This window comes from Leuciscus leuciscus (assembly GCF_965113295.1).
Source record: "Leuciscus leuciscus genome assembly, chromosome: 21".
Lineage (NCBI taxonomy): Eukaryota > Metazoa > Chordata > Actinopteri > Cypriniformes > Leuciscidae > Leuciscus > Leuciscus leuciscus.
Genome location: NC_138745.1, coordinates 33552061 through 33696239, shown reverse-complemented (window position 1 = coordinate 33696239; position 144179 = coordinate 33552061). Strand labels below are relative to the sequence as shown.

The 144179-nt window shown below is 39.3% G+C and overlaps 4 protein-coding genes across 14 annotated transcripts; all 4 read left to right on the top strand.

Moving 5' to 3' along the window:
* Positions 1-3833: 3833 nt before the first annotated feature.
* LOC309485196 (uncharacterized protein) lies at positions 3834-21324 on the top strand. The gene is made up of 14 exons (XM_082151954.1): positions 3834-3893; positions 4818-4916; positions 7664-7702; positions 8418-8483; positions 15614-15735; positions 15830-16126; positions 16225-16320; positions 16395-16533; positions 19628-19758; positions 19867-20145; positions 20331-20426; positions 20540-20690; positions 20884-20966; positions 21065-21324. Exons 2-14 carry the CDS (start codon positions 4859-4861, stop codon positions 21143-21145), a joined length of 1638 nt encoding a protein of 545 aa, XP_082008080.1. The 5' UTR covers positions 3834-3893; positions 4818-4858; the 3' UTR covers positions 21146-21324.
* Positions 21325-47599: 26275 nt separating this feature from the next.
* On the top strand, positions 47600-140038 carry LOC309485186 (uncharacterized protein). 5 transcript variants are annotated; one of them, XM_082151896.1, is made up of 17 exons: positions 47600-47725; positions 48181-48282; positions 48381-48578; positions 48935-48970; positions 133877-133908; positions 133960-134848; positions 135623-135661; positions 137090-137125; positions 137221-137253; positions 137379-137411; positions 137518-137544; positions 137666-137799; positions 137901-138197; positions 138278-138373; positions 138459-138600; positions 138788-138870; positions 139089-140038. In XM_082151896.1, exons 2-17 carry the CDS (start codon positions 48225-48227, stop codon positions 139167-139169), a joined length of 2214 nt encoding a protein of 737 aa, XP_082008022.1. In that variant the 5' UTR covers positions 47600-47725; positions 48181-48224; the 3' UTR covers positions 139170-140038. The 5 variants fall into 5 exon arrangements, with proteins under 5 accessions (XP_082008022.1, XP_082008025.1, XP_082008023.1 ...); XM_082151899.1 differs by having other exon boundaries at positions 133877-133924; positions 134030-134848; XM_082151897.1 differs by having other exon boundaries at positions 133877-133924; positions 133979-134848.
* LOC309485644 (sushi, nidogen and EGF-like domain-containing protein 1) lies at positions 99331-100974 on the top strand (the record flags this gene model as incomplete). The annotated part of the gene is made up of 4 exons (XM_082152576.1): positions 99331-99342; positions 100128-100406; positions 100604-100699; positions 100813-100974. The coding sequence occupies 4 exons, from the start codon at positions 99331-99333 to the stop codon at positions 100972-100974; spliced, it is 549 nt and encodes a 182-aa protein (XP_082008702.1).
* On the top strand, positions 115758-117534 carry LOC309484794 (uncharacterized protein). Of its 7 annotated transcripts, none has more exons than XR_014200974.1 (5): positions 115758-116093; positions 116490-116543; positions 116737-116801; positions 116902-117142; positions 117379-117534. XR_014200974.1 is itself a non-coding variant. In XM_082151176.1 (5 exons), exons 1-5 carry the CDS (start codon positions 116218-116220, stop codon positions 117151-117153), a joined length of 312 nt encoding a protein of 103 aa, XP_082007302.1. In that variant the 5' UTR covers positions 116216-116217; the 3' UTR covers positions 117154-117237. The 7 variants fall into 7 exon arrangements, 1 of the variants encoding a protein (XP_082007302.1); XM_082151176.1 differs by lacking the exons at positions 115758-116093; positions 117379-117534 and adding an exon at positions 116216-116241 and having other exon boundaries at positions 116902-116961; positions 117045-117237; XR_014200972.1 differs by lacking the exon at positions 116490-116543.
* Positions 140039-144179: the final 4141 nt, after the last annotated feature.

Below are 144179 nucleotides of genomic sequence, written 5' to 3'. Positions count from 1 at the left end.
GTGGAAACTACACCAGATGGAGATGATACAGAAATGGGCAACCTTGTGGAACATGAAACTGTGACGAAACCGAATGAACCTCCTGAGGATTCGGTTGAGGAACAAGGACATCAATCGGACGACTCACCTGATAAAATGGACAGTAAGGAACCCATTACAACTCAACCAATTAGACGATCAGAAAGAGTCAGACAACCCTCAAAAAGACTAGAATATCCTAATTTAGGAAACCCTCTTGTGACTGTTGTGAAGTCACTGTTCCAGGGGTTGAGTACAGCCTTTTCAGAGTCTCTTATTAGTAAAGACGAACAATACTTGATGCACATGCAACGAGACGTGCATGATATGTAGCGGGGGAGGGTGTAACCCAGTAGAGAAAATGGGTCATTTTCTCTCCTTTTTGCTGTATTTATATATATGCATTTTTATTTTGAAAAAACTTTTATTTTGAAAAGAGGAAATGTGATTCCCTCGCTCAAACTTTATTTTCCTGTTTTTCGGTCAAGTTGGGTTATAATGACCTTTTGATTTGTTGGAAATGGAATTAGTCCCGCCTTCCAAGCTGCAGACCGGATCACTCACTAGTTTCCGGCCTTTTGCACGCGGGAAATGAGCGAGACAGGCTGTAGACGGTCCGAGCTAAAACTTTTGGGTCGTTTGTGAAGGAGCACGAGCTGGAGAGGCTGTGTTGTTGTTGGCTGTGTTGTTGTTGCCTTGCTGGTTCCTCACGATACCTCATCTTGGTAAGTTCGTGCCATGTGAGAATTAGGAAAACATGCTAGAGCATGCTAAAATAAGCACGATGCTAACGCTAATTGCGAGTGCCGTTTTTTTGTTTTGAAAGCAATGTAAAAGCTATTTTTGGTTAAGACATGGATCATACCAAATGCTATTTTAGTTCATAACAATATTGAGAAGCACTTTTAGTTATTTTTGTACTATTTTTGGTCCAATGTAATTATTATTTTGAGGTTGATTGTACATTTTGATGGTTTATCATATTAAAGTGTACAGTAATTCTACTGTAATGCTAAACCCAGTAGCACAGATAAGGTTTTACTGATAGAAATGTTGATTTTTGAAGGAGATTATCTGAATTCATTAGTGTAATTCATTTCATGATGTACAGAAAGTTAAAATTTGTTTAAAAATGAATATGCTAATTGGTTAAAAATATTTAATCATAATGTTATGGTTGAATAATATAAAAAAGATATTTGAGTTAAAAACATGCATGTAAAACATTACTGTATATTTGTAGTATGGTAATACGAGAAAAGATAAACAAAGCTATAGCAATTGAGAAGAGATAGGATAACAGACTTTTATTTAGCTGTAAACAATAATAACATTATTGTTGTGCAGGCTAGTATTACATGGTTAAGAAAACCCTGGATGGATTTCCTGGATTCTCTCCGGATGGAGATGGCGAGCCTGTGCCCAGAACTGGATTTAACTTCGAAGTCGAAGAACCACTTTTTCCCACCGTGCCGAGTGGTAACGCCTTAAAACACCACTTTTAAGGAAAAAAGGAACTGAACTATAAAGACAATTGACTTGACTTATAACATAAGAAAGACAAACTGAGCTCAATGGGACTGGGGATATTTTTTTGTGTTGCATATGCCGGCTATGCTTATTGTTAAATATTGTTTATTTTGAACTGCTTTTATTTCTATTTGTTTACTAAATAATACTTTTTCTTACTTACTCTTTGCCTCCAGCCATTTCATTGCACATTCACCGTAGTTCCTATGGTAATCCTGCTGAACCTAGCAACTGGTCTATACTTTTAATTTCGCCTTACCTATTTAACGTGAGTCAAGGGTTACACTATCTATATGTTTTGTCTTGTGTGACTGTGAAGTGAACAGGGTTTTGTTTATTAATGCCTCTCTTCATATAAGCACACACTGACTGACATGAATTGTTTGCTAGACATTTAAAGGAACGCACCAACTTTTTGGGACTTTAGCTTATTCACCGTATCCCCCAGAGTTAGATAAGTCCATACTTAGCCTTTTCATCTCCGTGCGTGCCATAACTCTGTCTGACACACTCGCCTTCTGAGAATTTAGTTCCCAGTATGTATTTCTGTGTATGCTTGTTCTTTCAGCTACGGTTTCATGTTCATGAAAACAGCTGAGTCATTCTGTTTACCATTCAATATCTTAAGCTTAAATGTCTCCACATAAATTCTAACAAGCAGGGCCAGAAGAGAGTCAATGAGATTGTGACTATAGTTGTTCAAAGTATTTTATATGATTGTTTTGCAGTACATCATTCTTTTACGTGTATGTTTTACATAGTTCTGTTAAGTCAAAATTTTCAAGGAATCAGCAGATGTTGTTCACACAACTTACATTCTTTTAACATTGCTGTCAGTGTCAGGTTAAGAAATGTAACTGCTGACATACAAACTGAACATTCTTTTCATTGGATGAGAAGTCACTCAACAGGAAGGTGAACTCATTTATGTCTCATACAGGTTCACACACATATTTAGTTTGGGGCACAAAAAATGTGTTTTCACTTTATTTTGATGGTCCCTTTAACAGTCTAGTAACATTGCACCTACATGTCTACTAACTCTCATTAGAGTGTTAATAGAGTATTAGTAGACTGGTAGGGTTAGGGTTAGGGTTAGAATAAGTTGACATGTAGTTGCAAAGTTACTTATAGTCAGTCGAGTGTCTGTTGGAGGAGCATCACAAATAAAGAGTTAGCAGATATTAAGCAAACAGTCCACTAATAATGCAAATTAGTTGACATGTAGTTGCAAAGTTGCTTATAGTTAACAGAATATTCAAAAGGGACCATCAAATTAATGTGTTACCAAAAATGTCCCCACAAGTTAAAAATGTCAGGTTTAACTATCCTTATGGAGACCAACACGTAGGGTTTACAGGCTGTTCTGATTTACTGATTTTGTAACCATATTTGTATATTTCTTCTAGTTACCATTTCTGTAGGTGTAGAAAAATGTTTCTGATATTTGCCATAGTCAGATATAACTGTTGTATTAAAATTCAACGACCATAAAACAGTTAGTTAGTAAAATGTGTTTCAGTCACATTTCTCTATAGGTATAAAATAATTTCCGAAATGGAGTAAATCCATATGCATTAAATATTAACCTTACAATAAGATGTCATTTGTTAACAACTACTGAGAATGAACAATACTTCTACAGCTCTTACTCAGTTAATGTTAATCATTATCTAAAACACTTTTAAGATCAAATGGTGTATCTATGGGGGTGGTAGTGGCGCAGTGGATAAGACACATGCCTTTGGTGTGAGAGACCCGGGTTCGAATCCACTGTGAGACACCAATGTGTCCCTGAGCAAGACACTTAACCCCTAGTTGCTCCAGAGGCGTGCGACCTCTGACATATATAGCAATTGTAAGTCGCTTTGTATAAAAGCGTCAGCTAAATGAATAAATGTAAATGTAAATGTATCTGTGAACATTAGTTAATTCACTGTGATCTAACATGAAGGACATTTTTTAACTAACAAATTAACAAAGATTAATAGATGCTGTAAAAATATACTCCTCATAATTGGTTTATGTTAGTGAATGCATTAACTAATGTAAACAAATGAGACCCTGTTGTAAAGTGTTACCGATATTAAGTAATCGGTTAAAGTACTACGTTCTCAGATATTGTGACATGATATGTAAACTAATATGTTACAAAAAATTCTAAATGTAAAAAGAAACATTTTAAAGATTTTCTGTTGAAGAATGACTGGCAGTGTTCCAAATGAAAACACGTTTTCTTCCATTCCACAAGATGTTTTACCCTCGAGCGAAACGCAGGGACACATTGAAAAAGCATCCTGTAACCCACAGTTGGTGTCAGAGCCTCTTAGAAGCAGCTGACTGATGTAAGTAAAATATGTCTTTATTTTCTTTAGATTATGTACTGTTGGGCTTCATAAACTATAGGCATATTCTCTAAGAAAATTGTAATGGATTGAATTAAAACACTCTATAAAAATGGGTAGGCTTATATTTCATTTTAAATGTAAAATGTCTGATTCATAAATGAATCTTAGTTTTGAGACGATTATTTTCTCTGAACCTGTCAAATGGATTCACAGATATAATTGAACAATTCATTTTCGAGTTTGCAGCTGTTTTTGAGCACGGGCGGCGCTACTGAGGGGCTAGCAGGTGTTTTAGCACCCCTAAGAAAGACCAAAGCACCGCGATAGCACCCCCTAAAAATTACATTAATAAAAAGCATTAGGAAAATGCGTAACATGTAATAAACATGTTGTGTTCATATTCTGGGCTCATCTGATTTTGTGTAGGCTACATAGCCTACTTTATTATGATTTTAGTATAATAATGATTAATAAATGCACGCACAATTATCCGTGAACTTGATAAATGTTGCAGATATGCACAAACAAATGCCTTTCAACTTATGTGTGCACAATTCAGAATTAAATGAATGTGCAGCAATTTGTACAAATAGAGAGTCTGTAGGCCTACTATATGTGTTGTTTATTTACATTTATTAACTTATATCAACCTGATGAATTGTTCATTTTTGACTCAAAATAAGCCCAAATGAACAAAATGATCCTTAGCTGGAGTGTGTGGATAATTTGACTGATGTTGCGAAAAAAAAAAGTTATACTAGAATTGTGATGGTGTATGTTGTTATATATGTAAACTTTTATTTAATTTTGAATTTTAATATGGGTTTCAAAAAAAAAAAAAGTGGTTAAATAAGAGATATTCCAGACTGACATTGGTTTAAATGCATTTATTAGTGCTATAATAATGCTCTATGATTACAGAAGGACTCCTACATGCTGGTTTTATCTCTGACTTCATCATCATGAGATTATTTCTGGTTTCACAGCTTCTGCTGGTGTTCATATCAGTCCTGGCACTGAGTAAGGTTTAGTTTACTATCTTTTTGATTATCAGTCTTAGGGCCCTATCTTGCACCCAGCGCAATTGACTTTGTACACCGACGCATGTATCATTCCTATTTTGCAACCGCGTAAAGCGGACTTTTCCCTCCACAGAAGCACGTCGGTTAACTAAGAAATACACTTGCGCTCCCGGGGGCGGTTCAGCGCAAAGAGGAGGCGTGTTCCGGCGCAAACGTTCCTTCATGCTATTTTGCAGGTTTAGAAAACAATTGCGCTACTAAACAGGAAAAAATTGTTTAAAGTCAGTGGCATGTTGCGCATGTTATTCATATGCTATTTTAAGGGCGCATGCTTGGCCATAATCAATGTAGCGTGTGCACAACGCGCACTTTGATTCTCTCATCTACACAGAAGCAGCAGTTTTCATTTTTGCAAATCATACATTATTACGATAGATAGATAGATAGATAGATAGATAGATAGACAGACAATTTATTATAAAAGCATACATCTAGCTTACACATTTACCCAAATTATCATTCGCCGGCGATACCAGCTCGCTTTTTTTTTATTAGTGTAAAAGAAACTCATAAATACTCTGTTGACTTTGATTTTCCATAGGAGTTTAATACATCAATCGATTCTGTTAAATGTGTATTATTTTTGTGTATACTCACAATAAAAACAAAGTGTTGTGCTTTTTGCCAAATAAAGAAAAATAAACACGAAGCGAGTTCTGCCTTCTCTCTGCCAGTGAAGTCCATTCTGAAACGCGTCCGAAAATTAACAATAACTCAGCGAATACTCAGTCAAACAGACATACAGACACACAGGCATGAAGCTTGAATTCTCTTCTTTTAAATGAAGTAATTTATATAAAAAACAAATATTCTCATCTTGTGAAATCTGTATTAAAAGAGAGCGATTCCAGTCGACCTAATTACAGCTAATTCAGATGTAATGTGACTCCGCCCACGGAGAGCGCGCGCTATTCAAACGCAAATGGCTGAGGCAATCCTGTGAACGCCCCATCAGCGTTTATTTAGATCATTACTTGTTTACACCGTCTTGCAGCGCTGTGAGGAATAATACTAATGGAAAATGTCCCTCAGAAGTGCGGGTATATGGAGGAGCGAGCTGAGTAAGTTTTTTCCTTCTCACGTGAATTTCTTCACGTGGGTTTCTGTTTATGAATGAATAAACGGCAGAGATGCGCGCTGTTTACCACAGCTGGCAAAGACAGTTTAAATTTAAATCGCGTGTGTGAATGAATGATGATGTTTTAGCAAACTGCATTGCTATACTGAGATAAGTAAACATCGACTGAATGTTGAAATAAAATGTAGGCTATTTGTATAAGCAACGTGTTAAACTGCAAATTAACAATATGCCCTAATATTTCATGAAAACAACGTTACAGTCAGACGAAATATGAAAGACAACATTTTGTTGACTAGATTTGGGTACAGTTTTTACTGTAGAATATACTGCCACATCAAATAAGCTTTTGTTTAGCAATTTCTATATATAAAATACTATTTTTGTCAAAAATAAAGTCATCAACTAAGATGTTAGCTGTTCCAATGTTGGTTATATTCAAACTAATGAATACATAGATAAAATGTAGGCCTATAATCATTTTTTTACAAAGAAAGAGTACACTTGAAATATTGTTGAAATTGTAATTATTGTTGTAGCCTAATGTTTTAATAAAATAGCAAAGATAGAAATTTACAAGATAGATGTAAGCAAAATCTTAAATGGTCAATATAAGTCTTCTTCTAAATATATCTTTTGTCCTTGCATTGTGGCTCAGTCAGTGTCACACCTGAGTGAATGGCTCATCATTATGCAGAGTGGGTGTATTCTAAGGTGTAAACCACTCCTCGTTCACGCCCCCTCGCATATTGGCTTTCCAAGCAAAACCTGTTTTACATCAATTTAAATCAATGTATGGTTTTATGTGAACAATAAAGCAAGACTATTTTCACATAATTTTGAAGAAAAAACTATAGGCGACGACATCCAATAGTCAAAAGTCTTATTGCCACATATTTAGTATGTGTTTTGTGGCCTTATTTCAAAAACTTTAATTTTTCGTTTTTTCGATAACCACGCATAAACATTATTCTCTCAAAAATGAAAACATGTACATACATGTGGCTCACATATTATTGTAGTCCTGTTTGTGCTATATAGAGTGAATTTACACCTTTGCCATTAATATGTTTATAAGCAACTGAAAAAAGCACAAATGTCAGAGCATGTCAGAACACCCCCAGGGCCCAAAAAAACGCTCAGACTCCAGAGGGTTAACCGAAGTTAATTTGGGTGGGTTTCTCCATCCCCAATGTCCCTGACGAGAACGTCGGTCTCCTCGGCTGTGAACCGCTCCTGGCGCGCGCCTGGCAAATCCGCCGTTATAATAGGAATCCGCTTTTAGAACAAGCGCGCCTGCTCTTAAAGGGAATGTGAGATGTCGCTCTGATTGGTTTATTTCACGTTACGTCCAAACCACACCTATGAATAATGAAGCTACTTCAGACCAACCCCTTTTAGATTTGCGCCGGGCGCAAGAGGCATTTATCCCGCCGGGAAAATAGCAACAGCGCCCAAGACCCGCCCACAAAGTTACTTGTGCTTTGCGCTTGACACTTGACACTTGCGTTTCAGATCGTTAAAATAGGACCCTTAATGTGGCAAACACAAGAAATACAGGCAAATGTGTGTTTCTCATTTCAATAACATTTCTTTCTCTTTAACAGCCAGGGCACAAAACACATCTGCACCAACAACACTGGCAGGTAAAACAGACCTTTATTAGAACATGTTTTTCCACTCTAACCATTCTCTTTATTGTGTGAGGCAGTATAACATCTTCAGCTCAAGTCAGTTTTTGGCTTTTCACTGTAAATTATGAAATTTATTTTTCTTATGTAAAAAAAAATTAAAAAAGGTAAAATCACACAAAATGTAAGGTTAGATCAATTACAGTTTTCTCAGTATATATTACAGTAACTTACTGTTAATATTAATTGTTAACTGCAAACGTATTGTTAAAGGGGCTGTATCGTATGTACACATTTTCATGTATTAATCCCTTTTGTATTGCCAATGTGTTAACAGTGTGTAACAAAACTTTAAAAAAACGAGACCTTCCCCGACTTCCTAGGTTGGATGAAAGCCTGTAGACTGATTTTACTGTAAAGGACTCGGGACGTTTATGCCGGAAAATCAAAAGGATGTCACATTATACTCCCAAAAGAGTCCCTCTACTATTCTATCACACATGAAACAAATGCTTATACTAACAATGTTCAGGATAATGCCGAAAGAGAGATTCTGTACTGTAATGTCAATGTGTCTTGAAAAGAAAAGGGATTCATTCAAACTAATCTAGTCTCACATAGCCAGATCTATATAGTCTATAGTCTTAAATATACTTTGTTGTATTGTTTACATCAGGGCTAACTGAACTTTACACAGTGATTTAAAATGTATTGTCTTTCTCTTCAAAAGCCATTTCAACAATATCTCCATCAGCAAATTCTACATCGACAACATCTCCATCAACGACAGTGCCAGGTATATACATTATAGTTTTGAGCAAAACACATTAAATAACAGTTAATTTTAACATTTGCTGTCCTTTAACAGTCAGAAGCAAAGCATGCTGGGAATGTGTGTGTGTATGTGTGAACATACATTCACATTTATATGGGAACGTGCAATATATGTACACAATAAAGGACACAACTTTGTGAATATTACATGTAATGCTATTTTTTTTTCCCATTTATAAATATTTGATATGTATTAATATATAGCCATACATGGTCAATGCTATATTGCAGTACATTGAAAAATATAAGCACTATTTTCCCATATATGGAAATGTATTATGTAATATATCGCATTATATTTTGCAGTATATTCACATATATTTTTGTTCTGTAATTGAAGAAAGCATCTGATCATTGCGATGTGGATGTTAGCACCAGCTCTGGAATTCAACACTCCAGTAAAATCACATCACGTTTATTTACATACAAATTTATACAATAGATTGTTTAAAAGTAGCAGCTTTACAGTTTTAAACATGAGAAAAAAAGTATCGGTATCTTAATTTTCTATAAAGCTACTTTCCATTGAGTTCATGTTTTTACTCGATGACATTCAACAGAAAAAAATGAACCTTCTTGAGAAAAAGTCAAAGTCAAAGAAGGGGACATACACAAAAACGATGTGTTTTTGCTCACCCTCAAAAAGGGACAATTTTAACATGCTATATAAAAATATGTGGGGTATTTTGAGCTAAAACTTCACATACGCTCTTGGGACATCAAATACTTATTTTACATCTTATGAAAAGGTCATTATACCACCCCTTTAATATTACTAGGTACTTAAATGTGTAACTACAGTGTAAAATAAAGTGTAACCACCTGGGAAAGTAAATGTATGGCTTTTCACTGTAAATTATGAGATAATTTGTTATTTTTACTTTAAAATACTGTTAAATGTAAGATTTTTTTTTTTTTTTTACAAAATGTAAGGTTAGATCAATTACAGTTTTTCTCAGTATATAGTACAGTGACTTACTGTTAACATTAATTGTTAACTGCACACTTATTGTTAAAGGGGCTGTACTATTTTTCCTGTATTAATCCCCTTTTTATTGCCAATGTGTTAACAGTGTGTAACAAAACTTAAAAAAGAGACCTTCCCCGACTTCCTAGGTTAGATGAAAGCCTGTAGACTGATTTTTCTGTAAAGGACTCGGGACGTTTTTTTCTGGGAAAATCAAAAGGATGTCAAATTATACTCCCAAAAGAGTCTCTCTACTACTCTACGAAACATGAAACGAATGCTTATACAATGTTCAGGAAAATGCTGAAAGAGAGATTCTGTACTGTAATGTCAATGTGTCTTGAAAAGAAAAGACATAGCCTAACATTCTAACATAGCCAGATCTATATAGCCTAGTCTCAAATATACTTTGTTGTTTTGTTTACAACAGGGTTAATTGAGCTTTACACACTGATTTAAAATAATGTTCTTTTTCTTCAAAAGCCATTGCTCCAATAATATCTCCATCAACAAATTCTCCATCAACAACATCTCCATCAACAACATCTCCATCAACAACATCTCCATCAACAACATCTCCATCAATAACATCTCCATCAACCAATTCTACATCAACAAATTCTACATCAACAAATTCTACATCAACAAATTCTACATCAACCAATTCTACATCAACAAATTCTTCATCAACAACATCTCCATCAACAACATCTCCATCAACAACATCTCCATCGGCGCCAAGTAATTATGAACCTTTGAATTAGAACCAGATCTGTGGTGTGAATTGAACAAACTCACAGAGCAGCAATTTCTTTCAGTTTTTCTCCTTTGTTTTGCCTAAAGCACTCTCTTCAATTCAATGACACATAAAATGTGCTTACAATGTTCAGGATAATGCCGAATGAGCCATTCTGTACTCTCATGTCAATGTGTCATGAAAAGAAAAGGGATTCATTCAAACTATAGTCTCACATAGCCAGATCTATTTAGTCTATAGTCTCAAATACACTTTATAATCAAACTACCATAACAGTGTAATTGTAATTCTTCTTCTTCTTCTAATAATATGTTTTAGTAAGATTAGTAAATATTTAATGACGTAAACCCAAGTTGCCCTGATTACTGTCATGATGGCAGTAATGGGCATTTTAACTGTTAAATTATTTTCTTATAGCAATTTGCTTATGCAGTTCAACAGAATTTTGTCAAAACATCATTACTGAATTCCTTCCCATGATGCAAATCTATTCATGCTCATCCAGTCTGAAATGTGGACTACAGGTTTTTCAGATTTTCCGTCGTGGCGTTTCCTCTTCGCAGCCTTTAGCAACTGCCTACAATGTGCTGGTTTTGGTCATAGTCTTTTGTCTAAAATGCCATTGAACTTTATTCATATTTTAGTTATCTGAACTGTTTTAGTTTTGGTCTAGTAGTTTTGGTTTTAGCTGACTAAATATCACAAGATTTAAGCCGGCTAAATCTAAAATAGATTTAGTTGACTAAGATTCAACAGTCAGTAAATAAAGCAAAAAAAAAAAAAAAAGAGCAAATAAATTAAACGGAACAAATATACAAATTAAATTAACAGTCCTTTAAGTTGTCAGGTAGGTCTAACAGTAGTATTCAGGTAAGAAATAGCACCTACAGAAAATGAATTAAGTAATCAAATGTAAAACAAAAAAGAACAGTGCATAGTCTTCCTTTTATAAACCCTTATTAAAGCGATTAGAGTAACTCAAGAGCAGTGAGTGATTTTGTTGTTTGAATTGAGATTAATGACAGCAGGTTTAAGTTCAGTTCCATTCTCCGCTTTGGGGTACAAAGAATTTGAAACATGTGAGCAGTGATAAACTGATAGCGAACATCCTGACGTTGTCCACACTGCTGAGAGCAACGTGTAGATGAATATGTAAATATGTGAACACTTTACTTTCAAATTTTCAATAAACAAACAAAATATAAATGGTGAGAAAACATCAGTTAACCCTTAAAGAAAATGTTTCCCTATATATGAATGATCAATATATTAAATGGTTTAAAAGTATATTTGAAAATAAACAGAATAATATATTACAATGTATTGATTAATACACAAGGAATTGCTGCTTTTCATATATTGAAAAATATGTGACAATATATTTACTAATATATCATAATCTATGTAAGTTTATATTCAGTAATACACTTCATAATATATGTGATCAGATATGGTACTGCATGTGTAATACATTGCAGATATATTTAGTCATGCAGCATAAACACACATATATAGAGAAATTTATAATGTTATATATATTTTTATATATTTATTATTTTCAAGCTGTTATCATATGTATAAGTACACCAGCATGTATTAAAGTATGTATCCAAAAGACTATTACTGTGAAATGTAATACTTTTAAAATTCTTTACTTTTTTACTTTAAAATTACTTTTAAAATATAGTAATTACAGTCTTAATAGTGCTGACCAATCGTCAATCGAACCACAGGCTCTACACTTCAGCACAATGGTAACCCTTAAAAACTCAGACATACCAGAACACATTTGAACCCTAAAACAGGCAATGTGTACACAATATACATATTCTTTCTTCTCTTGTTGGAGGCATGAGAAATAATTTTTCATCCAGTACTGTTGTCAGTATCATAGTTGATGTTTGGAGTATGTGGGTCACATGATTTGGTTAAAATGTTCTGTGCTCGTTTTGTCAGTTTAACCTAAAGCCAACATGTCCTCCATAGTGCTGGACATTCTGACTTTTTATAAAGTAGGCATATATTAATCTTCTTAATTAAAAATATATATGCCTCAATTTTAGGACACTTAGACATGTCATACATGCAGCATATTTAGCATATTATTATTATTTTTTGCATCAAACAAATCAGAGAAACATTTATGACTTGGACCTTTTTTTATACCTTTATAGGGCAATGTGTCCTGGGAGATACAACTCATAAAATCTAAACTATATCAAATATTTTAAAAAAAATCCTTTGGATATGTTTTACTTAAGTCCAGATGATATTAAAAGTGACATGACATTATTATTTTTTTGATGATCATTTTCCACTCTGCCTGTTTTAGGGTTAAATTCCAAAATAATAGAACATTAAACACTAATAGATCTACCCCCTATATTAAAGGGTTAGTTCACCCAAAAATGAAAATTCTGTCAGTAATTATTCTCCCTCGTGTTGTTCCAACCCCGTAAGACTTTCGTTCATCTTTGGAACACAAATTAAGATATTTTTGATGAAATCTGAGAGCTGGATCACTCCTTCATAGTCTGCTAGGTACAGTAATTGATATCTGCCAGCCCAGAAAAGTTAGTATAAAGACATAATTAAAATAGTCCAAGTGACTACAGTGGCTCAACCTTAAGTTTATCAAGCGACGAGAATACTTTTTGTGCACAAAAACAAACAAAAACAAACAAAATAATTTTCTTATTGCCAATGTGATAAAAGTGTGTAACAAAACTTTAAAAAAGAGACCTTCCCCGACTTCCTAGGTTGGATGAAAGCCTGTAGACTGATTTTACTGTAAAGGACTAAAAATCAAAAGGATGTCACGTTATACTCCCAAAAGAGTCTCTCTACTATTCTATCACACATAAAACGAATGCTTATACGATGTTCAGGATAATGTTGAAAGAGAGATTCTGTAATGTCAATGTGTCTTGAAAAGAAAAAAGGATTGATTAACATAGCCAGATCTATATAGTCTCAAATATACTTTGTTGTTTTGTTTACAACAGGGTTAAGTGAGCTTTACACATTGATTTAAAATAATGTTCTTTTTCTTCAAAAGCCATTGCTCCAATAATATCTCCATCAACAAATTATCCATCAACAACATCTCCATCAACAACATCTCCATCAACAACATCTCCATCAATAACATCTCCATCAACAAATTATCCATCAACAACAAATTATCCATCAACAACATCTCCATCTAAAAATTCTACATCAACAAATTCTACATCAACAAATTCTACATCATCAAATTCTACATCATCAAATTCTACATCAACAACATCTCCATCAACAACATCTCCATCGGCGCCAAGTAATTATGAACCTTTGAATTAGAACCAGATCTGTGGTGTGAATTGAACAAACTCACAGAGCAGCAATTTCTTTCAGTTTTTCTCCTTTGTTTTGCCTAAAGCACTCTCTTCAATTCAATGACACATAAAATGTGCTTACAATGTTCAGGATAATGCCGAATGAGCCATTCTGTACTCTCATGTCAATGTGTCATGAAAAGAAAAGGGATTCATTCAAACTATAGTCTCACATAGCCAGATCTATTTAGTCTATAGTCTCAAATACACTTTATAATCAAACTACCATAACAGTGTAATTGTAATTCTTCTTCTTCAAATAATATGTATTAGTACGATTATAACTAAATGTTTAGTTTTATAATCAAAATTCTAAAAGTTATGTATGGATAATCAAGTAAACCCAAGTTGCCCTGATTACTGTCATGATGGCAGTAATGGACATTTTAAATTTTTAAGTCATTTTCTTATAGCAATTTGCTTATGCAGTTCAACAGAATTTTGTCAAAACATAATTACTGAATTCCTTTCCCATGATGCAAGTCTATTCATGCTCATCCAGTCTGAAATGTGGACTACAGGTTTTTCAGATTTTCCGTCGTGGCGTTTCCTCTTCGCAGCCTTTAGCAACTGCCTACAATGTGCTGGTTTTGGTCATAGTCTTTTGTCTAAAATGCCATTGAACTTTATTCATATTTTAGTTATCTGAACTGTTTTAGTTTTGGTCTAGTAGTTTTGGTTTTAGTTGACAATAAATATCACAGGATTTAAGCCGCCTAAATCTAAAATAGATTTAGTTGACTAAGATTCAACAGTCAGTAAATAAAGTACAAAAAGAACAAATAAATAAAACAGAACAATATATACAAATTAAATTAACACTGCTTTAAGTTGTCAGATAGGTCTAACAGTAGTATTCAGGTAAAAAATAACACCTACAGAAAATGAATTAAGTAATCAAATGTAAAAAAACAACAACAACAAAAAAAAACAGTGAAATCATGTCACGTTTACATACCAATTTATACAATAAATTGTTTAAAATTAGCAGCTTTACAGTTATAAACATGAGAAAAACTGTATCAGTATCTTAATTTTCTATTAAGCTACTTTCCATTGAGTTCATGTTTTTACTCGATGACATTCAACAGAAAAAAATTAACCTTCTTGAGAAAAAGTCAAAGTCAAAGAAGGTGGAGAAGTAATCTCCAGGGACCAATGTTAGTTCGAGGGTGCTTACCAGCCAGCTAACTTTTTATCTAACTTTTATCCACTTTATAAATCTTTAAAATATCCGGGACGCCATGAGCTCGGAGACTGTTGAAATAGTATTCTCAATTGAAATAATTGAAGGCTTGGACCCGGAAACAGTGTTCCTTAAGTCACAAGTTAACAAGCGGATAGCAGACTGGTGGGAGTTGCCAACGCTATCTCACGACCAATTCGTACGAATTTGTACGAATGATAAAAAGTTGGCTAATTCGTACTAATTCGTACGACCTCACTCGTACGAATTTGTACGATTTGTCTAAACCCACGTGATGGGTAGGTTTAGGGGCGGGGTCAGGGGTAGGTCATTCGCATGAATTCATACGAATTGGCAAATTCGTAAAATACTGTATGTACGATTTTGCAAAAATCTTACTAATTCGTACGAGTCAGGTCGTATGAATTCGTACGAATAAGCCACCTCGTAGAATTTGTACGTTTTCCCGTGAGATCGGGTTGGAGTTGCCTTGGATGGCAACATGCCCAGTGTATTATGGTTGTTGAAGTTTTTGGCTACAGTATTTGGCAAAAGGGAAGACATCAGCCTTTTTTCTTTGTTTTCTCTAGTCAGGTAGCAAAAAACAAGCCTCTCTACTGTAAATGCAGCTCAGTTTTTATTGAAAGCCCATTTTGCCAGCGGAGAAGTACCCCTTTAAGTGTTCCTAAACACTCTTGGAATATACTTCAGTTAGATTTTACTCTTAAAGGAACGTATATACATTTCTGTAGAGATTAAATATGTTGTTGTCGTTTTGTATTTTTTGTGTTCATTCTCTCTGCAGCACCGACAATATTCTATCCATTCGGCTCAGCAGCAGGAGACAGTGCACATTCTGACGCCTTTGTAAATGTTACCTTCTCCACTCCATTTGTGTTCTTTGGCCGCACGTACAACAACACATACGTGAGAATCCGATTTCAATACAAGACTTAATATGAATGGAAATGTTGTGGTAAGCCATTTCAAACTGAATTTAAACTGATTTCTCTTATTTCAGGTTAATAATAACGGACTCCTTACATTCAGCCAACCTTTACCAGAATCTCTCCCTTACTACATTCCCAAAAATGGAACCGAAGATTTCATTGCTCCGCTCTGGATTGATCCTGATTATTTTGGGATACGTAACTACTCGTATCAGGAGTACACTAGTGGAAGTGTGCTCACTCGCGCCACTCAGGATATAAACTGGTATTTCCCTCAGAGGGGCTTCACTGCTTCTTGGGTCTTTGTTGCAACATGGGAATATGTTCAGATGTGGAATACAAGTGTATCTAATCTTAGCTCAGCACAGGTAAATTTTTTTTTTTTTTTTTTTTTTTTTTTTTTTTTGCCACAAGGTCACAGACTGTGTAGACTATGAATCATGATGTTGTTTTTTTTTCTTTTCAGGCAATCTCTTTTCAAGTCGTTTTAATTTCAGGAGGTGGTTTTTCTTTTATTCTGATGAATTATGGTGACTTTGCTGTGATATCTTCTCCAGTGGAGGTAAAACTAACAAGATTTATATAATATTCTATACAGGCTTTGTATGAATATACATAACATTTGTGTTTTAATAGGCTGGATACGACACCATAAACTCCACTGACTACTATCAAATTCATTATTCAAATAATGGCAGCTCCACCCCAAACCTCAACAGCACGACTAATGTAAACGTTCCGGGTCGTTGGGCTTTTCTTGTGAACAGCGGATTAGGTAAGACATTCATTAGCATATCAATTACTATTATCAGTTGTTGACCTGTTGTCATCCCGAGTTTTGAAAAACATGTATTTGATCATTTCCCATGCTGTCAGCGAATCACATTGATGTCTTAATGGGGACCTATTATCCAAAATTCAGTTTTACATGGTGCTTGCATATAAATGTGTGGACACAACCACCCTACAATGATAAAAATCTATGTACTCCTTTTTTTAAACAGTCTCATGGAACAACAAGCGTTTTCATTTTCTGAGCAGTATGATGTCATACTGCTCAGGCCCCGCCCACGACCACTGACGAACTGTCCCGTATTAGCATAGAGGTATCCAGCAGCCATATCACCCTGTAGCCCAAGACTGGTTGCCCACTAAAGCTAAGCAGGGTTGAGCCTGGTCAGTACCTGGATGGGAGACCTCCTGGGAAAACCAGGTTGCTGCTGGAAGAGGTGTTAGTGAGGCCAGTAGGGAGCGGGGCGCTCACCCTGTGGTCTGTGTGGGTCCTAACGCCCATAGCCTAGTGACTATAATGTCAAAGAGCACCATCCTTCAAATGAGACGTAAAACCGAGGTTCTGACTCTCTGTGGTCATTAAAAATCCCATGGCACTTCACATAAGAGTAGGGGTGTAACCCCGGTGTCCTGGCCAAATTCCATCCATTGGCCCTTTCCAATCATGGCCTCCTAATAATCCCCTTCCATTGAATTGGCCCTAACACTCTCTCGCCTCTCCACCTATAGCTGGTGTGTGGTGAGCGCACTGGCGCCGTTGTACTGTGGCTGCTGTCGCATCATCCAAGTGGATTCTGCACACTGGTGGTGGTTGAGGAGAGATTTCCTGATATAATTGTAAAGCGCCTTGGGTGTACAGTAGTACATATGAAAGCGCTATATAAATGCCTCATTCATTCATTCATAGTTTGACGTCATCCTGCTCGGCCAGTTTCTGTCCGCCATTGTCTTAATGCCGGAGAAGGTGTAGCAACAAGATTGTCTTGTATGCGATTGAGGTGTTTTGATTTAAGAGTGAACAGTCTTCATTTACTCCTGACATCACAGGGGCTGGTTGCATAAACTGCTAAGACTAGTCTCATTACATTTCTAAGTTCATAACTTTTTAAAGTCAGTTACATAAAAATGTAGATTGGTCTAATTTAATACTAAAAACGTAATACTAACCGCTAGTTGGTCATACTAGTACTTAAAGGTGCAGTATGTGAGATTGACAGCTAGCAGTTGAAATGGGTACTGCAGTCCAAATTCAAAATATCAGAGATCATTGGCCCTGTCCCAAATGGCACCCTAAGTACTCGCGGTCTTCCGCACTTTCTTGATGTAGCGCCGCTTTGATTGTCGGGAAGAAGTCTGCTGTGGAGCTCGCATCAGGGGTGCATTTCCCGAAAGCATCGTTAGCCAACTATGTTCGCAAGTTCCGTCGTTATCAGCATAGTTCAACGATTTGGTGTTTCCCGAAACCATCGTTCCAACGAACGTTCGCAAACAGCATCGCAAACTTGTGTGGTTGGAACGACAGCTCTCGAGCTGTGGTTAGAAGCATAGTTTATAGTTTACATGAGATGTAGACTGAATAAATCCTTATCTTTAGCAAAATAAGCAAGCTGACGTTCAGTACAACCCGTGTTATTTATTTAGAATACCTACAAATGTAATTTACGTCTTTTAGTTTGTCAAGAGATGTAAAGCACCGTTTTTGAAGACTGCGCATGTGCGAACGTGCTCTACTATGTAAGAACGAGCCAAATATTGAGTCTGGTAATAAAGCAAAATAACTGAGAAAAATTAGAAATGGTCTTCAGATGCCATCTCTGTAACTTATATGACAAAATCTAGCGTTAATTCGATCTCAAACAGATTAATTAAAATAAGTTATTAGTCCACCACGTGTGAGACGTCATAAACCAACGTGGTTGAACGATACTTTGCAACATACGGTTTCGGGAAACAGTCGTGACTAGCTAGTTGATTTCTCCAACGATGCATCCTACTATGGTAGTTAACGCACCCCTGCTCAGCAATTGACAATGGAATGCGAGGAGACTTACACATTGTTAGTTGATGAGTTGATTTATTTAGGTGGGTGAGGAAGCTTTTTAGGTTGGGTAGAATCTGGGATCTCTGACCCAGTTTGTTCGCTGGCTTCCATGGCTGCAATATGCTGTGTTTTCCACCAACTGGCAACCTGTGGTGGCAAAATATTATTGGGTATCTTGGTGGTATTGGACAGAACAAAACAAAAACAGACATTCCAACACGGAACTCCCATTTCAAAGTAAAATAACTGACTGTTGAAGGAAGCGCTTTCCTGGAAAGGGGGCAGGGAGCAGTAGCTCATTTGCATTTAAAGACGCATGGAAAAATTGGTATTTACAACATGGTATAATAAATTATCTGAGGCATTTTGAGCTGAAACTTCACTGACACACACTGGTGACACCTGAGACTTATATTACATCTTGAAAACAGGGGCATAATAGGTCCCCTTTAAATGGCAAGTAACCCCAAAACGGAACGTTTCAGTAAGAAGACCAAAGATGATGGAAAATGACGTTAATACAAAATTTAAGAATTCTGAAAATTCTGAAGAAATAATAATAATAAATTGCAAAAAAAAAAAAAAATGTAAAAAAAATATATATACATGACATAATTATGTAATTCTATTTGTATTATATTATATAAGGGATAATCCATAGGTGTGCATTTAACAATTTTAATGCATGATGTGGAAGCAATGAACATATATATATTTTTATAATGAGATTTTACCCCCATTAGATTCAAACACGAGCCCCATAAATCGAGAAGGGTCTGGCTGCAGACTTGATCTTGCACTCTCAGACTACACATGTAACATGTACTTAACATAGCAATAACGTAAATTATGCATAATTGCATGCAACTAACCCTCAACCAAATCCTAATCCTACCCTAACCCTATAGTAAGTGAAGTCACTTGCAGAGGAAGCACGGGTGACTGAGAGTGCAAGTCTGCAGCCAGACGCTATCGGATAAATCAGTGTGAAAACAATGTCAGAAAAAATATGTTTTTTTTCTCTCTCTCTTGACAGCACCAGAAATATTCTACCCATTCGGCTCATCAGGAGACACAATAAACCCTGCTGTTGATGATGGAAGCTCCTCAGTTATTCCACTGTTGAGCCCATTTCTGTTCTTTGGCCGCACATACAGGCAGATTTATGTAAGAATTTTAATCCATTTTGATTCAAAGTCTAACTGTGAGTTGAATGCTTTATAAACTCATCTGGGATCATGTGATGTGATTTTGACAAAATGTCTCATGTTTCAGGTTAATAATAATGGACACCTCACATTCAACCAGCCTTCATACCAATATGTTCCCTACTCCTTTCCTGCTAATGGAGGCCCAGATATAATTGCTGGTCTCTGGACCGACCTTGACAACCGTGCGAGAGGTGTGGTTTCATATCATCAGTACACTAGTGGAAGGGTTCTCACACGCGCCACTCAGGATATAAACAATCATTTCCCAAATCTGGCCTTCAACGCTTCTTGGGTCTTTGTTGCAACGTGGGATAAAGTCGCTTACTTTCCCAACACTAACACAGTAAGGTTGATGTACATCTGAAATGTGAATGTTTTCAGTTTATCCACAATTCAGTTCAGTTTCAGAATTAGTAGTAGGTCAGTCAATAATGCTCATAAAAATAATTTTAATATTACAAAACTGTAAGAAAAAAAAAAAAAAAGATGAACAGTGCTAAAGTGATTATCTTTTTTCATTCTTTACAGGAAACTTCATTTCAAGTGGTTTTAATTTCAGGCAGTAATTTTTCATTTATTCTGATGAATTATGGTGACATTGCTGTAACAGGACTTCAGGTGGAGGTAAGAAGCTTGTATTCTGTGTTGAAAACAAAATGTTACTATTCACTAAAATATATAGCATATGTACTGTATATATACACTATTTATATGATTAATGATTTTTACACTTTCAGGCTGGTTTTGACACAGTCAGCTCCACTGACTTCTTTGTGATTCCTGGATCAAAGAACGGAAACTCCATCTCAAACCTCAAGAACTCCAGTAATGTCCATGTTCCCGGTCGATGGGCCTTTAGGGTGGACAGTGGACGCAACACCTCTAATGGTAAGAAGTCTTGTCTTTATATTTATATATATATATATATATATATATATATATATATATATATATATATATATATATATATATATATATACAAGCCAGTGTTAAATTTCATATAACCCCATGTAATGTTTTTGTATGATTAATGTCAACAAATATGAGTATTTTATCTGTTTGTCTGTGTGTTTCCCTTTAGACAACGTCATTGGACTTCAAATGAAACTTTCCTCATTTTCAGATCTTGCACAGAGTGGAAACATTGAGAGTGTTTTACAGCAAGTACGTCACACTTAGGCTACTACAAATAGGCTATTTATACAAAATATGGTTCTAATAGATAATAGCTAGTTTGATCTGTCTCTCCATCTTTGTTTCAGATAAAACAGGTGCTGGTCAATTACCATCTGCCAAGCAACATAGAGCTGAAGTTAAGAAAACTGCAAAAGATAAAACCGTAAATTCAGTCTCCTTCAGGAAAATAAATAAAACATTCTTGTTCGTTTAGTGTCTGACAGCAAATATCCCATTGATCATGTGAAGACTGTGAAGATCTCAGTTTTACATTAATGTGCTTTCATTTAAAGGATTAAAATGGGCACAAAGCAGCATAAAAGTTTTATAAAAGAGGTACATATTTTTTAAAAATTCTATTACAACTTCCTTAAATCTTCCGCACTCGGTTTCTTTGCGTTTTTATCAGATTTTTTCGATGTGACCATTGTGATCGTTTTTTTTTATCACATTTTCCTCCAACAACTTATATGCAAATAGCATGGTGCAAAAAAACGAATTCATAAATAAAATAATAAATCAGCTCCATTGTGAATTCCAAGTTATTAAGGGCTTTATGCGTCTCATTTAAACCTTATGCAAGAGTTCTGGCAGTATAGTGGGAACTCATTCAAGGTAAGCAACGATGCAACAACTTTACCCAGTTTTGGATTGATATTGAACATCTAATATTTAAATTCGTAAAGATATAATTTTGTAATATAAAAATAAGGATTCGGTGCAAAATTTGGTTATTAACTTACTTATTAGGGTGAATTGCCCTAATGTGGGACACTGCCTAATGTGGGACACCTAAGGTCTAGTGTTTGTAGGTCCTGTATATTTGTTTATTATTGTTGTTTTTTTCTGTTTCCTTTGATGCTGTTATGAGTGTAATAGATAATAGTTGAATAAATTCCTCTGATCCTCTATATATGTATGCTGTTATTGTTCTGTAAAGCATAATACAAAATTAAGTTAACGAGTGAAAGGCATACAAAATTGGAGTGGAACGCAGCCTAGTGTGGAAAATTTCAATGAATAACAGCATAAATGTATGTCTTTTTTTATCTCACACAAAGCCATATAGTGCTCTGATTGTATAGATAACATACATTTAATGGTGTTTTTGCATAAATTTTAAGCCTAATTTTATTGAAAAGCATTACTGTTTTGTCATGACACGAGGATGAGTAAATTTCCATTTTTGGTAACTATTTCTTCTCTGTCTGCTCCTTTTTAGCCCCATTCATAGTGTTTGTCGTAGACTCTGTTAACAAATGTCAGCTGAAGAAGTTTAAACTAGTTCTTAACTGAAAGTAAACCTATTCTTTTCATTCATTCACTTTCACATTCATTTCATTCTTTAGAATTATAACTTTGAGAATAATATTGACAGTCACCATGTCTTTAAAGAAAGAAATGTTAGACACCACATACGCTAATCAACATTTCTTTGATATCTCAATGCATGATCCAGCCTACTATTTTCTGTCTGTAAAATCAAGAATATTCAAGGAAAAATGTATTAGCTAATAAGGTGTAGCCAACATGTAGTCGTTTTTTTTTTATATAATACACATAATTTTACCCACATAAATGATTTATTTTGTTTGGGCATAAACCAGCATGTACACATTCAACAAATAATTAAACATACTTTGTGTTTCCATTTAGACGTCGTTGGACTTCAAGGGAAACATTCCTAATTTTCAGACCTAACATTCAGGGCTGCGTTTTCCAAAAGTGTCGCAATACGTCTTAGTAGATCGTAGAACCATTGCCACCATCTATTAGCCTGTCCATATTTTGTTTCAGATAATACAGGAACTGGTCAATAACGATCTGCCACGCAGCATAGAGCTGGAGTTAAGAAAAGTGCAAAAGATAAGGTTGTTGTCTTTAGAAAAATAAATAAAACAGTCCTGTTCGCTTTGTCGCATACTATAGTTTAAGTGCTGGAGTTAAGTGTTAACTATAGCATTCTGGGAGAAGTGTGTTTACTCAAGCCAGGGTATGAGTTGCTCTCCCTCTGTGCACTGGCATCTGTAAGGGCATAAGCTCCCCTGCGGATTCCTTGGGGTGTAGAGCCTGGTTGACCAGAGTTATTGGGCAAAACGCAGCATGCATTTCTCTTGTTTGTCTACCTTTCTTTTCAATATTTCTTAAAGGTAGGGCAGGCTATTTGTTTTATAAACACTTTTTGTTATATTGCTTGAAACTCTCTTCACATCCTGATAGAAATTAATAATAAAAGTGGTCTAAATATTAAAATTTGTACATATATCTTCTGTGGAATTCTCAGGACCAAAACATTTTCGTCAAATCATCACATTCACAAATGGAATGAGACAATGTCCTACCTGCCTGTCAACTTATGAACTTCCATAACCCCACGCACTGACATCACGTCATCAGCGCTTTACATAAGACTGACAGTCGTGCCACAAACACCTCCTCAGACTCAGATTTATGCATTTCTATGTCAACACGATCACTCTCAAGTGTGTTCTGAAAAGGAATGTCGCTCAACAGGAAGTACACAGTTTCTCAAGTTTCTCACATTACAACACACACACACACACACACACACACACACACACACACACACACACACACACACACACACACACACACACACACACACACACACACACACACACACACACACACACACACACACACACACACACACACACACACAAAATGATTCCGCCTCAGCAATCCCGTCTTTGATCTGGGTAGCGGGGGGAAATCCTCTTGCATGCCTGTTCCCTGCTGGCACGCATCAACTAATAATAATAATAATAATAATAATTTGAACTGAAATATTTGGCAGGCTTCTTCCATTTCATCATCTCTGTGTCCTAGAAAAATAGAAGTACTGATTACTGTAACTGTAACACATCTTTGTACAGTATGTGAGGCAATTTGATGCAGCTACGGTACATGTACAGTATGTGTTGTAACAGCACATAGTACAGCTCTCAAAAGTTACAGAGCAGTCTGAAGTACATCTACTGTACCTGTTTTTCTCCCGGAAGGTTCTTATGATTGAGGCGATGGTGAAGTGACTCAAATTTGGCTTTCCTCGTAGCCCAGCCTCCCTCATAGTCATACCATGGACAAAGATATGGGCAACTAGTGTCTTGTCTCCTTGCCCTTGCACTTCACCTTCCTCCTCCTCCACCCCCTACTCCTCTTCCCCCTTTTCCTCCTCTTCCACCTCCTCCACCTCCACCCCCTCCTCCTCTTCCTCCTCTTCCTCCTCATCCACCTCCTCCACCCCCCCTAATGGTGCTATATACAGTATATGTAACGCCATTATTTTTATTTTAATATGTTCTAATTGGAGAATATAGTTTAGAATATATATATATATATATATATATATATATATATGGACAGATTTGTTGGTACCCTTCCATGAAAAAAGAACCCACAATTTTCTGTAGTAAATGGAATCCATCATTGTTTAATCCAGGTTTAATTAAAAAAAATGTTGATGAATGAATGTGTTAATGAATGTGTACATAAGTATACAATCTGAGATAAAATAAGTTTGACACATTTTAAAGTAACTGTAGAAAAGTTTGTGTAAAGTTTTTGAAGTCATATATTTGACAAAAACATAAAATCCCTTTTTATTACTATATACACTACGGTGCAAATTAAGATGCATATTTACTACAGTAGTTTACAGTTAAATAAATGTATGTACACAATATGTACATCATAATATAGCAGAAAAAACGTTCATAATTAATAATAATTAGATATTGAATATTAGCTTTAACCGTTTAACAGCTATAAATTAATACAGTCAGATTTGATTGAATCATCTGATTTTTAATTAGGGTTTTTATTAAGAGATATCCTTGATTAACATGGTTTAAAGGTCCCATAGCATGGATTATTTTATTATTTTATAATGTTTCCTGGGGTGCCCTTATAATGTTAGTATGTTTTTTTAGATAAAAAATTGTCATAATTTAGAAATGAAAAGCCTGATTTTAGCCTCTGATTTGAACGCTCTGTTTGAAGGGGCGTGTCTGCTGTGAGACTTCAGTGTAAACGCCCGCTGCTGTGATTGGCTGTGAGACCTCAGTGTAAACGCCTACTGCTGTGATTGGCTGTGAGACTTCAGTGTAAATGCTCACTGCTGTGATTGGCTGTGAGACCTCAGTGTAAACGCCTACTGCTGTGATTGGCTGTGAGACTTCAGTGTAAACGCCTACTGCTGTGATTGGCTATGAGACTTCAGTGTAAATGCCCACTGCTGTGATTGGCTGACATGCTTGCATATTAAATAGCTAGTATTACATGTGGAACTCTCTCAAAAACGTTTGACTATTACAGCTATTATAAGTTTTTACTATTACAGCTATCGAGATTAACGAATCGTGAGAAGTTTTTAAAGTATTTAGATCTATTCCCATCACATAAAAGGTTGCAGTGATGAGCACTGAGCAGATTGACAGTCTGATGATTGCGTCAATAAAGATCTTATCATTGCAACACAGTTTCTGCACTCTCACTAATGATTTCACCAATGCAAACATGATGTAAATACACTAAGTGCGTTATTGATTTCATAACGAGTTTTGGCAAGATAAACTCGCTCTGTGTGATTGACAGCTTGGGCGATTGGAAAGGGATTGTTCTTTGATCGCTTTCTGTATATATTTTAATCACAGTTTAAATAAGAATATTTTCATCCTACTAAGAGAAACTATGTGAAGTTGATATTTTAGTCACTGGCTTGATTTACTGATGCATAAACAGTATTGAACGATTTTGAGAGAAAGATTATCTGCCTGAACTTGAACTGAACTGAACTTGGACAGTGAAGGTCTTCATCTGTTTAAGCTTGTTAACTGTTCAGTCCTGTTCAGCTGTTGCTGTTCTTGTCGGTGTTACACACATCACTCTAGATGTTTCAGGAGTTTTTGGAGTAGCCATTGTAACACTAGAGTTGTAGAATGTCTTTTGTTTTCTTTTTATTACTATCCTAAAACTTATTTAAATACCAAATTCAGGAAACATCCAAGGATGTAACGCTCTAAGGATGTGACACCTTCAGTAACACCACACTTAGTGAGATTAACCAGTTTTTTCTTCAAACAAAAGTGATCCAAGTCATTTGCTGGTAAATTGGTGTACACTGATGCACTGTATTTTGTTTTACAGCATAGATTGTGAAGGTCTCTGATAGAAAGATGTCTTCATACCTTTGTTTTACGGTGTTTTTAAAAACACTGCAAAGATGTTTTATTAGATTAAATATTTAAGAGTTCCCTGTGCTGCATTCTATGTACACATACCACCCCAAAATTCATGGGAGCATTGTCTTATTTGAACAAAGGGAAGCCGAGAACACCTAGAGCTCACTAAAATTACAGCAGATTAGAGGAAACAGTTGTTTTTCAAAGTTGTTTTGCAAAGTGTAAGGAAAACAGACACACTTTCGTAATAAATTGACCTTGAATTTACTTTTGTGCAAACATAATTCCTGTATAAAGATTATTTTTGAATTTTATCCATAGTCTTTACAAGGACATGTAACTTTATAGTTCTTAATGTGTTTGCATTACAACAGTGTGGCATAGTTCCTCTAATAAATCTGACCGAAGAGCAAAACATTTACAAAGATTTTTAGCACATATACGGTAGTAACTTTATTTGAGTCAAAAAAGATGGTGATAACAATTGAAAACAAACTATAATCTTTAATGTTAAGCGGGATGTTGAAATAAACTATTCTGTGGACGTTAAACAACTTAATATAATATTAAGTATAATATAATATGAAATACTGGTTTGTCAAAAAGAGAAAGTTCAGTCATATATTTAAAAAGCCTCTTAAATGAAAGGCCTGTGTCATCACACACATTTTCCCATGTGCGGAATAGCATGAACTTACCGGTACATCGTTTTGTCTTCAAAACTAAACACAGACCAACAAACAAAGAAATGTGAACAGTGTGATCTCAAACAAGATGACAAAATCTAGAGGAGTAATAAAAAGTCATTTGCAAAACCATATTTACAAACGTGTAACAAACTTACAAATTGCCCATCATTTGAGTTTTCTACATTCTGTATATATGCATCATAAACAACGTTTGTATGGCATAACTTATTTTCTTAGTGATTTGGGGTCTTGAATTTACATGGTGATTTCTGCAGTGCACACGTAATTTTTTTATTTTATCTGTGAGTTTTACCAGCCTCAAACTTTAATGAATGTGCAGCTCTCAGTTCAGTGTAGTCAGATGTGATTCAGTTGTAACAGATTAAGTGTAAAATAGCATAACTTACTTTTGGTGTTGATGCTTTGTGTAATCCGAAATCATAGATAGATATAAAGTTGCACTAAAAGAAATTTCAATTTAGTCAAACACTCTCAAGCAGAAAGACTATCACTTAAATTCTTAATTTGCATTTATTCCTATAAACACTGAATGTTGACAGTTCTCAAAGAGTCCAACAAACAAAATAGTGACTAACACTAGTGGAGTGATAAAAACATCACTTACAAAACAAAATGTACAAACTTTCGCAATTGCTCACGAATGGATTTTGTGTATTTATTGTAAATGTTACTTTTCAATGTATGTTGAGCCCTCTTTTCTTACTGATTTGGTCTTTTGAATTTTACAGGTGTTTTGGACACACATACAGTAACTCCTGTATAAAGATTATATTTGAAAGTTATTCAAGAGTGTGAAACTTTGCATCACAGCGGTGTGACATAACCCTGACAAAATATGTTGGCGTGTAAAAATACACACAAAGAGTTTGGCACAACTACTCACTCACTCACTCACTCACTCACTCACACTTTGATAGACAGGCATGAAAACAGGTCAGCGGTAAAAAAGGTGAGAAGGATGCGGCAGCAAAAAATCCAATCAACTTATATATATTTGACAAAAACACAATTTCTACACAGTGAGCCTTTAAGTAAATAAAAAGAAAAACAAAACTACAAGCAAAAACTCCCCGTGGGGGAAAACAAAACAGGCATCTGGCAAAACTGGAAACACAAGGGAACATCGACCACAAACAAGCACAGGACTGCAAACATAGGGAGGCAAACAAAAGAGGGTAACGAGGAAAGCAGGTGGGGCAAATAAATCAATAATCAGGTAACAAGATGGGAGGGGCTAGACAACTGACAGGAGAGCACATGGCACAAGGAAATACATGACAAGCCATGTGCTCACAACAAACCAGACTATACACAAACTCATGACAAACTGGGAGTGTCAGAGCTCTGTCACCAAACCAAGAAACAAACCATACAGAAGTGACAGAACCCTGACAATATTAGATCCGACCCCAGACACTGATCTCTGCCAGAAGAAATCAGTCGTCTATTAGCCTGAGAGTTTGACTGAGAAAGCATGTCATCCTTTTGAACAGCAGTTGGTGATGAAGTCTTGACATCTGATCAGTTACTCTCGCTCAATTTCTGTATGATTACTGAACTCTATGTTACTGAAGTGATGTTGATGCAAAGTGACATTGGTGTTTTCAATTATTATTTTTTTTATTCTGTGTGATCCTCATTTTTTTAATTCTTTGTAAAAACAGTCATTGGCTACTACAGTCAGAAGAGGGAAATATGTCAGTTTATCATTTATCAAGTCCCGTAGGTTGCAAGGGGGGGCCATCGTAGATCAAACTTGTTGGTCCAGGGCAACACCTTGAACTCTTCATCATGTTTCTCAAACCATTCCTGTATATTGTGTGTCAGGGGGCATTATCCTGCTGAACACCATTGTCATGAAGGGGTGTACCTGGTCTGCATAAATGGTGGCACGTGTCAAATTTGTGTCCACATGAATGGCCGGACCCAGGGTTTCCCAGCAGATTATTGCCCAGACCATCACAGCGGCTTGTTGTCATCCCACAGTGCATCCTGATGCCATCACTTCCCCAGGTAAACGGCCCACACGTACACTGCTGACCACGTGATGTAAAAGAAAACAGGACTAGACGACCTTCTTCCACTGCTCATGGTCCAGTTCAGACCCTTGTGTGCCCATAGTGTGTTTGACGGTTGACAGGGATCATCACAGACACTCTGATTGGTCTAGCAGAAGAGTGTGATGCACTCCATAACCATTATTACAATTGTGTGTGACTTGTGCCACAGTAGACCTTCTGTTGGCTCAGACCAGATGGGATAGCCTTCATGCCCTCGTGCATCACTGAATCTTGGGCGTCCAACACCCTGACGTCGGTTTGTCCTTCCTCAAACCACTGTTGGTAAACAGCATTGCCGTTTCAGAGATACTCTGACCAGGGGCTCGTTCTTCGCACGTTGCTTATTACATCCGAGATCAAATGACACATCCAAGATGAAATCATCGTGCTAATCATGATCTGGCTTACTCGGTTCTTCGAACACACTTGCCGGATATGATTAGTATCGCTGGATTGAGTTATCTGAGATAATTGCGCGTTCATGCGCTGGGTTAAAAGGGGATATGTATCGATAGTAGAAACCTTGATCAGCAATGCTGCTATTGGCTGTTCAGCGTGGCCAAAGAGCGCGCTCAGTTTTTCTCCTCAGCAGAGTAAGAACAGTCGAAGTTTATTCGGAATTTTTATGTTTAATCAAAACGCCAGGGAACACCTCAAAGTCTGCAAAAGCCAGGAGAGAGGGCTGGCAAAAAGTAGCAGACAATTTAAATCCGTAAGAAGTGGCCATGTTAGATGTTTTTTATCACTTAATAGCCTAGATATTTTTGTATTTTAATAGTTGCATAATTACTTTGTTCATTGTAATGTCAGAGTCACCACACTAGAACATGGGAACAAATAAAAGTGAAGTACAAAAATATTCTACATAATGGAAATTTTTAGTTATATTATAGTCTCTTTTATAAAAGGCACTGTTAAATAAATGGTTGTCTGTTTATAAAAGCAATCAAGAAAAATATCTTAGTAGCCTACACTGTAAAATAATTTTTGCTGCATTAAATTAAGGCCGTATAGTCATTTCAACTGTTAAATCTTGAGTAATGATGAATTGCTTTGACTTGTGAAAGTGAAAACTGATAAACTTATGTTAATGTAAAAATATTTTGCCATGAGTTATTGATCACATTTTTCCTGAGTGTAGTTCATTGTAATGACATTGTGTTTTCCTCTTTTGTGCACTTTTACATAATACACCAACACTTGTATCTGTTCCCAAGAAAGTGGTGGCTGAAATATGTGCAGTAAGTGGACATTTTCTAACTTTCCAAAGGAAAGAAAGTATAAGTCTTTGTAATGTCCATTTGTTTCCATTGCACTGGACAGTGAATAAACCCTCTCAGATAACTGTCATATGGAGGAACTAGCCTACCTGCAAGTGCATAAAGAACTTTACTTAATTTATACTTGTATGCTTTATTGCTGCAATATAAGTTGCAGGATTCCACATCTACAGAAAGGCCTACAGAAGAGTCTGCACAGACAGAGGAGACATAGGCCTACAGGTGGGCAGTGTATAGCCAACTTTTCCTTTTTATTTGTTGCATGAGGCATGTGTCTAATATCTCTTGTTGCAGGCACTTGACCACTGGCTTTTCTTTACAAAGAACAATTGAAATAAAACTCAAAGAACTAAGTATATTTGTCTTATTCAACATTTAATGAAAAGGTTTTTTTGTTTAGTTTTTTTTGGCAATGTTGTGTAATATGGCACATGCAACAATGTCACAGGCCCTGTCAGGTGTGCAACCCTTAGACTTTTCAGACACTGAAATCTTCCCTTTAGTTAGCCAAAGTTCATTTCATTGTGTGCCCTTGTCCTGGCTAGAGCTGCATTCTAACTGGTTTGGGTCAGGGAATGGGGTCATAAAACACTTGTCTGCAGGCAGGAACATGTCATAATCACCTATGAAAAAATGCAGTTCTGTTAGGATCAGCATAAGTGTATGTAATTGTGATAGATGTGACCAGTAAAGGAAAAGGAACACGGAGGCACAGGGCCGGCGCTAGCCATTTGGGTGCCCTAAGCACAAATGCTTGGTGGTGCCCCCCCCCCCCCCCCCCCCTCCCCCCACACACACCCCCACCCACCCCCACCCACCAAGGGAATAACAACCATTCAGAATTTCTTAGTTAGGTTCTCTTTACTTCCAAAATAACTGCTGCAAATAAATAATTTTACATTAACAATGGCACCAAACATGAAAAGAAATAAATAATATAAAGGTTAAAATTATAAATACCAAATACCACCACAATTACTAAAAACACAGATTTGGAACTGAACAATGTAAACACAGAAAGTTAAAAGTGCAAAGGTCAGGCACAATATAATAATTCTGTACATAATTTGACAACTCTGTGAATATGAAAATATACAAACACTGAGATTGTGGGGTTTTTTTTTCTTCTAATTGCAGTTTCAAAGTAAAAAAAAAAAAAAAAAAAAGATTTTAGCCATGCAGGGCTAAAGCCCCGGATCTTTTCCACTACTATAGCGACGCCCCTGGACATGCATACGCATAGGCGTAATTTGCGGGTAGGACATGTCCCCACCACTTTTGAAACATCTCGCGGCACGAATGTACCAATACAAACAAACAAAACATCTCCAGTTAACCAGCAGAGCATTCATTTCATTCGTTTTTTAAATAAGAGTCGATCTAGCGCTGAAATGTGTTGTTTTTTTAAATCAACTGATCAAAGTGCTCGTTGCCGAGCGATCAGTGGCGCGGATACTATGTTTGTTTCTGGCTCGCGCACAGCCTTCACTCAGACGCGCGTTTCAATCCGTTGTGGAGAGACTCTCTATTCGCTCCGGTACAATTAGAAAACAAAAAGCACAAAAAGTGTCCCCGCCTGATATACAACCACTAAAAAACATAATCGGTTTTGATAAAAAATAAATAAAAAAAAAACTATATGAGTGCGGATTAGAACTCAGAACCTCTGACACGCTTGGAAAAAAATCTACCACTGGACCACTTAAAAACACACATAATTTTCGTCGGATCAACATATAATAGGCCTCATTGAACGACCACTTAAACCCAATATTAACATGCTTTAGACATATTTTATTTGTTATTTATACTAGTACCCTATTGTGATGATTTTTCACGACCCAGATTTTTTGGTGCCCCCCCAAGCACTTGGTGCCCTACAGTGCGTGATGTGCGTGTGCGGAGCGCCGGCCCTGCGGAGGCAGCAGGCTACTGCAAACGTTTAGGGGTTTATTTCCACAGAATGGGGTTACAAAAGTAAAGCAAATGTTGACCCAACTGAGGTAAACCAAACATACCAAAAAAATGAAATAAAAAACAAACAAACAAAAAAAACGTACAATAAAGATGAGTCACTGCATTTGCCTCTCAAACATTTACAGAGGTCAAAGGTCTACAGGACCTGTTCTCTCACAGAACACTACTCCCTCACACAGAAACAATTAATCAATTTATACATTGGTGTCCAGCACCAATTAACACAAAAAGGGGGATACAAAGACATATAATGGCCATTACACACAATAAACAAATATGAAAACATCAAATATACATAAACAAACACTTCAAATAATACTATGAAATAACTTCACTTAATAAATGTACTTCTTATACATAAACAACAAAAATAAAAGCGAAATAGTCCTTGGAGTTCCCCCGGAGCAGAAACCATAATGGTCGCGGCCCGATCATTGGCCGGAACCATATGTCCGATGTTTCCACCCGAAGCCCCCTTTGATGGTGCACCAGCTCACGGGACTCCGATGTAACAAACAGACAAAAAAAAACCGTTAAGAATAAACTCAAACTAAACGTTAAAGAGTGTGCGCACTTAACTCCAAACGAAAGTTTAAATGAAGTTTATTAAACCAAATTAATGTTGTTGTGTATTCTTTGTTATAAACAAAATCCATTTAATAAAAAGAAACAAACTAACCTGACCCAGGCTCACCAACCATAGACATGTATAGAAAGGCTAGATGGCTCAAGGCGGAGTCAGCTGTGTCGTCACTTGGCGGCCATCTTAGGTCAGGAGACTGCGCTGCTGCTCCCTGCTGCTGTGGACGGAAGGTGAGTGACATACGCCAACTAAAATGCTCGTAACTTGCTGAATTCTTGACGGATTTACAAACGGTTTGGTTTATTACAAACCTTATTAACGTGGCTATGATTTGTGCTGATGCCGTTTGTGGCTATAATTTTTCACAAGTATGCAGTTAAATAGCCGCATCCCTGACGTTTATGACACACCAAGCCGTTTGAAAATCGGTTGAAAATTGAGCAAAATATAGTTATTTCAGCACTACATGCACAATAGACTTTAATGTTATAACTGGACGAGCGGTCCTGTCCTAAGATGGCCGCCGTGTGACGTCGTCGGGTCCCATTGGCTCTCAGCGCCGGTAAGCTATCTAGCCTTTCTATACATGTCTATGTCACCAACATCCACCACAGTAATACAGTGAGCTTGATATTTAATTGTGGAACTTTCCTTACCACTTTCAAATAATGTGCATAAATGTGAATCTCTGAAAATTCTTAAGTCATGCACAGATCCTGGCCATTTTGCTTTCACATTTGTGATATGGAACATTTTAGTCAACTGCCTTTTTTTTTATTTGATATAATATTATTATTCTGGAATATTAAGAATCCCAATAGTAACTGGGCTGCACATTTACATTGTGAACCCCCTTTCTGTTCACATAATCCCCTTCATTGAGGCCTTGATGGCAGTCTATGGTAGCCTATAGTCTATGGTACCATTACCAATAACGTTAGTGAAGCCTGAGTGACATATACTGTAATCGGCATGGTCATGATTGCACGATCTTCATAAAAAATTATGATAGCCTAAAAAAAAAAAAAAAATTGCTTTAAAAAAACTGCTTTACAACATTGGGTCTTCTTGGAAATGCCACAAAAAACCTAAAACTGTTTTTTAAACCTAAAAGCGCAAGGTAAACTCCGAATTACACGACAGACAGCACTTTCCATCAAGTTCTCTGCATCTCCAATAGTGTAAAGGAAAGAGCCACTCGCAAATAATCTTAGGGCAATGCAAACAGTTTGTTCTGTAGTTAAAGCCCGACTCCGACAAGTCGAAAATAAATGTGCGTTTCCAACAAATTAATAATGTAAACGACAATCTCACGAGTCACGAGAAAAAATATAAATCTCAGAAAGTGCACTATCGCGCTGCGCTGGACTTCCCGTATCAGCTCCGCTTATGAAGCCGCAGTCTAATCCTGTTTACATGAAATAAGCCTGCTCCCGAGCAGGTTTAAGCTTGCACACCTGTTGCTATGACAGCAAGTCCAGGATGAGCGTCGAAGAACCAAACAATCCAAGATCATGCCAAATCGTCAACAATCAAATCCAGCTAACTGAGTTAGCGACGTACGAAGAACGGGCCCCTGGTCGCCTTGCCATAACAATTTGGTCCTTGTCGCTCAGATCCTCATTCCTGCCCATTTCTCCTGCATCCAAAACGTTGATTATGAGAACTGATTATTTGCTTACCATCTAATCTATCAAGAACTTAATATGTGGCCTTGTTAGGAGATGATTAACAATATTCGATCCACCTGTGACTGGTCATAATGTTTTGGCTCATCTGTGTAAAAAGAACTGGGGCATTAATATCATGTGCATTTAAAGGTCCCATGACATGAACATTTCACTTTATGAGGTTTTTTACCCGGATGCATATATATAATATGCAATTATATCTTGGTTTCCATTAGCAGGAAAGGGGTAGGGAACATATTGTGATGAAGCCTGGTTGAATGTGAGGTGTCCATTATTATTAACCTAAAACATGAGAAATATCGTCAAAAATAAAAATAAGTCTTTGCTGCCGTTTCCAGACAGCTTCATGCAGTGTGGGTGAGTTGAAGAATTTGAACATTCCATCGATTTGCACAGTAAGTAATACTTCATATTATGTATCACTATTTATTACAATAAACCGTTTGTTGACTGTACAAAGAATTGCTCAGGTTCAGAACACGTCTTCCACATACAATTTTGTTTTCACAGTTCTACCAGAAAGACTCGGGAGAATAATACTGTGACAATGAACATTTATTTAAGAGCTCAGCAAACAATCAAGTTCTTTGGCGTAGGCACCGTCCGTAACTCGCATTCCGAGGGTACGGAATCTGCAAATCCTGCCTGAAGACGAAGGCAGGGGCACAGCCCACCCCCAAAAATAGGTGGAGGAATAATCCACCAGGGCGGGGCCCACCCCCCAAAGAACGGTAGAGGAAGTATACCCACCGGTCGTGAATCCTGAAGTTCCTGAACATAGAGAGAGAGAAACAAATATGTTAGAACTTATGTTTTATTTTTTTATTTTTTTATTTTTTTTTATATGGGGACCACAGCCCTCCTATGTTATAACACGTGGACCATGTGCCATCTTTTGATACTGACACGTGGGCGACAGGCCATCTTTTGATAAGACACCTGGGCCACAGGCCATCTTTGATAAGACACCTGGGCCACAGGCCATCTTTGATAAGACACCTGGGCCGCAGGCCATCTTTTGATAAGTCACATGGACCACAGGCCATCTTTTGATAAGTCACATGGACCACAGGCCATCTTTTGATTTCTGTCACATTGACCACAGGCCATCTTTTAATAAGTCACATGGGCCACAGGCCATCTTTTGATAAGACACCTGGGCCACAGGCCATCTTTGATAAGACACCCGGGCCGCAGGCCGTCTATTGATAAGTCACATGGGCCACAGGCCATCTTTTTGTTCTGTCGCATGGGTCTCAGCCACTTTTGGATCTGTCGCATGGATCACAGCCATTTAATTTGCTACGTGGCCGCTGGCCGTCTTTAAGTTCAGTCGATGGACCACAGCCATCATAATACATGCAAAGCCACTTGGCCAGACACCACCACCAGTGTTTAAATAGGAATTTACCTGGACTGTTACTGGAGAGCTTGCTGAGCTTCGAGGATAGTTTTTAAATCTGGTCTTATGTAGGACTCAAATGCAGAGGAAGACCATTTGCCCAGCATCTTGATAGCTGAAGTAGAAATACCACGTTCAACTGCTGTAGTGGCTGTCCCGATCCTGAGGGAATGACCAGTATACTGGGAGGGAGATAACTGCAGCTTTTGAGGACAAAAAACTAGATGAGTCCTGAACCAGCGTTAGAGAGAGATGCTTCGTAAGTTAGAAAAATAGGGGAAGTGATCTAAGAATCTAGGGTGGAATTTTTAGGAATTTTAATCATAGATGAGAAGGGACAATTTATTGCTAATTTTAGAAATTGTTAATGTGATACCAGAAACTTGAGAGTCAGTTGGAGTGCTTAAGAAAGAGTAAAGAAATTAGGTGAGAAGGTGAATCAGAAAAAGAAAGACCAAGGCAAGATTGGACTGTAGATCTGAAGAAAATTCCCCTGGATGCATGAGCCATGAACGCTATTAAAATATGGCTACAATCTGAATATGAAAATAGGAAGAGAAGAGATCATTACGGATGGAAGGGAATAAAGGGGGGTTAAATGAATTTCACTTTTCTGTAATGTTGCTGTTAAAGCATAAACAACATCTGCGAACTCAGACATGTGTAAGTACCACCCTTTTATACTGGGCTATTAGGATATGATTGGATAGATGAGAAGGTAATAAGTGAAGTGAACGATTAGGTCTTCCTGGCAGAACTTGCGCTATGCTTCATTGACCAACCGTCACATATATGCCTATGTCGCACGCGCACATAATTTTACACATATTCGCAATTTTATGTCACGGAATGTACTTTTAAGATATTTTTAGGTAAAAACGTTGCTTTATAAATTTTAATACGGTGTTTGTTTGTAAAGATAGCTCGTTTAAAGGTCCCATGACATGAAAATTTCACTTTATGAGGTTTTTTAACATTAATATGAGTTCCCCTAGCCTGCCTATGGTCCCCCAGTGGCTAGACATTTTGATAGGTGTAAACCAAGCCCTGGGTATTTTTGAGAAAATGAAAGCTCAGACGGGCGAATCTTCCCTTATGTAGGGGAAAGGTCACCTCCCCTTTCTCTTCTTTGCCCTCAAAGAGAATTTGGCCCGCCCATGAGAAAATGAGCTGCGCGAGCGTGATATTGTTTTTTCCTCGGGAGACATCATGGCTTGCAAACGAGCGAAGCATGGCAGTTGCTCAGTGTTTGGATGTACAAATGAACACACAAGTATTTTTTTAGTTCCTTCATCCGAGATGTGGAAGACGTTGTGTTCATCTCTGAAGAACCAGTGGGTTATGTGAATTTCTGATGTGTAATTGTTCAAGTTCAGACAGATAATCTTTCTCTCAAAATCGTTCAATACTGTTTAGGCATCAGTAAATCAAGCCAGTGACTCAGAGCCGATCAGCCCTATACGCACACTACGCAAGGTGCGTAGGGCCCCGCAAATTACTCAAGGCCCCGCCTCCCCTCGTGTCAAAGCGCGTCAATCAATGTTTACAATATCGATGAGAAAATGAAGCGGAACTATCTTTCTGGTCACGAGAAGAGAGAGAAAAAAACACCATGAGAGTTAATTGCGGTAACAGTTATCAGGTAGACTTGTGACTCTCCTCTCAAAGTTTGATGTCAGCAAAGAACAGTAGGCTAAAGTTAAGTTGATGTGCGTTGATTTATTATGTTTAATAAACGACAAAGGACAACGGTGTTTGTTTATAAACTGCAGCTCGGAAAAGATAACCGCGTCGCGCGTTAACATGCGATCATATGAACGTGCATGAAATGAAACGCGCACTTTCCAGCAGAAACATCTGTTGTGAGTTGGGACCAGTACAATATGGGCGTGATGGCACTCCTCATTATAGTTTTAAAACAAGACGATGATTATCTAGTCGCTAAGTCAAGGTTTAGTTACAACTCTGCACTAATGCAATATGGAAAGCAATGTATTGACATTGACTATTGATAGGCTCCATTGAATTTAAAATGTTGATTGGCTGGAGATTCTGGTCAATATGGATGCACATCCCTCAGTAAATAATAACCATCAAGAATCAAGAGTATCAAGAATTACTTTTATCATTTAAAAACACAGTGACATGCTATGGCGCCATTTTAGCTTTTATTCATTCACAGGATATGCATTTTTGATATCAATAATTCAATTTGTACTATTTAAAATGTGAATTCTTGATATTAAGAATTAACTTTTTACTAGTAACAATGTCTTCTGATATCAGGAATTACATTTTCACTAGAACTAGTTAAAGGAGGGATTGTAGTGGGAACACTGGGGTGTCAGGTGTGACTGTGTGGCAATGGCAAATAGTTCATGGCTCACGGGTCAGGTATGAGGGCCCCTAAACAGAATTTTGCTTAGGGCCCCAGGGAGGTCAGGATCGGCTCTGCAGTGACTAAACGATCAACTTCACATCGTTTCTCTTGGTAGGATGAAAATAATCTCATTTAAACTGTGATTAAAATATATACAGAAAGCGATCAAAGAACAATCCCTTTCCAATCGCCCAAGCTGTCAATCACACAGCGCGAGTTTATCTGTGAGTTTATCTATACTTGCCAAAACTCGTTATGAAATCAATGACGCTGCTCTTACTGTACTTACCTCATGTTTACATTGGTGAAATCATTAGTGAGAGAGCAGAATCTGCATTGCAATGATAAGATCTTCATTCACACGATCAACAGGCTGTCATCTGCTCAATGCTCATCACTGCAACCTTTTATGTGATTGGAATAGATCTAAATACTTAAAAAAACTTGATCATCTCGATATCTAGGATTGCCAACTGTCCCGAATTAGCCGGGACGTCCCGTATTTTGGGCCTAATTTATTTGTCCCGTACGGGACCTCCCTTGTCCCGATTAAATAGACTGCTACGCTGATCTAACCACTGGCTGAAACAACAGCAACACGACACTTGAGAATGATCACGACACCACATCATCCACAGCCCGCCCCACACTCACGCGCATCATTCGAATAACAAACTCTCAAGTGAGAATTAATTATTCATTTGGGACACATCATTGTTTGATTTGCGAACAGAATCCTCTGCTGTCTGGTCCCGGTTCGAGCCGGACTCGCGCTAACGGCAAATCCTTTTCACTGTCCGGCCGGGTTTTGATTTCGGCAAATCAGTTTTGGTGAATTCAAACAGTGCGATTATTGTTCATGAGTCCAACATCCAGCCACGCAAGAAAACATTAAATCTTCCTGAGGGAATAATATGCTGATGTGATTTTCTGCCCAAGAAACATTTATGATTATTATTAATGTTTTTTTTGTTTAGTTTTTTTTGTTTGTTTTTTAATCAGGATTCTTTGATGAATAGAGGGTTCGAAGTAGATTTATCTGAAATAAAATAGCTTTTGTAACATTATAAATGTCTTACTGTCACTTTTGATTACTTTAATGCGTCCTTGCTGAATAAAGTAGGCTTTCATTTCCTTAAAATGTATAATGTTACAAAAGCTTTCTATTTCAGATAAATGCTATTATTTTGAACTATAGTTTGTGTGTAATGTGACTTTTTTGTGTGACCTTAAAATTCGTTTTAGAATTAACATTAAATTGTACATAAATAGGTTAAGCAAAACAAATGTGTTTATGTCTGAGACAATTTTAAACACATACGAACCTGAAAGGCACAATATGTAATTTTATTGCTTTAAAAATAGCAAAAATCACTATATCTATGTTATATATATTTTTTAGTTGTGTACTTACATTATCCCGACTGTTTCCAACAACTTTCAAACCAGGAGAAATTTTAATTTAATTCGAAGACACGGCACGTTTCTTTATTCCGTTTTGTCGCAGTCATATCCGCGTTGTCCCTGGTTTCCGCTCGTACTGCCATGGTAACCAGAGCTATGAACCAGAGCCCTCTGATAGTAACCAAGACGACAGACGTGGACCACTGTAGTTCGCAATGTCTATCTGCACGCTGTTGTTCTCTTACGAGAGGTACTCTCGTACTGCGTAAATCTTACGCTCGGGGAAATCTCTTTTCCGCGAGATACTGAAGCCAAAAAATTATCCTTAATTTTGAAATAATGTAAAACGCGTTGCGGCAGCATGCAGACATAGGCGAGACAGCTCGCGCGCCTATTGGCTGCCCTGCGGCAACTGCAGCAGCCTATCGATAAGGCCCTATCGTGACGTCATCACCAATGGGGGCGCTTCGCGCCCCATACGTCACGTCCCGCCGAAACGGGCGTGGCCTGGGGCTATAAATATAGCATCGAAAGGCTAGCTTACCGATTTTTCATCTCTTCAGCGGAGCTCACGCATCGCTGGATCCAGAGAGAAGAAGCCGCGCCGTGGAAACAGCATTTCAGTGGGACGAGTTCGGTACCTGGAGTCGCTCGCCGCGCCGCCTTCAACCACCGTTCCTGCTACGCTATCCGGCGTTATATCCTTTTATTGCATTGTGTGTGTTCGCCGCCGCGACTCACACTCCTTCTCTAAAAGAGCAGAGCGTCTTTTTCAAGATGTCTCGTCCATCCTGTGGCTCGTGCCGAGCCCCACTCAACGACGGGGACCGCCATGTCATCTGCGTTTCCTGCCTGGGTGAAGGACATGCGGCTCTAGCGCTCGCTGACGGCGGATGCCCTCACTGCGAGCTTATGCCTATGGCGACTCTGAGGACTCGCATGGCAACTTTCCACGAGCCTGCACCTCCCGCTTCGACGCCGCGCCGTAAAAAGCGCCGTGCTCAGCGGATCCCTGAGCCTCCCACCGAGAAAAGCTCGCCGGTGCGCCTGCCAGCTTCGCCGTCTGCTTTTCTCGAGTCTCTCACTCCCGGACAGTGGCCGCCGCTTCCGCCGGAGATGACAAGGAAGAAGCGGCAGTTTTCGAGGAGGACAACTGCTCTATCCTGGCTTCGGACAGCGAGGATTGGGCGAGCTCTGTGGACCTCGCCCCTTCTTCTGCCCGCGAGTCGTCAGGAAAACGGGCCAGCATTGAAGCTGAGCTGATGCGTCTGCTCACACAGGCCACAGAGAGCCTCGGCCTCGAGTGGTCCGCGCCCGCCGAGCCTACACGCAACCGTCTGGACGGCTGTTTTCTGCAAGGGGACCGCGTTTCCACGCCCTCAAGACCCGCCCCGTTTCTTCCTGAGCTTCATGCAGAACTGGCAAAGTCTTGGAGCGCCCCTTTTTCAGCCAGGCTACGTTCCTCTGCTTCGGCGGCATTCTCCGTGGTGGACGGTGCCAAAGACAGAGGATACCTCGCTCTCCCTCTAGTGGAGGAGGCAGTAGCAGCCCATCTTTGCCCGCCCTCTGCTGGACGGCGGACTAAGACGGCGCTACCTTCAAAAGCCTGCCGCGCTACTTCCACCCTGCACAGTCGCGCTTACACCGCCGCTGGGCAGGCTGCATCAGCGCTACACACTATGGCCACTCTCCAGATCTTCCAAGCTAACCTTCTCCGAAAGCTGGACGAGGAAGGCACGGAAGCAGTCAACGTGGCGGATTTAAGGAGCGCTACGGACCTCGCTCTCCGCGCTACGAAATCCGCTGCACAGGCCATAGGGCGGAACATGGCCTCTCTCACCGTTGCTGAGAGACACCTCTGGCTGACGCTTTCAGAAATGCCGGACTCGGAGCGCTCTGTGTTCCTCGACGCCCCCGTTTCTGCTACTGGCCTCTTTGGATCGTCCGTCAAAGATTTCGCGGACAGATTCGCTGAGGTACAAAAGACGTCGCAGGCCATGAAGCACTTTTTGCCAAAGCGCTCTAGCTCCGCATCAGGCCGCTCTAAACAGCCGTCTGCTCGCAGCTCGCAGCCACCGCCCCCCGCCGCCGCTTCACAGCGTCGACAGGCCCGGGACCAGAGACCACGCTCTCGCTCTGCCGGCCGCCGCCCCCCACAGCGTGGGACTCGGCCGAAGGTTGAGATGAAGCCTGAGGCCTCAAAGTCTTCCTAGCCAGCTTAGGAAAACGACGGTGTTCAAGCCCCGCTGCGGCCGGGTTTCCACCAAAACTTCCCGCTCGTCCAGTTCCATTACATGCGACTGTTCCAGTGTACTCTACAGTAAACAAGTCGGTTACATTACCCGCTTGCCTGTACACAAACGCCGTTTTCACGGCGACCCAGATAAATCCTGTAAAGAGCGTATTTTCTGGTATTCCGGCCACGGCCGACGGTGTTATGAGTGTAGTAAAAATGCCCACTGCCCAGTGCCCATTCCTACACACAGACACAGCCCGCCCCACAGGGCTCGCGCACATAAAATCGACTCATGTCGATTGCGCACAGAATGTAGTGAACGTGCCCACGTCCCAGTGCCCACAAACACTACACGCTGCATGTCTCTCGGTTTCTGTAAAAACGAAACCAACACACATACAACCGACTCAGGTCGATGGTGTTTTCAGTGCAAATGTGCCCGCTGTCCTGCGCCCACATTCACTCACAGACATGACGAATCCCTCGGTTTCCCCCACGCTCGCCGTCTCTCAGCTACCTGCCGTGAGAGAGCCGAGCGCGGGCGAACCGCCCGCTGTGATCAAAACACTCCCCGCCTCGAGCGCTGCAAATGCGGTGTCTATAATACAGCATACCGAAGCTCCCCGGTCGCCACTATGTCACGACCAGAGCTCCGATCTCATTCAACCCTTAGCTATGCATGCACATGCGTGGGCAAAGCTTCCCGGTGTATCAGAATGGGTGCTGAACATTATAGAAAGAGGCTATTCGCTACAGTTCGCTCGACGTCCCCGCCGTTGTGCGGTGCGAGTCGAAACCACGGTAGAAAAGGAAGTAGCAAGTGTACTTCGTACCGAAATTGCGAAACTGTTGAGCAAAGGGGCAATAGAGCCTTTATCTCAAGCTCAGAGCGAAGGGGGGCTATACAGCAGATATTTTCTGGTTCCGAAAAAAGACGGGGGTCTCAGACCCATTCTAGATCTAAGACAACTGAACGTAGCGCTTTCAAAACGCCGGTTCAGAATGCTCACAACCAAGAAAATCCTCGCGCAAATTCGCCACGGGGACTGGTTTGTGTCAATAGATCTGAAAGACGCGTATTTCCAAATACAAATAGCGTCACGTCACAGGCGATTTTTGAGATTCGCCTTCGAGGGCCAGGCTTATCAATACACAGTCCTACCGTTTGGCCTGTCCCTAGCACCCCGTACATTCACGAAGTGCATGGACGCAGCCCTCGCTCCCCTGAAACTTCGGGGAATGCGAGTTTTGAACTACTTGGACGATTGGCTGGTTCTAGCTCAGTCACATACGGAGCTCATAGAACACAGAACCATTTTACTCGAACGTCTCGAGAATCTGGGTCTCAAAGTCAACTGGGCGAAAAGTTCACTGTCTCCCAGTCAGAGAATATCTTTTCTGGGCACAGAACTGGACTCGCTGTCAATGACAGCTCAAATATCGCTACAGCGCAGATTGACTATTCAGCGCATGACAGAAACCTTCCGCCGCGGCACTATAGTCCCGCTAAAGAAGTTTCAAAGGATGCTCGGTCTCATGGCAGCAGCATCCACAGTTCTCCAGCTGGGTCTGCTTCGCATGCGCCCACTGCAGTTCTGGCTACAAGCGCGAGTACCGCGTCGAGCATGGACTTCAGGTCTCTTTCGTCTCAAGGTCGATCAGAAATGCGTCTCAGCACTGATACCCTGGAGAGCGACCGACTGGTACCAGTCAGGTGTAAGCCTGGGGACTTCCTCGAGTGTGAAGGTGGTGTCCACGGACGCCTCCACCTCGGGATGGGGAGCACTGCTCGAGGGCAGACCGTTTTTCGGCCAGTGGTCAGAACGGGAAAAGCTTCTGCACATAAACTGCCTGGAAATGATGGCAGTCGACAACGCGCTGAGGCGCTTTCGTCCCCAAATAGCAGGACACCACGTCTTGGTCCGCTCGGACAACATGTCAGTGGTAGCCTACATAAATCGCCAGGGAGGCATCACATCCCGAAACCTATACAGGTTAGCGAAACGCCTCCTGGTATGGGCTCAGCACAATTTGCACTCGCTCAGAGCAGCGCATGTGCCTGGCCACCTGAATGTGGGACCAGACAGACTGTCCAGGAACAATGTTCCAGCAGGAGAATGGTCACTGCATCCGCAGACAGTCCAACTGCTGTGGCAGACATTCGGCAGAGCAAAGATAGACCTGTTTGCGTCTCAAAAAAACGCTCACGGCCCGGAATTTTTCTCAAAGAGCAGGGATGCGCTGGCCCACGTCTGGCCCCGCTGCCCGCTCTATGCCTTTCCCCCCATCACGCTCCTACCTCAGGTATTAGAGCGGATCAGGGAAAGCAGATGCTCAGTGTTACTGGTTGCTCCGTTCTGGAAGAACCAGGCTTGGTTCCCAGTTCTTATGCAGCTGACGAGCACTGCCCCATGGCCAATACCAGTGAGGAGGGACCTCCTCTCTCAAGCCAGGGGCTCGATCTGGCATCCTCGCCCGGAGCTTTGGTCCCTACATGCGTGGGCCATCAACGGGTACCCTCTGATATCCCAGAGGGAGTGTTAAACACGATCATGCAGGCTAGAGCTCCCTCTACGAGACGGCTCTATTCCTCAAAATGGTCAGTGTTCTCCAGCTGGTGCACAGCACGCGGCTTTTCACCCCTGGACTGTGGAGTGATGGAGGTTCTCTCCTTCCTACAAGAGCTACTGGATGAAGGCAGAGCCCCATCCACGCTCAAAGTCTATGTGGCGGCTATAGCAGCGTTTTCCAAACCAACGCTTGGTCAGTCACTAGGAAGGAACGATCTGGTCATTCGGTTCCTTAGAGGAGCTAAGAGGTTAAATCCTCCCAGACCTCCCTCAGTCCCCATATGAGACCTTTCTACGGTCTTGGAGGCCATGAAGGGTGCCCCATTTGAGCCTATCCAGTCAGTAGATATCAAACACTTGTCTTTCAAAACGGTGTTTCTTCTGGCTCTCGCTTCAGTGAAGCGCATAGGGGACTTACAAGCGCTCTCAGTGAGCGCGACGTGTATGGAGTTTGGGCCAAATGACTCGAAAGTCATACTCAAACCAAGGCACGGGTACGTCCCTAAATCCCTCAATACACCGTTCAGGGCCCAGGTAATTTCCCTGTCTGCCCTGCCGGTCTCTAACGAGGAGAAGGACGCCAGCTTCCTTTGCCCAGTCAGGGCGCTAAGGGCTTATGTGTCCCGCACGTCTGTTTTCAGACAGACGGAGCAGCTCTTTGTTTCACTCTACGGACGTTCTAAGGGACTCGCCGTTTCGAAACAGAGCCTATCCAGATGGATAGTCGATGCTATAGCGCTGGCTTACACCTCTAAGGGCTTGCAGTGCCCATTAGGTGTCAGAGCGCACTCCACGAGAGGCGTGGCCTCGTCGTGGGCTTGGTCTAGTGGGATTGCCTTGCAAGATATCTGTATGGCGGCAGGCTGGGCCTCCCCGTCTACATTTATAAGGTTTTATAACCTAGAGGTTCCCGCTCTGCAAGCTAAGCTGCTTTCAGTCTAAAAATCGGTACTGTCTGCCCCGAGTACGTCCGGCCCAGAATACCGAAATAGCGCGAGCAACGCTCGTTTAGATCGCGCAGCTCTATGGGCAATGTGTAAGACCCACTATATTCATCAGTCCAGGCCGGGGTCGCCCTGACTGAGTAAATACCATCACTATAACTGTTCTTATAGGATGCTGCATTACAGGAATGATGCTATTCTAGCCACTCTTCCTGGGCTCTCTGTGAGTCACTTATGATCATGTACTACATGAGCCCGGGCACCTGCCCTTGGGACTTTGGTGCTGGATCATAGCATGCACGGCGTTTTACACTGTTTCCCCTAGCGTAAGATTTACGCAGTACGAGAGTACCTCTCGTAAGAGAACGTACTCGGTTACTAACGTAACCTCGGTTCTCTCTAGAGAGGAAACGAGTACTGCGTATCTTGCCGTGCCTGCGCACGCTCCGGTTCGCTCCGGCGATGAAAAACCGGTAAGCTAGCCTTTCGATGCTATATTTATAGCCCCAGGCCACGCCCGTTTCGGCGGGACGTGACGTATGGGGCGCGAAGCGCCCCCATTGGTGATGACGTCAGGGCCTTATCGATAGGCTGCTGCAGTTGCCGCAGGGGAGCCAATAGGCGTGCGAGCTGTCTCGCCTATGTCTGCATGCTGCCGCAACGCGTTTTACATTATTTCAAAATTAAGGATAATTTTTTGGCTTCAGTATCTCGCGGAAAAGAGATTTCCCCGAGCGTAAGATTTACGCAGTACTCGTTTCCTCTCTAGAGAGAACCGAGGTTACGTTAGTAACCGAGTACGTTATTTCGTTCAAACATTATGGACCATGGCAAGCAGACTTTGGATAAAAAAGGAGAACTAAACTGAGAATCACTATCAGCGCAGTGTTTTCGAGATGCCGAGAGCTCCCATAGACAGTAACGCTATATAAACGAGAGCTCCACGTCCGAGACTTCAACCGCTCCTACATGTACTTTATTAAACAGGTGAGCACATTTACATAAAACTAATCAATGTTATATAGCTCAACATGATGAAATGTTAGAATATGATCTGTTTGTTATTCTAATGTTGATCTAGCTTAACGTTACTGCTAGTCTCATACAGACAAACTAACACATACATTTCAACACATTGAAATGCAGTTTAGTGTGATAGTGTAATGTTAGACCAAGTGAAACAGCGCTGCGTTACCTCACAAGTTTAATTTGTCTAATAAACTGACCTGTGAGTTGTAATTCTGCACTCGTGTAGTTCGGTAGAATGAAATGTCCATATTCCTTTTATATCTGCGGGACTCGCGTCGCGTGTGGAGCTGATAGCTGTCTCTTAGCAATCCCGAACTGCTTCATATCACAGTCATGATAAAAGCATTGATGTATTCAGTCATCCATAAACATTATTAGATCGGTCGGCTTGACGTTGACGACAAGATCCATAATTCTTAGCAAATGTTGCGTCATCAAACTACGCCTTTGTTATTGTAAATATGTTAGCGACCCCTAGTGGAGAAAAAATTCCATAGTGTACGTTGAAATGACATATAACCTACTAGGTTGATTTTAAGTGTCCCTTATTTTCCTGTAAAGAACCACGATTGTCCCGCATTTTTCTTTTCTGAAGTTGGCAACCCTATCGATATCTGTAATAGTAAAAACATATAATAGTTGTAATGAGTTCCACATGTAATGCTAGCTATTTCATATGCAAGCATGTCAGCCAATCACAGCAGTGGGCGTTTACACTGAAGTCTCACAGCCAATCACAGCAGTGGGCGTTTACATTGAAGTCTCACAGCAGACACGCCCCTTCAAACAGAACGTTCAAATCAGAGGCTAAAATCAGGCTAGGAAAAATGTCTTATTTCTAAGTTATTAAAAATTTTGATCTTAAAAACATACTAACATTATAAGGGCACCCCAGGAAACATTATAAAATAATAAAATAATCGATGTCATCGGACCTTTAATATTACTGAACTAACATTGGAAAAATAAATTGATGACAGTACTACATTGCCATTGCTATTCTTTCTGAGCTCTGTCAAGAGATGTGTGCACAGACATTCGCAGGTTGTGTGATAGACACTTGATGTGTAAACAATAAAAAAAACACAGTATGTTCCTGGTACTGAATCATGTGCCAGAGGAGTTTTTAGTTTTCAGTTGTATCGCTGGCTGTGTTCCAACAAAACATTTCGTCCATTCCAGGGCAGGTGTTCCCTGTAAACAGTGCCAGGACACAATTTAAAATCAGTCAACTTCCTCCTAACCCACCACAGGTGCAAGAGCATCTTAGAAGAACGGTAAGTCAAATCTTTCCATTTAATGTTACTCTCCATAAGCTATATTCTCTCACAATTTGTCCTTATTTGTGTAATGAAATGAACTGCAATATAAAATTAGGAAATTATAAGGAGTTTGCTATAAATGTAATTAATAAATATAAAGCAATTAGATAAGTAAGTAGCTTAATGTGTTTATGATTTTATAAAACAGCAATATGTGTTCAATGAATATTCAACTTTATCAATGCGTAATACGTAATATTAATATGTAGTAATTATATAAGTTATTTGTTGTTAAAGATAAATATAAAGTGGGACCTTTTAGAATTTTTTTTTTTTTTCAACTGCTTCAAAAGTTGCTCCAACAGACATTTTTTAAAGTTGAAAATATTTAATTTATAATAAGTTATTATTATTTATATTCAAGATTAGGATTGGTATAGTGAGGATAATAAATCTCCCCCTGATTACAGAAGAAGGACTCCTACATGCTGGTTTTATCTCTAACTTCATCATCATGAGATTATTTCTGGTTTCACAGCTTCTGCTGGTGTTCATATCAGTCCTGACACTGAGTAAGGTTTAGTTTCTGTTAGATTATCAGTCTTACAGTATGTGGCAAAGACTATATAAATATGCAATCCAAATTTAATAATCTCTTTCTCTTTTACAGCCAGGGCACAAACAACAACTGAAACATCAACTGACACATCAACAATTGAAACATCAACTGACACACCAACAACTGAGACAACAACTGAGACAACAACTGACACACCAACAACTGAGACAACAACTGACACACCAACAACTGAGACAACAACTGACACACCAACAACTGAGACAACTACTGTACAACCAACTGAAATACGTAATATTTTTATGTAGTTTACAGAAGTGTTTTTTAAGGTTTTTTTTTTTTTTTTTTTTTTTTAGCATTACAACAATACCAGCACAGACAACAACACTGGCCATTACTAATATACTGTCGCTAAATTGTGTCAATTGAACAAACCCAAAATGAACCTGAGAAATCAGTTTATCGGGAAAGAAAATGTATTGTCTTTCTTTTTTATAAAAAGGACCAAAAATATGTATTATCATATTCTCTGACTATCAGTGGCAAGTAGAAAAATCATGGATCAATGCATGATTAAACTGGAATACAGTGAAAGAAATCTGTGCTCATCAAGTGAGTTAATGAGGTATTTTATTTGTTTCTTTCAGAAACCACCACCACAGAAACCACCACAGTTTTACCAGGTAATAATGCTGTGATTGATAGATGACTCATCACACGCCTATGCAATGTAAGATAGCACATAGATCCGACAGTTCAGGAGGCCAGGGCGGTTTGGCTTTGTGGTTTTGCCATGCAAGCTAGCCCACTATGGCCGGGGACATATAGCCACATAATTTTATGATTTCATGGTGACTTTAATGCTCTTTTTTATTTAATATGCATTACAGAAAACACAAAAAACAACACCAACAACTGCAAAGCCATGGACTGGTAATTACAGTCCTTTGAATTAATCATATACACTCGCGTCAGAATTACCGAAATTATGAGATTGTGACTTGTGATAAAACACTCAAACCTTTATCAATCTCTGAATTGGACTTCACAGTGCTGATAAGGTGCTTTTCTGCATGCTGCCTTTCTGTGTACGTCGAAGCCAGCTCTAGTGTTTTTTTCCATAAGGCACAACAGGTGTGGCCAATGAGAATGCGTGTCAAATGGGAAGGGGATCATGCTGTAGCATACATTGTACTGTATTTTTTATTTCATATGAAACATAGTCCCATAACAGGTTCCAGTAATGTTTGGCAAACAGGTGCCGGTTGCATAAACCTCTAAGACTAGTCTTACAAGTTAGACATCAATTTATTTTCTTTAAGATGGTTCATAGCTTTTTTAAATCAGTTACATAAAACATAAGCCTACTTTGATAACAAAAACAAAAAAAAAGCGGACCAAACAAGCGTACCGAGACCTCCTGGAAGAGGTGGTCCCTATTACCCTAAACCCATACTCCACCCAGTGTTCTCCAGTGGAACTACAACAGACATTTAAATAGAGCATAATGGCTCTTACAGGTACCATTCACAACTTCTGACACTGTACTGTACCGAAACATTCAGTGGAAACGAGCCATAAGTGTTTTTAAGTTCGGACTAGACTTTAGACTGAGTGGGACGCCAACCACTTCGGAGTAAACCAGTACCTGCGTGACTCATCATGTCAATTACTCATCATAAAGGTCATTTTGGCTTCATTATGGCTTATAACTTTTGCCATAAAGTTAAAATATTTGTCATACCTGACCAGAAGATGTTCAACCCTTTTCCTAACGGTAAGGATTAAAGGATATCTGTATACTAAAATAAATATAGCTAACGTTAGCATACACTGGTACTGTAATTTACACAAGATCGCAAACTCCATGAATTATCAGCTAATGTTATGATGTCTCTTCAGTTAGATAGAACAAATAAATGTCACATTCGACAAGGAAGTTGTAGGTTGTGTTTGAATAATTACTTATCCTAATTATCTGAGGTAAATTAAACGCAAATCTCACGTATCCTTGCTCGATGACGAATGAGACGGCCCAACGGTCGGTTGAAATTTAAAATGCTGATTCGCGCTTCAGGGCAGTGATGAGTACATGTTGTCCAGTGGTTGTCCAGACACCCTAGGCACAACCTTAAGCAATGGCTCTGAACGGTGGTTCAATGTCAACATTGTGACAACGCTGTAACAACCTTCACCACACAACGTAGTCATAGCAACCTTTTGGCCATGTTGTTAAAACGTTGTTAGAAGGTTGGGTATGTTGTGCCAACTTCTGTGTTTGCTGGGATTTCAGTACTTCTTGAACAGACAGCGACTTAAGCGCATACTTGTTGCATGTTAATGTTTTTGTTTTTTTTACCTTTTTTAGGAACGCACAGAGAGCTTTTCTGGTGTTCTACGTCAAAGCCAGCTCTGGCTGTGGTTGTTTTCAAAAAGCACTATTTTGGTCTCATCTGAACTGAACCATAGATTGTGTTCCCATAAAAGGTTCTAGTAATGTTTAGCAAATAGGTGCTTGAGTTTGTGGTTTGTATGCTTGTTTTATGGCAACCCTTAAGTTATGTCTGATTTTAATTTAGTAGACTTTCTGAAATACTTTCTGAATAAAGAATCGGGCTTATTCATCCCCAATACTGATCCTTGAGATTGGCTCTGGACATTGAAATACATGATTCTGAGTCTGAGAATGAGAACGTCACTTTTTGTCATCCTGTACTGTAATTACGACATGGCGTGAATGGAAAAGTTCAGTTTGTGTTGTCGACACGTCGAAAATACTCCTTTTTTCTGTGCATTACATTAACCTATATAATGTTGCAGCATGTTTGCAGAAAGTTTCCTAGAATTAAATGAGAAACATTAAAGACACATTAAGGGAATTAGGCTTGTTGGGTACTCAACAGTTTTGTCTTTTCTAAATGAAGAGATGCTCTACAATTAGCTGTGTATAACTTAAAACTCATGTAAAGAAGTCAGGGGGTCAAGAAGTCAAAAAACTTTTTTTTAACTCCACTCCTTGGTAGATCCCATGCCACATGTGTGTAACTGTAATATGAATAGTAATTTCAATTATTTAATTGTCTAATTGATTTTTTTTTTTTTTATGTTTTCACAGACCCCTGCTATAAGTACACTATGCTAAACGATTTATGGAGATCCACCAGCAATCAATTACAATTATCATATTACAATGAAGTTACCTCTAAAGTAATGTGTGACACTGAGGTCAGCTGGAATGGCTGGTACCGTCTCTTCATTCAGGGTCAGAGCGTTCAGATGCCAGACTCATGTGTTGATAAGCGAAGCTGTGGCACTCATGCTCCACTGTGGCTGAAAGGAGGACATCCAACAGTTGAGGATGGAGTGGTCACTCGAGCTGTCTGCGGTCACTGGGACAATAACTGCTGCCATTTCCAATCCAATCCCATTAAAGTGAAAGCCTGCCCAGGCAATTATTATGTCTATGAGTTGGTGCGCCCAACTACCTGCTATTTGACATACTGTGCAGGTAAATATATTTGTGTTTGAGTAATGCATTACATCTGTGAGTTTGTTAGTCCGACTGTCTAAATACATTAATGTGACTTTTGTATGTAATTGATTTTTGGATCTGTTTATTAATCATTATACATTAAATGTTTTACAGATGTTAGGAACATTAGCATCAATAATGCTACTCTCACTTCAAACACAACTTTGGCAGGTAATGTAGTATTCAGTGCCTTCTACTGACTACAGAAGTTTTGACGCAATGTAACATGAAAATCTATCATTCAGTAGGGGTGTGTTTCTGTCTGTGGGCAAAAACTGCAGATAAATCAGTCTGAAATTTGCAGATGCAAAATAAACTAGTCCCTGTTCATACCATAATGTACAACTACACATATCTACACAAACACAAACATATATTATACATATAATATATATAATTCAAAATTACCTGTCCAAAAAGTGCATATGCCTTGTATTTACTCTAAAGAAATGTTTATTCTGGATCTGACTCAAATGTACTTTTCTATCTTGTCATTGGTCTAACATAAATTAGTTTAGTTGACTGGAAGTAAAACAAATCAAATAACAAATTTGTGATTCATGCAAAGCTGCATGACCACTGACCATATTGTTTTGCTGAAGAAAGCTGATATGCAATTCCATAAAATCAGTGAATATTTAAAAAAAACTTTCGCATTTACTGCACTTGATATCTATTTATATATATATTAATTGATTAATCCATGTGTTTTGTCAAATACAACACAAGTTTCCTACACAGACACACACACACACACACACACACACACATATATATGCATGTATATATATATATATATATATATATATATATATATATATATACAGTATATATATATATATATATATATATATATATATATATATATATATATATATATATATATTAGAGAATGTGAAGCAGCCCTTGGTCGATTTGCTTCTATTTTTTCAATGATGGAAGCTCCATAATATAATATTATGGAGCTTCCATCATTGAAAAAATAGAAGCAAATCGACCAAGGGCTGCTTCACATTCTCTAACACACTCCTCAGTCAGTTTGCTTATATTTACCAAGGTGCCAATATTAGTGGAGGGTGTTGTATTTAAAAATATATATATTTTGTATTATATTTATATTTATTACAGACACTGTTACTGATTGTAACAGTGATCTGTAACAAAAGATTGGATGACGCGTCATTTTCTTTTATTAAATCCAGACAAGACAGAGGTAATACTTATCGGTTCAAAAAAACGCCCACAAAACCTCGCACAATACAACTTTAACATCATAGGATGTTTCAGTCCTGTTACTTTATCCTCTACAGTAAAAGACCTGGGTGTTATACTTGATTGCAACCTGTCTTTTGAAAATCATATTTCATATGTTACAAAAACGGCCTTTTTCCACCTTAGAAACATTGCTAAGCTACGTAATATGCTATCAGTTTCTGATGCAGAAAAGTTAGTTCATGCATTCATGACCTCGAGACTAGATTACTGTAATGCTTTATTAGCTGGTTGTCCTGCATCCTCAATAAACAAGCTACAGTTAGTCCAAAATGCCGCCGCTAGAGTTCTTACGAGATCAAGAAAATATGATCATATAACACCGATTTTATCAACATTGCATTGGTTACCTATAAAGTTCCGTATTAATTACAAGGTATTGCTACTGACTTATAAAGCCCTAAACGGCTTAGCTCCAGTCTATTTAACGGATCTTCTATCACCCTATAATCCATCGCGCTCTTTAAGATCACTAAATTCAAGGCTTTTGGTCATACCTAGGATATCCAGAACCACTAAAGGAGGGAGAGCATTTTCACATTTGGCTCCAAAACTCTGGAATAGTCTTCCTGATACTGTTCGTTGCTCAGACTCGCTCTCCCAGTTTAAAACTAGATTAAAGTCGCATCTCTTCAGCCAGGCATTCATATAATATTTTTAATCTTACAGTTCAAAATACAATCCGGCCTCTAGCTCATAAATGCCAGAGGAGAACTGGCCCCCGACTGAGCCTGGGTTCTCCCAAGGTTTTTTTTCTCCATTAGGTCACCTGATGGAGTTTTAGGACACCATTAGGTCACTTGATGGAGTTTTTCGGTTCCTTGCCACTGTTGCCTTTGGCTTGCTCAGTTGGGGATATTTTGGGGATATTTAATTTTATTTTATCAATCAATAAATTCCACTTGAAACAAACCTTGTTGTATTATTTTAATTTAATACTGTGAAGCTGCTTTGATCTGTATTGTGAAAAGCGCTATACAAATATACTTGACTTGACTTGACTTGTTACCTAGTGCACTTTATTTCTTCAAGACCATAGAGATTAATTTAGTGGTTCAATATTTTACTTTCCCATCTACATGAGTCCATCACCAGAAGGCATTATTGTCAAGCTACTAATCATAACCAGTCCAGATTCAAACATGAGCCCCATAAATCAGTGTGAAATGTTAACATCAGTGAACAGAAATGTTTTTTGTTTTTTTTGTGCATTCTCTTGGCAGCACCAGGAATATTCTACCCATTCGGCTCAGCAGCAGGAGACACAAGAAACGCTGCTGTTGATGATGGAAACTCCTCAGTTATTCCACTGTTGAGTCCATTTCTGTTCTTTGGCCGCACATACCAGCAGATTTATGTAAGAATTTGATTTCATCTTGATTCAAAGTGAGTGGTGGATGTTTTATAAACTCATCTGTGATCCTGTGGCTGTGATTTTGATGATATTTCTCATGTTTCAGGTTAATAATAATGGACACCTCACATTCAACCAGGCTTCATCACAATATGTTCCCTACCCCTTTCCTGCTAATGGAAACCAAGATATAATTGCTGGTCTCTGGACCGACCTTGACAACCGTGTGAGAGGTGTGGTTTCATATCATCAGTACACTAGTGGAAGTGTTCTCACACGCGCCACTCAGGATATAAACAATCATTTTCCAAATCTGACCTTCAGCGCTTCTTGGGTCTTTGTTGCAACGTGGGATAAAGTCACTTACTATCCCAACACTAACACAGTACGTTTAATATACTTCTGAAATATGACTGTTCTCTCTTTCAATTCATTATTCAATTTAATTTCACAATAATTTATTGCACAAAGTAGTACACAAAGACATTGAAAGAGAAAATAACAATTAAAATAAACAAGCAAAAAAAATCTATTCAGTCATTAATGCCCATAAGCAATTAAATTGATTCTTTTTTTTTTTTTCAGGAAACATCGTTTCAAGTGGTTTTAATTTCAGGCACTCATTTTTCATTTATTCTGATGAATTATGGTGACATTGCTGTAACAGGACTTCCGGTGGAGGTAAAATAAACTTGTTTTCTGTATTCAGAACCAGGGGCAGACTTAAAGGTGCAGTGTGTACATTTTAGCGCCATCTAGTGGTGAGGTTGAGAATTGCAACCAACAGAAGTTACGTGGGCTGACAGGAAAAGATGTCGTCATCTGAGACAGCAGAGTAGCCAGTTAAGCAATGAGGTTTCTTTACAAAGAAAAATCAAGAAATTATATTTACTAATTAATTATTCAGTAAAACGATAGGACCTGTCAGGACAGGATCCTATCTTTAAAATCTTTTAAACTAATCGTATCGTCAAATACGATTGACAATTAGATTATAGTTTGGATTGACGGTATGGTTCCGTTTTGGGCAAGAACTCCCAGTGCATCCACGCAGCCTAGCATGGATAAGAGCAGGGAGAGCAGCAATATGAATGTATGCAGATATCATTAATTCAAGATTTTAAAGTACAGCATCATTCGAGAATTTATTCTGATTGAAGGGGAATCAGAATGCCAAATCCTGACTGACGAGAGGAGCTAGGGAGGGAGGAGGGTAATTAGCTCCTGTGAAACGCGATAGCTGCTGATAATACTGAAGGAGCTTATATATGTATACAGTGATCGGCGTCGTATTCCTATAGGTAGACATGGATCAGCTGAGAGTCAGCTGATGCGAGCTTGACTAACGTAACCTGCCAGAACTGACGCTACACTTGATTTCTGTCAGGACACTATCGTCAAATATGATTGACTATTAGCTTACAGTTTGGATTGGCGGTATGGTTCCGTTCTGGGCAAGAACTCCCTGCGCATCCATGCAGAGAGGTGTTTTTTTTATTTTTTTATTTTTTAGCTACCCATACCTGCATATTGAATGTTGCCAATACCTGAAAAGCGTGAGCAACAGCATGTTACCAACAATACTGGAAAGCCTTAAGCAACAAGTATGTTGCCCTTACCTGGATGACCTAAACAAGTATGTTGCCAATACCTGCATGAGCCATAGCAACAAGCATGTTGTCAATACCCGAAATGCTTAAACAGTAAACATGCATATTGCCATGAATGACATGCCGTCTGAAATGAAGAAGTAAAAATTTCGATATTTCATTGGAAATACGTCACATACTGAAGTAATGTTGGTGGAAACTTCCGGTTCACGCAGAAGTAACACGTCATTAATACAGCTGGATGGTTTAATGTAACAAGCGTGAAGCTGATACTTCGATATATTCAGGCACAAATATGTAGGTTTGTATAAACTGCATACACTGTCTCCTGTCAATGACGTCATAACCTTGCTATACTTGGTTGTAGTTTATTTCTATAGAAACCAAGAATTATATATATATATATATATATATATATATATATATATTTTTTTTTTTTTTTTTTTTTACACACTACCCTGAGGCTGATAGAATGGTTAATACATCATGATGTTAGCGGCATATGTTGAGCACTATAGATCCAATCTTATGGGGGAAGCATCACCCCAAGCTGGAGCAAGCAAGGACACATTGCAACAACAAGTGTGTTGTTGTAGCCAATTTAACAATTGCATGGGATCTATTGGGAGGAGCTTATGTAACGGAGTGTAAAATGTTAAATTACTGCATAAATGGGGACAGCGCCATCTGTCTGATGCGTGATGGCATTTAGTGTACGGAATAGGGACCGCCCACAGTAGAGATAACGAGATATGCTGTGGAACTGATTTATTCTCTGTGAAGTGAAACCCCTATTTCCACGTTTGTATCTCCATTGTGCAGACTGCCCAGGCAACACCGTCACATTGGTGCCGTGAAGTTGTGATGCCGCTGTGTTGTTATGGGTCGCGTCTTCAAGCAAGTTGATGGAAATCACCGTGCTGCTGCATAAGGATTGGAAGCATCCGTCATCAGTTTAACAGCTCGTCCTTGGGTCACAGCCGTTCGTGTTCAAGAGACACTTTCACTTTATCCTTTTTCAGTTTATGGGACATTTCGCTCTGATCATTGACATTGAGTTTGTTTATATGGGTGTGCGAACTTGCAGCACATTTTATCGTTCATAATGAGTGATAGCAAGAGACATTTGCCTGACCAATTCACTCCTAGTCTAGTAGGCAGAGGCAGAGGCAGAGGGGTTTTAGGTGTACCACTTCCCTTTTCAATGGACAGCCCCAATACTGGGAATAGTGATAGCAGACCTGACATTACAAGTAGGGTGTGTATTGTGAGAGATTGTGATGCAGCAGACATGCAGTCAAATGTCAATCAAAAGTCTAGAGATTTCAGCACGTCAACACCTAATGCTGACCATGGTGTGCCTGATATGTTAGGGCAAATGAGTTAAATTGTCCATCAAATTGTCCAACAGTTAGCAGACAACATTATGTCCCATCTTAGTCCTTTTAGCTTGGACATTGACATGACAAATAGACAACTACCTGGCGATTCTAAGGCTATTAATAGCCCATCAGGCATGGTAAATCTGTCGCAAAGTCAAGTAATTCAGCAAAGAAAAGTCAAGGAGCCACCTTCATTCAGAGGGGATAGTTCTGACACAATTGAAATTGAGGAATGGGAAGATCTGTTGAGGACATTTGTTAAAAAGAGCAACATGAATTCTGACGAACATGTGGAAGAAATTCTTGTGCACCTGCGTGGTAAAGCAAAGGATGTAGTCAAATTCTGGATCAGGAACTGTGATTCTGCCACCACTGTCTGTCCAAATTCTGTCTATAGCCTGTTGCGCAAACATTTCAGTTGTAATCATTACTCGCCTGTCCCGTTTGCTGATTTTTACACTACCTTGCCTGAGGAGGATGAGAATCCGTACGACTACTGGCTGAGACTCAACAAGGCAGCGGATGTTGCTTCAGAATGTCTGCGAGAGCACGGTAAAACGCTTGACAAGCCCAGTGTGGAAGTGGTGCACATGTTTATCAGACACTGCCCGAGCAAAGACTTGTGGATCGACATGTGGTCAGCACATGAAGTACAGGCTGTGCTTAACGACTATCAGTCTGAGTTGTATTTCAAAGCCACCAGTACAGGGCATCGTAGTCGAAATGAGAGAGTTTCAGTCAACAAGATTGATTTTAATGCAGCTCCAGTGCCCGCTCCCACAGTGTGCGAGCAACAACAGAAATGTACGGATTTCTCTGCTCTTGAAAAGGTCATTGACATGCTTGAAAAAGTCCTGCTGACCAACACTAACAGACCTCAGTCTCATTCAAAACGCCAGCCTTCTAGGAGTCTCCCTAGGATCGAAGGTTTTGATGCTTTACCGTGTGCTATTTGCAAAGATGCTGCTCACTCTGCCTTAACTCATTGTTTTCAGTGTCAGAGCATCGACTGTGTTTTCAGTGTCAGTCACCAGGTCACTCTAGACGTTTCTCTCCTAGGTGGAGAAGACAATCGCCTCAGCCTGATCAGGAAAACTAGCAGGTCTGTGCGTAAGGGAGGATAGTACAGACCAGATTGATAACCCTCCCATTTCTGACACACACGATTATGAGTCTGTATATGAGCAGCACAAACCCAGTGTCCCTCCAGATAAAACTGTCTTTCAAGGTATACAACGAGTCCCCAGAGCTGATTCATTATTTTACACAACTGTATCTGTAGAAAATGGCCCGTCTTTCACTGCATTACTCGACAGTGGTTCAATGGCCTGTACTCTCAGCGAGGCTGCTGAAGCTAGTTTGTTGGCAAGTGCTCTCACGCTGACAAAGCGTTCCGCCAATGACGTTGTAATTATTGGATGTGGTGGTCATCAAGTCACACCAACTGCAATGTATGATCTATCTGTCAGTGTTTACGGAAAAATGATAATACGTGTGCTGATTGTTCCAGGACAGACAGATGAGATGATCTTGGGCAGTAATGCTATCAAAAGCATGCTGACTCTCCTGAAGAACACAGATGACTACTGGAAATTGATCTCGCTTCCAAGCAGTAATGGCGAGAACGAGAGTTTAGAGTTCATTTCTTTGCTGTCCAACACACAGAGATGGAGAGGTGATTGCGCACCTGAAAAAGTAGGTACTGTTAAGCTCAAGCACTGTGTAATACTTCAGCCTCAAAGTGAACATCTTGTTTGGGGCAAGCTTCCTGTCAACGCCGCCATGTCTGTGGGAAGTACAGTGCTTGTGGAACCGACCCAATCCAAATGTGGCTCTAAACAGATCATGGTAGGCAGAGTCATTACACCTTTATGGGGCGATGGATGGGTACCTGTGAAAGTTATAAATCCTACGAATAATGTGTTGACACTGAAAAGAAATGCAAAGATCGCGGACGTTTCTCCATGCATCGCAGTGGAAGATCTTCCAGAGAGCAACCATATTAAGTCTCAAGTTCAACACTTTCAATATGAGGAAGCTTCTCAGGGATCTGAGGAAGAGATGGTGCATATCTTGAACGACTTGGGTTTGAAAGACCTGGATCTGACAGAGTGTGAAGTGTCATCAGCATGGAAAATTGATTTACTTCGTCTCATTGAGAAATATGAGTCCATATTTTCAAGGGACAAGATGGACTGTGGTGAAGCTAAAGATTTTGTACATCGGATTCGCTTAGTGGACGACAAACCTTTTCGTCTCCCCTACCGCCGTGTACCTCCAAGTCATTATGAGAAGCTGAGAGTAGCGCTGGATGAGATGGAAGAGAAGGGTATTATCAGAAAATCAAATAGTGAGTATGCTTCTCCTCTTGTCCTGGTGTGGAAAAAGAACGGTGACCTGAGGATCTGTACCGACTTTCGATGGTTGAACGCCAGGACCGTGAAAGACGCCCATCCTCTGCCACACCAGTCAGACGCCTTAGCTGCTCTCGGGGGGAATGCTTTCTTCTCCACTATGGACCTTACCTCAGGCTTCTATAATGTTCCGTTACACAAGGATGATAAGAAATATACTGCTTTCTCGTCGCCATTTGGACTGCATGAATACAACAGGATGCCGCAGGGCCTCTGCAATAGTCCAGCTACATTCATGCGTATGATGATGTCAATCTTTGGCGACAAGAACTTCACAAGTTTGCTATGCTATCTTGATGATCTCATGGTCTTCGCTCCTAACGAGCAGGTTGCACTCAACAGGCTGGAGATGGTGTTCTCGAGACTCAAGGCCCACAATCTCAAGCTTTCCCCTAAAAAATGCCATTTCTTGAGAAAGTCAGTAAAATTTCTTGGACATGTCATTTGTGAAGATGGTGTCAAGACAGACTCTGAGAAAGTAAAGGCCATTACGGATGTTCAAGCAGTGGATTTAATGGACTCTGATGGAATCACTCCATGCCACAAGAAAATCAGATCGTTCTTAGGTATGGTACTATACTACCAACATTTTATAGAAAGATGTTCCATTAAAGCCAAACCCTTGTTCGATCTTATCTCGAAGACAGACACTAAGGGCTCCAGAGGCAGAAGGAGGAAACTCACCTCAAAGGCTGTGTGCGTTAAACTCTCACCAACAGACTGGACAGACAAATGCCAGGAAGCATTTGATACTTTGAAGGAGGACCTTCTCACAAGTGTAACGCTGGCACACCCAGACTTCGAACGCGACTTCATACTGGCGGTAGATGCCTCGTTTGATGGATTGGGTGCTGTTCTTTCCCAGATCCCAGAGGGTAGCACAATGGCTAGGCCGGTAGCATTTGCTAGCAAGATGCTATCACGTTCGCAGATAAATGACCCAGCTCACAGGCTAGAATTCCTCGCACTTAAATGGGCGATATGCGACAAGTTCCATTTTTGGTTAAAGGGGCGTCATTTTACAGCTTGGACGGATAATAATCCCCTCACTTACGTACTCACCAAGCCAAGACTCGATGCTTGCGAGCAGCGCTGGGTTGCTGAGCTAGCTTCCTTCAGCTTCGACCTGAAATATGTACCCGGTTCTAAGAACATAGTCGCAGACGCATTGATCAGGGAACCTTTCGTCCAATCGAGTATAAGTCATCGACTGGTGACAGAACCTTACCAGTCTTTGCTCAGTCAGGTTGATGGAGTTGTAGATCGAGTCGTCCAAGATTCCTTCCGATTTACCACTAACTGTCAAGTACTGAGTCCTGCTGATGATTCTTCTGGTGTAGCTGGAGTTGGCATTCGGTGTCAGATGTCTACAGATGCTTTGAGTTCACAGGATGTAGCTTCAGTATTGGACGCACATTCTTCTTGTGGTGTTGGACAATTCATCGGTGTGGAATCCATTCCGCAATTCCTCGATGTGGACCAGACTACTGCACTCAATGTGAGCACACTTTCAGCCGCACAAGAACAGGATACCGCTGTGAGTAGAGCACTCTTTTACGTTCAGAGACACCGACGTCCTGACAAGCGTGAACGTGCTAGTGAACCTCATTCTGTCCTGAAACTTCTTAAACATTGGACTAAACTTATCATCAGAGATGGTATGCTTTTTAAAGTCAAAAGAGACAATCAAATAAACAAAAAGCTGTATCAATTCATTGTCCCAGATGTTTTAAAACAACAAGTACTTCATGGTCTGCATGATGCAGCTGGTCATCAAGGGCGCTCCAGGACTCTCTCATTGGCCAGACAACGGTTCTTTTGGACAGGCATGGAATACGACATAGCGATTTATGTGAGGACCTGCATGCGATGTATTGTAGGCAAGACACCTGAACCAAAAGATTTGCGCCTTTCTATCTGATGTTCGGGAGAGTTCCACGTCTTCCAATTGATGTGATGTTCCAACATGTCCTGAGGGACGATGCTGTTGTGAAGTATTCAGATTTTGTATCCAAGCTCAAGTGTGACCTTGGTGAAGCTGCAAAAATTGCACAGAAGCACAGTTCAACTGAGCAAGCCCGGCATGCAAGGATCTATAATCGAAAAGTGAAGGGATCACCTTTGACCATGGGCGACAGAGTCCTTCTGGCCAATCGCGGTGAGCGTGGCAAACGGAAAGTTGCAGACAAATGGGAGTCCAACCTCTACGAAGTTATGTCTGTGAGATCACCCATTAATGTCTACCGGATTAGAGACACTGTAACAGGCAGAGAAAAGATTGTGCACCTGAATCTCTTACTCCCAGTTAACTTTCTGTACAAGGATGGAGTCGATTTGGGCATGCTATCTGGGTCTCATTCAAATGATTCAACTTCGACTTTACCTGATCTCCCTGAGAGTGATGCAAGAACGGCTCACTGGGTTATGCAGTCTGATCAGCACGATTGCCCAGATAATGACAGTGACTCAGTTGCCTTTTCCAGAGTTCAGTGTTCCTTGGATGTGCAGAATCCCAATTCGAAGGCAGACTCTGATACCTGCGACCACTCTGTAAGCATTGAACTGGGAGGTGACATTCCGCATCTGTTAGATGAAGGACTACCTACTGATGATGAGTTAGATCAGAGTTCCTCTCAGCATTCCTTGACAATGTCAGTTTTTCCACTTTCACATGAAGTCAATAACCCTGTTCCGGATACAGTTGACCCTGTAATTTGCAATCAACCAAATCACCTTCAGACAGGCACACTTAGTACTAGGGCTGGTAGGATCATTACACCTCCACAAAGATTGATTTGCGAGATGAATAGTCAGTTTGTGCATGATTCATCACCACCAGTGATTTCTCTTTTTGATGTGGTGAAAAACCTTTTTCATAGGTAAATTATTAGTTGGACTTAGTTTTGAGTGGAGATTTTATCACTTAAGAAGTCATTTCAATCTTTGGATTGTGTATGTGAAGAGAGGTGTTTAGGGCATCTCTTTAGTCTATGTTAAGTCTGGATTTTGGTACCGGTCCATACTTGCATACTTCCTATGGAGGAATTTTGTAATTGATATTTACACTGCAATGCGTCAAGGAGTTTCTCACCTTTTCTCTTTTTCAGTCATCTTTGTTTTGTTTTTGTTTTTTTACCTTGTCTTTGTTCTTGTAATGTTAAGCTTTCTATTGTTCAGGCGCTTCCCCAGTTTAGCATAATATAAGGGGGATGCATGTAACGGAGTGTAAAATGTTAAATTACTGCATAAATGGGGACAGCGCCATCTGTCTGATGCGTGATGGCATTTAGTGTACGGAATAGGGACCGCCCACAGTAGAGATAACGAGATATGCTGTGGAACTGATTTATTCTCTGTGAAGTGAAACCCCTATTTCCACGTTTGTATCTCCATTGTGCAGACTGCCCAGGCAACACCGTCACACTTACACGCCTAGCAGCAGCAAAATCTGATATAGTACAATATGTTGTATAATCGCGGAACTATTGCTAAAACTAGTGTAGTTTGGCAGGGGAAGCATACACCCTACAGCAATAGCTCCGACAAGCGGCAACAAAACTGATACAACAAACATGTTTGTGTAACCAACTAGTATTAAAACTAGTTTGGCAGGGGATGCATACACCCTGTATCCTGTAGTCATTTGCAGTGCTCTGCTAAGCTATGAATACAGTGTGTTTTCTCATTCATGAACATGATTTCTGCTCCCTTCGTACTGATTCCATCGGCTGTGGAGGTGAAGATGATGACTCTCATGATTCCACACTCCTTCACAGGACCATCAAGCTAAGATGTTGTTAGTGTTGAATAACAGACCTCTGCGGTGAATGTACCTACTGTGTCTTTTGCACAAGTATGATACCGATAATCTAGATAGCTTTAGCAACAAGTATGTGCTAACTTTAACACAGCATGTTGCAATAATCAGATAGAATAAAGAATGAGCATTTTTCCAATGCAACCAGATAAGCCTAAAACAACGCTTTGATTACTATAATACGCAATAATACTAGAAGCCTAAGTAACAAGCATAAATTCAATAACATTTTCACTAGCAACCACCGTACAGTACTGATAGCAATGTTGCTGAAACAACAGCATATTGCTGATGCCTGATAACCTAAGCACAGCATGTGATAATGACACCAGATAGAAGCCTAAAACACAGCCATGTTCCAAATAACGACTGAGCTAAATAACCTTAAAACAACCATGTTTCCAATAGCAACTAACAGCTTTTAGAGCAAGCATTTGTCAATAGCCACTAGATAGCCTTTTGAACAAGCAGTGTTTCAATAACATATAGGTTAGACAGACTTAAAACAATAATTTATACAATACATTATAGCTTTAAGAATGCCGTGTTTCCAAGAACTAGATAGACCAAGCGTGTCCAATACCAACGCATTCTCATCCTAGGGCGTCATATACTGACGCTTTTGACATTTCGTCTACATCGAACGCACATGGCACCCTTTAGCGTCAATATGAGACGCACAGAGCTTTGTTCGGTTATGGGTAGGTTTAGGTCTGGGGTAGGGTTAGGGTTAGACCGCTAGGAGGCGCCTTCTGGCCCATATCTATCTGCGTCTCATATTGACGCTAAAGGGTGCCATGTGCGTTTGATGTAGACGAAATGTCAAAAGCGTCAGTATATGACGACTTGGGTTGAGATCGGGCTGCCAATACCCGACAGAATCAACGCTGAACTGACTCAACTGAATAGTGACTGTTTACTATGTCTTTTTAGGGCTGTGCCACAGCAGAAATTATGAATTGTTATTTCCTAACTATCACTGCAAGCTGCTTGAATCTGTGCTGCATAGTGCTAAAAGCACAGCATGTGCAACCCGAGCAGTTGCCAATGACAACAGATAAGTATCGTGCATTGCCAATATGATCGCATAAGCCTAGCAAGAGCATTTTAATGAAAACGACTAGATTAGCCCAAGCAACACAGATAGCATTAGCAACAAGCATGTTGCCAATACCCTGATAGCTTTTAGCAATGAGCATTAAAAAAGGAACTTAGCTTAGCTTCGTGAAGACTTTCAGAGATGAATGGAGAGTGAATCACATCGAGACCTGTGTCAATTAATACAGTGATGCAAGCAGCAATGCACACTGAGGTCACTTCCAAATCAGGGAGCTTATGATCAATGCGGTGAATCTCGTGTTCAAGTTCACGAGCTTGAATTAATCTGAGGTGAAATCCTTGTGGGGAACGAATTCCTCGCTAAATTCCAGAGTGCACGATTCCTTGTGAGATGATGCGGTTTGCCTGCCGAATTTTGCCATTTAATTAGCTCCTGAGAAACGCAATAGCTGCTGATAATACTGAAGGAGCTTATATACAGCATGTATACAGTGGCTGAGAGTCAGCTGATGCGTGAGCTTGACTAATGTGACCTGCCAGAACTGATGCTACGCTTGATTTTTGCAAACATTATTTGTTACTTATTCATCATTGTGTCAGTGTTTTATTTGCTGACTTTAGCTAGCTTCTTTGCATGAAGAACAACATAGTGATGAAACGCAGTCTTTAGAGCAGTTTGTCTGTTCAGGGCTACTGTAGAAACATGGCGGTGCAAAATGGCTATTTCAACTTAAGGGGACCTGCGGTGTATGTAGATAGAAATGGCTCATTCTAAGGTAATAAAAACATAACGGTCTGTGATGTAAGGGTTTTATACACCACTGAAAACAGTTATCATATTATATTGTATTTCTGACAACAGATCATCCTAAATTTTACACAATGCACCTTTAAAAATCAACCAATAATCAAGGTAAGCAGCTGCTAATGGCATCAGGGAATCAGTGGGCCCCATAACATACGCAGAAGCCTATATAAATCATATATAACCTATACATTTTATATCATAGGTTGTTTGGTCAGGGTATTATCATTAAAGGGGACATATCATGAAAATCGGACTTTTTCCATTTTTAAGTGCTATAATCGGGTCCCCAGTGCATCTACCAACCCAGAAAACATGAAAATGTAAAACCCAGTACCTTTGATTTGGTAAGCCTTTCTCTGCAAGCATGTCAAAAAATAAGCCATTCGGATTTCGCTCCCCTTCTGACGTAGTAAGGGGATCTTATTATAATATTACCGCCCCTTAATCTGCACGTTCCACCCACGGCGCTGCCATTTGGTTTTCTTTCCAAGTGATAACAGTAGTTGTAGTAGTAGTACTTTATTGATCCCAGTTGGGAAATTAAAGTGCTTTAGCAGCAATACATGAAGACAGTAAAGTACTCAAAGTACACACAAAACATACTATACACATATAATAAATAAACAAATTGCCAAAAAAATAAAATAATAATAATTATTGCACATCTTTTTGGAAGATTTAGGAAGGACAAAATAGAGTAAAATAAAAATAAAAACCGGTCAAACAATAAAAGAAGTAATGCATATGTTATGTCTGATAATTAACTGCATTATGTACAGCTATACGATGGGGTGACCTAATTCCTAGATTGAATGGTTAATGATACCTCGTCACAGGATAGATGAATTGTAAAGTCTCACAGCTGTAGGCATGAATGACCTCCTGTAGCGTTCTCTGTTGCACCGTGGCTGGATCAATCGGTTGCTGAATGTACTTCTCATTCCAGCAAGCATGTCATGCATAGGGTGTAAGGTGTTGTTTGTGATGGTCAGCAGCTTGGACATTATTCTCCTCTCTGTAACAACATAAAAAATATCCAGATCCACTCCAATGACAAAGCCCGCCTTCTTAAAGGGATAGTTCACTTTGAAATTATTTTTTGGTATGTTTTAGCTTACCTCAAGGGCATCCAAGATGTAGGTGTCTTTTTTTCCGCAGTAGTTTCAATTTTGATATTTTTAGGTCAAACCGTTCTTGTCTGTCAGTCATATGATGCAGGTCTATGGTCACTGTCTCAAAGAGCATGCACAGAGTCCAAATTAAAACAATTCCCCGTCGTCCAAATTAAACAATTCCCCATCGTAAGTACACATTGATGGCCTAAGACACGAAACGAGCGGTTTGTGTGAGAAAACGAACAGTATTTATATAGTTTTTACCACTTATACACAGCCATGTCCAAGTGATCTGATCTGACGTGTACGCAGACTGGTGCATAGATATATACACTAGATGTCGCCTTAAAGACATTCGTTCCAATGAACTGCCGTAGACAAGGCGACATCTAGTGTGTATATATCTATGCACCAGTCTGCGTACACGTCAGATCAGATCACTTGGACATGGCTGTGTATAAGTGGTAAAAACGATATAAATACTGTTTGTTTTCTCACACAAACCGCTCGTTTCATGTCTTAGGCCATCAATGTGTACTTACGATGGGGAATTGTTTCATTTGGACGACGGGGAATTGTTTTAATTTGGACTCTGTGCATGCTCTTTGAGACAGTGACCATAAACCTGCATTATATGACTGACAGACAAGAACGGTTTGACCTAAAAATATCAAAATTGAAACTACTGCGGAAAAAAAGACACCTACATCTTGGATGCCCTTGAGGTAAGCTAAAACATACCAAAAATTAATTTCAAAGTGAACTATGGTAAATGGTAAATGAACTGCATTTATATAGCGCTTTCACAGACCCAATGGCCACCAAAGCGCTTTACAATATTGCCTCACATTCACCCATTCACTCACTCATTCATACACCAACGGCGGTGTCAGCCATGCAAGGCGATCCAGCTCGTCGGGAGCAGCTGGGGTTAGAGGTCTTGCTCAAGGACACCTCGACACTTGGTCAGGTGGAACCGGGGATTGAACCACCAACCTTCCGGTTTGTAGACAATCTACATGAACCACTGAGCCACTGCCGCCCCTACTATCCCAAACTATCCCTTTAATAAACTTATTCAGCCTTTTGACATCTCCAGCTTTAATCCCAGTGCCCCAGCAAACTGCAGCGTAAAACAGGGCACTAGCGACGACAGACTGATGCATTTTGCTACACACATTGAAGGACCCGAGTCTTCCCAAGAAATAGTCTGCTCTGGCCCTAATTTATAATATTATTATTAAAGACGTGCTTTTTTTTCCAATAAAATTTCAACAGTAGTAATTATTAGGTCCATAGACAACTAAAAACAAACAAATATTATTGCAATATGGAGTTAATTGTGCAGGGCTTTCACTGTGAGGTTGAGTTACCAACTGATGAGCACAAATTCTCTTTGTGTGCGTGTGTGTGTGTGAGAGAGAGAGAGAGAGTCAGGGCCCTATTTTAACAATCTGAAACGCAAGTATCAAGCGCAAAACGCAGGTAACTTTGTGGGCGGGTCTTGGGCGCTGTTGCTATTATACCGGCGGGATAAATGACTCTTGCGCCCGACGCAAATCTAAAATGGGTTGGTCTGAAGTAGCTTCATTATTCATAGGTGTGGTTTGGGCGTAATGTGAAAAAAACCAATCAGAGCGACATCTCACATTCTCTTTAATAGCAGGCGCGCTTGTTCCATGGCGGATTGCTATTATAGCGGCGGATTTGCCAGGCGCACGCCAGGAGCGGTTCACAGCCGAGGAGACCGACGTTCTCGTCAGGGCCGTAAAACACAGAGAAGTGACATTGTATGGGGACGGGAGAAACCCACCCAAATTAGCTTCGGTTAAACAGGCGTATAAAAATTTGGGTAAATGTGTAAGCTAGATTTATGCCTATTTTTTCAAATCTTCATGGACATAACTGTCACGGGTGTGTGGTGCGGGTTGAAGGAGACTCAAAGTCCAAAAGCTTCAATATAAATGATTTACTTAAATCTTACTCAAAAGTACATACAGGCAGGATGACAGGCAGGATAACACACACTATGAACTAAGTAGAACCGACCAGGACTGACTGAACAGAGGGAAACTAAATACAGATACCAAAGAACACTAACGAGGTGAGGACAGGTGACACAGATGATGAAGACGATGAACAGGTGTGTAATGAGGGAGTGAGTTCAGGTGTGAAGACACGAGGGATGCTGGGAAGTGTAGTGCAGACAGGACGATGACAGACGGTGAATGTGACATTACTCCTCCCTCCCGCAAGGCGCGACCCGCGCCGAAGACGGCAGCATACGGGAGGGGGTGTGGGCATCCTGGAGTCCGTGACGGGAAGGTGGAACAGGTTCAGAAGTACGGACTCCAGGATGGTGGCAGGACAGACAGAGGAGGAGGTGATCAAGACGGTGCAGACAGAACAGGGGACCAAGGAGGTGCAGGCAGAGCAGGGTACCATGGCGGTGAGGACCCTACAGGTGACCATGGCTGTGCGGACCCTTCGGGTGGCCATGGCGGTGCGGACCCTTCGGGTGGCCACGGCGGAGAAGACCCTTCGGGTGGCCACGGCGGAGAAGACCCTTCGGGTGGCCACGGCGGAGAAGACCCTTCGGGTGGCCACGGCGGAGAAGACCCTTCGGGTGGCCACGGCGGAGAAGACCCTTCGGGTGGCCACGGCGGAGAAGACCCTTCGGGTGGCCACGGCGGAGAAGACCCTTCGGGTGGCCACGGCGGTGAGGACCCTTCGGGTGGCCGCGGCGGAGAAGACCCTTCGGGTGGCCACGGCGGTGAGGACCCTTCAGGTGGCCACGGCGGAGAAGACCCTTCGGGTGGCCATGGTGGAGAGGACCTCTCAGGCGACCACGGCGGAGAGGACCCTTCAGGTGGCCGTGGTCCCTCGAGTGGCCAGGACGGAGCCCTTTGCCCCCCCCCCCCCCCCCCCAAAAAATACTTGGGGAAAGTCCCGGGTACCAGTGAGGGATGATTAAAACCAGTCTCTGACCGGGCTTCAAAATTTACCTCAGAATGTCAGTGGAACAGTTTGATGCTTTGCTAGCGATACTGGAGCCACATATTAAAAAGACCACCACCAATTTCCGTGAACCAATCAATCCTGAACAGAGACTGGCAGTTTGTCTAAGGTATGGACACACACACGTTTTTGTTTTTCATACAGTACTTTGTGTTGCGAGACGAAGTGTATCAACTTGTCAGACGCCATTCTGGATTTTGTCGTTCGCTTGTACGGTGGCTCTGAATTGTCAAAAAAACTCTCAAAATACTGGCTGTGGATGCGAAAAAAGCAGAAAATCGAACCCGATCCGAATTTTTTTATTACGGACGAAAGTTTCGTAGACAGTGTGCAAGCGTGATTGACAAACCGAGGTCGAATTTTTTTTTTACGTGCGAAAATTTCGGATGCGAATTTCGGACTCAGTGTGCAATGGCCTTAAAAGTTGCAACCTCTTCCTGGGTCTATCCGTAAGGCTTCACTCCACTACTGGTGGTTATTTCAGAGATTTTGGATGAGAGAAATTCGCGTTTGTTATTGCTGGAATATCCGAAGACTCTGTAAAAGGATCGGCTATCTTTTGAACGGAGGCGGGAAAAGCAGCTTATTTGCATTTAAAGGGACACTAAAAAAAACGGCACATTTTTGCTCACACCCAAAAGGGGAAACTTTGACAAGATATAATAAATGATCTGGGGGGTATTTTGAGCTGAAATTTTACAGACACATTCTGGGGACACCAAAGATTTATATTACATCTTGTAAAAAGGGGCTTAATATGTCACCTTTGAATGTTTAACATTATTGTTGCATTAGCATGAATGCAGGGCCCCTCATCATGGATTAGAGTGGACCGTGCCATTAGTACTGTAAAGTAAAGTTTAGAGCTACAGCAGTTATACATTATATATGGGGCAGTTATGGCCTAATGGTTAGAGAGTCGGATTTGTAGGTTGCGGGTTCGAGTCTCAGTACCGGCAGGAAATATAGGTGGGGGAAGTGAATGAACAGCACTCTCTTCCACTCTCATCACATACAACTGAGTTGTCCTTGAGCAAGGCACCAAACCCCCAATCACTCCCTGGGCGTCGTAGCAAAAATGGCTGCCCACTGCTCCGGGTGTGTGATCATGGTGTGTGTGCACTTGGATGTGTGAAATGCAGATCACAAATTCAGAGAATGGGACACCATACTTGGCTACACGTCATACAAATGTGTCATACATTCTGGGTCAGTATGGCCCTCTACCTGGATGCATGCACTACCAAAGGACGAGGACTCGGACTGGAATTGATACGGTAAAACCGACACCATTGTTACTTATTGTATCCAGGGCTCGAATTTCGGCGCGGGATTGCGGGTATTGCGCATAATTTTAATCATTCCCGCAGGTCTCCCACTTATAATGCGGGAAATTCCCACAAACATTGATTCACTTTAGCATGTAGGTTGTATTAGTAAATTAATCCACACAGATTATAAAATCAAATTTTAAAACTGTCTGCGAGATGCAATTTCTCAAACAGCGTGAGTGATTCAGCGGTGCTGCGTCTTCTATCTCTCGTCTCTCAAAATGGGTTGCACAAGGCAAGGTAATCGTTTAGCGCGCTGCAGGCGGCGATAACACTCTCGCGTTTCGGGAGTCGGGATAGACGGAATTGTCACTTACATAATCGGGCCAGCATTGCATCATGAGTAACTAAAGTTTACCATTTGCACGTCTTTTTAAGTCTTACCAGTTTAAGCATTCACGCGATTTTAAACTATTCGGTAGGCTATTGCGCGCTGTCTGAAAGATGTTTTTTTTTTTTTCTCTGCACACATACATAGGGTACATACACTCCTTGATTAAAATGTCTTTATTACAAAGATGACATGTCCTAACTGGACAACTTTAAAAAGCCCACGCGTAGCGCCATGGAGCCTTCTTCAGGGTTAATTAAATTAACTCTTTAATTTAATTCTGTTAAACTGAATGTACGAAGTAAATTGTTTGCTAAAATGATTAAGAATAATGCACTGAGATTTCAATCACCAGTTAAGACACCCTAAACTAGAGAAAGAGAATAGAGAGGGCTGTTTTCTATTGTTCAGAAAAGTTGGGCTGTATATTGTATAAGTGCATGATATTCTAGGGTAGTCTCTGCATGGAATGTATGATTGTTGATTATTTAATGTATTGTTAACATTCTCATACATTAACATGATGGCTATTTATTCATTACATTACATCAAGATTTATAGTTTATAGGTAGACTTAGGTGTTCCCCTCTCACTTTAACCTTATTTAGAAAAAGCAAAATAATTTAGTGCTTTCAGAGAGAGAGAGAGAGAGAGAGAGAGAATTTTTTTAATTTTAACAAAACATTTATTTTACAATTCTTATACATTACAACACAATTCCAATATAAATATAACCACAACAATACACATCACATTAGTGATACTTATTGTAGCACACAAGAAAAAAATGAAAGATCATCTACAACAAAATAAACTGCATCATTATAACACCACTGATTTGAAAAAAACGTCAAGTCCTTCATCATCTTATAACATTTTAAATCAATCCATTCCACACTCTTGATTTTATCCTGTTTTTTAAAATAGACACAACTTCACATCCTTCTGACCCTTCAATTTTGTTCTTCCTGCTTAAATATATTGCCATTTTTGCTTCACCTATAATGAAGTTTAAAAGTTGACATTTTATTATATTTTTTGCTACATACCGGTAACCAAGAATAAAACTCTGAACAGTAAAACCTTCATTTAACTTGTTAAACAACAATTTAAGAAAATCAAAAAAATAACCCAACCTTGAACACTCCATAAAACAATGAAAGATTGTCTCCCTTTTTTTTTACAAAAAGGACACCCATTAGACACATTAGGATTAATAACACTTATAAAAGCATTGACAGCAACTGCCCCATGTAAAATCCTCCATTGAAGATCCCCAACTCTTTTTCCCAAAGGAGGTTTATACAACACTCTCCACACAGGTTTTATACTCTGATCCAAGCCAAATTTGTCTCTCCAAACAGTGTCTACTCTTCCATTTAAAACTTTCTTATTTAAAACTTTAACACAGTTTCGATACAATTTCTTACGGTCAGCCTCGTGAATACTTAAATCTTCCAAGTTGTCCAACATCCCCCCCCATTAGCTCCTTTAAGATCAGGAGTAAAGAAAACTTCAGGAAAAGGATCTTTATTGTTTGGAGAAACTTTCCCTTCCCCATAACTCACAAGTAGAAACTTTTCTTCCATCGTAAGTCTCTGTTTTAAAACCTCCAACAATTTTCTTGCCAATCTTTCCGACTTTAATTTTAGACCAGATGCTACCCCTTGCGAGTTATTTAACTCAGTACCCCCCTCAGCTATCAGATCACACAACTTAACCTTTTTTGAAGTACACATTACATTTTCAAACCCACATGCAATTTCATTAGATACATCCAACCTGGCTCCAAACACAGTCGGTTCTTCTAATAACCAAAATAAAGATGACTCAGAAACCCCTCTTCTCTTTTTAAAAAAGCTCCACACTCTAAAAATCCCCTTATAAAAAGGTGTCAGTCCATTCAGTGGAATCTTGTTAGAATCCATTAAAAACAAAGTAAAGTCCAAACCCAGACCTCCAGCTTGTCTTAAAATAGATCCAGCAACGTTTCTCCAAACCAGATCCTCTGGACCTGTTAAAAGTCTTTGAATGAACTGTAAGCGAAAGGTTGCTCCTCTGCTGACCAGGTGTATCAGTCCTTGTCCCCCTTCCTCTCTAGGAAGATAGAGTACACTCTGTGGTATCCAGTGAAGTTTAGTCTAGAAAAAGTCCGCTATTACAGCCTGCAGTTTTGCGAGAAGTCCACTTGGCGGCTCAGTACATGCCAAACGATGCCAGAACGTTGAAGCCACCAGATTTTTTATAATTGTCACACGTCCTCTAAAGGACATTTTTGGCCACAACCAACTCCATTTTTCCAGACGTCCTTTTGTTTTTTCCAAAACCCCTTCCCAGTTTTTTTGCAACATTGAATCATCTCCAAGATAAATGGGTCAATGACGTATAAGGATTTTCAACAGGCCAATTAAAAAAAAAAAAAAAAAAATTAAAAAAACCTGTTGCAATTGTTCAAACATTAAGGATGTTGTGTACACCTAAATTCATTTTAAAAATGTAATTTAAGTTATTTTAGTTTTTTCACATAGATGAATTGTCCATAGCCTTAAAAAATGTCATGTGGTGCGACCATTATTTATCTTAAAATTAATTAATTTCCTTAACATGCTTAAACATTTTTTTACAAGTTCTTGGTAATTAAAGTGTTTAGAAACCAAGTATTTGCATTTCTTTTGAGTTTTTGTAAATAATGATCTAATTTTTTGTTCTATAATTTCCGAGTTGCCTTCTTAAATCTAGTTAACAGACTTATTTTTCCTGTAAATCATATAAAACTGATAGAAATGTTTTAAAAATATAATTTACTAAAGCATACTGTATCAGTGATTCGTATTTCAGCCACAGAAATAAGATATTTTATTTCAAATGTATTACAGTGATTGCTTTTATTGGTCACACACCACATGATAAGTGGTCGCTCCAAATGACACGAAGACCTTATATAGTTAAAAATCTATTTAAAGAGATCAATGAACAATACATTTTATACAAAAAAAAAAAAAAAATGATTTAAACCAGATTTTATACAAATTTCACAGAATTTTCCTGAACATAAACATTTAAAAACTTTTTTTATATATATATAAAAATCACATCACAAACACAAGTGCATCATTTAATTTAACTTGACTTAGAATTTCTTTCTAACAAATAAAATTATTTCATAAAAGTATTGTATACAGTTAACATTTGGGGTCAATAGTTTTTTTTAAGTAATTAATACTTTTATTAATCAAGGACACATTCAGTGTCACATTCAGGCGCAGGCTATAATGTTACGAAAGATTCTATTTCAAATAAATGCTGTTCTTTTGAGCTTTCTATTCATCAAATAATCCTGACATATAAAATGTATCACAGTTTCCACAAAAATATGAACATTGATAATAATCAGAAATGTTTCTTGAGCAGCAAATCATTAGTGACTCTGGATCACAAAACCAGTCACAAGCCGCACAGGGTATTTGTGGCAATAGCCAACAATACATTGTATGGGTCAAAATTATCGATTTTTCTTTTATTCCAAAAATCATTAGGATATTAAATAAAGATCATGTTTTATATTTTGTAAATGTCCTGCCATAAATTTATAAACATTTATTTTTGTGAGTGAATATAGCAATATCGCAAACATAAATGGACAACTTTAAAGGCGATTTTCTCAATGTTTCGATTTTGTAGCACCCTCACATTCCAGATTTTCAGTTGTATCGGCCAAATATTGTTCTATCTTAACAAATCATACATCAATAGAAAGCTTATTTATTCAGCTTTCATGTGATGTATAAATCTCAATTTCAAAAAATTGACCCATGTGACATTGACCCATTGAGTGGTTTTGTGGTCTAGGGTTACATATTAGAATGATTTCTGAAGGATCATGTGACACTGAAGACTGGAGTAATGATGCTGAAAATTCAGCTTTGATCATAGGAATAAATTACAGTTTACTATATATTCACATAGAAAACAGCTATTTTAAACTGTAATAATATTTCACTCTTCTCCTATCAAGGTACTCTGCTCTTGCTGCAGGGTCAGAATTTTTTCGCTTGGCAGTGGCATCTGGTAAAATAGATTAAAATACTTTAAAATAAATAAATAGGCAATAATAAATACACTACAAATAAATGCAGTATTACTAAACTGAAATTACATGCTCTAATTTTTTTCTTGTTGCATTTTTCTCATATTGTACAAAGAGTAAACATAAACTGTCTGAAATATATTAAAAAAACATCCCAAATTGCATAAAAATCTATTCCAAATGATACTAAAGTAAAGTACTTTTTTTATATAAACCGTCAATTGAATATAAAAGCATAACACTGCCAATCTAGGACATGTATCTATCATTGAAAACAGTCTGCAGTGGTCGCACCACATGATATTTGGTCGCACCACATGATATTTGGTCGCACCACATGATATTTTCAAATTCAGTCATAATTTACAGGCACAGAATTGGCCACCTAAACAAAACAAGCTAGCTTGCCCAAAAAGGTCACTATGAAATTTATAATAAAAATATATATTTGTAGAAATACCTTTAATATTAAAAAAATGTTGAGGTCATACCACATGACATCCAAATTTGGCAACTACATACCAACCATTACAAAGGTTTATTTCTTTTCCAATTTGAGAGAATTACAAACATGGTTGCTGCTTCCATGGGTCCTTGGTAAATTGGTTTATGATGTAACTTCCTGTGTTTGAATAGTTTTCAACATAAAAGTCCCAAAATGGTAGTTCCTTGATGGTCGCACCACATGATATTTCATAAAATGGACATCATCGGACAAAGTTTGTTTGTATATTATGATGGAAATATAAATACAAATGCTTTGAATTTTTTAAAGGCTTACAAAACATTTAGGAAATCATGCCAAATAGTGCAGAATATAAATTTGAATAAATTCAGAGTAATTTCAAAGATGTTTTCAAAACAGAAGTTATGGCCGGACGGTCGCACCACATGATGTTTTGACACTTTAAATAACAAAAAAATATATAAAAAAATAAGTAAAGGTTTTTGAAAAGTTAAAGTGAGTACATACATGGGAGCGGTACTACAAATATGCAGTATCTTTTTAGGAATTTAAACCCATTTTTGCCTGAAAAAATGCAATCGGACAGACAATTTAGGCGTCACGTCATTGACCCAAACACCCAAATATTTAAAACCACTTTTCTTCCACTCAAGTCCAGCTGGTAGTTTAGGAAGGCATCTACCTTACCATTTTCCGCCTACAATGGCTTCACTCTTACACCAGTTTACTTTAGCTGAAGACAATTGACCAAACTCATTTAAAATGACCTGTAAAGTGTTTACTTCTTGATTTTTTATCATAACCACAATATCGTCAGCATAAGCTGATAACTTAATCTTACACTCAGATTGCGGTATACTCCACCCATCAATGTTTGCCCTAATCCTTAACAGCAGAGGTTCAATGGCTAAAGCATACAACATGCCAGAAAGTGCACACCCTTGTGTAATACCTCTTGTAATTTTAAAAGCAACACTCAACCCTCCATTAATTTTGAGTATACAATAGCCCCTTTCACACAGCGCTTTGAACCCGGGAAATTGCCAGAGTGCCTTCTGTGTGAACGCAAACACGACCCGGGATTGATGCCGGGATCGATGCCGGGTTGGGGACCTAGTAACATTGCCGTGTTCAGTCCCGGAACGCGCGCTGTGTGAACAAAAGCCGTAATAATGCCGTGTCGTAGTGATGACGCTGAAGCCGGGATCGTTCTCCAGCTGTGAAACGGTACGTAATGCGCAAGTTTATGATCGAATCAAAGAAAAAAATGCACAAGCGTGGTTTCTCGAGAGAGAAATCGCAGCTCATAAGCAAACTTAAGACGCTGCTGAGACATTACAAGTCACATCGATGTCACGTGTCTTTACGGGATTTTTACGGGTTGTGTGTGAACGCACTCTCTGATTCCGGAAAATAACTGGCAGTGTGAATGAACCAAAATCAAACGAACCCGGGTCAAATCCCGGGTCACTTTATCCGTGTATTTTCCGGAATCTCTGTGTGAAAGGGGCTAATGTTTGCATACAACACCCCAATCATTTTGATAAAACCCGGGCTGAAACCAAACTCACTCAGAGTCTTCCAGAGGTACTTATGCTCAACCCGGTCAAAGGCTTTTTCCTGGTCTAAGGAAATAAGGCCAAAATCTAAACCCAATGATCCAGAGACGTCCAAAATATCTCTAATTAAATGAATGTTGTCAAAGATCGATCTATTGGGAACACAGTATGTCTGGTCTATATGTATGACCCCACCAATCACTTCTCTCAACCTAACTGCTAAGGCTTCAGATAGGATTTTTATATCAGAGCATAAGAGTGACACAGGTCGCCAGTTCTTTATGTTTCTGAGGTCTCCTTTTTTCAGTAACAGGGTGATCACTGCTCTCCGGCAGCTTGTCGGCAGCGACCCTCTGGTCAAGCTGTCATTAATCACCTCCAGAAGATCATCACCCAAAACTGCCCAGAGTGATTTATAAAACTCAACAGGAATTCCGTCGATCCCTGGAGCTTTCCCGCACTCCATACTCTTTAGGGCGTTATACAGCTCACCTTTCGTAAAAGGTTTTTCCAGCTCAGTGTTTCCTTCATCCGGAACTTTAGGCAGACTCACATAAAACTTACTGGCTATATCCTTCACCTCCACGTGACCACTCTTATATAACTCGGAAATAAAAACCTACCGCTCTTTTTCTAATTTCCTTAGCCTCTATAATTTCTGTGCCTGATTCAGATAACAAGGAATGCATGATTCTATTTTGGCCATTTTTCTTTTCAAGTCCAAAAAAGAAACTGGTTGGGCCATCCATCGGTGCTACACTCTGAAAACGCGAGCGTACCAGAGCACCCTGTGCTTTAACCCCCAACAAATCATCTAAAATTTTCTTTTTATCCTTTAAAATTGACACATTCTCTGTCTCTAACAGATTTCATTAAATTTTGCATTTCAATTATCTCTTTCTCTAGATCTTTCAGGGATCGGGAAATGTCTCTCGAAGCATTGAAAGTATACATACGGCACAGTTGCTGTATCTCTATTTTTACAATGTCCCACCATTTTTGCAAAGAATCAAAGGATGACTTCTTATTCTTAAACTGTTGCCAAAAATGGCCAAACACCTCACAAAAAAATTTAGCTTGCAATAAAACCGTATTAAAATGCCAATAAGCACTTCTTGGCTTTACATTAGTGATAAAAACATTACAACTGACTAAACCATGATCTGAGAAGCCCACAGGAGAAATTGCACATTGTTTAATAATATTAAAATGATGTTTAAAACAATACCACCTGTCTAGTCTAGCCATTGTCACATAATGTTCCCTAACTTGTGTCCATGTGTACTGCCTCTGTGTTTTATTTAGAACCCTCCAAATACAATTCACATTCTTTCAGAATTTGTTTTAAAACACACTGCGAAGGCATATGTGGTTCTTTGTGATTTCTATCAATTTTATCATCTTCTGTACAATTCAAATCACCCCCTAGAAATAAAAACTCTTAAGATTTACAACTCTTTACAATATCTCTAACTTTGTTTAAAAACAACACTCTTTCACTTCCCAATACTGGGGCATACAAATTTATAAATACAACAGAAAAATGTTCAAACTCAAGCCGTAATTTCAGCAACTGTCCCCCGACTACATGCTCTACTTCACATGAGACTGGATTTATATTATTTCTTAGTAAAATTGCTACTAGTGGTCTCTCAGACCACCACTAGTGGTAGTCTTATGGCTCACTATCACCTTTCCTTCCCATTCCATCATCCATTCACTTTCATTTTTTATATCACTATGTGTTTCTTGAAGAAACATAACATCAATCTTTTTTTGTCTTATCAACTCATAAAGTATTGCTCTTTTCCTAAAATCCCTTGCACCATTCATGTTCAGGCTGCCCAGTCTTAAATTACTCATAAATAAATGAGAAAAAACAAAAAGAAACTGTGCAAAACAAAAACAAGAAATTGACAAAGAAAAAAGAAAAATTAAAACACTTCCTTTTCATCATTTAATCTATTGGATCTCACCTTTTGAACTAATTTCTTTAACCTATATACTTCCTGTTCTGTGAGACTCCCTAAACCAATTTCTTTCATTGACATTCTTGCAGCCTCTATGAACATCTCAGTATCAGGAAAAAATTATTGTACTTGAACTCCCTTCATGCCTTTTGTGTTATGCCTTTTGTGTGGGTGTAAGCACTCCTCCCAGATCTTCTTTGAGAGACTGAGTCAACTGAACTTACGGATTCACACTCACTTCCTGTCACAGAATCATCTGAGTTACTGTGTTCAATGTCAGACATGGTTTCTTGAACCATCTTTTCCTTTGTCTGGTCTTCTTGAACCTGCTCTTTCCTAGCTTTTTTTCCTCTACTTTTTCCACTTGTTTTTCTCTTTAAAGTCGGTGTTTTAAACAGATTGTCATCCTCCGCCATATCAATGTCTCCTGAGACTTCTACATTCACATAAGGGGCAGCAGCATCGTTTGCTTTTTCAATTTCCCCTTCCCCTTCTCCTACTTCTTCCTCATTACTCCTATTTACAGTTTATTTTTGATTAGTTTGTTCACCATTCTCAAGCACTTCCCCTCCTTTTTCCTGATTTCCATTCTCCACATTATCTTTCTGTCCCTCACCTTCAATATTATTCCGTACTGCATCGTGTTCCACATTCTCAGGACACGCACGAGCAAGATGTCCTCCTTGTTCACATTTAAAACACTTCATTGTCTCCGATGTAATGTAAATCACAGTCAAAATCATCAATTCTAAACTTTATTGCGAGATTCAACTCCACACTCTCATTGTTCAGAATCATATACACCTGCCGCCGGTGAAGCAGTCGATTCTGTTCCCTATCGGAATTCCTGTTCCCTTTACGCAATCATACTACAAATCATGCGTAATTGCCGAGTTACCATGCTTACCATCAGAACTGAATACGAGCAATAAGCACAATAGGATGTACGGGAAGCCAAAAGGCTAAAAAAGGATTGTATTTTTTCCCGAAATGTAAGCGTTTTTTTATTGTTTTTATATATTTTTTTTATTAGGCAAGGCAAGGCAAGGCAAGTTTATTTATATAGCACATTTCATACACAATGGCAATTCAAAGTGCTTTACATAGAAGAAATTAAAATAATGAAAAGAAATAAGAATAATTAAAACAGTTTAGAAAAATAAAATAAAATACAGCACTTTTAAAAAATAAAAAAGAATATTTATTATAGATCTTTCTTTCAAAGGATTCCCATAAGACTTAAATCTTTCAACCTTCTTTTAACCTTCAATCTTCTTACGACTTCCATCTATCAACTTTCCTTTAACTTTCTTTTCTCCCTCATTTACTCACACGTTGTTTTCACTTTCTTTAGCACTTTAGCACTGCGTTCACATTCTTTCTCAGACGAAAACTTTAATATCGTCATTTAAATACTGTTCTACTTTCAAACCCACATTAATCACTTTCACATTATCACCTTCTGAGTGGGCATTTACAGTTTCGGGCTAAATGCCCTGCTGACATAGGAGAAATTAAAATAATTAAAAGAAATAAGAATAATTAAAACAGTTTAGAAAAATAGAGTAAAATACAGTACAGTACAAACAGTCGGACGAACAGCGGCACAGTGCTCATTCAGTAAATGCACAGCTAAACAGAAGTGTTTTGAGTCTGGATTTGAATGTGACCACTGTAGGAGCACCTCTGATCTCTTCTGGAAGCTGGTTCCAGCTGTGGCTGGCATAATAGCTAAAAGCAGACTCACCATGTTTAGAATGAACCCTTGGTATTTCTAGCTGATATGATCCTAATGATCTGAGTGATCTGTTGGGTTTATATTCAGTGAGCATATCTGCAATGTATTGAGGTCCTAGGCCATTGAATGATTTATGTACCAGTAATAATACTTTAAAATCAATCCTAAATCTAACTGGGAGCCAGTGTAAAGACCTGAGGACTGGTGTGATATGTTCATATTTTCTGGTTCTGCTCAGAATCCTGGCGGCAGCGTTCTGTATGAGCTGCAACTGTCTTATGGTCTTTTTGGGAAGGCCAGTGAGGAGTCCATTACAATAATCTACCCTGCTGGTGATGAAAGCATGCACAAGTTTCTCTAAGTCTTGTCTGGAAACAAAGCATCTAATTCTTGCAATATTTTTCAGATGATAGTATGCTGATTTAGTTATTGCTTTGACATGACTACTGAAACTAAGGTCTGACTCTAGTGTCACACCAAGATTCCTGACTTGATGTTTAGTTGTTTTACCCCTAGAGTGAAGGTATGCGTTCACTTTGAGAACTTCATCTTTGTTTCCAAACGCAATAACTTCAGTTTTGTCTTTGTTTAATTGAAGAAAGTTTTGACACATCCAACTGTTGACTTCGTCAATGCATCGGCACAGGGAGTCAATGGGGCTGTAATCGTTAGGCGATAGGGCTAAGTACAGCTGTGTGTCGTCTGCATAGCTGTGGTAAGCAATTTGGTTGTTTCTCATTATTTGGCTCATTGGGAGCATATACAGGTTGAACAGGAGTGGCGCAAGAATTGAGCCTTGAGGGACTCCGCATGTCATGGATGTCCACTCAGACTTATGGTCTCCTATACTCACATAATAACCTCTCCCATCTAAGTATGACCTGAACCATTTTAGGACTATCCCAGAAAGCCCCACCCAGTTTTCCAGCCTGTCAAGAAGTATGTTGTGATCGACAGTGTCAAATGCAGCACTGAGGTCGAGTAGTACCAGCACTGATAATTTTCCTGAATCAGTATTTAAGCGAATATCGTTTATTATCTTTATGAGCGCTGTCTCTGTGCTGTGGTGCGGTCGGAAACCAGATTGAAAATTGTCAAAGTATCCATTCGAGCTTAAGAATTTGTTCAGCTGATTGAAGACAACTTTTTCAATGATCTTGCCTATGAAAGGAAGATTTGAGATCGGTCTATAGTTGCTTAATATGGTCTTATCCAGATTGCTCTTTTTCAGGAGGGGCTTGACAACTGCAGTTTTCAGGGAGTTTGGAAAACTCCCAGAGAGAAGTGAGGCATTTACCACTTCTAGAAGATCTGCTTCTAAACTGTTTAGCACAATTTTGAAGAAAGATGTGGGAAGTGTGTCAAGGGCGCATGTTGATGTTTTAAGGTGTTGTACGGTTTCTTCCAAAATTTTGCCATCAATTTCTTTGAAGTCAGACATAGTAACTACTTTCTCAGGTGGTCTGATCTGTCTGACCCCAGTGCAACTCAAGGATGTGCTGATCACCTTTCTGATATTATTGATTTTCTCAGAGAAGAAAGAAGCAAACTCACTGCACTTGCTGTTTGAGAGCATTTCACTAGGAATCTGGCTTGGGGGGTTTGTCAGTCTCTCTACAGTAGCAAAAAGAGTGCGTGTGTTGTTTAAATTGCTGTTTATAATATTTGAGAAGAAAGTCTGTCTAGCTTTGCCTAGTTCCATATTGAAAGCATGCAGGCTGTATTTGTAGATGTTATAATGGACTACAAGTTTTGTCTTCCGCCACATGCGCTCTGCTTTTCTGCATTGTCTTTTCATATGTTGCACTGCTGTTGAGTTTCTCCAAGGTGCTTTTTGTCTGCCACTCTTCTTCCTGACTTTAACAGGAGCAATATCATCAATTATATTTTTAACTTTTGAGTTAAAAGAATCAAGGAGAATATCAACAGAGTCAGCAGATATGCTTGGTGTTAAGGATATAGCCTTCATAAATAGTACACTAGTGTTCTCATTTAAGCATCTCTTCTTGACAGACACAGATCTAGCTTCAGTGGCAGGAGAGATAAATATATCAAAGAAAATACAGAAATGATCAGACAGTGCTACATCCTTAATAAAAATCGATGAAATGTTTAGACCCTTACTGATAAGTAAATCTAGAGTGTGTCCATGATTGTGTGTGGGTCCATGTACATGCTGAGTCAGATCAAAAGTTTTTAAAACAGTTTTGATTTCTTTTGCCATATTGTTTTCTGCATTATCTATGTGAATGTTAAAATCTCCAGCAATGGCAAAACAGTCAAACTCTGAGGTAACTGTTGATAACAGTTCTGTAAAGTCCTCAGCAAAGGCTGGAGAATATTTTGGAGGCCTATAAATAATGATAAGTAAAATGCGAGGAGCACCTTTTAACACAGTACCCAGATATTCGAAAGACGGGTAATTCCCAAATGATATTTGCTTACATTGATAGATATCTTTAAAAAGAGCAGCTAGACCCCCACCTCTCTTAACAGCTCTGCAGACACTCATAAAAGTAAAGTTAGGGGGGCTGTTTCATTGAGGATTGTTGCACTGCAGCTGTCTTCTAGCCAGGTTTCATTTAGAAACATAAAGTCCAGGTTGTTTGTGGTTATTAAGTCGTTGACTAGAAGTGATTTATTTTTAAGTGAGCGAATGTTTAAAAGTGCTAACTTAACAGTCTTACTTTTTGTCCCCACAGCAGTCTTAGTTTGACATGTAATAGGCACCAGATTAGTTGGGTTTGCTGTACGGCTATTGAAGGCCTTAGACTTTCTATCTTGTAATAGAACAGCAATAGAGAAAGATACAGGCACACTGGGTTCCCGCTTGTTCTGTAAACATTTGAGAAAGTTACTGTTATCATAACAGGAACCCAAAACACATCACTGAGAGCTGGTATCAGTTGTTTTTGGTTCACCTCGAGCAGATGGAGGAGGGTGTGGGCCCTGGCGTTTTGGCCGAAGAGGCCGAAGAGCTCTCACAGGAGGAGGGGGCGGGCGAGCTCGGCGCGCAGGCTTCGGTGTTTGAGGTGCCTGACGTTTTTTGGTTGGTATCTGGGGGCTTGCAGCAAAAGAGTGGGATAGTCTGGTTCCAGCATGCACTAGTTCTTCCATTCTCTGTGAGAAGCACAGGAGTGGAGTCGCTGGCGAGAGTGAGAAAGTATCTGGTGAAAGGGGCTGTTGCTCAGGTGTTATAGGAGGCTGTGATATGCTGTCCTGGCTTCCCTGGCTGTTTTCCAGGAAGTCGTCCTTGGGTGCTGAATCTTGGAGCAGTTCTAATATGTCTGTCTGTGGTGAGCTCTGTGGGCATGGCTCAGCTGAGATTGTGTCCGTGAGCAGAGGTTGTTGTGGCTCAGTGGTGTTATCATTGTCCTTGTGTGATATGTCAACCGCATGTCCATCTTGTTGCTGAAGTGAAGTCCCGTGTTCATTCATACTGTTTCCAGGTGTGTGTGTGTCGTTCAGATTGACACACACTGCAGAAGGATGATTGAGGGAGAAGTCGATATTGTCCTTTAACACTCTTGAACCAAGTTTGTTTGGGTGATGGCCATCCCGATGAAATAGTTGTCTCTGACTCCAGAAAAGATTGAAGTTGTCAATGAAGTTTACTCCTTTTATATTGCAGGTTTTTTGCAGCCATGTATTAATCCCAAGCAGCCGAGAAAACCTGTTTGTTCCTCTTGCTGGGAGTGGTCCACTGATGAATGTTTGAACTTTCAGTCTTTTAAGTGTTTCAAAAAGTTCATTGAAATCCTTCTTAAGGAGTTCTGACTGCTCTTTATGAATATCATTCTTCCCCACATGAATTATGAGTCGATTTGCAGTCTTATGTTTCATCAGAATGTTCTGAAGTTCCCTGTTTATATCAGAAGTTGTTGCTTTTGGAAGGCCACTATCAGAGTCCTGGGCTCGGCTGTGCTCTGAGCTGAGTGCCGCTGTCTGCTCGACCTTGAGCGCCAGTTAGCATCAGTGTTAGCTACTGGCTGATACAGTCTGTGTTCGATCACATTCATCACGTTTGGGGATTCCTCATTTACATTCATTAGTACTTCAAATCTGTTCTCAAGATGTATAGGTGTTGGTGGGAGACCAGTGTTTGCCATCCTTGTCAGAGCTGTATCTGGGGTAGAGGATGCTACTGCGGCAATATGTGGGGCTCGTGACAATCTGATGTCTCGAGTGCCTTTGGGTCTCGCTCCCTGTTTGTGCCATCGATTTGTAAGTCGATCGGCTTGTTTCTCTACCTGTCGAGGAGCACTAGTTTCATGGGACTCACCGGCTATATGCTGAGGGTGTCCATGACGAAGCTCTGTTGTGTGTTCCGTCTGGTTTGGTGGTCCCGTAAATAACTTTGTTTCAAGAACTGCAATCCTTTGTAAAAGTCTGTGGCAGTTAGTGCAGCAAGTAGATTCCAGAAGAGGCATTTTCTCTCTTATCCTTGTAGGCAGTTGTGTTTTCCTTTCCCCGGAATGTAAGCTGGTCGGGTAGAAGAATTCTGCGTTTTTGTGGTAATCCAAACTTTGTCGTTTGAGCACTGTGCTGATTTGCTGAAGTTAAAATTAGGTGATAAAAGGAGCTAAAATATAAAAATATAGAAGATAAAATATAAAAGCGATAGAGCAAAGCGCGGAGCAGTAAGCAAGAGCGTCCGAACGGTAGCTGAGCTGAGCAGGAAGTCTTTTATTAGAAGCGAGTTTTTCCCCATCTGTCAATTCAATCCAGATTATTTCTTTTCAAATTTAAAACGTTATTACAGATTTCAATGTAATGTTTATTAAGGCTTTGATTTATTATGGTTTATTAAGGCTTTGACGCATGCGCTGTCAGCAGACATGGCTCGTTCAAGGGGAACAGGAATTCCGGTAGGGAACAGAATCGACTGCCACACCGGAAAGAAACAACATGCTTCAACTGCGCCGATTTGCAATTTAAAGTGATTTTTTTAAACTGCGAAACAACTTTTCCGTGCCTGACCAGTTCTCTTTGGATCACTTCATCCTTTATAAAAGGTGGAACATTCGACAACAAGATCTTTTTCGCCGGTTGAATCAAAGGCATTACCAGTGTGTACGAATCATTCAACACAATTCCACTAGCGACTATCTCATTAACCTTGTTCACGTCATCTAGGAACAAAACAATTGCACTGTTCATCCTAGATGCCGACAAGATACTCCTATATCCCACAACTTGAGCAACTGCTATGCTGCAGTCCTCTATAGAGCAGCGCTCCGCGGGGAAGACTTTAATGCCATTCTGCCGCGTTAGCTGATCAAGCTGTACGCTCTCCGATGCTGCCATCTCCGACAGCACACGCTGAACACTCTCCCTAACTCCAGCAAAACCTCCACAAATACACCAAACAACTTTGCCAAAGAAAGAAGAAAAGATAGAAAACTCACACAGCCCGCAGGCCAACGCTCTCGCACTCCACTCCACACCCGTTCAGCTCAGACGTGGAACATTCGACAACAAGACGCATGCGCAGAGAGAGAGAGAAAGAGAAAGAGAGAGAAATAAGTGTTACAAAAGTAAAAAGGGACCCCCTACCTGGAATTGCTTAAAGGATAATTCCGGTATTTAGCACTTTGAGTCTCTTTTCTGGTTTGTTTTGGATGAACTAGAGTGGTGGACAAAGACATTTTGACGATGGGTCCTGTCCCGACTTTTTGACTCGTTTAGAATCGCCTTTGACTGCTTCAGAGTGCCCTGTGTCCACGACTCTAGTTCATCCAAAACAAACCAGAAAAGAGCCTCAAAGCGCTAAATACCGGAATTATCCTTTAAGGCCCCCAAATCACTAAGTCTGCCCCCTGTTGAGAAGAAAATTTTACTATTCACTATTGTATAACAGCATATGTATGGTATATACTATTAATATGAATAATGTTTTTACATACTTTCAGGCTGGTTATGACACAGTAAACTCCATTGACTTCTTTGTGATTCCTGGATCAAACAGCGGAAATTCCATCTCAAACCTCAAGAACTCCAGTAATGTCCATGTTCCCGGTCGATGGGCCTTCAGGGTGGAAGGTGGACGCAACACCTCTAAAAGTAAGAAGTCTTGTCTTTCTAGAAATATATAATAGATAGGTTTGGTTTTTGTTTTGATAAATTTCCTATAACCCCATACAATGTTTTTGTATGAGTAATGTCAACAAATATGAGTATTTTATGTGTTTGTCTGTGTGTTTCCCTATAGACAACGTCATTGGACTTCAAATGAAACTTTCCTCGCTTTCAAATCTAACACAGAGTGGAAACATTGAGAGTGTTTTACAGCAAGTATGTCACACTTATTAAGAATATGTATACAAAATATGGTTCTAATAGATAATAGCTAGTTTGATCTGTCTCTCCATCTTTGTTTCAGATAAAACAGGTGCTGGTCAATTACGGTCTGCCAAGCAACATAGAGCTGAAGTTAAGAAAACTGCAAAAGATAAAGCCGTAAATTCAGTCTCCTTCAGGAAAAGAAATTAAACAGTCCGGTTTGCTTAGTGCCTGACAGCAAATATCCCATTGATCATGTGAAGACTGTAAAGATCCCAGTTTTACATTAATGTGGTTTCATTAAAAATGGGCACAAAACAGCATAAAAGTTTTATAAAAGAGATCCATATAACTTTTTTTCCCATCTTTCGCACTAGGCTTCTTTGCACATTTATGAGATTTCTTCAATGTGACCAACATTTGTGAGCAAATCGTTTTTGTTGTTGTTGTTTTTGAATGTTTTCAATGTATCGATGATGCAGTTTTACAGAACTGGTCTGAATGATTAATTAATGATTCAGACTGATCAGTTCAGTGACCCGGTCTCTAGAGAGGAAGAATGAATAACAACATACATTTTGTATATTTTTTTCCTCACACAAAGCTATCGTATGACTTTAAAAGATTACAAAATATAGTGCATGGGTTGTATAGATAACATCATACATTTTATGCTGTTTTTGTCTCTATTTTAATACTTAACTCAAGCCTAATTTTATGGAAAAGCACAACCATTGCAGTTATTCGAATTTTCTCCTTTTACATTCCCATTTACATTTAATTAAAATTTACAAAATAAAACCATACAGGTTTTGTCATAACATGAGGATGAATAACATGATGAGTGACACAATTTCCATTTTTGGGACTTTATTTGGGATTTGAACTATTTCTTTAATGTCTGCTGCATTTTTACCCATCATGGTGTGTGTCAGACTGTGTTATCAAATATCTGCTTCAAAAGTTTAAACTAGTTCCTCTGGTGCTCTTCGGTTTTTCTGTTTTTAATTTTGAAAAATCACATCTTAATCGAAATGGTACGAAATTTGGTGACTTTTATGGCATTTGGAATGTGAACACAAAAACAATTGAGGGCATGATTCGAGCAGGTAAAAAAAATTGTCACACTTGAGGTCTCCTGTCAAAAATGATCGACCATAGGAAAAGAATAGGAAATTCCCCCCCCCCCCCCCCCCCCCCCCCCAAAAAAAAACATTCAGAGAATGTTTGTATGTACAATCTACAAATCTGCCACGATGCAGAAAAAAAGTGCTCAGCAATGAAGGGGTGAGACTCTAAAACATCAAGAGTGCAAAACAGACACACCCACTCACACACAAGCCTGATCTCATGAAAATGCGTCTCTATAGCACGCATTGTTTATCCTGCAATTAATATGTGAAAAAGAGTTTTTACGTGCATATTATACGCCGTTTTCGCATGCATATGATACGCACTTTATTGTGTGTAATACACACACACCCCACAACACTAATCCTACCCAAACGTATAATACATACGTAACCCAAACCACTAAACCTACCCATGCGTAGTACGTAAAAACAAATTTTCGCATATAAATTGAACGATAAACACAATGCATGCTATAGAGATGCATTTTGTGTGACCGGGTTGCATACTTCTCTAGAAGGTAGTTGCAGGCCTTTGAATTAGTAAACAAGAGCTCGTCAGTCGATAACTTCCAAGTAGCATCGAGATGAAGTTAAAGGGATACTTCACCTCTGGAAAGATGAATGTGTATTTAAAATAGGTCATTTATGTAGAAGAAATGTGAAATTATTTTTTTAATTTGGAGCTTTCTAGACTGAGAAAAGCCAGAAAATGTATTTTTGGCTTATGTGGATGAAAGACAACAACTCCCAGAATGCACTTGCTTCGCTGTCCTAGGAGGTCACTCCCAAGCCACGCCTACCGGTTACAGAGCGCAGTTGAAAACAACAAGGCTAGGCTACTAGTGAGTCTCCGTGACGAGTTTGCCCGGGATTTCGAGATCGCCCAAAATGTCTGGGATTCGGCTTTTGCGTTTTACAGTCGCTATTCATTATGTTTACTGTGGCGAGCAGGACGAGGCCGTGGGAGAACGGTGCGAGGCCGGTGGCGTGATTACTGAGATGCACCGGTCTCGTATCTCTCACGGAGGAGCGGGAATTTTCTTAGCAATTTCTTAGCACATCAACCGATCACTTGTTTAGCGTTCATGTAAACACTACATTCAGATTCACCAATCGGAATGAATTCAGTTAGATTGAAACAAAAGGTGTGCATGTAAACAATGAATGGCGACTGCAGAAAGCAAAAGCCGAATCCCGGACATTTTGGACGATCTCGACGGCCGGACATGTCCGGGAAAAAGAGGATGGTAACCCCTACTACTCAGCTTTCTCCTACTACTCAGCTTTCTCCACAGAACAAGAGCCTGTTAGCTTAGCTTCCAAAGAAAGACGGCTGGTACTATTTGTACATTCTGTGAGTGAGATCCCACCCTCTATGGGGGGGGGGTTGAAAACATGCAGGACAGCCCCTCCTACTGGCTGTAGTCTTTAGCCTCTGGCCAAAAAATCGTCCGATGACGCAAAATGACGATTTTTGCGTCATCTGGGATTTTTTCCAGACAAAAAATACATAAATCTCTCATCTCAGGGGGATATGAGGGTAGAAAGCACGGTAATTCGAAAATACTACAGGTTTTCTACTAATACAAAGCTTAATGCTAAATCCTGAAGTATCCCTCTAAGGAACGCTGGTTTTATCTCACTTTACAGGAAGGGAACCTTTATATTTTCTCACCCCTCAATTTTCAAACATACATATATATCAAATAGACATGATGATACAGAAGAACTAATTGTATTTGATCCAACTTATTTCTGTTCATTTAGCTTGAACAAAATTATTAATTCTCTTTTTTTCTCATCAGATTTCTGGCAAGGTTGCAAGGGTTTAATAATCAAACTTATCTGAAGCATGTGAACAATGAAATGAAACCTGACCTTCCTCTTCAACTCGGTTTATTATAAGCATACTTACATAAGAAGACAAATACCTGACCCAATTGTGAACTCTTTGCTTTCACTTTTAAACACTAAATAATCTCAGTGGTAAGAAACATTACTTTTATATTATATGTATAATATGTCAAATGTTTTTTTTTTTTTTTACATCTTTGTAAATATTTGTCCTTAAAAATAAATTAGGCTTGTTTAGAAATATGTGGTTTGAAATAATAAATGAATAAACATCAGGTTTATAGCATTTTAACACAATTATGCTATAATAAAATATATTAACATTAAAAAGTCAGCGAAAAGGCATCTGTTCTGATATACTGTTAAGATATACTAACTGTTACTCCCCTCGAGTCTTTTTTAATAAAGGCTCAATATAAACAATTCATCTTCACGCTTCACCGACAAAACTTATGGATAACTTTACAATCTTCCTGGGGCTTTCAGAGAGCAGGCTTCGCAAGCCGCAGCACATATCTCTCTGATCTTAGCGAGTGCACCCATACAGCGTCCAGCAAACTATAATTGCCACACGGAACAAAAAGTTCCCTCCTTTTTACACAAAGTTTTTAACAAAAAGAAATAAACATGAAATGATTATTTATTGGCCATGAGACATTATTTGTTTCAATCATATGATTTTTAACCTTATATATTTATATTTAACTGTGAACCATATTGAAGTGAAATATATGAGTTGCCTTTGACGGCAGCTACACTAACCTTTGTAATCAGGTTATTTTGTATTGATGGTCACCATCTATGTCTTCAAATAATCTATTTTAGGATATTACTGAGTGAAAATGGTTTATTTTGTCTGGTTAGTTCACACATTAGCAAGTGAAAAAAAAAAAGGTCTTGGTTCATTTATTTGGCACAATAAATAATCTTTTTATTATAAGGAAATGCTGACATGTTATTTGATGGACTGAGAAACGAGCTTGTTTTAGGTAATTGGTGCCTGATGTGGCTGAGAGAAATGGTCAGTTCCTTTGCTCACCACGAGGGGGAGACAGAAGCAGTGCACTCACTGCAGTAAATGAAACACTCAAATAAATCAGTCAAATTGTTCGGCAATATCAATATTTTACTACAGTAGTTAGTGATGTTTTATTCATATTTCGTTAAAATATAAAAATCAAATGAATTCTGAATGCTAATAACTTTCTCAGATTACTCACAGACTGAAGTAGACACTCTTCTGTCTCTCCTCATGGTTATTTAGCAGGAAAGTTGTTTACCCATCATTCAGATTCACCCATTCAAAAAGTAGCCGTCCGCGTGCAGGTGTGTTGTGAGTGTTCACGTTGTTTTAGATTAGCCTACTATTGATGGTTGCTATTGCTATGGTGTTTTGGACGCATTAATCGACCCTTTTTAGGGATTAATTGCACTTGACTCGACATTAAGCATCACTTAACCTATTTATAGGCTACATTTAAAACTGTTGCCTAAAGTATCTGCTGGTATGTTATAAACATCCCCAATCTTATGTCATTTTGTAGTCCTTCCCCAGTAAACCATTACTTCTCATAAACATTATTAAACTAAACTTCTCTACATCTATAAATTCTAGTTTAAATCTCATGTCATCCTTTTGAACAGCAGGTGGCAATAAAGTCTTGACATCTGATTAGTCACTCTCACTCAGTTTCTGTATGATTACTGAGCCCTATGTTACTGAAGTGATGTTGATGCAAAGTGACATTGGTGTTTTTTTGTTGTTTTTTTGGGGGTTTTTTTTGTGTGATCCTCATTCTTTAAATTCTTTGTAAATACAGTCATTGGCTACAGTCAGAAGAGGGAAAGATGTCAGTTTATCATTTACTTCCCTTTGCAGCAGTATTGGAAAACCGAGAAGTGTTTACTAGTATTTTGTGATTCATTGCCAGCCAGGGCGATATAATATGAAGTATAGTGTTATAAATGTACATACATACACCGATAAGCCAAAACTTTATGACCACCAGCCTAATATGCTGTTGGTCCTACACATACTGCCAAAACAGCACTGACCTGCAGAAGCATGGCCTCTAAAGATCCCCTGAAGGTGTCCTGTGGTTTCTGGCACAAAGATGTTAAAGCACAATGTTAATGCAAAGATCTTAATGCACAATGTTAATGTAAAGATGTTAATGCACATCTTTGTGCCAATGTAAAGCAGCAGTTCATGCAAGTTCCGTATGTTGAAGGGGGAGTCATCGTAGATCAAACTTGTTGGTCCAGGGCAACACCTTGAACTCTTCATCATGTTTCTCAAACCATTCCTGTACAATGTGTTAGGGTGCATTATCCTGTTGAACACCATTGTCATGAAGGGGTGTACCTGGTCTGCATCAATGGTGGCACGTGTCAAATTTGTGTCCACATGAATGGCCGGACCCACACTGAAAAAAAATTATTATTGCCCCAAATAAATTAAGCATAATGAAATTTTGCTAATTTAAGTCATTTAAATTTAGTTGTTGATTTTAATAATAAAAAAAAAACAAAAAAAAACCATCATTGGTTTTATGGAAATTGCATGCGTTTTGAACCAAGCTATGTGAATTAATTAGAGTCAGTTAAAAAAAATAAGTCTTTGCTGCCGTTTCCAGACAGCTTCATGCAGTGTGGGTGAGTTGAAGAATTTGAACATTCCATCGATTTGCACAGTAAGTAATACTTCATATTATGTATCACTATTTATTACAATAAACCGTTTGTTGACTGTACAAAGAATTGCTCAGGTTCAGAACACGTCTTCCACATACAATTTTGTTTTCACAGTTCTACCAGAAAGACTCGGGAGAATAATACTGTGACAATGAACATTTATTTAAGAGCTCAGCAAACAATCAAGTTCTTTGGCGTAGGCACCGTCCGTAACTCGCATTCCGAGGGTACGGAATCTGCAAATCCTGCCTGAAGACGAAGGCAGAGGCGCAGCCCACCCCCAAAAATAGGTGGAGGAATAATCCACCAGGGCGGGGCCCACCCCCCAAAGAACGGTAGAGGAAGTATACCCACCGTGAATCCTGAAGTTCCTGAACATAGAGAGAGAGAAACAAATATGTTAGAACTTATGTTTAATTTTTTTATATATTTTTTTTAATATGGGGACCACAGCCCTCCTATGTTATAACACGTGGACCATGTGCCATCTTTTGATACTGACACGTGGGCGACAGGCCATCTTTTGATAAGACACCTGGGCCACAGGCCATCTTTGATAAGACACCTGGGCCGCAGGCCATCTTTTGATAAGTCACATGGGCCACATGCCATCTTTTGATAAGTCACATGGACCACAGGCCATCTTTTGACAAGTCACATGGACCACAGGCCATCTTTTGATTTCTGTCACATTGACCACAGGCCATCTTTTAATAAGTCACATGGGCCACAGGCCATCTTTTGATAAGACACCTGGGCCACAGGCCATCTTTGATAAGACACCCGGGCCGCAGGCCGTCTATTGATAAGTCACATGGGCCACAGGCCATCTTTTTGTTCTGTCGCATGGGTCTCAGCCACTTTTGGATCTGTCGCATGGATCACAGCCATTTAATTTGCTACGTGGCCGCTGGCCGTCTTTAAGTTCAGTCGATGGACCACAGCCATCATAATACATGCAAAGCCACTTGGCCAGACACCACCACCAGTGTTTAAATAGGAATTTACCTGGACTGTTACTGGAGAGCTTGCTGAGCTTCGAGGATAGTTTTTAAATCTGGTCTTATGTAGGACTCAAATGCAGAGGAAGACCATTTGCCCAGCATCTTGATAGCTGAAGTAGAAATACCACGTTCAACTGCTGTAGTGGCTGTCCCGATCCTGAGGGAATGACCAGTATACTGGGAGGGAGATAACTGCAGCTTTTGAGGACAAAAAACTAGATGAGTCCTGAACCAGCGTTAGAGAGAGATGCTTCGTAAGTTAGAAAAATAGGGGAAGTGATCTAAGAATCTAGGGTGGAATTTTTAGGAATTTTAATCATAGATGAGAAGGGACAATTTATTGCTAATTTTAGAAATTGTTAATGTGATACCAGAAACTTGAGAGTCAGTTGGAGTGCTTAAGAAAGAGTAAAGAAATTAGGTGAGAAGGGGAATCAGAAAAAGAAAGACCAAGGCAAGATTGGACTGTAGATCTGAAGAAAATTCCCCTGGATGCATGAGCCATGAACGCTATTAAAATATGGCTACAATCTGAATATGAAAATAGGAAGAGAAGAGATCATTACGGATGGAAGGGAATAAAGGGGGGTTAAATTAATTTCACTTTTCTGTAATGTTGCTGTTAAAGCATAAACAACATCTGCAAACTCAGACATGTGTAAGTACCACCCTTTTATACTGGGCTATTAGGATATGATTGGATAGATGAGAAGGTAATAAGTGACGTGAACGATTAGGTCTTCCTGGCAGAACTTGCGCTATGCTTCATTGACCAACCGTCACATATATGCCTATGTTGCACGCGCACATAATTTTACACATATTCGCAATTTTATGTCACGGAATGTACTTTTAAGATATTTTTAGGTAAAAACGTTGCTTTATAAATTTTAATACGGTGTTTGTTTGTAAAGATAGCTCGTTTAAAGGTCCCATGACATGAAAATTTCACTTTATGAGTTTTTTTAACATTAATATGAGTTCCCCTAGCCTGCCTATGGTCCCCCAGTGGCTAGACATTTTGATAGGTGTAAACCAAGCCCTGGGTATTTTTGAGAAAATGAAAGCTCAGACGGGCGAATCTTCCCTTTATGTAGGGGAAAGGTCACCTCCCCTTTCTCTTCTTTGCCCTCAAAGAGAATTCGGCCCGCCCATGAGAAAATGAGCTGCGCGAGCGCGATATTGTTTTTTCCTCGGGAGACATCATGGCTTGCAAACGAGCGAAGCATGGCAGTTGCTCAGTGTTTGGATGTACAAATGAACACACAAGTATTTTTTTAGTTCCTTCATCCGAGATGTGGAAGACGATGTGTTCATCTCTGAAGAACCAGTGGGTTATGTGAATTTCTGATGTGTAATTGTTCAAGTTCAGACAGATAATCTTTCTCTCAAAATCGTTCAATACTGTTTAGGCATCAGTAAATCAAGCCAGTGACTAAAACATCAACTTAACATCGTTTCTCTTGGTAGGATGAAAATAATCTTATTTAAACTGTGATTAAAATATATACAGAAAGCGATCACAGAACAATCCCTTTCCAATCGCCCAAGCTGTCAATCACACAGCGCGAGTTTATCTGGACACTTGCCAAAACTCGTTATGAAATCAATGATGCTGTTACACTGCACAACGAAGCTCTTACTGTGCTTACCTCATCATGTTTGCATTGGTGAAATCATTAGTGAGAGTGCAGAGAGTGCGTTGCAAATGATAAGATCTTCATTCACGCGATCAACAGACTGTCATCTGCTCAATGCTCATCACTGCAACCTTTTATGTGATGGGAATAGATCTAAATACTTAAAAAAACTTATCACGATTCGTTAATCTCCATCCATCCATCCATCTTCTACCGCTTATCCGGGGCCGGGTCTTGGGGGCAGCAGTCTAAGCAGGGATGCCCAGACTTCCCTCTCCCTAGACACTTCCTCCAGCTCTTCTGGGGGGACACCGAGGCGTTCCCAGGCCAGCCGGGAGACATAGTCTCTCCAGCGTGTCCTAGGTCTTCCCCGGGGTCTCCTCCCGGTGGGACATGCCCGGAACACCTTCCCGGGAAGGCGTCCAGGAGGCATCCGGAAAAGATGCCCGAGCCACCTCCATTCGTTAGATTCGTTAATCTCGATAGCTGTAATAGTAAAAACGTATAATAGCTGGAATAGTAAAAGTTTTCGAGAGAGTTCCACATGTAATGCTAGCTATTTCATATGCAAGCATGTCAGCCAATCACAGCAGTGGGCATTTACACTGAAGTCTCACAGCAGACACGCCCCTTCAAACAGAGTGTTCATATCAGAGGCTAAAATCAGGCTAGGAAAAATGCCTTTTATTTCTAAATTATTTAAAAAATGTTTCTTAAAAACATACTAACATTATAAGGGCACCCCCAGGAAACATTATAAAATAATAACATAATCCATGTCATGGGACCTTGGAAGTGATGCGTCGCTTGTGAAGAACAACAAAAGGTGTGGAACCATTATATTATTTATTCAAGAATTCCCTCATTGTGCAGTTTATTTCAGTTAGGACAGACTTGATTTCACCCAACTCCTTGGCCACCTCTCTGATTGAGTTAATGACTTCCCTCTGCATTTCGAGGACTGCATCACTGAGGACACGGCCGCTGCTGGAGGGTTGAGAGCCGCGTGCCGTGGAGACGCTGGGCCCAGAAGGCTGCTCAGCTGCAGCTGGAACACCCAGCGACTGAAATAAAGATTGTTCTATATGAATAAACTGTAATCATGTAGCCTACATACATGTGACTTGACTGCATTCATTTGACTTATTTCACTTACCTGTGTCATCCGGTGCATCTGGCGTGATGCAGTGTCCCCCTCTGGCATGATGCAGTGTCCCCCTCCGCCACAGTCACCACTCCACTTAATAGGGATTCCCCAATAATTGCCGCCAGTTTCTCATCAAAAGGGGTCAGCTCCCCTTTCCCCCACCCGTGGCAGACACACTCTGGCGATGGAGCGCTAGACGCTTTTTTGCATCGACTTTAATGTCCGACCATTTCTTTTTTATTTCGGCCACGGTCCAAGGTTGTGAGGCTGCAGCATTAACGGCGTCTGCAACCTTTTGCCACTCAAGTGCCTTTTTGGCATTAGTAATGCCCACACTGTGACCTCCAAACAACATTTTACTCCTCTTTTCCACCTCGCCAATGATAATTTCTACTTCACATTGAGTGAAGTTACGTTTCTTGGTTTTCCTCTCTCGCAATCGATGATTTCGCAATCGATGAATATTAACTTGTGGGCATTTCACAGACTATTTATGGGCAACTTGGGCATGACATGAAGCCGCAAAAGCTGCACTACATTTAGAATTGATTGTGATTTATTAAGGGAAAACTGCGTAGGATGTGCGTGCGCACGGTTTTATAAATCCGAATATTTCTGTGCGTACACACGTCCTAAGTTTCATCCGTACGCCACTTCTGACGCAAATCCTACGCAAAGTTTTATAAATGAGGCCCCAGATCTGTTGCACAAGCCTATGTGCTAAATTTGGCATACCCAAAATAACTAAAATAGCCTACTATGAATTTCTTCAGAAAGTCCTTATGCAGATGGATTCTGAAAGACTCACCCCTAAAATTCTAGGACTGAAAAACAGTCTAAAGGGGGTCGCACACCGGACGAGAAACGCAGCGCTGCGTTTTTAAAATTCGAACACATTATTCTCTATGAGTGTACACACTGGCGGCGCCCAGCAACAGCTCAGGACGTTGTTCAAAATCCTGCCGCGCCATTTACATAGTTTTATATTACATTTACATTTATTTGTCTCAAATCATTGTTAATGTATATAGGCCTACTGACTTCATTCTGTGCTGCAATATACATTTAGTTTTACATTCATTTACAGAAATCAGCTGCTTGAATGAAAATTGCTGATGTTATCGGATTTTCAGGTGATATTCTCAATTCATTCAGTTAACGACCGCTCTGAGGTAAAGTATTCAGACTGCAGACTTAGCAACGATTGTATTTAATTGTACAGTACAATCATAACATAGTACAGACGTTATCTTAATTCCATAATGTCCTTAAACAACAATAATCGTGACCATAAACTGAGAAAGTGCGCGTCCGGTGTGCGATACCTCGAGTTGTCCTAGACCCGGCGCTTCTCGTCCGGTGTGCGATACCTCGAGTTGTCCTAGATGCGGCGCTTCTCGTCCGGTGTGCGATACCTCAAGTTGTCCTAGATGCGGCGCTTCTCGTCCGGTGTGCGATACCTCGAGTTGTCCTAGACACGGTGCTGCACTCCTCGTCCGGAGTGCGATACCTCCTGTTGTCCTAGACGCGCGCTGCGCTTCTCGTCCGGTGTGCGACCCCCTTCCTACATTGTTAGTTGATGAGTTTATTTATTTAGGTGGGTGAGGAAGCTTTTTAGGTTGGGTAGAATCTGGGATCTCTGACCCAGTTTGTTCGCTGGCTTCCATGGCTGCAATATGCTGTGTTTTCCGCCAACTGGCAACCTGTGGTGGCAAAATACTATTTGGTATCTTGGCGGTATTAGACAGAACAAAACAAAAACAGACATTCCAACACGGAACTCACATTTCAAAGTAAAATAACTGACTGTAGCATTGCTTTTCAGAGAAACAAGTATTTGAACTCAGCAAGTTTCCTAAATATCTGCAAACAATATGGTAGTTTTATGCTTTAATACAGTCAAAAACTTGCATACAGCACCTTCAAGGCACAGTCTTTATGTTTATACAACTGGCCGTTGGAGACGCAGCAGATTAGTTTAGTTTTTAATGGAAATGCCCACAGATCCAATATAGCCTACACATGCGATTTCTGTCCCTGCTTTTTATGTTCACAGACATAACCGACCGTGTTTGTGAACTTTGTTTTTTACATATTCTTGTGTGTATTTGAGAGTTTAAACACAATAATAAGACATGAAAGGGAAGTTATAATACTCACGAGACGTGCCATCTGACAGCCAGCTTTCTGTGCGTGTGCTTCAGATGTGTGCGCTCAGAAAGTTTTAAAACGCATGCCGATAATAAACGTTCATGAAGAAGAAGAACTGCAATATCTGTGAGTGTGATCTCAATAGATCATAATCAAAAGCAAGCAGACGTTTTGTTAGTATTTGTCAGAGTATCCGATGCAGGCAGGAGCTGTTGAAGGAAGCGCTTTCCTGGAAAGGGGGCGGGGAGCAGTAGCTCATTTGCATTTAAAGACGCATGGAAAAATTGGTATTAACAACATGGTATAATAAATTATCTGTGAGGCATTTTGAGCTGGAACTTCACTGACACACACTGGTGACACCTGAGACTTATATTATATCTTGAAAACAGGGGCATAATAGGTCCCCTTTAAATGGCAAGTAACCCCAAAACGGAACGTTTCAGTCAGAAGACCAAAGATGATGGAAAATGACCTTTAAAGTATTCAGAAAATTCTGAAGATATAATAATAATTAATAGCTAATAAAAAAAAAATTATACATTACATAATTATGTAATTCTATTTGTATTATATTATATAAGGGATAATCCATAGGTGTGCATTTAACAATTTTAATGCATGACGTGGAAGCAAAGAACATATATTTTTTTATAATGAGATCTAACCCTCAACCAAATCCTAATCCTACCCTAACCCTATAGTAAGTGACGTCACTTGCCGAGGAAGCAGGGGTAACTGAGAGTGCAAGTCTGCAGCCAGACGCTATCGGATAAATCAGTGTGAAAAAAATGTCAGAAAAAATATGGTTTTTTCTCTCTCTCTCTTGACAGCACCAGAAATATTCTACCCATTCGGCTCATCAGGAGACACAAGAAACGCTGCTGTTGATGATGGAAGCTCCTCAGTTATTCCACTGTTGAGTCCATTTCTGTTCTTTGGCCGCACATACAGGCAGATTTAGGTAAGAATTTTAATCCATTTTGATTCAAAGTCTAACAGTGAGTGGAATGCTTTATAAACTCATCTAGGATCATGTGATGTGATTTTGACAATATGTCTCATGTTTTAGGTTAATAATAATGGACACCTCACATTCAACCAGCCTTCATACCAATATGTTCCCTACTCCTTTCCTGCTAATGGAAGCCAAGATATAATTGCTGGTCTCTGGACCGACCTTAACAACCGTGCGAGAGGTGTGGTTTCATATCATCAGTACACTAGTGGAAGTGTTCTCACACGCGCCACTCAGGATATAAACAATCATTTCCCAAATCTGACCTTCAGCGCTTCTTGGGTCTTTGTTGCAACCTGGGATAAAGTCCCTTACTTTCCCAACTCTAACACAGTAAGGTTGATGTACTTCTGAAATGTGAATGTGTTCAGTTTATCCACAATTCAGTTCAGTTTCAGAATTAGTAGTAGGTCAGTCAATAATGCTCATAAAAATAATTTTAACATTACAAAACTGTAATTTTATCATAAAAAAAATTAAATAAAAAGATGAACACTGCTAAAGTGATTATCTTTTTTCAATCTTTGCAGGAAACTTCGTTTCAAGTGGTTTTAATTTCAGGCAGTAGTTTTTCATTTATTCTGATGAATTATGGTGACATTGCTGTAACAGGACTTGAGGTGGAGGTAAGAAGCTTGTATTCTGTGTTGAGAACAAAATGTTACTATTCACTAAAATATATAGCATATGTACTGTATATAAACACTATTTATATGATTCATGATTTTTATACTTTCAGGCTGGTTTTGACACAGTCAGCTCCACTGACTACTCTGTGATTCCTGGATCAAACAGTGGAAACTCCATCTCAAACCTCAAGAACTCCAGTAATGTCCATGTTCCCGGTCGATGGGCCTTTAGGGTGGACAGTGGACACACCTCTATAGTCTTGTCTTTCTAGAAATAGATGATATATATATCATCTATTTCTAGATGATATATATATATATTTCACAAATTTCATATTATTATTATTATTATTATTATTATTATTTTAACAAGCCAGTGTTAAATTTTATATAACCCCATGTAATGTTTTTGTATGATTAATGTCAACAAATATGAGTATTTTATCTGTTTGTCTGTGTGTTTCCCTTTAGACAACGTCATTGGACTTCAAATGAAACTTTCCTCATTTTCAGATCTTACACAGAGTGGAAACATTGAGAGTGTTTTACAGCAAGTACGTCACACTTAGGCTACTACAAATAGGCTATTTATGCAAAATATTGTTCAATAGATAATAGCTAGTTTGATCTGTCTCTCCATCTTTGTTTCAGATAAAACAGGTGCTGGTCAATTACCATCTGCCAAGCAACATAGAGCTGAAGTTAAGAAAACTGCAAAAGATAAAGCCATAAATTCAGTCTCCTTCAGGAAAAGAAATAAAACATTCTTGTTCGTTTGGTGTCTGACAGCAAATATCCCATTGATCATGTAAAGACTGTGAAGATCCCAGTTTTACATTATGTGCTTTCATTTAAAGGTAGGGTAGGTAATCCTGTTCAGAAACACTTTTTTTTATACTGGGTGAAATGGTCCTTCCATCCTGATAGTAGTCAATACATTATGTGTTTAGAAAAAGGAATGAAAAAAATCAGACCTCTGTAGCAGCTGCAGGACAGTAAAAACTCTGACCAATCACTGCCATTCGGTGCGAATGTAAAGAACCAATCAGATGCCTTCATGTCTCGTGCCCGCCCGAGCCCCACTGCGCGCGCTGCCCGGCGTGCACTCATCACATATCACCGTTCCCGGAAATATTCAGCTCAAAGCACCTGCATATGCAGTCAGCGAAGGCAAACAAGGCAAAAACTACTTCCTCGGACCCTGCCCGCGCTCTTGAACGACCTCCTCTGCTTCGCCCTCAACCCCGGACCTGTCCTCGAACCGACGATGCGGTACTTGTCTCCAGACTCGGAGTGTACGTTAGTCTTCATTAGAGTCAACAATGTTTTCATCATGGAAACTCTTACATGCAAAACACCGTATATGTTATGAATCTTACACGAAATTCATCTTCATCACAGTGTAACTGATGGTAATGGAAAAACGTGTATCAATGCAACCTGTTTTTAGTTTTGCCTTATAAATATAGCTCGTTACCGAATGAAACTTTACCATTATCGATATGCTAGCTTGATAGTGAGTACTAAAAGAAATCTTATTTGTTTATATTCATAGTGATAAAGTTAGGTATTTTATTACATGTGATTCTGACATGATGTCACTGTATGTACTGCGCTCCTTCCTCTCCACTCGTCTCAGGTAATAAATGCGTCTTGTTCCAGCCTGAGCGTTTGGCGTCGCGCGTTCATGTGTTTTGGGGGCGTGGCTTTGGAAGGAGCTCAGAAGGGAGGGGGTGGAGTGAATGGAAATAATGAGCTGTGTTTATTGCAGATTAAAAGGTCTACAGTCACTCGATTTTTATATTTTCTTTTTCAGAGTACTTACATTTTAATTATGTATTGGTATATAAAGACAGTTTAAACAAATTTGGAATGTTTTTTTTTTTAGAAAAATGATTACCTACCCTACCTTTAAAGGATTAAAATGGACACAAAGCAGCATACAAGTTTTATAAAAGAGGTACATATGAAAAAAATAATTACGATTACAACTTCCTTAAATCTTCCACACTCGGTTTCTTTGCGTTTTTATCCGATTTTTTCGATGTGACCATTGTGATAGTTTTTTTGTTGTTGTTGTTATCATTTAAATGAATCGATGATTCAGTTTAACTGGTCTTAATTATTAATTAACGATTCATACTGATCCGATCCACAATTTCAGTTCGGTGATCAAGGGTGCGTTCCATTTTTACTTTACTTCCATTTTTTTCTTTTGTGTAATTTCATTTTCCTCCAACAGCACATACCTACAGGATTTTATTTCCTCCAACAACTTATATGCAAATAGCATGGTGCAAAAAAACAAATTCATAAATAAAATAATAAATCAGCTCCATTGTGAATTCCAAGTGATTAAGGGCTTCATGCGTCTCATTTAAACCTTATGCAAGAGTTCTGGCAGTATAGTGGGAACTCATTCAAGGTAAGCAACGATGCAACAACTTTACCCAGTTTTGGATTGATATTGAACATCTAATATTTAAATTCGTAAAGATATAATTTTGTTATATAAAAATAAGGATTCGGTGCAAAATTTGGTTATTCACTTACTTATTATGTATGGAAAATACCATATACAAACAGAAATGGACTAATAATAAACCTAACATTATATTATTGGAATATTCCAATATAATAGCCTATGGAATATAAGGAATGAAAAAGCAAAACAGATGACTTTTTTTAATGCTTTTCTTTTTGGAATTATTTGTAAGTTTTCCCCTGTATATTTTTTTATTATTATTGTTTTTTCTGTTTCCTTTGATGCTGTTATGAGTGTAATAGATAATAGTTGAATAAATTCCTCTGATCCTCTATATATGTATGCTGTTATTGTTCTGTAAAGCATAATACAAAATTAAGTTAACGAGTGAAAGGCATACAAAATTGGAGTGTAACGCAGCCTAGTGTGGAAAATTTCAATGAATAACAACATAAATGTATGTCTTTTTTTATCTCACACAAAGCCATATAGTGCTCTGATTGTATAGATAACATACATTTAATGGTGTTTTTGCATACATTTTAAGCCTAATTTTATTGAAAAGCATTACTGTTTTGTCATGACACGAGGATGAGTAAATTTCCATTTTTGGTAACTATTTCTTCTCTGTCTGCTCCTTTTTAGCCCCATTCATAGTGTTTGTCGTAGACTCTGTTAACAAATGTCAGCTGAAGAAGTTTAAACTAGTTCTTAACTGAAAGTAAACACATTCATTTCATTCATTCACTTTCACATTCATTTCATTCTTTAGAACTATAACTTTGAGAATAATATTGACAGTCACCATGTCTTTAAAGAAAGAAATGTTAGACACCACATACGCTAATCAACATTTCTTTACTGACCAGCCAGTGATGATTTTGATACAGCCTTATTTTAGATCAAACAGAAGAGAAATGTAAAGTTTTGAATCCCAAAAAATATATATCAAATGCAATGTAAGTTGCTTTGAATAAAAGCATCTGTAAAAATACATACATTTCATATCTCAATGCATGATCCAGCCTACTATTTTATGTCTGTAAAATCAAGAATATTCAAGGAAAAATGTATTAGCTAATAAGGTGTAGCCAAGATGTAGTATTTTTTTTTTTTTTTTTTTTTTTTTTTTTTTTTACACAGGTATACTTTTAACAGAATTGTATACTGTAGGAAAACAAGCTATGAAATCAGCTGTTTTGACAATGACATTTCTAACATTTTATATTGGTGCTCGACAAGAATATAATCTGTGTTTATGATATCAACGAGTGAAATGTTTAACTTAGTTTGCTTTACACGTTTTTTTTTAAAGATTCCACGGAAATAAAATGTGCATAAATTTGATAGACTGACATATAATAAGAGCTTATTTTGGTGTCCTTGTGACTGTTGTTCCTTTGTTCACCACAAGGTGGAGACAGAAGCGCAACGACAGCGTCTGCAAAAATAAATTAATCAATCGGAGAAATTATTCGGTGATATCAACTAACTTTGTTAGTAATGCTTTGGTATTTTAATCTTTCATTACTAATATGTTTGAATGCCGCTTCATGTTGACTTTCAGTTTATTTAAATTTAAGTGAATGGCAGTCTCTTGGAAACAATAATGCACATTTCATTGATGAAATCTCCTTCACTTCGACACATCAAGTTGGTGAAATGTTCCATCTTCAGTTCTGGAACACTGGAGATTCTCCATAATTTGAATGTTTTCAGTTTATCCACAATTCTCCATAATTTGGGGAACTGTGTGTGACGATTGGTGAGATTCTCAGGATGCTGTGCAGACATTTGGGCTGTGTGAATGGATATCTGGTGCAGGAAAAACAACCTTTTTTAAATCAGTGCATCTCAAACCTGTCCTATCTCACTGGCTCTTTCTCTGTTTTTATAGTATGTCATTTTTATGGTTTGTACAGACTAGTTATGACACCGTAAACTCCATCTCGAACCTCAAGAACTCCAGTAATGACAATGTTCCCGGTCGATTTGGACGGTGGGGTGGGCAAACGTAAAAACAAAAGTAACCTTGCATTCACACATTACTATCAGTTTGTTCATCATGATAAAATATGTTACATCATACCTGGAAAAGCCTTATATTTTTTATCTATTTATATTTATAAACCAAATTTATGACATATGTCCAATTTCATTTTACCCACATAAATGATTTATTTTGTTTGGGCATAAACCAGCATGTACACATTCAACAAATAATTAAACATACTGTGTGTTTCCATTTAGACCTCGTTGGACTTCAAGGGAAACATTCCTAATTTTCAGACCTAACATTCAGGGCTGCGTTTTCTAAAAGTGTCGCAATACGTCTAAGTAGATCGTAGAACCATTGCCACCATCTATTAGCCTGTCCATGTTTTGTTTCAGATAATACAGGAACTGGTTGTGGCGAGCACGACGAGGTCGAGGGCCGTGGGAGGACGGCGCGAGGCCGGTGGCGCGATTGATAATGAGCGACACGTGCGTGACGCACCGGTCTCGCATCTCTCACGGAGGAGCGGAAGCATAAAGGAGGAGCGACGACAGTGAAGAGCGAGAGAGGACAGGCCTGAATTTTATTTGATGTGTTTCTGTTTTGTGTTGCCAGCAGTCGTCCGTGAGGGGCTGCTGGCTTTTACTTTCATTTTTGTATTTGTTTATTTATTTATTAAAATGTTGAATGTTCGCCGGTTCCCGCCTCCTTCTTCCCATAACATCTGTCTGAACCCCGTTACATTGGTGCCGAAACCCGGGAAGAAGGAGTGACACGCTGTCGGAGAGCCCTCGCTGCTGGGGGGGATCGCGGTGCTGAGGAGGTCGGGCAGCACGAGGGAGCGACGGCCGCCGATTGCTGCCCGAGGCGATGGTGCTGGAGCGATGGAAGATCTGGTAGGACGGAGAGCTCGACACCGTGCTGCTGGATCGAGGAGGGGTGGCTGCCGTCCAAGAGGGAGTGGAGGAGTCGCTCCCGTTCGCCGTGGGCCGGAGCCTGTTGCCGTCGGCCATGATGGGGGCGGAGCAGGGAACGGCAAACTCGCTGCCGGCTGCCCTCGACAGGAGGAGACACCGCCGGCCGCCAGGAGGCGGAAGAGCGTCGAGCCGTTTCCCAACGAATGTCCAGTACCATCGCATGGCACCGCGAGTGACTCTCAGCCGGTTGAGGACCGAGCGGCAGTGTGTCCGGGAACCGGATCAAGAAATTTTTTATTTTTTTTTTCTCTCTCCCCTCTCTCGTCTCTGTCGCTCCTCGTGCTTCCGTTTCCTTTCTCTCGTACCTCGTCTATCCATACCCCCAGCCCAGGTACAGCAGCCGCCGTTATCGGTCCCCCCCGGGGAGGGGGGGGGGGGGGGAGTAGGCGCAGTCACGTGGGTGCCCCCCGGCCTGCGAGGGGTGATGGGGGTATGTGGCGAGCACGACGAGGTCGAGGGCCGTGGGAGGACGGCGCGAGGCCGGTGGCGCGATTGATAATGAGCGACACGTGCGCGACGCACCGTCTCGCATCTCTCACGGAGGAGCGGAAGCATAAAGGAGGAGCGACGACAGTGAAGAGCGAGAGAGGACAGGCCTGAATTTTATTTGATGTGTTTCTGTTTTGTGTTGCCAGCAGTCGTCCGTGAGGGGCTGCTGGCTTTTACTTTCATTTTTGTATTTGTTTATTTATTTATTAAAATGTTGAATGTTCGCCGGTTCCCGCCTCCTTCTTCCCATAACATCTGTCTGAACCCCGTTACACTGGTCAATTACGATCTGCCACGCAGCATAGAGCTGGAGTTAAGAAAAGTGCAAAAGATAATGGTTGTCGTCTTTAGAAAAAGAAATAAAACAGTCCTGTTCGCTTTGTCGCATACTATAGTTTAAGTGCTGGAGTTAAGTGTTCCCTTACGAGAACGTTCTCTCGTACTGCGTTGCAAACGCTGTGGGAAAACTCCTTCTCTCGAGAATATTGAAGCCTTTATTTTAAAACGCATTGCAGCTGCACAGTGAGAGCATCCTAGCTCGCGCGAGCGAGCTGATTGGCTGTGCTGCGGCAACTGCACAAACCTATGGCGAGTGAGCAGGAGCGCGCAATCCAATAGGAGCGCTGGCGCCCTGCCAGACTCGAGCACGCCAAAATGGACACGTCAGGAGAGTATAAATTCAGAGAAAACTCGCCATATGACAGATCGATTCTCCTTCAGCTCTGAGACTCACCTCGTCGCTGACTTCTCCGGATTCAGAAGCCTCTCTCGCCGTCGAACAGCCCTTCAGCGGAACAGCTTCAGCGCCTTGGCAGACCTCGCCCAGCTGAACGTTTCCCTATGGCATCTGGTGAATATCCTTTATAAACGCTTCCATTTCTAAAAGAGCAGAGCGCGTTGTTGCAAATGCGCTCCCCCATGTCTTACAGGCACACCCTTTTAGTCCCGCCGAGGCTGGACCAACGCCGAGGCAGCGCTCACTAAAGGTGGCTGCCTTTCCTGCGACAGTACCCTGTTGTAGTGCTCCTATCCAGACTCGCTCTCCCTACGTCAGAGAGCGAGCCCGCCCACCTTCCGTCTTCGGCGCCCCTCGAGCCCCCGAAGGAAGAAGCGGCGCGAGTAGAGGATCCACGAGCGCGGTGATCTGAGCACGTGCACACCGGGTCCCTCCCCGCGTGCCTCGCCCACACCAGTATCTGTCGACGAGCCGGGTCTTTCTGCACGACCTAGAACGGACACTGAGTGAGTTTTCAAATCTGCGTCACTCATCGGCGAAAGGCGGAAATAGAGTGTTTTAGTCCCGCCGAGGCCGGACCAACCTCCATTTCTCGCACATTTCCCAGTCCCCCCCCCCTTAGCTCGGGCGGCTGGAAATGCCAATATTGCAGCAAATGAGCCTGTTATAAAGCATGCACACCTGCAAACAATGCCGACACAAAACATGACGCTCTCTTCTAATGTTCACTCTAACTGTAGGCTTATGTAATTTCTGAACCCTGTGGCTCAGTGGTGAAATTTAAAGCTTTTTCACACCAGAGACCCGTGTTCGAATCCCGGCTCTGGCGGCAGGTGAAAATTATGCTGCTCTCTTCTCTGAACACGCGGTCAGCTTTCTTACGTACAGTATCAATGCCCTGGCCCCCTGGAAGGACTCCAGCTGGTACCAGCAGGGCGTGAGCATGAGTCCCGGGGAATGTGCATTCTGAACTACCTCGACGACTGGCTCATACTGACTCAGTCAGATGCGGAGTCCCATACTCACAAAGCCTGGCTCCTCGGCCATCTAGACCGCCTTGGGCTCAGGGTAAAAACTTTTACAAAAGTATGCTGTCCCCCAGCCAATGAATCACGTTCCTGGGAACAGTTCTTGACTCCGCACATATGAGAGCATGGCCCACACCGGACCGAGCTCTATCAATTCAATTCATCCCTCAATTCAAAGAGGGCTCCAGTGTACCCCTCCGAACGTTTCAGAGGATCTTGGGCCTTATGGCTTCGGAATCATCAGTACTCCAACTAGGCCTACTGCATATGTGACCTCTTCAGTTGTGGCTAACACCTCAAGTACCAGCCCATGCATGGCACTCGGGCCTCGTGAACATCAGGGTGGACCAGCGCTGTATCAAGCCCTGGACCCCTGGAAAAACACCAGCTGGTACCAGCAGGGTGTGAGCATGGGTCTGGTTTCAGAGAGAAGGGTCATTTCAACAGACGCTTCCAACTCCGGTTGGGGAGCCCTGTACGAGGGCAGGCCTGCCTCCGGCCTCTGGTCGAGCTCGGAGAAACGCCTACACATCAACTGCCTCGAGATGAGAGCGGTTTTTCTAGCCCTAAAAACCTTCCTCCCATATCTGGCGGGACACCACGTCTTGGTCCGCACGGACAACATGTCAGTGGTCTCCTACACAAATCGCCAGGGCGGCCTCAGGTCTCGCAACCTGTTTGCCATAGCCACACAGCTACTGCTATGGGCTCAAGCCAACCTGCGCTCACTCAGGGCAGCTCACGTGCCGGGCACGATGAACATAGGAGCAGACATGCTTTCTCGGGGCAATGTTCCCCCAGAAGAATGGTCACTCCACCCCCAGACGGTTCTCCTGTTATGGGAGGTCTTCGGGAAGGCAGAGGTAGACCTCTTCGCCTCAGAAGACAACTGTCACTGCCCAATCTTCTTTTCAAAGAGCAGGGATGCGCTGGCCCACATGTGGCCAAGCCTCCCCTTTATGCGTTTCCTCCGATCTCGATGCTCCCCCAGGCCATCGAACGAATCAGGAACACCAATTGCGCAGTCCTCCTTGTAGCCCCCCTCTGGCGAACCCAGATTTGGTTCCCAAAGCTGATGCAGCTGTCTGTGATAGCTCCGTGGCCAATCCCGCTAAGGAGCGACCTCATTGCGCAGGAAAACAGGACTATCTGGCACCCCTGTCCCGACTTGTGGGCCCTCAACGGGTACCCCAGGACCTCCCAGAAGGTGTCCTGAATACCATTATGGAGGCTAGAGCTCCGTCTACTAGGCGCCTCTACCACCTTAAATGGTCAGTGTTCTCCAGCTGGTGTTTAGCTCGGAACCTCGACCCACACACTTGCGAAGTACCAACGGTACTTTCCTTTCTCCAAGAGCTGCTGGACGCGGGACACTCCCCCTCCACACTCAAAGTGTACGTGGCAGCTATTGCAGCCTTCCATGTGCAGGTGGCCGGCTCTTCTTTAGGTAAAAGCGACCTCATAGTTCACTTCCTTAACCCTCTGAAGGTCGATAAACGCGCCCCCGCGTTTTTTACAAGGACCAGATGCCCCACGGATGAGTCCTGCTGACTTCAACATTCACATGAGTCTCTGTACATGAACATGGTAAAGTGAAAATCAAACACCTTGGAAATTAAAGGTATGTGTCAGGATTACACCCTCAATCAGTCCTCAATCACCATCATCATTCGCTCCGCCCACTCGTTCACTATCACCCGAGTTCTAATCACCACCACCTGGATCCCATCACCAGCTCACCCTTCATAAACTGCACTCCCTCTTCAGTCCTCGTCTGGTCTCGTCTCTACATGGACACACAGACTCACCTCTCGTATCCTGACACTTACCTGTATCACCGACCTTCTTCAACCTGCTACTGTATGCTTTTGATCCCAGTCATCATCACCTGCAAGAGAGACATTGTTATTCTATAGCTAAGTCATCATAAACTGTCTATCATCTGCTTACTCCCCGTTATCTCTGGAACCGATCCATTCTGCTGAATAAATATCATTACATACTTACCTTCCAGTTTGCTTCTTGTCTGAAACCTGACAGTATGTACAATGTTTTTAGGAATGGTACAAAGGTTTCTGTCTTTGGATCATTGTTTTCACTAATGTGCTTTTTTTTGTCATTTGTTGTGTATCTTTGGATTATGTTGTGTTGTAAATAAATCCAAACAATCTAAAAGCCATTCTTTTTTAAATCTCCTCATTCTTTGTGCAAGGTTGCTCAGAATGATAGGGCCTGATCGCTCTTTCTCAGGTGTGAAATCCATACATATTAATGATGTGATCACGCCTCTTCGCATAAAGCTTTCTTACAGAAAACACGTCTTACAAAATTTTAAATCAATATATTGTCTTATCTGAATGAGCAGTCAGGATGATTTTCACATAGTTTGGGAGCAAATATTCTAGGCTACGTGATACAGTTTTCAAAAGTCTTGTGAAGAAATAATCAGTATGGGTTTCATGGCCTTATTTCAGTGACAATTTTTTTGGGGTATTTTCACAAACCACGCATAAATGTCATTATCTCAAAACTACAAACTTTTACATACATGCTGCTGATATATTATTGTAGCAGAGTTTGTGCTAAATACAGTGTAATCAGACTTTAGCCATGAAAATGTCACAAGTAACAGAAATAAGCACAAATGTCAGAGCATGTCAGAACACCTCCAGGGCTAGAAAACATCTCAGACCCCAGAGGGTTAAAGGAGCCAGAAGGCTTAACCCGCCCCGACCACCTTCAGTACCGGCTACGGGCTCTTAAGGGACCCCCCTTCGAGCCACTTCAGTCGGCTGATTTAAGACATCTCTCTCTTAAAACCGCTCTGCTGTTAGCACTGGCATCAGTAAAAAGAGTAGGGGACTTACAAGCGCTCTCCACAAGCGCTTCCTGTCTTGAGTTTGGACCTAACGACTTTAAAGTCTTCCTTAGGCCAAGACACGGATATGTACCTAAGGTGCTCTCAACACCGTTCAGAGCCCAGGTTATCTCTCTGTCAGCTCTCCCAGTTTCGGGAGAAGATAGTGATGCTCTCACGCTCTGCCCCGTCAGAGCTCTGAGAATATATTTGGAGCGTTCGGCCTCTTTCAGACAGTCTGAACAGCTCTTTGTTTGTTTCAGGGGCCGCACCAAAGGGCTGCCGGTCACGAAACTCACACTATCTAGATGGATAGTGGATGCTATTGCTCTGGCATACACCTCACTGGGCCTCCCGTGTCCCATAGGTGTAAGAGCTCACTCCAGAAGAGGCATGGCTTCCTCTTGGGCATGGTCCAGTGGAGCTTCTATCGAAGACATTTGTCCACATTTGCAAGGTTTTATAACCTAGAGGTCCCTGCTCTGCAGGCATGAGTTCTCTCCATCCAGGCCCTGGCTCTATGGACCCAGGCCAGTGTATAACTCAGACACTCTGTTGTGACTTCACAATTCTATGTGGGAATGATATTCTAGGTCCCTGGCTCTTTCGACCCAGCCCTATGCATATTCTGAGTGGCCTTTGTGCTTCACTACATACTTGCATATTATTTTAGACCCGACGTTCTGGTCTGTGATATTCAGACTACTCTGTTATAGTCCCGGGGCTCCCTGGATTCTCAGAGTAGTCACAGGCGAATAGCACGGCGTTTTAAATTGGGTTCCCACAGCGTTTGCAACGCAGTACGAGAGAACGTTCTCGTAAGGGAACGTACTTGGTTACTTACGTAACCTTGGTTCCCTTAGAGATAAAGGAACGAGTACTGCGTTGCCTTGCCGTGCTATTTCGCTCATATCAGGTGTTTCGCTTCAGTCGATATAGACATGTCATATGGCGAGTTTTCTCTGAATTTATACTCTCCTGACGCGTCCATTTTGGCGCGCTCGAGTCTGGCAGGGCGCCAAGCGCTCCTATTGGATTGCGCGCTCCTGCTCACTCGCCATAGGTTTGTGCAGTTGCCGCAGCACAGCCAATCAGCTCGCTCGCGGGAGCTAGGATGCTCTCGCTGTGCAGCTGCAATGCGTTTTAAAATAAAGGCTTCAATATTCTCGAGAAAAGGAATTTTCCCACAGCGTTTGCAATGCAGTACTCGTTCCCTTATCTCTAAGGGAACCAAGGTTACGTAAGTAACCAAGTACGTTAACTATAGCATTCTTGGAGAAGTGCATTTACTCAAGCCAGGGTATGAGTTTCTCTCCCTCTATGCATTGGCATCTGTAAGGGCATAAGCTCCCCTGCGGATTCCTTGGGGTATAGAGCCTGGTTGACCAGAGTTATTGGGCAAAACGCAGCATGCATTTCTCTTGTTTACCTTTTTCTACCTTGTCTACCTTTCTTTTCAATATTTCTTAAAGGTAGGGTAGGCTATTTGTTTTATAAATACTTTTTGTTATATTGCTTGAAACTCTCTTCACATCCTGATAGAAATTAATAATAAAAGTGGTCTAAATATTAAAATTTGTATATATCTTCTGTGGAATTCTCAGGACCAAAACATTTTCGTCCAATCATCACATTCACAAATGGAATGAGACAATGTCCTACCTGCCTGTCAACTTATGAACTTCCATAACTCCGCGCACTGACATCACGTCATCAGCGCTTTACGTAAGACTGACAGTCGTGCCACAAACACCTCCTCAGACTCAGATTTATGCATTTCTATGTCAACACGATCACTCTCAAGTGTGTTCTGAAAAGGAATGTCGCTCAACAGGAAGGAGAATTCGATAGTGGCAAGGAACCGTAACTCCATCAGGTGACAGAAATGAAGTTCACCCAAAAGTGAAAATTCTGTCAGTAATTACTCACCCTCATGTTGTTCCAACCCCGTAAGACTTTCGTTCATCTTCGGAACACAAATTAAGATATGTTTGATGAAATCTGAGAGCTGGATCACTCCACCATAGAAACTTGCAAACCCAAGCGATGAGAATACTTTTTGTGCTCAAAAAACAACAAAAATAACGACTTTATTCAACTATTCATTTTCGTCTGTGTGGGCCTAAATGAATTCACGTAGTTCAACCCAGACGCGCTGCGCTGTTACACTACGTGAATTCATTCATTTCACAATATTACTGTTTTTAATGTATTTTTGATCAAATAAATGCAGCCTTGGAGATAAGAAGAGACTTATTTCAAAAGCATTTAAAAAATGTATAAACCCCAATAGGAATATGTATACAAGGAGATGCATGTGCACTATACTATGCATTCTGGGAATTAACCTACATTCACTACATGGATATTTGTTTGAGATTTATCCATGCATGCATCATTTATATGAATACAGCTGCCTCATGTTTTCCATTCAGTATCTTAAACTAAAATGTTATTCTAACAGTTTTCTCTGCTTATAAGGAGAACAGACTGACTTTTTGGGCCAGAAGGAGATAGTAGCTAGTTTTTCAAAGTATTTTATTAGCATGTTTGTTTTAAACTACATACAATATTGTCAAAGCGAAAATGCCCACAGAACAACTGACACAAGGTATGTGTGAGATAAAAATATATTTAGAATTATCACCAGTCTTTTTAAAACTGAATGTTTCATTCTATTTAATTACATTTTGTATATGTTATTAATATTAATGTTAATTTTTAAATAGACAAAACAGTTTTGTTTAATTATATAAATGAAAATAGAAAAAAATAGAATCATATATATTTATAGAGTATGTAGTGTGACCTCAAGAGCTCACTGATGTCAATGTTCCAGGTCATCGGGCCAATAGCCAAGCTCAAAAGTTAACCTAACCATCAGTTTGTTCATGATGCTTTAATGAATTGTCTTTTTGAAAGGCAATTTAAATTTGCCCATGGAATAAAGATAGTTGTAAACATTTTGTATAACGTATAGATCAGGTTTGTCAAGAATAAGTTTCCATTCATATGTTGTTGACGTGGAGGTGTGTATTTTTTTTTTTTTTTTTTTTTTAAAGAATATGAAGGATGGATGTTTCTTTGGAAATAAGTACATGTTAGTGATGTTACTCAATAGGAAGGGGAAATTTCTTTTTGTTTTTCAAGCATATAAATATACAACACACACACACATGCATGTGAGTGCACAGCACACGTACTTACGCACACAATCTTTTTTTACGTCAGTATGTAGGCTCTCCAAAGTCATAAGTACTCCAAAGTAGTTTTATGCTGAGCTAATGATATTTTATATCCTCTAACCTAACCCAACCCCTACTTCGGCAGTATACACAACCCTCACACACCATTTCTCTACTGATAACAGTTTATTTCTGTCTGTAAAATAAACTGACACATTTAGATATATTTAATGAAACATTTAAGCATCTTAATAAGTGGATACAAATTGGAAAAATTATTTTATACTGTCTAACTTCTTTTCAATATTTTGACATGATTTAAAAACAAAAGTGAAAACCGCTTCCAGCACATACAGACTTTCACAACCATTTGTTTTAGTGCTGGTTACCTTTAAAAAAAATTGTGTTTATAGTAAAACACATTTAGTCATTTAGTCACTCTTTCTGGTTTTAGTTCTTAATTGGAGCAGTACAGTGGCAGGAACTGAGGATTTAAATCCATGTGCATTTTGTTTTTCTCGATTGCTTAAACACATTTCTGGAAACTATGCCTTGTATTCTCAGTACATTTCTCACAGTACAACACACACACACACACACACACACACAAAAAAAATAAAAATCCGCCTCAGCAATCCCGTCTTTGGTCTGGGTAGCGGGGGAAAATCCTCTTGCATGCCTGTTCCCTGCTGGCACGCATCAACTAAAAATAATAATAATAATAATAATAATTTGAACTGAAATATTTGGCAGGCTTCTTCCATTTCATCATCTCTGTGTCCTAGAAAAATAGAAGTACTGATTACTGTAACTGTAACACATCTTTGTACAGTATGTGAGGCAATTTGATGCAGCTACGGTACATGTATGTGTTGTAACAGCACATAGTACAGCTCTCAAAAGTTACAGAGCAGTCTGAAGTACATCTACTGTACCTGTTTTTCTCCCGGAAGGTTCTTATGATTGAGGCGACGGTGAAGTGACTCAAATTTGGCTTTCCTCGTAGCCCACACTGTTAGACTTTTCTGTAATTTCTACAGTTATTTACTTTAAATCCCCCAGTATTATACTGCTATTTCTCTTTACAGTAAATAACTGTGATTCCCATTGCATCATGGGAATTTTCTGTTACGTCTAACACTACATACAGAGACTTACTGTATTTTTAAAATTTGCTGTATACTACTGTATTTGTCTAACACCACATACAGAGACTTACTGTATTTTTTACATTTGCTGTATACTACTGTATTTGACGTAACTGCCTCTCTGGCTGGCACCATTCCATCGTGGTTTTTATTTCCTAATTTTTGCCTTACACCGCGTGTCTACAACGCTATAATAGCCAGAGGCTGTCTATATTGGACACATTGAAGCAACCGGACCTTTAATACAAAATGCAAACCTGTTTGTCCCTTGTCAGAAATTGCGCGAGCGCTTGGACTCGGAGTACCGTACGTCAGAAATATAACGGCCGCGGCGCATCACTACACTGTCTGGGATTTGTCGTGACTCGTGTCGCGCCAGAGCATCCAGTGTAATATCAGTGGGGTCTGTCTTTTGTTGGATCGCGCCGTTCCTGTCTGGCCCGGGGAAGAGACGGAATGCACTTCACCGAGAGAGAGATCAGCAACCAAGGTAAAAATAAAAATAAAAAAAAAATAAAAAAATAAAATAAAATAAAAAATAAATAAAACATTGTGTGTGTTGACAGGATTGTGCCCAGTTTAAAGTATGTTAACGTTCGCCTAACGTCGTCAACATGGCGGTAACGAACTTTACCACGGTAAATAACGTTTCATTTTACACACTTTGTTAGATTATTGAATTGTCGAGTTAAAATAAGCCAACGTGTAACGCGTTTACATTAACAATAAATGTGAATAAACTCATGTGAAATTCTGTTTTGGTTGTAGATAATGTTGGCCTACAGATGAGAACCTTTATAGTTTTAGCATTAGTTGCAAACTATAACATATTATAGTTTTTTTTTTATGTAATTTAATATTTACTTCCATTTTTATGTGTTTAAAGGCAACTGCAACAAAGCGCCAATTCGCGCCAGTGACTTATAGCAAGATTCCAGAGGTAACGTTAGGCCATTTGTGATATATTTTGAGATAAGTTTGCTGAAATGATTAGCAATATGTGAAAATTGCTTTGGAGCCACAGGTGCAGACTAGGTAGCTTACAATATCTTATAAAATCTCTATAAAATTGGCTAACTTTATATCAAATAAGTGACCTTTGCATCATGTCTAACTTTATATTTATTACACAGCAAATTAACCAATCAGAAGATGGGCCATTGTCTTTGTTCTGTCTCGCCAGATTAAATGTATCCAGGTAAGCACTGCAGTAAAACTCTCACTAATTCATTCATACCAAATCTAGCATTCTAAACAACTTAAGTTTATATTTTTGCATTATTTTTATATTTTATTAGGCAGAAGACTCTACCATTGCAGTCCCACCTGACCAGGAAGGTCCTAATATCAGCGCACAGGTGGGTTAACTACTGTAGGAAGGAGAACAATCATCACACAGTGATTTCTTGCATGTGTCTTACTGTGTATTTGTCTCAAACAGGAACCCCTTCACTGCAGACAAGCTGAAATGGGCTAAAATCATCGATTCCAGTCTTTCTTTCTATGGATCTCAGCATTTTTGGACAGAATTTAGGATTTGTAAGTATTAAAATTTAATCTGGCATCATTTAATTTAGTTCTTTTGTATGCTATTTATTGACAAAAGCTGTTTACAAATATATATTCTTAAGTTTTTGTGAAAATAATAATAAAAATAAACAAAAAAGGAGGTTAAAAATAATGTGACACTAATATTCTCTCTCTCTCTCTCTCTCTCTCTCTCTCTCTCTCTCTCTCTCTCTCTCTCTCTCTCTCTCTCTCTCTCTCTCATATAGTGTTGGAACCGGGATCTCCTCTGAAGGACTGAGTACATTTGTGTTTGTGGACACGCATGCAGACCAGGGAACATTCTGATGTTGTCAATCAAGTTCTGAACAGGAACCAATCTTTGGAGAAGTTCATTTATTCGCAAAGGTGGACAAAAACATTGTGTTGGCTTTTAAAGATTATTTTGATGATGACTTTTACTCCTATGCTGTAGAAAAGATGGAGGAGTAGACAGTCAGAAATTGATAATAATAAGAAATGTTTCTTGAGCATCAAAGAGACTTCTTTCAAAAACATTAAGACACTTAAATACTTCTTTTGGCCACCAGTGTACATGAATCAACACATTTTTGTAAATAAGTGAAATTATTTTGAAGGTGGGGTTATGTGTCATGTATTGTGCTAATGTTTTGTTTATGGTTTTATGTATGTTTTTAAAAATGTGTGCAGTGAAGGACAGCACATAATGTGTTAATTTAACACGTTTCATCTTTGTGCTAACCTTTCTGACATATTTACTTTGTTAAAATCATTAACACAATGAATGAGTTAAAATTAACACAAAAAATGTTATCCCTAAACTCACCCATTAATGTGTAAAAATTTCACATATCATTTCCAGCATTGGCATGTTTATTTTGTGATATATATGAAATGTTTTAAATAAAAAAAATTTATTTTGTGATAACTTTGTCTAATTGGTTTGTATGTCAGTAGTACTTATGTAGGATACAAATAAAATTAATCATATATCAAAATTGTAAAATCTAATTTATATTTAGTACAAATAAAAATAATTACAGTAGTGTACTGATTAGCTTCGTTTTTACAGTGATGCACTGTATTACACAATTACAGTACCATGTACTGTAAAACTGAAATACGGTTTGGTACTGTAACTCTTAATTACAGTAACTTACTGGCAACAGTGTTGCCAGTAAGTTACTGTAAAAAACCCTTGAAAAGTCTAACAGTGCAGCCTCCCTCATAGTCATACCATGGACAAAGATATGGGCAACTAGTGTCTTGTCTCCTTGCCCTTGCCCTTCACCTTCCTCCTCCTCCACCCCCTACTCCTCTTCCTCCTTTTCCTCCTCTTCCACCTCCACCCCCTCCCCCTCCTCCTCCTCCTCCTCCTCCTCTTCCTCCTCCTCTCTTCCACCTCCTCCTCCACCCCTCCTCCTCTACCCCTCCTCCTCTTCCTCCTCGTCCACCTCCTACACCCACTCCTCCTCCTCCTCCCTCCTCCTCCCTCCTCCACCTTCCTCCTCCCTCCTCCACCTTCCTCCTCCTCCAGCCCTTCCTCCTCTTCCACCCCTCCTCTTCCTCCTCCTCCTCCCCCTCCTCTTCCTCCTCCTCTTCCTCCTCCACCCCTCCTCCTCTTCCTCCTCCACCCCTCCTCCTCTTCCTCCTCCACCCCTCCTCCTCTTCCTCCTCCACCCCTCCTCCTCTTCCTCCTTTTCCTCCACCCCTCCTCCTCCTCCTCCTCCTCCTCTTCCTCCTCCTCCTCTTCCTCTTCCTCCTCCTCCTCCACCTCCACCTCCACCCCTCCTCCTCTTTCTTTTCTTTCTCCTCCTCATCCTCTCCCACCTCCTCTTCCTCCTCCACCCCCTACTCCTCTTCCTCCTCTTCCACCTCCTCCTCCTCCTCCTCCTCTTCCACCTCCTCCTCCTCCTCTTCCACCTCCTCCTCCTCCTCCTCCTCCTCCTCCACCTCCACCTCCACCTCCACCCTTTGAGTTTGCTCAAGGGATACAGACAATCTCAGACTCTTGACGTGTAAACCTTATCTAAATCTAAATCTAAAGAATCTAAATTCTAAATGTCACAAGAAAATGTAAAAGATGTACTGATGACAGCATTTTTTCTTTCTTTTTTTCCCATTCCAGATGATCCTCTTAATCACGGGGCCATAACACATTTAAAATCAGTCAACTTCCTGCTAATCCACATCAGGTAGAAGAGCAGCAGAAGAAGCAGTCTGAGGTAAGTCAAATCTTTCTCTTTAATGTTAAGCTCCATAAACTATATTCTCAAATTAGAATGTTTGTCCTTTCTTGTGAAATGTATTGAAATAAAAATAATGGCGGTACATATATATATATATATATATATGTACCGCCATTATTTTTATTTCAATACGTTCTAATTTGAGAATATAGTTTAGAATATATATATATATATATATATATATATATATATATATATATACTGTATATATATTGTATTTATGGACAGATTTGTTGGTACCCTTCCATGAAAAAAGAACCCACAATTTTCTGTAGTAAATGGAATCCATCATTGTTTAATCCAGGTTTAATAAAAAAAATAAAAAAATTGGATTCAACAGAATATTTTTATTTAAAAAAATGAAAATGGGTTGGACAAAAATTTTGGGACCCTTAACCTAATATTTTGTCGCACCACCTTTAGAGGCAATCATTGCAAACAAGCAATGTCTGTAGTTCCCAATGAGACTTCTGCACCTGTCAACAGGTATTTTGGCACATTCTTCATGAGCAAACTGCTCCAGCTGTCTCAGGTTTGATGGGTGCCTTCTCCAGACTGCATGTTTCAGCTCTTTTCATAGATGTTCGATGGGATTCAGATTAGGGCTTATATAAGGCCAGTTCAGAACTGTCCAGTGTTTTATTCTCAGCCATTCTTGGGTGCTTTTAGTTGTATGTTTTGGATCGCTATCCTGTTGGAGAACCCATGAGGTGCAACTGAGACAGAGATTTCTGACGCTCGGCAGTACATTTCACTCCAGAATGCCTTGATAGTCTTGACACATCATTGTGCCCTGCAGAGATTCAAGGCACCCTGTCCAGCAATGAATGTGTACATAAGTATAAAATCTGAGATAAAAGAAGTTTGACACATTTTAAAGTAACTGTAGAAAAGTTTGTGTAAAGTTTTTGAAGTCATACATTTGACAAAAACATAAAATCCCTTTTTATTACTACAGTATACACTACGGTGCAAATTAAGATGCATATTTACTACAGTAGTTTACAGTTAAATAAATGTATGTACACAATATGTACATCATAATTCATAATTAAATAATTAATAATAATTAGATATTGAATATTAGCTTTTACCGTTTAACAGCTATACATGAATACAGTCAAATTTGATTGAATCATCTGATTTTTAATTAGGGTTTTTATTAAGAGATATCCTTGATTAACATGGTTTAAAGGTCCCATAGCATGGATTATTTGATTATTTTATAATGTTTCCTTGGGTGCCCTTATAATGTTAGTATATTTTTTTAGATAAAAAAATTGTCATAATTTAGAAATAAAAAGCCCATATAAGACTTCAGTGTAAATGCCCACTGCTGTGATTGGCTGACATGCTTGCATATGAAATAGCTAGTATTACATGTGGAACTCTCTCAAAAACTTTTTACTATTACAGCTATTATACGTTTTTACTATTACAGCTATCGAGATTAACGAATCGTGATAAGTTTTTTAAAGTATTTAGATCTATTCCCATCACATAAAAGGTTGCAGTGATGAGCATTGAGCAGATTGACAGTCTGTTGATTGCGTCAATAAAGATCGTATCATTGCAACACATTTTCTGCACTCTCACTAATGATTTCACCAATGCAAACATGATGTAAATACACTAAGAGCGTCATTGATTTCATAACGAGTTTTGGCAAGATAAACTCGCTCTGTGTGATTGACAGCTTGGGCGATTGGAAAGGGATTGTTCTTTGATCGCTTTCTGTATATATTTTATTCACAGTTTAAATAAGAATATTTTCATCCTACTAAGAGAAACTATGTGAAGTTGATATTTTAGTCACTGGCTTGATTTACTGATGCATAAACAGTATTGAACGATTTTGAGAGAAAGATTATCTGTCAGAACTTGAACTGAACTGAACTGAACTTGGACAGTGAAGGTCTTCATCTGTTTAAGCTTGTTAAAGGAACCGTATGTAAGATTGTGGCCAAAACTGGTACTGCAATCACTTTCAAATTACTGTAGAGCGGTGTATCCCCTCCCCCTCCCCCTTTTATGATTAATTGAAATACATTTCTTACATACGGTTCCTTTAACTGTTCAGTCCTGTTCAGCTGTTGCTGTTCTTGTCGGTGTTACACACATCACTCTAGATGTTTCAGGAGTTTTTGGAGTAGCCATTGTAACACTAGAGTTGTAGAATATCTTTTTATTTTATTTTATTTAATTACTATCCTAAAACTTATTTAAATACCAAATTCAGGAGGCTGGGCTGTAGGAGTGTAACATCCAAGGATGTAACGCTCTAATGATGTGACACCTTCAGTAGTCATAAAACACCACACTTAGTGAGATTAACCAGTTTTTTCTTCAAACAAAAGTGATCAAAGTCATTTGCTGGTAAATCAGTGTACACTGATGCACTGTATTTTGTTTTACAGCATAGATTGTGAAGGTCTCTGATAGAAAGATGTCTTCATACCTTTGTTTTACAGTGTTTTTAAAAACACTACAAAGATATTTTATTAGATTAAATATTTAAGAGTTCCCTGTGCTGCATTCTATGTACACATACCACCCCAAAATTCATGGGAGCATTGTCTTATTTGAACAAAGAGAAGCCGAGAACACCTAGAGCTCACTAAAATTACTGCTGTAGAGGAAACAGTTGTTTTTCAAAGTTGTTTTGCAAAGTGTAAGGAAAACTTTCGTAATAAATTGACCTTGAATTTACTTTTGTGCAAACATAATTCCTGTATAAAGATTATGTTTGAATTTTATCCATAGTCTTTACAAGGACATGTAACTTTATAGTTCTTAATGTGTTTGCATTACAACAGTGTGGCATAGTTCCTCTAATAAATCTGACCGAAGAGCAAAACATTTACAAAGATTTTTAGCACATATACGGTAGTAACTTTATTTGAGTCAAAAAAGATGGTGATAACAATTGAAAACAAACTATAATCTTTAATGTTAAGCGGGATGTTGAAATAAACTATTCTGTGGACGTTAAACAACTTAATATAATATTAAGTATAATATAATATGAAATACTGGTTTGTCAAAAAGAGAAAGTTCAGTCATATATTTAAAAAGCCTCTTAAATGAAAGGCCTGTGTCATCACACACATTTTCCCATGTGCGGAATAGCATGAACTTACCGGTACATCGTTTTGTCTTCAAAACTAAACACAGACCAACAAACAAAGAAATGTGAACAGTGTCATCTCAAACAAGATGACTAAATCTAGTGGAGTAATAAAAAGTCATTTGCAAAACCTATTTACAAACGTGTAACAAACTTACAAATTGCCCATCATTTGAGTTTTCTACATTCTGTATATATGCATCATAAACGATGTTTGTATGGCATAACTTATTTTCTTAGTGATTTGGGGTCTTGAATTTACATGGTGATTTCTGCACACGTAATTTTTTTTTTTTTTTTTTTATCTGCAGGTTTTACCAACACACACACACACACACACACTATGGGTTGGGTTAAAAACTAAAAAAAATTCTTTAAAAATGCTAAACTAACAAAAGTAACAACCTAATTTATATACACTAAAAATATGTTTTTGTGTGCGAGCCCAGAGAATCACCAGAAAGCTTTTGATGAAGTGTCATTCTTTAAACATCTAGCCTAAGCAACTGTCGTAAAGCGCCTTGGGTGTACAGTAGTACATATGAAAAGTGCTATATAAATGCCTCATTCATTCATTCATTCATTCATTCATTCATTCAGATGGATTAAGCTGTGATAAAGCATCCCTGTTTATTTTTGTTAAAACTTTATTGAATTTTAAAGTTACGTGTAACAAAATGCTTTCTCTGTATTCAGGTTTGACTGTAGTAATAGTAATGTAAAAACATGTACACTTCAATTTAAAACTAAAATAAAAATAATTATAAACCTTGACAAAAAGTATTATTTGACCATTTCTAAAAAAAATACATTCAAATCCACATCTTAAAAGTAAGTAATTTTGAACACTTTTTCACAACATTTGAAATTTTGCTCTTTTTTTTTTCACTTTCCGAGATCCGAGATCCTTCTGATCCCCCTGCAATGTAATTGGCACTTTCAAGGCCCAGAAATGTAGTAAAGACATGTTGAAATAGTCCATGTGACTTCAGTGGTTCAACTTAAATTTTATGATGCGACAATAATACTTTATTCAACAATTTCTTCTCTTCCGTTCTGTGTCAGTCTTTTGTATGCTTGCTTGTATGCTTGCATGCTTTTGTATGATCAGATCTCTTGCAAGGTTGCAAGGGTTTAATAATCAAACTGATCTGAAGCATGTGAACAATGAAATTAAACCTGACCTTCCTCTTCAACTCTGTCTTACATAAGAAGACAAATACTTGACCCAATTGTGAACTCTTTGCTTTCACTTTTAAACACTAAATAATCTGTGGTAAGAAAAATGACTTTTATATTAGGATATATGTGCAATATGTAAAATGTTTTTTAAACATCTTTGTAAATATTTGTCCCTAAAAATAAATTAGGCTTGTTTAGACATTGGCAATATGTGAAAAAAACGTAGGAAAAAATCCAAGTCCAGGCACTCGTGGCTGGGCTTGGATTTTTTCCTACGTTTTTTTCAATTATTACCCTTCCAAGAGCACCGGAGGATACAAGGGATTTCAGCAGCGCTCCAGTTCCCTTTTGTTTATTGGCAATATGTGGTTTGAAATAATATAGTATGACATAAATGAATAAACAACAGGTTTATAGTATTTTAACACAATTATGCTATAATAAAATATATTAACATAAAAAAATCAGCGGAAAGGCATCTGTTCTGATATACTAATCTTTGTAATCAGGTTATTTTGTATTGATGGTCACCATCTCTGTCAAGGAACTTCAAATAATCTATTTTAGGATATTACTGAGTGAAAATGGTTTGTTTTGTCTGGTTAGTTCACACATTAGCAAGTGAAAAAAGGTCTTGGTTCATTTATTTGGCACAATAAATTGATCTTTTTATTATAAGGAAATACTGACATGTTATTTGATGGACTGAGAAACGAGCTTGTTTTAGGTAATTGGTGCCTGATGTGGCTGAGAGAAATGGTCAGTTCCTTTGCTCACCACGAGGGGGAGACAGAAGCAGTGCACTCACTGCAGTAAATGAAACACTCAAATAAATCAGTCAAACATGTTCGGCAATAACAACATTTTACTACAGTTGTTAGTGATGTTTTCTTCATATTTAGTTAAAATAGAAAAATCAAATGAATTCTGAATGCTAATAACTTTCCCAGATTACTCACAGACTGAAGTAGACACTCTTCTGTCTCTCCTCATGGTTATTTAGCAGTAAAGTTGTTTACCCATCATTCAGATTCACCCATTCAAAAAGTAGCCGTCCGCGTGCCGGTGTGTTGTGAGTGTTCACGTTGTTTTCGATTACTATTGTTGGTTGCTATGGTGTTTTGGACGCATTAATCGACCCTTTTTATTAATTAATTGCACTTGACTCGACATTAAGCATCACATAACATTTAACATTTGGGTCATTCCACGAAATCGGTGCCTTTTGTGTCCCTGAGAAATAATCAGACGTAGAATTACTATAACAACAAATAAATTTGTGATTTAAAAACATAATAGTACTATGTATTATTTCCTCAATATTACATTAAATTAAAGTCATTTATATATTATTTTAAATAATTTAAATTGCATTTATGCTGATAAGGGTAAGGTTTTTGGCCTGTCCCTCCCTGTGATTGTTCTTTTTCAGCAGGACTTTTAAATCGCAAATTGAAGGCAAAATTATACAAAAATCACATTTTCATATTGTTCTAAGTATAGTGTCACTGTTAAGCAGTGTTTTGGCATAAATATACATTATTTTTAATAAAATATAAACCATTTTATCAGTGTCCCCTGATTTCATGTCATGCCTGTTACCCTCACCAAAAACCCCTTGTAAAATAATGGTACATTCCTGTGACATCACTTCAAGGGAGTTACATCATCTCTAAATCATTATTCCAACAGTTAAAACACAAGTAAGTTTCTCTCTCTCTTCTATAATGCTCTATTTTGATGATTTATTAGGTATAACTGAGGTGGGGACATCATGCAATGTCAAAACTGTTACTGATTTTTAAAGTATAAATTTAAACAATATTTATTTAACTTAATGTAATCAATATCTACAAGTAATATCCTTTCAAAGTGTACAACATGTGCTTTTGTGGCCTTGCCCTAATAGCTAGCAATTAGCAAATTAGCTTGAATTTGTCAAACCTGTTACTGTCAGGCCTGTTACTTTTGTATAGTAACAGGTTTTGACATGTGGGGTAACAGGGATGACATAGATTAGGTGTCACCTTAGCCACACTGTTTTTAAAGAACAGTGATCTTTAAAAATCTTTAAAACATTTTTAAAGGTCATCCTGGGTGTTTTATTGAGCTAATGCCTATATCATTCAGAGTTGGTATTGCTGGTGCATCTGGCAATTAAAGTATTAACCCTCTGATGGTCTTCGGGGTCTTTTTGACCCGCAAATGACTTTTGCTAAAAAAAAAAAAAAAATTCTCTTTGCCTAAATGGCATGAAACTTTGTACAGCTCTCAACCCTTTCTAGATGTACAATAATAAAAAAAAAAATTATGTTAGCGTGAAAAAAAGTGACTTTCGTGGTCTTCGGGGTCCAGAGACCCCAGACAATAACATGTAATTTTGTAGCAGAATAATATATATATATTTTTTTTTTTAACAAATGTAAATTTACTCTGTTTATTAATGTTTTTACTCCACATTTGTGCAGTTTTGGGAGGATTTATGATATATTTTAAATTTATATAAATAAATTAAAAAAAATTTTTTTTTTTTTATAGGTTTTTATACAAAACAGTTCATATAGTTTTTTTAATGTAAAATTCACTTTACAAATTTCTAAATTTCATTCATGGGGATAACATGGATAATTTGACATGGTTTTGTGTAACATTTTTGCCCATATTTTGGAAAATGTAGTTTTAAAAGTAAAAAATTATAATTTTAGCCACTAGATGGCTATAGAGCCCCATTATATGCTATTTGCTATTTGACTAACTGAAAGATATCTTTTCACAAGTTGTTTCCAGTTGGATTCATATCTAAATATTATGAAATCACAATTCTAACAATAAAAATGACTTTTTTGTGCGATTACAAACAATAGCAGCAAGGTGACTGCAGACCCTCGCCCCAATCTTGTAATGTTCAAGAAAGTGAAACCAAATGTTAGCATCTGTTTTCAGATCATCATAGAAAGACCAAGATCTGATTATCTTCCTTGCCTAATAATTGAACCAGATCAGTATATTTTAAGTTCTGTGAGGGGACATACTCACACAGACAAACAGATGGACGCATGGGTCTAATTACTCTAATTACAATACCCTTAAATCTTTAGATCTCTTAGAAATGTAATGTGCTTCACTAATACAACTATGTCAAGTAATACAATTTAAAAAGGTAAAATTTTACAAAATTATGTAAACAAATATGTGCAGTGTACGCTGAAGAATGTGTGTCCTGTCATCCCTGTTACTCTGGTCAGTCCTGTTACTATGATGTCAATCCTGTTACTGTCATTAATTTCATAAAAAATATAAAAATTATATTTGAAATGGCCTTCCAAGTTTTTCCATTGTAACCCTATCTATATTGTATTTTTGACAAAGCCCTTCTTTTAATATCTCTCTTGTAAAAATATATATTTTTCTTAATTGACATGTGATCACCCTCCAAAATTTGTATGTTCTTGGTCATCTGAATGACAAATATAATATTGAAAAAAAAAATCAAATTTTTTAAACAATTCCAGTGAAAAGAGGGACTAAAATACTGCTCATATATGTGGAAACTATAACATATTTCTAATTAAAACTATAGTATATAGCAACGCATGTGTCTGTAACAGGCATGACAAAAATATCAAAACATGAGGTAGATAAATAGTCATAAAATAAAAAATTACATAGCCTGAGATGGCACAATATGATTTCTTGTTATTTTATGCTGTCTTCATTTAATGGATATTTTTAAAAAATTGTTTAAACTTATTTTATATAAAAAATTTTCAAAGTTGAAAAGGCACTGATTTCGTGGAATGACCCATTTAACATTTAACATCACATTTAAAACTGTTGCCTAAAGTATCTGCTGGTATGTTATAAACATCCCCAATCTTATGTCATTTTGTAGTCCTAGAGGGGTAAACCATTCTCATAAACATTAAACTATATCTACATCTAGAAATTCTAGTTTAAATCTCATTTCATCCTTTTGAACAGCAGGTGGCGATAAAGTCTTGACATCTATTTATTTATTTATTTATTTATGAACATTTATTAGAGGATCAACCCCATGAGATGAAACATCTCGTTTTCATGGGGGTCCTCAGGATCCAAACAACATAGAAAAGCAGAACAACAGAGTAGATACAATAAAAAAATAAATAATAATAATAATAATAAAATAATAATAAAAATAAAAAAACCTTAGCGCACGCACTCACACACATTCACACGCACCATACGACATGCACGCACACGCACGCACGCACACACACACAAGCTCTCACTGTCCCCACCCATCACAAATAGAGTAAAGTAAGCCACAGTGGTTCCCAAACTGTGGTATGTATACCACTAAACACATTTTTATTTTATACCCCTTTTAAGTCAAACCTTTTTAATCTAGGACTCAGCATGAAGGTGCTTTGGAAGTCAAGCGTTTTAAGAAGGGTATTTGGTGTGAGATGTTTGAGAACAACTGGTGTAACATATTGCATATAACACAATAATCCCAAATATAACTGACAAAGTTAACATCACTATATATGTACATACAGTATATATACATAAACACATTCATATATACACACATACATAACATGACACATATCGATGCTAAATCTGAAATGCTAGAAACATAGACAAGTATTCTGAAGATGTGTTAACAAAGCAGTTCGGAACAGAGGAAAAGACGGAAGCGAGCGAATGGATGCAGGAAGGCTGTTCCAGTCACGAGGGGCTCTAACACAGAAAGCATATTTCCCAATTTCTCTCTTACTCTAGGGACAGTAAAGAAGATCTGTTCGTTGTGAGTGACGAAGGCTATATTGTGAACTGTAAGGCACTAAATATTGCGATAAATAATATGGAAACTGAAAGTAAATACATTTAAAAATGAGCTGAAGCCAATGATATTGTCTTCTGGCTGAGGGTGCAAGCCAGGACAGCTGTTCATCACACAACATCTGATCAGTTACTCTCGCTCAGTTTCTGTATGATTACTGAATCCTATGTTACTGAAGTGATGTTGATGCAAAGTGACATTGGTGTTTTCCTTTTTTTTTTCTTTTTTTTTATGTGTGATCCTCATTCTTTAAATTCTTTGTAAATACAGCCATTGGCTACAGTCAGAAGAGGGAAAGATGTCAGTGTAACATTTACTTCCCTTTGCAGCCGTATTGGAAAACCAATAAGTGTTTACTAGTATTTTGTGATTGCCAGCCAGGGCGATATAACACGAAGTATAGTGTTATAAATGTACATATACAGTATATATACACAGAATAGCCAAAACTTTATGACCACCAGCCTAATATGCTGTTGGTCCTACACATACTGCCAAAACAGCACTGACCCGCAGAGGCATGGACTCTAAAGATCCCTGAAGGTGTCCTGTGGTTTCTGGCACAAAGATGTTAATGCACAATGTTAATTTTAATGCAAAGATGTTAATGCACATCTTTGTGCCAATGTAAAGCAGCAGCTCATGCAAGTCCTGTAGGTTACGAGGGTGAGCCATCGTAGATCAAACTTGTTGGTCCAGGGCAACACCTTGAACTCTTCATCATGTTTCTCAAACCATTCCTGTACAGTGTGTGTCAGGGTGCATTATCCTGCTGAACACCATTGTCATGAAGGGGTGTACCTGGTCTGCATCAATGGTGGCACGTGTCAAATTTGTGTCCACATGAATGGCCGGACCCAGGGTTTCCCAGCAGATTATTGCCCAGACCATCACAGCGGCTTGTTGTCGTCCCACAGTGCATCCTGGTGCCATCACTTCCCCAGGTAAATGCCTGGCCCACTGACGTACACTGCTGACCACGTGATGTAAAAGAAAACAGGACTAGACGACCTTCTTCCACTGCTCATGGTCCAGTTCAGACCCTTGTGTGCCCATAGTGCGTTTGACGGTTGACAGGGGTCATCACAGGCACTCTGATTGGTCTAGCAGAAGAGTGTGATGCACTGTGTGTTCTGACTCCCATAACCATTATTAAAATGTTGTGTGACTTGTGCCACAGTAGACCTTCTGTTGGCTCAGACCAGATTAGGGATGGGACGATTACCGGTTTCATTATAAACCACGATAAAATGTAGGCTACTAACGGTTAGTATTATCGTTTAAAATTGAATTATCATTAAAACCGTGTTTGATTATCACGATTTTAATAACTCACTGTAAATCCTGTCCAGCCAGCAACAGTCTGACGCAGGCGCAGCGCACAATGTTGGTTTTATTTTATTCGAGAAGGCAGTGACCGTGCTCGGGAGATTTTCGTCCTTCTAAGAGGACCAAATCTGAGGTGTGGTCATATTTTAGCTTTTACAAAAGTCCTGAGGGAAACTTAATCGATGATGCAGAACATGCACAAAAAAAGTCAAAAGGCAAAGGAGCGAAACACTTAAGATCTGCCGAGTCGTCTTGTGTGACCATCTCCCACTGTCTGTCTGTGTATAGCGAACGCAAGGCAAGTTAACTTTGACCTCAATACCAAAACTACGTCTGGGAAATAATTGGGCACAAAATGTTGTTTTGAGTTAAAATATTTTATCTCACTCACTTGAAATAAACGTGAAACTTCCGCAAAGAAAAGTTCGCACTTCGCAGCAAGTGGCTTTGAGCCAAAGATCAAGTTCAAACAAGACTAAGAGTGACATTCAAGGGATAACAATGTATATTGTACACTTATTACAGCGAATTTTTTTTATTTATTTTTTACCACATAATTACGGGACATGAATTGAGATTAATGTTTTAAATCTTACCTGTTTATAAATTAATTTTGTACAGCGTACAAAACAATCGTCCAGACAAGATGATCACAACAATATTATCAAACTCTGTAAACAATAAATCAACTCTGATTTCATTTTCAAAACAATTGTATTTGAATGAAACGAGAGAGCGCGTCCGTTGCGATACATGGATGTGCGCTGTGTTAAATGCGTTATTGACGACCGTCATTATAAGGAAGGAAATGCCACAGAATATAATCTTGCTTTAAAAAGTGCATAGAGCTGCTTGTTTTTGTTGTTGTTTGTTGATTTTCAAACATAAAACTTGTTGAAATGTTTTCAGTGTGAGCATCAGTTATTTTTGAACACTTTCATCTCGTTTTAACAAAACCGTGATAATATTGATAATCACGATAATTTTGGTCACTATTATCGTGATATGAAATATTCATACCGTCCCATCCCTAGACCAGACAGGATAGCCTTCATGCCCTCGTGCATCAATGAGTCTTGGGCGTCCAACACCCTGACGCCGGTTTGTCCTTCCTCAAACCACTGTTGGTAAACAGCATTGCCGTTTCAGAGATACTCTGACCTGGTCGCCTTGCCAAAACAATTTGGTCCTTGTTGCTCAGATCCTCATTCCTGTCCGTTTCTCCTGCATCCAAAACGTTGATTATGAGAACTGATTGTTTGCTTACCATCTAATCTACCAAGACCTTAATATGTGGCCTTGTTAGGAGAGGGTCAACGATATTCACTTCACCTGTGACTGGTCATAATGTTTTTGCTCATCAGTGAAAAAAGAACTGGGGCATTAATTCCATGTGCATTTAATATTACTGAACTAATATTGGACAAATAAATTGATGACAGTACTACATTGCTATTCTTTCTGAGCTCGGTCAAGAGATGTGTGCACAGACATTCTCAGGGTGTGTGATAGACACTTGATGTGTAAACAATAAAAAACCCACAGTATGTTCCTGGTACTGAATCATGTGCCAGAGGAGTTTTTAGTTTTCAGTTTTATCGCTGGCTGTGTTCCAACATAACTTTTTTTTTTTTTTCATTCCAGGGCAAGTGTTCCCTGTAAACAGTGCCAGGACGTGTTTAAAATCAGTCAAACTTCCTCCTAACCCAACACAGGTGCAAGAGCATCTTAGAAGAACGGTAAGTCAAATCTTTCTATTTAATGTTACTCTCCATAAGCTATATTCTCTACTACAGCATTAAATTATGATATTATAAGGATTTTGCTATAAATATAATAAATAAATATAAAGCAATTAGATAAGTAAGTAGCTTAATGTGTTTATGATTTTATAAAACAGCAATATGTGTTCAATGAATATTCAACTTTATTAATACTTAATACGTAATACTAATATTTAGTAATAATATAGTAATAATATAAGTAATTTGTTGTTAAAGATAAATATAAAGTGGGACCTTTTAGAATATAGGTTTTTTTCCAACCGCTTCAAAAGTTGCTCCAACAGACATATTTTAAAGTTGAAAATATAAAATTTACAATAAGTTATTATTATTTATGTATATTCAAGATTAACATGGGTATAGTGAGAATAATAAATCTCCCCCTGATTACAGAAGGACTCCTACATGCTGGTTTTATCTCTGACTTCATCATCATGAGATTATTTCTGGTTTCACAGCTTCTGCTGGTGTTCATATCAGTCCTGACACTGAGTAAGGTTTAGTTTCTGTTAGATTATCAGTCTTATGTGGAAAGACTAGAAATATACAATCTTGTGTTTCCGAATTTAATAATCTCTTTCTCTTTAACAGCCAGGGCACAAACAACAACTGAAACAACAACTGACACAGCAACAACTGAGACAACAACTGTACAACCAACTGAAACACGTAATATTTTTATGTAGTTTAAAGAAGTGTTTTTTAATGTCTTTTTTTTCTTTTTCTTTTCTTTTTTTTAAAGCATTACAACAATACCAGCACAAACAACAACACTGGCCAGTACTTATAGACTGTCGCTAAATGGTGTCAATTGAACAAACCCAAAATGAACCTGAGAAATCAGTTTATCGGGAAAGAAAATGTAGGCTACTGTCTTTCTTTTTTAGAAAAAGGACCAAAAATATGTATTATCAAATATGACTCAATATTCATTTTTCCAATCTAATGCTTCTCTGACTATCAGTGGCAAGCAGAAAAATCATGGATCAATGCATATTTAAACTGGAATACAGTAAAAGAAAACTGTGCTCATCAAGTGAGTTCATGAGGTATTTTATTTGTTTCTTTCAGAAACCACCACCACAGTTTTACCAGGTAATAATGCTGTGATAGATAGATGACTCATCACACGCCTATGCAATGTTTTTATGTAGTTTACAGAATACATAATAAGCAAGCAATAAGGTATGAGGGGCCGTGCTGTATTGTGAACACAGTCATGGCTGAAGGACATTATTAGGACAGACGCAAAGCCTTCAGTCGTGACTGCATTCACAACACTAATTAGCCAAAAATATGTTTTGATATGTTACTTTTTTGCAGTCTTAAAAGGGTTTGTTCAAATGAAAATTCTGTCATTAATTACTCACCCTCATGTTGTTCCAAACCCATTAGACTTTCATTAATCTTCGGAAGACAAATTAATATATTTTTGATCAAATCTGAGAGATTTCTGGCCCTCCATTGACAGCTACGCAGCTGACACTTTGAAGCTTCAAAAAGTTCTTAAAGAGATCGTATGAATCAAGTGTTTTAGTCCACATTTTCTGAAGAGACTAGAATGCTTAATATGATTAACCGATTTAATGTAGGCTTTTATTCACATATAAACATTGATTAGTGGACATAAACAGAAGCTCAACCGAACCTGCTTGAAGCGAGAGAACAAACCTCTTGAGCAAGCTCAAAGGTGATGCGTAACACAAGAATGAATCTCATTGGTTCTCGCATGTCAAGCAAGCATGTTTGTGCTTCCATTTATCACAACTGATGAGTGAGTTGATAAATGTTTATATGTGAAAAAAAGCCTAATTTCAGTCTGTTCAAGCGACCGTGTCTCTTCAGAAAAGGTCTGTTATTCTTGAGCTCATAATAAGCTTTTGTCTTAACTCATGCTCTAAATTACAGTATTTGTTAAGCTTATATTACACCTTCCATTGGACCACTTGAGATGGATTGACCCCACTTCTCTTCCAAGAAAAAAAGACAAAAGATATTGATGTGTACATACATACATGACTCAAAGATAATTATTTGTCCAATTAAATTCTCTCTAGAACATTGTCAGGTAATTATAGACCTTTTGATTAGAACCAGATCTGTTTATAAAATGTTGTCTCTGGTGTCAGTTAAACAAACCCAATATGAACCTGAGAAGTCAGTGAGCATCTTCATTAGGAAAGAAAATTGTTCTTGGAGTTCATGGGGTATTTAATGGTGTTTGTTTTTGTGTTAATTTTTTTTCAGAAACCACCACTGAAACCACCACTGAAACCACCGCTGAAACCACCACCGCTGAAACCACCACTGAAACCACTGCTGAAACCACCACCGCTGAAACCACCACCGAAACCACCACTGAAACCACTGCTGAAACCACCACCGCTGAAACCACCACCGAAACCACCACTGAAACCACCACCGCTGAAACCACTACCGAAACCACCACTGAAACCACAGCTGAAACCACCGCTGAAACCACCACCGCTGAAACCACCACCGCTGAAACCACCACCGAAACCACTGCTGAAACCACCACCGCTGAAACCACCACCGAAACCACCACTGAAACCACCACCGCTGAAACCACTACCGAAACCACCACTGAAACCACAGCTGAAACCACAGCTGAAACCACCACCGCTGAAACCACCACCGCTGAAACCACCACCGAAACCACCACTGAAACCACCACCGCTGAAACCACTACCGAAACCACCACTGAAACCACAGCTGAAACCACCACCGCTGAAACCACCACCGCTGAAACCACCACCGAAACCACTGCTGAAACCACCACCGCTGAAACCACCACCGAAACCACCACTGAAACCACCACCGCTGAAACCACTACCGAAACCACCACTGAAACCACAGCTGAAACCACCACCGCTGAAACCACTACCGAAACCACCACTGAAACCACAGCTGAAACCACCACCGCTGAAACCACCACCGCTGAAACCACCACCGAAACCACTGCTGAAACCACCACCGCTGAAACCACTACCGAAACCACCACTGAAACCACAGCTGAAACCACCGCTGAAACCACCACCGCTGAAACCACCACCGAAACCACTGCTGAAACCACCACCGCTGAAACCACCACCGAAACCACCACTGAAACCACCACTGCTGAAACCACCACCGCTGAAACCACCACTGAAACCACCACCGCTGAAACCACCACCACTGAAACCACCACAGTCCTACCAGGTAATGAGCTTATCTATATGTTAGTGTAAGAGTGAAGACAAAATAAATGTTTAGCTGATACACACATTTCAAATGTTTGTCTTTGTCTCAGAAAAAGGACCAATAATACTGTATATATTCCTTATACATGACTCAATATTACATTTTTTGTCCAATCAAATTCTCTCTAGAATATGAATGTCCCTCCTCCTATAAGCACCTCTGACTAACAATAGCAAGTAGCAAACCATAGATCAGTGCATTATTCTATTTTTTTATTATTTTTTTTTTATATCCTAATTTCCGGTTTCAATAGAAAATACATAAACAGAAAAAGAAAGCTGTACTCGTCAATTAAGTTCATGAGGTATTTAATGATGTTTATAACTGTTTACATGCATTCAGAAACCACCATAGTCTTACCAGCTAATGTTTTTATCTTAATGTTAGTATGAGAGTGAAGACCAAATAAATGTTTACCTGATATACATTACACATTTCAACTGTTAAGACTTTCTCTTCCAAGAAAAGGGACCAAAAATACTGTACATAGTCCTTACACATGACTCAATATTTTTTTTTTATCTCTCTAGAATAATGTCCCTCCTCCTAAAAACACCTGCCTCTGACTAGCAATAGCAAGTAGCAAACCATAGATCAGTGCATTATTCAATTGTTATTGTTTTTTTTTTTTATATCCCAATAGAAAATACATAAACCGAAAAAGAAAGCTACTCTTGTCAAGTGAATTCATGAGGTTTTTAATGGTGTTTGTATTTGTGTTCATTTTTTCAGAAACCACCACCACTGAAACCACCACAGTCCTAACACCAGGTAATTAGTCATGAGTTTATCAGTCTTTGGCTGCATTTACACTGCAAGGTTTAATGCACAGATCTGATCTTGTGACCATAATATCCAATTTGTTTTGCCTCTTTACATACACTTTAGACACGGCTGATATCCAATATCTGTTTACAATAATCCTCGCCCAAAATTATTCTGTTAGTGATCACTTTACTATGCGACACTGGTTGACCCTCAGGTTTTGAATGGCCAAGCTATTGAAATTATTGGTAACACTTTGTTTAAAGCCTTTATGCCTTGTAATGCACCTTATAATGCATTGAATGGTCTCATGAATAATTGGAACCACAGTTATAATAGACTGTAATTCTTACTTATCTATTCGTTGAACACACCTTTAGAAAGTATATAATGCATTGAAACACATGACAAACAACCAATTTCAGAATCTGCTAATATTATAATGCATTTTGACTTTGGGTACAATTATTTATGAAAATATATAATTAATTACATACACTATAAATACCTTTATAATGAATTATACATACCGGCTTTAAGTAAAGTGTCACCAAATTATTTATATAATTCCCGCCGGGTGGTACCATGATTACTTGCCGGCATTGAAAAGTTAAAAGCTGTCATGAATGTTTGCAGTCGCAATTTTTCGACTTGAATTTCGAATGAATTAACGAGAGAGAGAGAGAGAGAGAGAGAGAGAGAGAGAGAGAGAGAGAGAGAGAGAGAGCACGCCTGATAGAGAGACTGCGTCTGTACAGCATCTCTATGTAATAGTGAAGCTGTGAGTTTAATTACAAAAACAGCAAAGTTGTCACCTTGTTGCTTGTTGAAACACATTTCATTTCATGGAATCATGACAGCCCTAGATGAGTCGACAATATTTTTTGTCCTTTTTCTTAGAAGAGAAAGGCTGTTTACACTGGCAAAAAAAAAAAAAAAAAAATCTATATTTTTACACACGTGTAAACAATTTTTTCCCCCGCATCCATTCTGAGCCCCTTCCAAATGTGGTTTTAAGTCAGGTACATATCCAATATTTAGACATCTGACCTACGTCTAAACACAACCAAATAACAAAATTTTTTACTTAAATTAAAATGAATACAGAAAATTGAATTATAGAAACTATAATATTATATTAATGATAGTAAAATAACTGCTGTTTACTGATTTGGCCGGTAAACCCATTGCTTTTAATGGAAACCTTGAACGCCGTGGGCAGTTTTGTGCTTGTAAAGCTAACTTCTTAAAATATCTTGACATTTTTGCCTGCTAAAACATATCCGGACTTGTGTTTATTTCTAAAGTATGGGGCGCCTGAAGAGTAAGAATGAGTTGAGTTGCAAGACAAATATCATACACCCATGCAACATTTTTATGTATTTTACATAAGTGTTTTATAATTTAATGATCTTCTTTTTTTTTGACACACAGTTATCACAGTAAAACCTACAACAACACCACTGACAGGTAAAAGACCTTTGAATTACAATCAAATGTAACAACTTCACGTTTTCATAATGGCCCTCAGTAAATGGTGTTTGTATTTGTGTTCATTCTTTCAGAAACCACCACTAAAACCACCACAGTCCTACCAGGTAATAAGGCTGCGAGTCATGGATAACTCATTATTATCCACCACTATGTTATACATAGGAAACACATTTACAATTTTTAAGTGAGTTCATGAGGTATTTAATGGTATTTGTGTTCATTCTTTCAGCAACCACCACAGTAACCACCACAGTCTCCACAAGTAATAATACTGCGACTGTTAGACAACTCATCATATGACTGTGCAATGCATTTTTCAAGTACTTTACAGAAGTGTTTAATAATTGAATACTCTTTTTCTTTGACAGCCATTCCAACAACAACTGCATGGACAGGTATTAATTGACTTTTGAATTAATGGTTCGTTCATGTCAGAATTGCCATAATTATGAGATTCTAACTTGTAAACACTGCTCACATCTTCATTTGTATTTTTTGTGTTAATTCTATTTGCAGCACCGGCGATATTCTATCCATTCGGCTCAGCGGCAGGAGACACAGAAAAGCTTGAAAATGGTGATGACACCTACAGAGATGTTGCCTTCTCCACTCCATTTACATTCTTTGGACGCAAGTACAACTATACATATGTGAGAATCTAGTTCCATTGGCAGTCTAATATGAATGCAAATGTTGTGATTAGCCAGCTCATACTTTACTGGTGGATTTGAACTGATTTTTCTTATTTCAGGTTAATAATAACGGACTCCTTACATTCAGCCAACCTTTACCAGAAGCTTCCCCTTACCCATTTCCCACATATGGAACTGAAGATTTCATTGCTCCGCTCTGGACTGACCTTGATGACTTTGGTTTAGGCAGATACTCGTATCAGGAGTACACTAGTGGAAGTGTGCTCACTCGCGCCACTCAGGATATAAACCAGTATTTCCCTCATAAGGGCTTTTCTGCTTCTTGGGTCTTTGTTGCAACATGGGACTATGTACTAACATGGGATATGAATGTATTAAATCTTCACTCAGCACCGGTAAATAGTTTTTCTTTTTCAGGCACAAGGTCACAGACTGTGTAGACTATGAATCGTGATATTGTTTCTTTTCTTTTCAGGCAATCACCTTTCAAGTGGTTTTAATTTCAGGAGGTGATTTTTCTTTCATTCTGATGCATTATGGTGACTGTGCTGGGATACAATTTCCAGTGGAGGTAAAACAAACATCAAAGGATTGAAATAATATTATATACTGACTCTGTATCTAGACATAACATATATTTTTCTTGGTTTTAATAGGCTGGATATGACACAATAAACTCCACTGACTACCATGTCATTCATTATGATGCATCTAGTGGCTACTCCATCCCAAACCTCAAGAACACGAGTAACGTAAACGTTCCGGGTCGTTGGGCCTTTCTTGTGAACAACGGAACAGGTAGGAGTTTTTTTTTAAAATAATGTGTTAGTATTATCAGTTTGTTTATATATATATATATATATATATATATATATATATATATATATATATATATATATATATATATATATATATATATAAGGGCTTTATATATATGGGTGTGGGGGTGTGTGTTATGTCTCATTATGTGTGTGTTTCCTTTTAGAAAATGTCATAGGAGTTCAAATAAAACTACGGTCATTTGTAGACCTGAGACAGAGTGCAAACTTTGAGGTTGTTTTGCAGAAAGTAAGTTACACTCTCATTCAAAAGTTGTTGAATGGAAGCACATTTCCACCTCAGAGTAAAAAAAAACAACCTTTATATCTCTAATCGTATATCTCTGACTTTATATCTGACAGTTGTGGCTTTATTTATTATTTTAAACTATCTCACTTTTTTTTGACAGACTTCCAAAACCAATAGAGTACAGTGGAAATAAAATACATTGTCCATCTTTGTTTCAGATAAAACAAGAGCTGGTCAATCGTGGAGTTCCAAGTTTCGTTGAGATGAAGTTAAGAGATGTCAAAAAGACACAGCCGTAATACAAGACTCAGAAAGCTTAAAATGGTGACCTTGAAGATGTAGAAACTGATTAAAGAGAAAAATGTCACTCCACGGGAAGGGAAACTTTATATTCACCCTTATAGAAATAACACACATATCATGAGCATATATGATGAAATGTGATGGAAAAAATGACAATGTGAATATGATACATTAGATAATTAAATAATTCATTACATTAATCATATATGTTCCAACCTAATTTAGCTTGAATAATATCATTAATCCTTTTTTTTTTCTTTTTTTTTCTGTCTTTTCATGCTTTGTTTTATCAGATATCTTTAACAAGTATCAGGGGTTAAAGCTTTGAACTGTAGCATGTGAACAATGCAATTAAACCTGTTCTTTGTCTACAACTCCAGTTACCAGAAGCATTACTCATCCATATCGAAAATAAGTGCATGTATCGTTCTCATGGAAATTACTGTGTAATATATTTTTGACCGGACCTGAGGACAGCAGCTTTCAGCTGATTTTTGGACATCAATTGGCAGCATAACAAAGTGCCAACCCCTCATATTAAACATAGTCTGGTTAACAATTTTACAGTTTTGTTTATGGTTTTTGACAATGAGGGCATATCATGTTTATGTTGGCAATCTGACTTGCTTCTAGAAGTGAAAAATGATTTTGTGCCAAAATACCAGTCTGATATACACAAGCTTTGACGTCAACCACAAAAAAAGATGGGAATCTTTTTCTCCCTTTTTCGAAGTTTATTCAAAGCTTTATTTGATTGTGCATTTACTTTATTATTATTATTCGTTTTTTAGAACATTGCGTGTTTGTGGTCAAACAGTTGGTGTAACAGCTGTTGTTGCAAATAAAATATTTTACTTAAGCTGCACAGCTGAAGAAACCTGATTTGGTGTGCCATAACAAATGAAGTTTTAAAAAAGTAGAAGAAAAAGAAGAATCTCCATCTGAAATGTTAAACTTGTCCAGTAGGTGGGGCTAAAGTCTGCCAGAATTAAGGAGACACAACATCTGAATACGCCCTGTGCACGAACAGCCCGATCTCATCCCAAGGCGTCATATACTGACGCTCTTGACAGTTCGTCTACATCCAACGCACATGGCACCCTTTAAGGCCAATTTATACTTCTGCGTCGGGTTCGCGTAGAAGGTACGGCGTAGCATACGCATTGACGTGTACCATACGTCGTACCCTTCGCCGTACCCTGACGCGCACCTCCTCAAAAATGTAACTACGCGTCGCGGCGACGCGGACCGCAAGATCTGTGATTGGTCGGCTGGATAGCATCGCGTTTCCTCCTACGCATTTCCGGAATGATCTTCTGCACTCTGCACCGCCCGCCCGCCATTTTTAAATTCCGAAGATCAGTGAAGAGCCATGGAAATAGACCAAGTGACCGAGAGATTGCTTGAAGAAGTGCGGAAATACAGCCATCTGTATGACTCCTTCAGTCGCCATTGCTCGTAGAAACCTAAACTCAAAACAGCCGCGAGGAATGTAAACACAGTGGAACTGGAACATTAAAACCCACCCGCGCCAACTAGCGTTTCGGCGGTGTAACTGCAGAGCAACACAGACATTCGCAGAAGTATAAATGCTCACGACGGCGTCGCCTACGTGCGTACCCTACGACGTACACTACGGCGTACACTCGACGCAGAAGTATAAATTGGCCTTTAGCGTCAATATGAGACGCAGATAGATATGGGCCAGAAGGCGCCTCCTAGCGGTTTAACCTAACCCTACCCATTACCGAACAAAGCTCTGTGCGTGTCATATTGACGCTAAAGGGTGCCATGTGCGTTGGATGTAGACGAAATGTCAAAAGCGTCAGTATATGACGCCCTAGGATGAGAATGCGTTGGCACGAACACTGCTGACGTATTTCCGGTAGAATCTCAGCCAGCGTCTTTACTTCCGCATAGCGCGTTCTATAGACCTTATGTAGCCCCGCAACTTTTCCGCGTTGCGCTAGTTGTCTTTTGTCTTCCGGTCTGTATTTTCACAGCGATCTTGCGTATTTATGAATGAACGGCTCGTTTTAAAATCTTCCCGGTCGACTGACATTTGTTAAGTCATCTGCTTTAAACATTACAGTCCTCATGATATCTTTCGTTAACTTTACATTAAGTAAATCCACTTCACCAGCTAATTACTCCTGGACAGCAGTGCCATAGAAATATACAGAGCGACCGCAAAAACGGAAGTTCAAAGACAATATTCTAAAGATGGTTGCGCCCTCGTTTCTCTGGCACATAAGGTCTATAGCGAAGTGTACTAGCAGCAAAACTTTCATAAAATTAATTTGATAGCGATTTATAATTTAAGTATTATATGTATGTAGTAGTATATAGTTAAGCACTGTAGTGATGGCTTCCAGAAAGTTTAAATATCAACGGCGGGAAGACAGTAGTTCGGCTGAATGTGTCCCGTTATGTGAGGCCTCCTCAAAGTTTAACTCTATACTGAGTTTCCACACTTTTCCTGTGGACGAAGAAACACGCAGAGAGTGGATTCACAACATTCGACGTGAGAGATTTATCATCACATCTCATAAAAGGGTCTGCAGTCATCACTTTAAAAGTGATGATCTGAATGAGCCATCGACCCCTAAAGGGCGTCGCTTGCAGCGATAGGGAGCTGTAACTTACCAACCTTATTCCAGTGGAACGGCTACTCCGTTGCTGAACCAAGGTGCACCGGGGTATGGCAAAGAAGGGAGGTTTACATTCAAGTGGATGCCAATGGATGCCCATTATCTGGAACATGATTATTGTTCAGTTCCAGAACCCGCGGCACTTGATAATGCACTGGATCAGACCGAAGATCTCCATAAAAAGGTGGAGCAACTAATGAGACGACTGAGTTGTCAGTCAGTCAAAGATTTTGTTTGGGGGCGATTTGCTGCTTCCGACGATGATATAAGGTTCTACACTATAGGTAACTTTTTTAAATGTGTGTGTGCGTAAATGTAAGTGTGTGTGTATATGTATGGATGTGTGTGTGTGTGTGTGTGTGTGTGTGTGTATCAAAAGCATTCCAACATCAATCCCATGCAGCTTGAAGCTCTGGCACAGGACAGATCAGCCTGGCAGGTTACCTGTGCCCGAGTAGTTTCACAAATCCACGACAAAGACCAACAACGGAGAGCCGAGAGACGCAGACAAAGACACCAGAGGGCAGCTGGGGCTCCTCTGTCCTTTGGTTTCCCCTGCTCCACCTGCGGACGAGTGTGCGGCTCAAGGATCGGCCTCAACGCCCACGAGAAGTGGCACCAACGGCAATGTTGTTGATCCCCTCCCTAACCCCGAAGCAAGCGTCATCATCGGAAACGATGGACAGCTATGAGAGATGTGTGTGTGTGTGTGTGTGTGTGTGTGTGTGTGTGTGTGTGTGTGTATATGTATATACTGTAAACATGTTTACATCTCATTTAGATTCATGACTTACAGGCATTTAATGACTTTCTGGAAACTCATTGACACTCATCCCACAACATGATTCGTGTGACCAGAGCAAGAGCAACTACAATGAGGAGTGAAGCTGGAACAAGAGGCAGTGCATGGGTAAATAAAGAAATAGAAAAACAAAACTTAATTTAAAATTTTCAGTGAAAGCTCAGCCTATGTACATAATTGCAAACCTTGTTATTTTTATAGGGTCAGTCCCTGCAGCCCGTTGATGAGTTCTTCCTCTTCATGATCCACCTCTCTGTTGGTCTAACACGGCGGGATCTGGCCCACAGATTCAACATTCATCAGTCTACAGTTAGCCGAAATATTACAACCTGGGCCAATTTTTTGTACACCGTTCTTGGCTATGTCCGCATATGGATGTCTGAGGAGGAAGTCAAGGCTCATCTACCCAATGAGTTCCAGGACTACCCAGACACACAAGTGGTGAACGACTGCACGGAAGTGCGTTGCCAAACTCCATCCTCTCTCCTTCTTCAAAGTGAAGTCTTCTCCAATTACAAGTTCCACTGGACCTTCAAGGGGTTAATCGGCATGGCACCACATGGTGTGGTCACCTTTGTGTCATCCCTGTATGGACCTGGAGTGGCAATAATGGTCGACAAAGATTTTCTTGTTGATGACTGTGTGCCATGCAACAGATGACGGCTGATGAGGTGAGGAAGACACAGTCCATTGCTCAGCAGAGGGTCCACGTCTTAATCTATGGGGCTTCTCTGACTTCCTCATCGACCTGAAACATGTCGCCCTCACACTGATCTCTCCTGAGAACTGATCTTTACTGGAAACTGAGAAATTACTCATAGTCAGTAACAATCACATTCCAAAATTTGTATGTACATTGCACAAACAAGCACTTTTCAGATTTACATAAAACTATATGTTTAACTAAATAGATCAAATAATACAAAGACCGGTATGAACTGGACAGAAACGGAGACAACGACTTTAGAAACCGATTCGCTAGTCGGATTTCGCATGATATGAGAGAATACTCACCCTCAAAGATGTCGATGTAGATCAAAATATATAATTTAAAGCCCCTCTCTTTCTCTCTCTTAGGTGTGACAGCTAACTGTCTCACAATATTGTTAACATCATTCACGTTAACCGCAGGAAGTTCTTGTAAACAGCGAATGCAAAAACGGCTTCCGGCGCAGCACCGGATGTAACTGGACAGGCTGAGACAAAACACGGAGGCGATCGTGCATAGAGCCTATTGCTACACACTCCTTAAGCCTGTCTAGAGATCTGAGGCCGATACCATGAAGGCAATTAGGTGGATAGCCAGGTAAGGCTGTGTCTGAAATCGCCTACTATACCCTTAAATAGGGCACTATTTGAGGGGACAGTCATTTGTAGTGGTGTCCGAAACCATAGTGGACGTTATTGAGTGCACTCATTCAATCCCACAATGCACCGCAATAACGTGTGTACAACTGATGTACGCTCAACCATAGACATAATAAATACATAGACGCCCTATTGGCCGCTGGATCGTACGTCAACGGCGCCGCCATTTTGTGGAGGGCAACTTT

Bases quoted from the DNA above. Each gene is read 5' to 3' on its own strand.
- LOC309484794 (XM_082151176.1), top strand. From the start codon at position 116,218: ATGGCGGTAACGAACTTTACCACG. The intron at 116,242-116,489 runs GTAAATAACGTT...ATGTGTTTAAAG, and splicing joins CGGTAACGAACTTTACCACG to GCAACTGCAACAAAGCGCCA. The intron at 116,544-116,736 runs GTAACGTTAGGC...TTTATTACACAG, and splicing joins CTTATAGCAAGATTCCAGAG to CAAATTAACCAATCAGAAGA.
- LOC309485196 (XM_082151954.1), top strand. From the start codon at position 4,859: ATGAGATTATTTCTGGTTTCACAGCTTCTGCTGGTGTTCATATCAGTC. The intron at 7,703-8,417 runs GTAAAACAGACC...TCTCTTCAAAAG, and splicing joins TGCACCAACAACACTGGCAG to CCATTTCAACAATATCTCCA. The intron at 15,736-15,829 runs GTGAGAATCCGA...CTCTTATTTCAG, and splicing joins GCACGTACAACAACACATAC to GTTAATAATAACGGACTCCT.
- LOC309485186 (XM_082151895.1), top strand. From the start codon at position 48,225: ATGAGATTATTTCTGGTTTCACAGCTTCTGCTGGTGTTCATATCAGTC. The intron at 137,126-137,220 runs GTAAAAGACCTT...TCATTCTTTCAG, and splicing joins TACAACAACACCACTGACAG to AAACCACCACTAAAACCACC. The intron at 137,254-137,378 runs GTAATAAGGCTG...TCATTCTTTCAG, and splicing joins AACCACCACAGTCCTACCAG to CAACCACCACAGTAACCACC.